This window comes from Oncorhynchus gorbuscha, linkage group LG01, assembly GCF_021184085.1.
Source record: "Oncorhynchus gorbuscha isolate QuinsamMale2020 ecotype Even-year linkage group LG01, OgorEven_v1.0, whole genome shotgun sequence".
NCBI classification, from domain to species: domain Eukaryota; kingdom Metazoa; phylum Chordata; class Actinopteri; order Salmoniformes; family Salmonidae; genus Oncorhynchus; species Oncorhynchus gorbuscha.
Window position 1 is genome coordinate 81,683,317 of NC_060173.1, and position 110,312 is coordinate 81,793,628.

General features: G+C 42.2%; 2 protein-coding genes across 8 annotated transcripts; both read right to left on the minus strand.

The window, feature by feature from the left end:
• Positions 1-8,458: 8,458 nt before the first annotated feature.
• On the minus strand, positions 8,459-21,222 carry cog3 (component of oligomeric golgi complex 3). Its single transcript, XM_046362244.1, has 23 exons — positions 21,025-21,222; positions 20,368-20,514; positions 19,999-20,060; positions 19,695-19,860; positions 19,445-19,519; positions 19,207-19,299; positions 18,975-19,100; positions 18,781-18,861; positions 18,615-18,658; positions 18,379-18,505; positions 18,166-18,257; positions 17,341-17,480; positions 16,950-17,110; positions 14,713-14,821; positions 14,404-14,522; positions 14,133-14,222; positions 13,771-13,891; positions 13,396-13,484; positions 11,630-11,764; positions 10,651-10,726; positions 10,419-10,546; positions 9,884-9,982; positions 8,459-9,628 (listed from the first exon to the last, which is right to left on the minus strand). Exons 1-23 carry the CDS (start codon positions 21,208-21,210, stop codon positions 9,599-9,601), a joined length of 2,496 nt encoding a protein of 831 aa, XP_046218200.1. The 5' UTR covers positions 21,211-21,222; the 3' UTR covers positions 8,459-9,598.
• Positions 21,223-34,578: 13,356 nt separating this feature from the next.
• Positions 34,579-93,291, minus strand: LOC124043555 (E3 ubiquitin-protein ligase Midline-1). Of its 7 annotated transcripts, none has more exons than XM_046362262.1 (11): positions 93,170-93,291; positions 50,524-51,245; positions 48,552-48,617; positions 42,925-43,020; positions 41,633-41,740; positions 39,315-39,463; positions 39,074-39,201; positions 37,789-37,932; positions 37,029-37,190; positions 36,699-36,906; positions 34,579-36,460 (listed from the first exon to the last, which is right to left on the minus strand). In XM_046362262.1, the coding sequence occupies exons 2-11, from the start codon at positions 51,187-51,189 to the stop codon at positions 36,112-36,114; spliced, it is 2,076 nt and encodes a 691-aa protein (XP_046218218.1). In that variant the 5' UTR covers positions 51,190-51,245; positions 93,170-93,291; the 3' UTR covers positions 34,579-36,111. The 7 variants fall into 7 exon arrangements, with proteins under 7 accessions (XP_046218218.1, XP_046218235.1, XP_046218243.1 ...); XM_046362279.1 differs by lacking the exon at positions 93,170-93,291 and adding an exon at positions 75,492-75,652; XM_046362287.1 differs by lacking the exon at positions 93,170-93,291 and adding an exon at positions 60,013-60,118.
• Between the last annotated feature and the right edge of the window lie 17,021 nt (positions 93,292-110,312).

Sequence of the window (110,312 nt, forward strand, 5' to 3'; positions counted from 1 at the left end):
ATTTTTCCATGGCTGTCCACTGGTTTCAAAAACATTGATTGACAGGCAGCTTAAACTTGAATTCAACCATTATTGCGTTCAAATACACAATTCAGATTTGTGAACAACCATCCACAACAACCACATTTCATAAGGCACAAATAGCTAAATGAGAGAGTACATTTACATTTACATTTAAGTCATTTAGCAGAGGCTCTTATCCAGAGCGACTTGAGTAGCAATGTGACTCACATCAATGTAGATATCAATTGTAAGTGATATCCGTATCGCCGTAGACTACAACACTGATGTCATCCTTACCTCCAAGCTTTATTCAAGTTGGAAAATCTTTGGATGCCGACAGCAGTCGCACCATTGGAAGACAAAGCTTTGACTGTAGCCTACAAAAGCCTATTCCTGCTCTTTTCTCACGATCCATCAAACACATTCGGTGTGTCATCGTAGGGGTCTCTGACTTGTGGTCAGACTCGCTCAGGTGGAAGAAACTTAATATTGGCCTTTTATAAATATTGATTTGAATGTTATTGAGAATTCAGAGGGGTGTCAAAGATTTTTTTTTCTGCAAACAACCTTTCTGAATTTAAAAGTAATCCTCGAAGTAATCATTTCGTTTTTCAAAAGTATCTTGTAAACTGATGACAATATTTCTGCTGGCAACCATTTTTTGTAATCCCTTACATATAACGAATTACATGTAATACGTTACTCCCCAACCATGTTCTCAAATGTAATGATTTATGTGTTCCCCACACTCTCGTCTCACAAGAATGTACTCAAGAGAACGTCCTCGGAGAATGCACTCGGAGCATGGGCATGTGGAACATGGTAGTATGCATACTGAGAAACACCGATAGTATCTGTGATCTTGCTGTTCTGCATGTTGGATGTGATTTTGAGTTCCCTCTCAGTCGGTCACTCGGTATATCATACTATGGAGAGTCAACGACCAATCATATTCACCTGAAGATGGATCGATGGATGCCGAGCCTACCCTCGGAAGCTCCAGCTCCTGGCTATAATATCGGGGCTCGCATTCATTTCCTCAATTCTTCTCTCTTCAGCTCGCCTGACAGAAGAACGTGTCATGCAATTTACAAACTTTTCAAGCACATGAAGACTACGAGATTTGGCTCTGATGTAGGTGTCTGTTCGTGGTGAGAGAGTACTTGTCCCCCTAGATGTTGTGAGTTTGGGTCTTGGTATCGGTTTCTGTGTTTGCTAAAAACCCACTACTTTCTGCTCTGCTTGTCTAGCCAGTACTTCCTTGCTTGAGTAAGATGGCCAGTGGTAAGAATATGTCAAAAAAGCCTAACAAGTCGAATTTGAATCTCCCACTGAGCCTTAGGGCATGTGGTTTCACAAAGAAAAGTATAGGTATTCACGAGTGCTGTCCTGTTTGCCTGTGGTGGAAACACGCTCAAGATGCCTTGGTTAGTGTGACCATTGTCTCAACTTCCATTGGGTATTGGGTTGACTTTGTGAAAAAGATTGGAGCTGCTGGCGAAGGGTCATCCGGTGAAACAACCTCGAGAATGGGACTGTCTGAGGCCAGGAGAGTTCAGCATTTTATTTAACCAGGCAAGTCAGCTATTGTGTGCCACTTTATAGGACTACCAAGCACGACTGGTTGTGATACAGCCTGGAATCGAACTAGGGTCTGTAGTGATGCCTTAGACTGCTGCGCCACTCAGGAGCCCCATAGCTGTGGTTGGAGTTGATAGGGGTGTCATCCCATTCTGCTTTCTCTCTGGCAGTGTTCAGAGTCCGGATTCCGGGATGATATATCCCTGGTTGGCCCTGGAAGGTTCAGTGTGAATCGGTTGACATCAGTCTGGGGCAGCCTAAAGTCCCAACTTTGCATTTGGCAGGGGTGTTGAACCATTGGTGGTTAATGCGCCTTTGATGGAGCTGTGTCGTAGGGTGGCAGATCACCTGGGGTGGATTGGCTGTCTTCTCTCCCGCAGCAGTGTTCCTACAGGTTTGGGGGAAGGTACTGTATTTAACTCCTGTCCCTGCAGCGGTGAAGCATCGCTTACCTTTGTTTAAAGATTTCACCAATGAGCTAAAGGCATCCTGGGATTTCCCTCATTCAGCCAGGATGGTGCTACCAGGTTTGCACACTGCTGATGGATGGAAATCAGGCAAGTTACTTAACTCCAGAGGCTAAAAATGGGGCTAATCCTAGCAAGATGCTTCCTAATAAACAGTGGAGGTTCTTATTGGATCAGCTGGACAAAGTGTTCCAGTCTGAGGCTATGGCGGCCCGGTCGTTGAATGTGGTCACAATGTTGCATATGTATTATATCAATTTGCTGCATGAGCTGAATAAGACCGTGAAGAAGGGGAAGCCAGTTTTAGAGCTTCTCCTCAAAATGTTGCTCGGCGTCTGTCCCGCTGTACTATCCTGGCTGTGGGGAAATGTATGGGGGCGACAGTGGTGGTTCAGCTCCACCTCTTGTCGACATTTTCCTGGATTTGTGAGAGGGACAGGCAGATGTATTTGGACAAGCCAGTTTCGCCAACAAGGGCATCAGTTCTCCCAAGTGGCTCCCAAGCCAATGGGGGCAAGTTACTGTTTGCCGAAGTCCCTAAACCAGGTGTGGGTCGGGTATCAGAACGGCAGCACCATGAAAGCACATTGTTTCTACTCAAGGTTCCTCTGTGTTCAGTGCTATTGAGAGTGTGGTATCGTCCAGGTGTGGGTATAATAAACACGGTTCCTTCCCCACATTCAGACACAAGGTTCTCAAGAGTGATGGATCTGAAAACAATTATCCCAGTCCACCTTCGGGACATAATGTATGGGGGACTGGCAGCGTGCTCCGCACGGTGGGAGGCATGGTGAGGGGGCATGGTCTGTAGATCGCTGTGTGTCATTATGTCAATGGTCCCCGAGGTCCTCGCACCTCTCTTGAGTGAAGAGATTTCCTCTCTCCCTCAAAAGCAGCAGTGAGAAGTGCAGAGCGGTTGGCACAGCCAGTACTTTTTAGTTCCAAAGAGCAATGGAGTGTTGCGTTTCATCCTGGACTTGTGCGTTTTGAACAGGCACCTCAAGATGTGCAAGTTCAAAATGCTCCCACTTCCGTGGCTATTGCAGTCGGTGCGTCCCAGCGAATGTTTCACGTCCATAGTTCTGAAGGATCCATATTTTCATGTGGATATACACTGACTGTGCCAGCATTAGGAACATCTTCCTAATCTTGAGTTGCACCCCCTTTCGCCCTCAGAACAGCCTAAATTCCTCAAGGCATGGACTGTACAAGGTGTCGAAAGTGTTCCACTGATCCACGTTTACTCCAATTGTTCACAGATTTGTTTCAAGTTGGCTGAATGTCCTTTGCGTGGTGGGCCATTCTTGATACAGACTGTTGGACTTATAAAATACTTATTCATGTTACCATACTATTGAACTTATTGATTACTTTACATGTATTTAAAAAAAATTTTTTTTACCCCTTTTTCATTGTATCCTATTGGTAGTTACAGTCTTGTCCCATCACTGCAACTCGGGAGAGGGTAGGGAAGGTTGAGAGCCGTGCGTCCTCCGAAACATAACCCTGCCGAGCCGCACTACTTCTTGACACAATGCCCGCTTAACACAGAAGCCAGCCACACCGATGTGTCAAAGGAAACACTGTACACCGTGTCAGCGCCACCAGAATGCAATGGTACAAGAACATCCCTGCCAGCCAAACGCTCCCCTTACCCAGACGACGCTTGGCCAATTGTGTGCCGCCCCATGGGTCTCCCGGTCATGGCTGGCTGTGACAGAGCCTGGACCCGAACCAGGATCTCTAGTGGCACAACTAGCATTGCGATGCATTGCCTTAGACCACTGCACCACTCGGGAGGACCTACTTTACATGTATAATGAATAAACAGTACCAATCAAAGGTTTGGACACCGATACATTCAAAGTTTTTTTTTAATCTTTATTTTCGACATTGTAGAATAATAGTGAAGACATCAAAACTATGAAATAACACATATGGAATCACGTCGTAACCAATTATTTTCAACAACAGTGTCTGTTGTTGATTCTGGTGGCTATCCGTTGGCCCAGACAACCCTGGTTCCTGGAGATCATCCGCCTGTTGGGCGGGGACCTGTGGAGGGTTCCGTGTTGTTGAGATCTATTGTCCCAGGTGCACGGGAGAGTTTGGCACCCACGACTACAGATATGCGATCTATGGGTTTGGCCAATGATAAGTTGAAATTGAGGGCTAGTGGTTTACCTTCCATCGGGATTATGACTATACAGTGGTCACGTGCGCCCTCTACGAGAGGGTTGTATACATATAAGTGGCGCACGTTAGAGGGTTGGTGTATGGTTAAAGGAGTTTCTCCTTTTCAGAGCTCTTTGGAAGAAATGTTTGTTCTTGCAAGATTCTTTGGAGCTGGGCCTTTCTTTTTCCACCTTGAACGTTTATATGGCAGCTATCTCAGTGTGTCATGTAGGGATTGACAACTCTAACCCGGGGTCTCCTCTGGTGATGCGGTTCCTTAAAAAGGCGTGCATCTGCTCCGACCAGTGTCTAAGCCTATGGCACCAACCTGTGACCTGGCTTTGGTCTTGTGTCGGCCAAATGCATTTGGGATCTCCATCTCCATCAGTGCACCCTTCCTGTTTGGAGTTCGTGCCAGGCTACTGCAAAGTGATGTTATGTCCTAACGCAGCTTTTGCTCCCAAGGTTATGCCTATGTCTTACAGGTCCTTAGCTTTCGAGCTGTTCCATTTCTGGCCGCCTCTGTTTCCTTCCAGTGAACAACAGAGGTTGCATGGACTGTGAACGGTGTGCGTTTTACACACGTATATGGATAGGACTGCGTTTGTGACCAGATTCACTAATCCAGCTCGCGGCAGGGTGCTTTCTAAGCAGCGTCTTTCTCATTGGATGTTGGAGGCTCCCTGAAATATTGCAGCAAAGGACAACGGTTGGCTAGCGGTGTGTCACTCCACCAAGGGTGTTGCGGCTTCTTGGGCACTGTTCAGGGGCATGTTGATTGGTGATGTCTGTGCTACAGCGAGTTTGGGTTCCCCACATACCTTTTTCCCAGTGTGGCTCATAGTGTTCTTATGGCTGGGTCAGGGACTGGGTGTCAAGCAGTGAGCAGGTTGTGCATATTATCAGCGTTACCGCAGTTTCCTGTGGATTTAAGCCTTGGCAGCACGTGAGTACACAGTTTCCAGGTTACTGCATGTCTCCTGTGGGTTTGAGCCTCGGGCTGCCATGCTTCATCAACTCTGGTCCCTGCTATGCAGCATGTGCGCTATACCAAGTCACGACAGTTTTTCTGATGTTTTGGACTTGTGGTCCCATGTACGAGTTCTGACATTTCAGGCTCACAAGGTATTGTTCCTGGAATCATGGGATCTATGGACTTGGGCTGCAGTGGCAGCGTGCCAGTGTGCATAGCCAAGTTGCAGCAGGTCCTGGTTACCTATATGGGTCTCTGACAGTTCAGGACTCATGAGGATTTGACAGTTCAGGCTTCTCAGGTAAGTGGATTTCGATTAAGGCAGCCCCCTGCACCTCTCTGATTGAGGGGTTGGGTTAAATGCAGAAGACACATTTCAGTTGAAGGCATTCAGTTGTACAAGTGACTAGGTATCCCCCTTTTCCTTTCCCTTCATTAGGGGAAAAAGGTGGCTTGTGTAACCCCTTTTTGGAGATGATGGAACTTGTGTGTACGTGGGCTGCCATGGGCCTCCTAGTTTGGTACCCTCTGTGCTGGCTTTGGATGTGATTGTATGTCCCCATTGTATGTTATACCAAGTGACCGACTGAAAGGGAACTTACAGTTATGAATATAACTACTGTTCCCTGAAGGAGGGAACACGGAAAAACATATTTTGGCCCCATGCTGTCAGAGGGTTGATGAAATTCATGCGAGCCTGGCATGTGAGCCAGGAAGGTGGGGTTTCCGAGGGTGAGCTCCATTGGCCCGTTGGGCGTTTTCGTCAGGTGAATATGGTTGGCCATTGACTCCCCATAGTATGTTATCCCTCGTTCAGTCCTTCAGGGAACAGTAGTTACAGTGGGGCAAAAAAAATATTTAGTCAGCCACCAATTGTGCAAGTTCTCCCACTTAAAAATATGAGAGAGGCCTGTAATTTTCATCAAAGGTACACTTCAACTATGACAGACAAAATGAGAAAAAAAATCCACAAAATCACATTGTAGGATTTTTAATGAATTTATTTGCAAATTATGGTGGAAAATAAGTATTTGATCACCTACAAACAAGCAACATTTCTCGCTCTCACAGACCTGTAATTTCTTCTTTAAGAGGCTCCTCTGTCCTCCACTCGTTACCTGTATTAATGGCACCTTTTTGAACTTGTTATCAGAATAAAAGACACCTGTCCACAACCTCAAACAGTCACACTCCAAACTCCACTATGGCCAAGACCAAAGCGCTGTCAAAGGACACCAGAAACAAAATTGTAGACCTGCACCAGGCTGGGAAGACTGAATCTGCAATAGCTAAGCAGCTTGGTTTGAAGAAGTCAACTGTGGGAGCAATTGTTAGGAAATGGAAGACATACAAGACCACTGATAATCTCCCTCGATCTGGGGCTCCACGCAAGATCTCACCCAGTGGGGTCAAAATGATCACAAGAACGGTGAGAAAAAATCGCAGAACCACACGGGGGGACCTAGTGAATGACCTGCAGAGAGCTGGGACCAAAGTAACAAAGCCTACCATCAGTAACACACTACGCCGCCAGGGACTCAAATCCTGCAGTGCCAGACGTGTCCCCCTGCTTAAGCCAGTACATGTCCAGTACATGTCCAGGCCCGTCTGAAGTTTGCTAGAGAGCATTTTAATGATCCAGAAGAAGATTGGGAGAATGTCATATGGTCAGATGAAAGCAAAATATAACTTTTTGGTAAAACCTCAACTCGTCGTGTTTGGAGGACAAATAATGCTGAGTTGCATCCAAAGAACACAATACCTACTGTGAAGCATAGGGGTGGAAACATCATGCTTTGGGGCTGTTTTTCTGCAAAAGGACCAGGACGACTGATCCGTGTAAAGGAAAGAATGAATGGGGCCATGTATCATGAGATTTTGAGTGAAAACCTCCTTCCATCAGCATGGGCATTGAAGATGAAACGTGGCTGGGTCTTTCAGCATGACAATGATCCCAAACACACCGCCCGGGCAACGAAGGAGTGGCTTCGTAAGAAGCATTTCAAGGTCCTGGAGTGGCCTAGCCAGTCTCCAGATCTCAACCCCATAGAAAATCTTTGGAGGGAGTTGAAAGTCTGTGTTGCCCAGCAACAGCCCCAAAACATCACTGCTGTAGAGGAGATCTGCATGGAGGAATGGGCCAAAATACCAGCAACAGTGTGTGAAAACCTTGTGAAGACTTACAGAAACCGTTTGACCTCTGTCATTGCCAACAAAAGGTATATAACAAAGATAAACCTTTGTTATTTACCAAATACTTATTTTCCACCATAATTTGCAAATAAATTCATTAAAAATCCTACAATGTGATTTTCTGGATTTTTTCTCTCTCATTTTGTCTGTCATAGTTGAACTGTACCTATGATGAAAATTACATCATATTTTTAAATGGGAGAACTTGCACAATTGGTGGCTGACTAAATACTTTTTTGCCCCACTATATATTCATAACTGTACATTTGTGTTTTATTTGCTTGTTTGGCAGGGTGAACCTGACCCAGCTGGGAGGCTCCTGCTGCAGTGACACCGGGGCTATGAGGAGGCGCTGGAGTTGGCTGGACCACGAGCCCCATGTCCATGCCCCTCCCTTCCAGCCCATCTGTCTGACCCTCAGCCCCAACATCAGCCTCCGCATCCAGACACAGGACTGCATCTACCTCACCTTCACCTCTCGCAAGAGCAGTGTGAGGTTCAACGTGGGGGCCAAACTCAAGGTGAGACACTGACATGGTCAATTACAGATTCAAGACACCAGGTGAGTGGCGTATATTACTCTAATCATGCGAGCACAGAATACCATGCTTTATAATGAGCACTGAAGTTGATCACAGGTGTCACATCCTTCCACAGCTTTCTACTAACACCCACTCATATCAGAGCTGATCACTTTGCATTTCCCCAGCTGGAGCACTTGAAGAGCCTGATGTTGCCTGGGCCAGACTTGGACCAGAGACACCTCCACATGAAGAGTGCAGAGATCTACAACCTTCTGCAGAGGATCCAGGGCTATATCACCTACCAGCAGGCTCCAAGTCCACAGAAGGTTACACCCCAATATAGCCTGGTCTCTCAAATGGAGAGACTGAAGACACCTCTGGACAAGTACCACTCAGTCAAGAAGAGAGTTCAGATAGCTACCAAAGCCATTTTTCATTAAATTGGATACAGCAACTCGTCTAGTCTCAAAAACAAAACAAATTGCACAATGAGACAATAGTGCTTATGTATAGTGTGAACAATGAGACAAGGACAGCAGATATACTAATTTGTCATCCTTTTTAATCAGATTGTTCATGGATAAATACAGTAGTTACACTATACACACACACACACACACACTTCTATACAGAGGATGCCAAAGAAAAAGCTGCAGTTAAGTTTACATTAACTTTGTAATTCATTGAATGTGGGAGTAGCATTAGGCAAATATATCCATAATATATTACATTTCTGAGTAAGACCACTGACTTCTCCATTCCTTTACAGTGCAAAACTGCTCTAGACAAAGGTCACCAAGCTAGAGAAGTCCAAGCATCCCAAATACAAAAGAAAAGGTAAAAAAAAAAATAAACAAGTTCTCAGGGTACTTTATAAAAAAACTTTTTTTTTTACATGTACGCAACAAGTTGAAAAAAAAACATCAATGGAGAGAGCAAGAGGAAGAACTGTCATTTGGAAACCACTGACACAGTAAAACAGAAGGGTTCCTTTATTAAAAACAGACCAAGGGAGCAGTGTTTAAACCTGAGAGCCCTGCAGCACAGGCTGTCATAGACCAGAGATCTCCATGTTCATAGAGAAAGGCGGAGAGATGTTACATATCGTGCAGCATGTTCTCTTTTCATTCAGCATAAACGTGGCGGCTGCTCGTCGCTCATTAGCTACCTGACCAATGAATGAAGTTCTACCTCCTCTATTAGCCTGGATAGTGTGTCCTTATTCCACCCGCTCAACATTCACCCTCGTTTCCCCATTTGCTACGCTCACTTATCTTGACTCAGAAATGTTGTATTATGATAAGAGAAATACAGCTGATATAGCTAATAACCATTGTCTGTGTGGATCTCTCCCACATAAAGAAGTAAGCCCAACACCTTTACATTTTAGTTGAACAAATTGATTCCAGATCAGTACCAAAAAGAAAGTCTTCATTTCACACTGCTCCTACCAACTGAGTGATTGAATGCCTAACTAGACCACGACATGGTCGGACACTGTTGGTTGTGTCAGTGTTAAGGGTATCTTTGGCCTTGTATAGGATCTCTGCAGGTCGAGGGCCAAAGACTAGCACAGTCCTTTTCCTAGACTTTTGCTCCACAAGCTCCAGGTCTGGCTAAGTCAGGGCTGAAGTAACCCTCCTGTCCAAACCAGACAGGGCTCTTCGGACCAGGCCTTCAGGTTACTTATTCACAGACAACAGCAGGTTCATCTGAAGAAGAGAGAGAGAGCATATAAAACACAGCGAGGACTCACTCCACGAAAAACATCCAGTGTGACTTTGAATGTCGCTCCAGACACCACTACACACACACACAGCGAAAACCCGAATAAACCCAAGGTTGAATAAATACACCTGGAAAAAAAATCTTGAGATCAAACAGCCATTTCCAGTAAGAGATTGTAAAACATTGTAATACCTTGCCCTTGGTTACGATTTTGTAAGTGAAGCCATTGCCAGCCTTACCTGTTCCATAGAAGGGCAAGCGATGATCTGAAGGTCCTCGCCACTGTATTCCTCCTGAAGCAAGGCGTGCAGTCTCTGAAACACCTGCTGGATGTTGTTCTGTGGGAGAAAACAGCAGGTTAGCCAGAGAGCTGCTGGAGAGAAATTATCCCCTCGCTGGTCCCCTTTGTATCCCAGTTGCCATGTCAACGGTGTTATTGTGCACTTAGATTCACTTACTGTAGATTAGCACCTAGCTGTGCACAAAGAGCCATGATAATTACGGAATAATTATTTATTTTTAACAAGCAGGAACAAAGCTTTAAAAAAAAGTAGCTGCAAATTGCTCAGCCTGAGCACCTGCTGAAAATATCCTATTTGTTATGTAGTTGTGTACTAAAAGCCCTATGAGCTCCTGTTACTCTACAGGGTTAGCCTGGCCAACGATCTGTTCATTTGTACTTTGGCAAGACAGCAGAAACATATCTGGGACCAGGCTAGCTCAGGGTTGGCGAAAGGAGGAGAGTTTAAACTCCACTGTCTAACAGACACCCACCCGGACAGGCTTGAAGAGGATAAACTCTGTGTCTCTGTTGGCCAGGTACAAGGACATGCTCTGTAACGTGCTTGGCAGCTTGCTCTTCATCACCCTGTAGGTAGCCATCACTATGTCGTTGATCTTGGCTAAAAAGGGGAGAGCGAGAGCGTGAGTCATTTCTCAGTTCCAAGCCTTCCTTCCACCACATGATTTAGAGGTTTCACTGAAATATGATGATATGGTTTCTTACCTGGCTGTGCCCAAGGTTGTTGGGAGAGGTTGTACGTGGGACCTCCTTGGATCGCCATGGTTTTCAGAGCGGACACCTGAAACAACACAAGTTCCCATCTTCCTCAGTGAAGGACAACGTGAGTTAGTCTGGCGATCTTGACTATAAGTCCTATTCTAGATTAAGGAAGGCATTTGTTGAAAGTGCTATATACAGGTACCTGCCAAAATAAAAGGAAAGACTTGAGCAAATGAGGTTCACAAAAGTATAGTCGGTGCTTTCACACAGGTGTGGCTCCTGAATTAATTAAGCAATTAACATCTCATCATGCTTAGGGTCATGTATAAAACAAATTAAAAGCCCAAGGAGACCATTATTTTGGCTACCCCATGGCTGGAAGAAGAGATCTCAGTGAATTTGGAAGAGGGATGTCAAAAGAGATCAAGGGGTTTAAAGGGTGTGTGTGTGTGTGTAAGTCACCAGATCTCAACCCAACTGAACAGGTATGGGAGATTCTGGACCAAATTCTGAAATTTATTGTGGAAGAATGGTGTCACATCCCTCCAATAGAGTTCCAGACACTTTGTAGAATCTATAACAAGGCGCACTGAAGCCGTTCCGGCCCAACACCCTATTAAGACACTTTATGTTGGCATTTCCTTTAATTTGGCAGTTACCTGTAAGTCCAATTCATTATAACCACTTTAATACTGTATGACTTTTAATACTGTATGAGAAAGACCATAGATGATAGGCACTGAGTAGATTCAGAACAGAAGGTCACAATGTTTTCAAATGAAACCCATCACATTTGAAAAGGCCTAGATTCCAGTAGAATAAGATTCACCTTTGAATAGCCCTTTATCTTTCAGTTTTACTGCACAAAATCATGACCCTCAATTACCAGAAAAAGAAAAGAGAAAGTCCAAGGTCAGGTTTTTGAAGTCTGAGCCCCCAGGCTATCGGTCTGCCTCTCCACTCTGTCAGACTGACACGTTACCTTGGTGAGAAACTCCTCCAGATTCCCAACAAAGAGGTGAGTCTGCTGCTGGATGAACTGCTCACAGCTAAACTTCAGATGGCGGTCCACATCCTTCTTTGAATCTATGTAGTGCTCCTTTATCTCAGGTGATCCCTTAGGTCCAACAGAGAGAGCGAGAGAGGGGGGAGTTAGTAACTAGTAAGTGATAGTATAGATGAAACATTACATATACTGCCAGGTTTTCCTGACATGGGGATAGGACCAGGAGTTTTTTTTCCTGTGTGAAAGTATTCAGACGCCTTAGATTGCTAAACCTTATACTGTTTTACAAAGTGGGATTCAAATCGATGTCCTTTTTTTGTCAACAATTTACACAAAATACTCTGAGGTCTAAGTGGAAGAATATTTATTTTGAATTCTTAAGATATGCAATGACTTTTAGTTAAGTGTTCAGCCCTTTTTTTTCAACAAGTCTAAATTATTTTACGAGTGACATTTGGCTCAACATATCACATGGACTCACTGTGTGAAATAATAGGGGTTTCATTTTTTTAATGATTAACCCTTCCTCTGTCCCCATACATATATCTTTAGGTCTCTCAGTCAAGTATTGCATTTCAAGCATAGATTCAACTACAACGACCAGGGAGCATTTCGAAAGCCTCATAAAGGTCAGTGGTTGGTAGATCAGTAGCAATAACAAATCATAAGCATGGTCAAGTTAATAATTATGCTGTGGATTATATATTAAACCACCCAGACACATCAAAGAAAATCATTCTTCTGAACTGAGCTGCAGGACAGGAATGAAACTGCTCAAGGATGTTACCATGAGGCTATTGATGATTTAAAAAACTGCTTCAAAGTTCAATGTCAGTGATGGTAGAAAACTAAACATGGATCAACAACATTGTAGTGACTCCACTATAATTGCCTAAATGAAAGAGTGACAAACTATTCCTCAATGACAAACTATTCCAAAACTAAAGTAAAACTGCAACAACAAAAAACAGGAAATGAACACACTTTTTGGCCTAAATGCAAAGCCTTATGTTTGGAGCAATTCCAACATCACTGAGTAACTGTCTCATTTTCAAGCATGGTGGTGGCTGCATCATGGTATGGGTATGCTTGACATTGGCAAATACTAGGGAGTTTTTCAGGATAAAAAGAAACTGGATGGAGCTAAGCACAGGCAAAATCCTAGAGCGAAACCTGCTTCAGTCTGCTTTACACCAGAGACAGGGAGAGTAAATTACTTTTCAGCAGGGCAATAACCTATTACACAAGGCCAAATCTACACTGGAGTTCCTTACCACGAAGACTGTGAATGTTCCTGAATGTCCATGTTAGAGTTTTGACTTAAATCAGCTTGAAAATCTATGGCAAGACTCCAAAATTGCCATCTAGCCATGATCCAACATTTTGCTTGAAGAATTTTGAAAGGAATAATGGGAAAATATTGCACAATCCAGGTGTGCAAAGCTCACAATAAGATTCCGTTGTAATTGATGCCAAAGGTGTTTCTGACATGTATTGCCTCAGGGTGCTGAATACTTATGCAACGACTATATTTTAGTTTTTTAAATTTCTAGTCATCTTTTATTTATTTTCTCTCCACTTTGACATTAGAATATTTTGTATAGATTGTTGAAAAAAAAAAGGGATTAATACATTTTTTATCTCACTTTGTAACACAAAATGTGAAGAAATCCAACGGGTCTGAACACCATTGCAAGGCACTCTATATGTATTCTATATTTAAACCAAATCAAAAACTTTACCTCCAATAGAAATTCTAGGATAGCGTTGTGGCTGTTGAGTCTGAAGAAACCAGGAACAGATTTTGGGTTCATCATTTTGAAGGCAGCATCTGATTTGAGATGGGGAAAAAAAGAAGACTCATCTTGCTGAAGAAGGATTAGAGTGCCCTCTAGTGTTACAAATGAAATACTAACTTGACTGAAATGAGTGCTAAAACAGGAACACTTCTATCAAACGCTACAAGTTATACAATATCTCAAGTTATTACCACTACTATAATAGTCATATGTGCATTTGATGGAAACAATGGGCATTCCCCACTGATAATGTCAATATAATGACAGGTTTTATGGAGCCAGAACATACATCAGCTGGCCTAATCTCTCCCTCCTCACCTCTGGTTCTCTTCAGGTCCAGAGAGATCTCCTTGATGGCAAAGTCTGTGTGGAAGGGAGCGATCTGTTCCCTCATGATCAGCAGGTGTTTGATCAGAAACAGCTGACCGTCTACCTGCGTCTGGACAAGATGAAGCCATAGCGCTAAATATAACATCTGAATAATCCAAATGTAACCTTGTTCCAAAAACAAAACTAGCATTGAGCCATTTATAAAGGAAAAAATGAATAACATGCTAATCGTAAAGCTACAGTTGTGTTTCTCAATTACACCGTATACAGGCAGAAACGTATAATACAACACATCACATGCAATGCGCCAACCACCCCAAAAAACAACAATAATAATAATAAGCACCAACCTTGTTCTTTAGGATGACATCGGACGCTTTGAGCAGGGAGTGGATGCAGGCAGACAAGGCCTCTTGCGATAAGCCCTGGAAGACTGCTCTCTGGGGGGCCAAGAAATTCAATGCATCAACACAGGGACAACATGGTGGATGGTAGATTAAAGAGATCAAGAGGAAAGGTCAAATAGCATCATGAAATGGACTAGGCTCATGATTCATTCATATGACTCTCTCATATATCGAAGAGTAAACTTGCAAAATGCCAGATAATCCAAGCACTCACATCTATGCACCTATAGAGCTTGGACAAGCAGACCAGCGTCCGTCTGACTGTGGGGTACCACATGCCATGCAGGTCAGCGGGAGAGATGGATGGCTGCAAGCGGGACGAGTCTATACTACCTGTAAGTAAGGGAAAGAGAGGAGGGCAGAAAGGTACAACAGTAAGACGTATGCTTCTACACCTGCATTGCTTGCTGTTTGGGGTTTTAGGCTGGGTTTCTGTACAGCACTTTGTGACATCAGCTGATGTAAGAAGGGCTTTATAAATACAATATAAGACATCCCTTTACACTAATTTGTAAACACTGACTTGCATTACTGGCTCTCCGGTCATTTGGATCTTCAAGCTGCACGTCTGAGAAGGACGACTCCTGGGCCATTAGCTTCATCTGCTCTTCCTTCAGGCTCTGGGCAATTTTCTGTGACCCCATGAACGAGAAAGAGAGAGATGGATTACAAACTGGCTTTATTTTGTATCGAACTTGCCCGTAGGAACAGATCTAGGATCAGCACACCTTCCCCAAATCTTAACCATTGGGGGGGTGGGGGGGGGTTGTAATAGGAACTACTAGGTGAAAAGGGAAGAGCAGCCGCAGATAGTCAATCATAAATCAATCTGGTTTATTTCAAGTTGCAACAGCACAGAAGCTGAGAAAAATGTAATGTCAAGCTGGCCTCTTAGAGACAAGCCCTTTATATTTTAAATCAGGCAGCACCAAGTGTTCTGTAAACACCAACCCCAGAGGCTTGTAGGAAGACAAAACTAAATGCAGTGACTATCAGCTGCTACAAAATCACATAATACAACAATCATCAAGTGGCCCCTGTCCTTGTACCTCCAGTCTGGCATCAATTACAATCAACAAAACATTGCACAAACAGACCACTGGAAATCATGTGTATTACAGAAAGGGAACACTTAACTGTTAAACTCTTAAATATTCCACAGAGGGGAAAGAGGGGAAACAGAAAATGTAGTGGCTTGCGAAAGTATTCACACCCTTGGCATTTTTCGTATTTTGTTGCCTTACCTGGAGGAATTTTGGAGGATTTTTTTTTATTTTTATGTTGAGGGGTTTGTAATCATTTGATTTACATAACATGCATACAACTTTGAAGATGCATAATATTTTTCATTGTGAAATAAACAAGAAATAAGCTAAAAAAAAACCTGAAAACTTGAGTGTGCATAACTATTCACCCCCGACCCCCAAGTCAATACTTTGTAGAGACACCTTTTGCAGAAATTACAGCTGTAAGTCTCTTGGGGTAAGTCTCTATAAGCTTGACACATCTAATCACTGAGATTTTTGCCTATTCTTCAAGGCAAAACTGCTCCAGCTCCGTCAAGTTGGATGGGTTCCACTGGTGTACCGCAATCTTTAAGTCATACCACAGATTCTCAATTGGATTGAGGTCTGGGATTTGACTAGGCCATTCCAAGATATTTAAATGGTTCCCCTTAAACCACTCGAATGACGCTTTAACAGTACGCTTAGGGTCATTGTCAGGTTTCCCCTCCAGAATTTCCCTGTATTTAGCATCATCCATCATTCCTTCAATTGTGACCGGTTTCCTAGTCCCTGCCGATAAAAAACCTGCCGGAAAAAAAAGCTGACACCACCATGCTTCACTGTGGGGATGGTGTTCTTGGGATGATGTAAGGTGTTGGGTTTGACCCAGACATAGCCTTTTCCTTGATGGTCAAAAAGCTCAATTTTAGTCTCATCTGACCAGAGTACCTTCTTCTATATGTTTGGGGATTCTCCCACATGCCTTTTTTTCTGGCCACTCTTCCGTAAAGCCCAGCTCTGTGGAGTGGTCCTATGGACAGATACTCCAATCTCAGCTGTGGCGCTTTGCAGCTCCTTCAGGGTCATCTTTGGTCTCTTTGTTGCCTCTCTGATTAATGCACTCCTTGCCTGGTCTATGAGTTTTTGTGGGCGGCCATCTCTTGGCAGGTTTGTTGTGGTGCCATATTCTTTCCATTTTTTTATAATGGATTTAATGGTGCTCCGTGGGATGTTCAAAGTCTCTGATATTTTTTTAGAACCCAACCCTGATCTGTACTTCTCCACAACTTTGTCCCTGACCTGTTTGGAGTGCTCCTTTGTTCTTCATGGTGCCACTTGCTTGGTGGTGCCCCTTAGTGGTGTTGCAGACCCTGGGGCCTTTCAGAACAGGTGTATATATACTGAGATCATGTGACACTTAGATTTGACCTGTGTGCACTTTATTTAACTAATTATGTGACTTCTGAAGGTAATTGGTTGCACCAGATCTTATTTAGGGGCTTCATAGCAAAGGGGGTGAATACATATGTACAAACCACTTTTACATTTTTTTATTTTCACTTCACCAATTAGGATTATTTTGTGTATGTCCATTACATGAAATCCAAATAAAAATCCATTTAAATGACTTTTTTGTTGTAAAGCAACAAAAAAGGAAAAACGCCAAGGGGGATTAATACTTTTGCAAGGCACTGTACTTTACATTTGTATCTAGGGGTGACTCACTGAAAACAGCCACATCAGACAGACCCACCTCCATCATCTCCAGTTTCTCAGGATAGGCCAGGTCCCCGGGGGCGGGGTTGTATCCGATGATGTCAGTCTGGATGTAGATGTGTGTCCTGTAGACCAGCCTCTCCTGGACATCCTCCAGCATCTGTTTCACCACCGCGTCAAAGGCCCCCAACTGACCAGCTACAAACATAGTCAGTGTATCATTTCAAATCCAAAGTGCTGGAGTAGAGAGTCAAAACAACTACATTTGTCACTGTTCCAATACTTTGGAGCTCACTGTATATTGCTATCTTGTATGGTAAGATGTTCTGGTAAATGTAACATACAAGTGCATATTTCCTACAAAGAGTTAACTGTACCGGATGGTTACAGTAACCAGAGTAGGTCCTTTGTATTGTGAATAACAGTACCGTTGTTGTGAACGTGGTCCTCCAGCATCTCATTCTTGAGGATGCCACAGAGCTCCGACAGGGTCTCCAGGTGGATAACGTGGATGATGAGTGGCCGCAGGACGTCGTAAAGCGACAGACACAGCTTCTCCAGCAGCTCACTAGAGGGGGTAAAACCCGACGGCAAGCTCCATTATTCCCATTCACATGTCAGACTAGCGAGCACAAGGCTCTAGTGAGTTAACTCGCTGCAACGTAAAGGTCATATGAGTCGTCCTCTTGAAATAATATGTTAAAAGTGTATTTGTTGCTCCAAGCGAGAAACACTAGCTAGTATATGAGAAAGCTAAATAATGATTTGCGTCTCACTGTGTTGAATTGTAAAGCTGCCGTTTTTGTTAATGAATGGCTAAGTCAACAATTACTACAGTAGAGCCATCACATGCTGTAGCAAATACTATTGAGAATAATTACCAGGAAATAGCCATTCATGTGAGCCTTGCCTTCAAGACAAATACCCTGCTCATATACTGAAGTAGAACAGGCAGGGCTCTTTGCTTCTCAGTTAGACACAGCTTCTTCTACAGCCCACTGGAAGGTTAGATACATTGACATGACACTGTGTTGAATTGTATGGCTGCCCTCAGCAAATTCAGTTAATGAAAACCTGAAGTCAGCAATACAACAATAGAGGTGTCATGAGCTTCAGCAGATACTATGGTGAATACTAACCAACCAGGAAATAGCCCCACCTCCTTGACAAACATATGCAGAATGTGTTGTAGGACAAACTGTACATGCTTCTTACTCACTCCTATACCAGCACTAGGGGATGGTGCTACTTACTCTAGTCTGGGCGTGGGTTTGGAGAAGAACTCATTGTAGAGCTGGTGCTCATCCTGACAGACATGAACCATGAAGGCACAGCCACTACGCACCTGGGAGGAGAACACAGGACAGACAGAATCAGCACTGGCAAACCATGTTGAAAGCTTCTCAGATAATCTCAATAATCAAAAGTGAATGGATTCTAGTAAAATAACAAACATGTGGTCTTACTAATGCACAGTGGTCCTTATTGTTTTGACTGGTCAGGTCTGTGATGGTCGATGTGATGCTGGGGCTGAGCAGCTGCTCTCTCTGGTCCAGGTAGCACTGGTGTATCTCCTCTAACAGCTGGTGGTACCTGGGGATGCCAGAACGTGGGAAATAATTATACGTAGATGACAGAAAACATTACATAGGTGAGGTGCTCCTGATAATGGCGTTTTAGCATACAAGAGCCCCATACTTACTCAGGAATTCTCTCTGACCTCTGCTCTATTTGTTCAATCAGTGTCTGAAAGAACAATCACACAATTATTCATCTCTAGAAAGACAACACATATTTGCACACCAAAAGAAGGGTGTCTCAGAATGTTAATGGTAATTCCAAAAGAGAAATGAAGTAGTTCTACTAACTCTGACTTTGGGTGCAGCTGCTCTGAACTTGACATAGTACAGTGTGAAGGCATTGTCTGCGTTCGCCAAACCCAATGGATCCTGAAAGAAAAGTATATTCTAATCAGACATACAACTCAAGAGCGAAGACAGTTGATTGTGTACTAGTACCAAGTCACTGTCGATAAGAAAAGTGGCCGAGGAGTTCTTCCTACCCTTTTTGTTAACTGGTTGGTGAGATTCTGCATAGTGTTCACAGTGTGAGTCTTCATGAAGTGCATAGCTTTAGACAGACATTGTTTGAACTTGGCCAGATACACTGGGTAGTCCTTAAAGTTTGGCTGTAGGTGAAAAATAACAGAAATAAGTAAGTCATAACACAATATAGTGACACTGGTCTACAGTAGAATACGGACAATTTCCATTGTGAGCTGAAAATATACTTACATGGGACGAAACATACTCTATACAGTCATCCAATTTCGAAAGCATTGGTATAAATCCTTCACTGTTTACAGACAGTGTGGGTGAGTTTAGTTTCTGCGAAGACAGAGCGAGAGAGATTATGACCTTTTGCAATGCTCGGGTTAGGAACAAGACTCACCTTCGGAGACATTTGCTGGAGGACTTCAAGTGTCACAGCAAAGAAGGATGGATAAAAGGTTTAATCAGAAAACCAGCATACCGTGTTGAGGTTCTCCAACTCATTGAAATAGGAAAGCTTCTGCTGTATGCTCTCAGCCAGATCCACCAGTTCGGACTGTTAAAGAGAAAAGTATATGTTGGCAGGGAACTATGATTTTGATAACAGGCTGCCGTTTCATGTCCGATGTTGTATTCCATTTCAAATGGAAACAGGTCCATACTACTATGATCTGTTGGTACCTTTTGTGCCGCTGACAGTCTCACAGTCTACATGCAAAATGGTTCTCTACCTGTTCTTTAAGGAGCTGTTCACAGGCCTCGTGGAGGGTGCCTGTCTTGTTGGACACAAACAAGTACTGCTTCTGCAGAGAGTCCAGGTGCTCGAGGGCAGCATTCACGTCACTCAGAATAGCGTCGCATTGTTCCTGATAACAATTGAGATGGTCTCTCGTTTTCCTGCAGGGGTAACACACAGGGAACATTCCAGTAAATTCCTCAGAGATAGAGATCTAATGCAGTTTAGGGTGCACTGTACATACATCTACTTTCAATGTGAGAGATCAGCAAGTGGAAAGACATGAACATCGAGTTCACCTGTGCTTAGCTCCTTCATCTTGATCCATTTGCGTCTGTAGCTTTGAAAACCAGGAGAAAAACTGCAACGCAAAAAACACTGAAATAGCTAACTACTACACAACAAACTAACACATGCAACAATCATATAATATGAAAAATAGTAGACAGTAGAGGCATGTAATGACAGTGTGTGTGTATGTGCCTCAGAGGCTGCGTTTAGACAGGCTGCCCAATTCGTATCTTTTCTCACTAATCGGATCAGCTCTGAAAAAGAGCTGAAGTGATCGGTCAAAAGACAATTTGTGGAGAAAATATCTGAATTATTAGGCTGTGTTTGTAATACACAGCCAGAGTATTAGCATTGAAGTGTAATGAAAAGCAACACACCTGTTGTGCTGTCTCTATCCTCTCATTCTCCAGATCAAGCATCTGAAAGCCCTTGAGCAGGACATCTTCTGTGGAAGCTGGTACAGTTGTCGTAAATGGGGACCGTAAAGAGCGGGATGTCAGGCTGCACAAGTCTTCAATGGGCAACTGGATACAGAACGCAAATGGGGTTTAGACCAACACATGACACAATCAATACTGTCATAGATCTCAAAATGTTAGAGCTGGCTTTACCAGGTTTGATTGACAGGTTACTATGATATGAGGTTATGATTCGATGACTAATACTTGGCCTGGTGTGTTAGTGAGAGTTAGCTAAGCCTACTCACAGAAGTCATCAAACAAGCATATCAACTCTGGCAAGTTGTTAGCAAAGTAGCTCGTTAGCCTAGCTGGCTGGTGGCTACTAACTAAGACTCAACAAACGACGTGGCAGACGGTAGCTAACTAGCTATATATTTGAGCTGGCAGCTAGCTAGGTTGAGCTGTGACACTAACTAATGTTATACTCCTTAGCAAGTCCCTCCTGACAATCCTGCAATGCAATCAACCAATTTTCCTTCTGGAATGCATCTTTGCACCTGTCAACTAGCTGCTAAATCGGTGGTAGCCTAGCTAGCTAGGTTATTAGCATTAGCAGCTAGCTTGTCAACTCACCTCTGCGGGAATAGGGAGGGTTTCAGCGGCAGCTCGGATATCCAGAATAGAGTCCGTTTGTTTTTCTGTCAGGGGAGCCATGGCATCTGCACGCCGGTCCCACTGTGACAGTTTTTCACGCGTTTCTTTATCTGTCAGGTCCAGAAAAGAATGGTCTGTAGACGCCATCATCATTCTCAGCAACATTAAACGTCAGCAACAGACTACTTCCTCTTCCGGAAAAAAAGGGGGAGGACTCTGACTACAGCATCCAATGGTATGACTATTATTTTTCAGAACAATTTCTTATTCATTGGTGGTTGAAACGATTAAAACGTTGCACACATCAATACAGGTGATAAAGGAATGGTGTTCTCAGGACACATTTAGTGAACAGTGTATTTCCAGTGCATTTGGCAAATCTGTAATCTGTAAAATTGAGTACGCTGACATTGTTTCACTAAACAGAGAAATTACACAACCCAAAGTGACAGCATGGAAGCACTCACTGCTGTTGCCCATCAATCCTACCAGTTTTATTATGGTCTTGGTAGATTATCTCAAATCAAATGTTATTTATCACATGCACAGGATACAGCAGGTGTTAACAATACTACCGCTGCACCATCAAGAGTGTCTTGACCGACTGCATCGCGGCCTGGGACGGGAATTTCTCCATCCACGACCGCAAGACCCTCCAGAGGGTGTTGAAGAAGGCCAAGTACAACACTGGGACCGTGCTCTGATCCATTCAGGACATCCACTTGAAACTGTGCCTGTGGAAGGACCGCAGCATCATCAAGGACCCCATACACCCCAACCACGAGCTGTTCACTCCCTTACCGCCGGACAGATGGTATCGGAGCATGAGGTCTGATACCAACAGGCTCAGAGACTGTTTCTACACAGCACATGTTCTAGTGTTAAATCAACACAGACTATAGTCTGTATTGGTCCACACTTTTGAGTGTTAAATTAACACTGTGCTTAGTGCTGACCCTGTTACCCTTTGTCAGTGTTAGAGAATTAACACTTTCATTGTTATGCAATAACACCTTGTGTAGTATTTTTAACACTATGAAGTGTATATAATTTACACCATTGGTGTTATGCAATAAAACCACAGATAGTATTTTAACCATTACACAAGCATTTCGCTACACCCGCAATAACATTCACTTGCTAAACAAGTGAATGTGACCCCAAAAATATATTTTGATTTGAAGAGGTTGAAAAAGGTGTTGGGTTAATGACATGACAATAATAGTCTTTATTGCCACATGCAAGTACTTATAAAGACTTTACAACTGGCAGGAGACGTACTCACACGTTAAATAAACATACCAATAGCCTACTAAAACTGGTACAACACTTCCACTCATGGGTCGCCACTAAGCCATTCCTCAATATAATTACCCAGTGTGCCTTGACTTTTGGACACAATCACACTGATTATTAACACCAACACTGTTTTTTTTTACACCACTAAGTATTAATTTCATTTTTTGTTGTTGTTAATTGAACTCCTGAATCAACACTAGAAGTGTTACACTGGAAAATCAACACTAGGTAACACTGGCATATTTGCTGTGTACAAATGACTAACAAAACTTGAGACTTCAAACAGTGAAATGCTTACTTGCAAGCTCTACCTCAACAATGCAGTAATACTAAGTCAGATAAAAATACACACGCGAATAAAGAAATATACAGTGTCTTCGGAAAGTATAACACCCCTTAACTGTATTCTTGTTACATTACAGCCTCATTCTAAAATGCATTAAATTCAATGTTTGTCCTCATCAATCTACACACAATACCCTATAATGAAAAAATGAAAACAGATTTTTATAAATGTTAGCAAACAGAATTACCTTATTTATGTAAGTATTCAGACCTTTTGCTATGAGACTTGAAATTGAGCTCAGGCGTATCCTGTTTCCATTGATCATCCTTGAGATGTTTCTACAACTTGATTGGAGTCCACCTGTGGTGAATTAAATTGATTGGACATGATTTGGAAAGGCACACACATGTCTATATAAGGTCCCACAGCTGACAGTCCATGTCAGAGCAAAAGCCATGAGGTTGAAAGAATTGTCTGTATAGCGCCGAGACAGGATTGTGTCAAGGCACAGATCAGGGTAAGAGTACCAAAACATTTCTGCAGCACTGAAGGTCCCCAAGAACACAGTGGCCTCCATTATTCTTAAATGGAATAAGTTTGGAATCACCAACACTCTTCCTAGAGCTGGCCGCAGGACCAAACTGAGCAATTGGGGGAGAAGTGCCTTGGTCAGGGAGGTGACCAAGAACCCAATGGTCACCCTGGAAGAGCACAAGAGTTCCTCTGTGGAGATGGGAGAACCATCTCTGCAGCACTCCAACAATCAGGCCTTTATGGTACAGTGGCCAGACAGAAGCCACTCCTCTGTAAAAAGCACATGATAACCCGCTTGGAGTTTGCCAAAAGGCACCTAAAGGACTCTCAGACCATGAGAAACAAGATTTGTTGGTTTGATGAAACCAAGATTGAACTCTTTGGCCTGACTGCCATGTCTGGATGAAACCTGGCAACATCCATAAGGTGAAGCATGGTGGTGACAGCATCCTGTGGGGATGTTTTTCAGTGGCAGGGACTGGGAGACTGGTCAGGATCAAGGCAAAGATGGAGCAAAGTACAGAGAGATCCTTGATGAAAACCTGCTACAGAGTGCTCAGGACATCAGACTGGGGCAAAGGTTCACCTTCCAACGGGGTGACGACCCTAAGCACACAGCCAAGACAATGCAGGAGTGGCTTCGTGACAAGTCTCTGAATGTCTTGAGTGGCCCAGCCAGAGCCTGGCCTTGAACCCGTTTTAACATCTCTGGAGAGACCTGAAAATAGCTCTGCAGCGACTCTCCCCGTCCAACCTGACAGAGTTTGAGAGCATCTGCAGAGAAGAATGTGAGAAACTCTCCAAATACAGATGTGCCAAGCTTGTAGCGTCATACCCAAGAAGACTCAATTCTGTAATCGCTGCCAAAAGTGCTTCAACAAAGTACTGAGTAAAGGGTCTGAATACTTACATAAACGTGATGTTTCCTGTTTTTTTTTGTGAAAAAAACATGAAAACCCGCTTTTGTTTTGTCATTATGTGTTATTGTGTATAGATTGATGAGGATTTTTATTTATTGAATCAATTTTAGAATAAAGCTGTAACGTAACAAAATGTGGAAAAAGTGTTTGAATACTTTCTGATTGCACTGTACATGCTACCGGGGTGGCAGACAACATTTCATGCTGAATACACCGGCCACGAGCATGCGCCATCGCACGCGTGTTGATTTTGTCCATCCACACCCACCTCGATCAGTACACGCAGGTTCAAAAAATTCAAACCAACTGTGAACCAACTATATTATAGTTGGAATTTGTTACTTTTTGAGCAACCCAACCAAAATCACATGTGAGTTACAGATATGTAATTTTCATTAAAAGCAAGTCTAAGAAGTGGTTGATCTGTTTTGTTTTGTCACGTAAACTAAAATAATTCTTAGAATTTTTAACTATTAGGATTTGGAGATAGCGGAGCGATTTTTGCATTTGCACCTTTAATTTGGGGGCATGTCGAAACACACATGAAACATTCGTGGACATGAAGGAAGCTTGCTACTGCTAGCCCATTTGTCTTGTGTGGGAAATTATTTAATAACACATGAAGTATTTAAGGTCCTTTTTTTGTTGTAGAATTTTGACCCTGAGAAATACAGAATCGAAACCTAGTAAGTTATAGTTAGATTTAAGTTATCTTTAATTAATCTCTGCTCTTTTTTCCTTCAAGGGTTTGTATCTTCCTGATTTCCAAAAAGGAGGGGACTCGTCCATCTCAAATGCAGACGCTCATTCATTTGCGCAAGCGGTGTGGGAAATGATTGAATAACATGTATGTGTACATTTATTTTGCAACGCTTGTGCACTCAAGGTGGCTGGTGAGGTTAGTAGTGCTCAGGTCAGCGGTTTCTTCACTTGCACCCACCCATAATTGCTAATAACCCACCACCCAACTACACTACATGACCAAAAGTATGTGGACACCTGCTCATCGAACATCTCATTCCAAAATAACAGGCCCCCTTTTGCTGCTATAACAGCCTCCATTCTTCTGGGAAGTTTTTCTAATAGATGTTAGAACATTGCGGCCACGAGCATTAGTGAGCTCGGACACTGATGTTGGGCAGTTAGGCCTGACTCGCAGTTGGAGTTCCAAATCATCGATTGAGGTCAGGGCTCTGTGCAGGCCAGTCAAGTTCTTCCAGACAGATGTGCGACAAACCATTTCTGTATGGACCTCCTTTTGTGCACAGGGGCATTGTCAGTATATCGATTCTCTCAAGATGCTGAAAGAACAAATCATATGTCTCTGCCCCTTCCATTTCTTTATTTTACTGCAAGAAATGCCTTATTCTGCACAAGTTCATTATATTAGACTATGTGAAATGTTATAGATCACATAGTCAGTGTCCAGATTTTTGTTGGGCTGCTATTCCATTTAAATAATCTGAACAGTATAGTTCCCTTGACGTGCAATTTCCCGCCTTTTAGCCTCATGGAGAACCAAGCTGTGTAAATCAATGACACAAAATGTCAAACCCATCAAATGCCTTGCTTGTTAGTGCTCACTAGATTAGTGTCGTAGCTGAAACAGTGCGTGAGGATTGCCAGGAAATCACATATTAAAACCCCATCAAAATATGTTGATGTATGTCGATTTTGTGTATAAAGCACACTTCTGGCAAAAAATATTTATGTTTTTCCTCCAGGTTTTCTTCCATTTTCTGCAGTTACAAACTAGGATGTGGAACAATGCCACATTCAAAACTACTGGGAACTGGGAACTTAGAAATCTCTGACTTCAGTGCGTACAAGACAACTAGGAACTCGGAAAAAAACAAGCTCCGACTGGTAAAAAATCGTATTGAACAGTCATTCAGCTCAAAATTTTGATTCAGGAACTTGGGCCTCTTTCTAGATCTCCGACTATCCGCACTGAAGATTACTGACATCATGATTTGACCTAGTTTTTTCCCGAGTTCCCAGTTGTCTTGATCCCACGACAACTCTCTGCAAAATGCGTCCTTCACGGTTTGAAAACAGTGACGAACATCACACGTAGCACCAACAGCTATGTGGGGGGAGGGTTCTCAAAATCTTGGAGCTGGGAGCTAGCGGACCGTTCAAACCGTTTTTGCAATACAAAATTCTCCATATCTCCAAGGGAGGCGTGATAGCGACATGATTTCAGAGGAATGGCGACGCGAGACAACCCGTCTTGTGACTGTTGAATACTGCACACTGCCCTAACTCATCTGGACAAGAGGAATACCTATGTGAGAATGCTGTTCATCGACTACAGCTCGGGATTTAACACCATAGTACCCTCCAAGCTCGTCATCAAGCTCGAGACCCTGGGTCTCGACCCCGCCCTGTGCAACTGGGTACTGGACTTACTGACGGGCCGCCCCCAGGTGGTGAGGGTAGGCAACAACATCTCCACCCCGCTGATCCTCAACACTGGGTGCGTTCTGAGCCCTCTCCTGTACTCCCTGTTCACCCACGACTGCGTGGCCACGCACGCCTCCAACTCAATCATCAAGTTTGCGGACAACACAACAGTGGTAGGCTTGATTACCAACAACGACGAGACGGCCTACAGGGAGGAGGTGAGGACCCTCGGAGTGTGGTGTCAGGAAAATAACCTCACACTTAACGTCAACAAAACTAAGGAGATGATTGTGGACTTCAGGAAACAGCAGAGGGAACACCCCGCTATCCACATCGATGGAACAGTAGTGGAGAGGGTAGTAAGTTTTAAGTTCCTCGGCATACACATCACAGACAAACTGAATTGGTACGGCAACTGCTCCGCCCACAACCGTAAGGCTCTCCAGAGGGTAGTGAGGTCTGCACAACGCATCACCGGGGGCAAACTACCTGCCCTCCAGGACACCTACACCACACGATGTTACAGGAAGGCCATAAAGATCATCAAGGACAACAACCACCCGAGCCACTGCCTGTTCACCCCGCTATCATCCAGAAGGCGAGGTCAGTACAGGTGCATCAAAGCTGGGACCGAGAGACTGAAAAACAGCTTCTATCTCAAGGCCATCAGAATGTTAAACAGCCACCATTAACATTGAGTGGCTGCTGCCAACACACTGACTCAACTCCAGCCACTTTAATAATGGGAATTGATGGGAAATGATGTAAATATATCCCTAGCCATGTAATGAATTTCCTCCTCTTCTTCCGAAGAGGAGAGGCGAAACGGATCAGAGGACCAATACGCGGCGTGATAAGTGTCCATGGTTCTTTTTAATACATTAAGGTACACATGAACAACTGACTACAAAAAAAACAAGAAATGTGAAAACTCAAAATAGTCCTATCTGGTGCAAAGACAGAGACAGAAACAATCACCCACAAACACACAGTGACACCCAGGCTACATAAGTATGATTGTCAATCAGAGACAACTAATGACACCTGCCTCTGATTGAGAACCATACTAGGCCGAAACATAGAAATACCCAAATCATAGAAAAACAAACATAGACTGCCCACCCAACTCACGCCCTGACCATACTAACTAAACACTTCCGGCGCCGACTGAGATGGCCGCCTCGCTTCGCGTTCCTAGGAAACTATGCAGTTTTTTGTTTTTTTACGTGTTATTTCTTACATTAGTACCCCAGGTCATCTTAGGTTTCATTACATACAGTCGAGAAGAACTACTGAATTGCTCCGCCCTCAAACGTAAGGCTCTCCAGAGGGTAGTGAGGACTGCACAACGCATCACCGGGGGCAAACTACCTGCCCTCCAGGACACCTACACCACCCGATGTTACAGGAAGGCCATAAAGATCATCAAGGACATCAACCACCCGAACCACTGCCTGTTCACCCCGCTATCATCCAGAAGGCGAGGTCAGTACAGGTGCATCAAAGCTGGGACCGAGAGACTGAAAAACAGCTTCTATCTCAAGGCCATCAGACTGTTAAACAGCCACCACTAACATTGAGTGGCTGCTGCCAACACACTGTCATTGACACTGACCCAACTCCAGCCATTTTAATAATGGGAATTGATGGGAAATGATGTAAATATATCACTAGCCACTTTAAACAATGCTACCTTATATAATGTTACTTACCCTACATTATTAATCTCATATGCATATGTATATACTGTACTCTACATCATGGACTGCATCCTTATGTAATACATGTATCACTAGCCACTTTAACTATGCCACTTTGTTTACTTTGTCTACACACTCATCTCATATGTATATACTGTACTCGATACCATCTACTGTATGCTGCTCTGTACCATCACTCATTCATATATCCTTATGTACATATTCCTTATCCCCTTACACTGTGTATAAGACAGTAGTTTTGGAATTGTTAGTTAGATTACTTGTTGGTTATCACTGCATTGTCGGAACTAGAAGCACAAGCATTTCGCTACACTCGCATTAACATCTGCTAACCATGTGTATGTGACAAATACAATTTGATTTGATTTGATTTGAACACGGGAAATAAAGGTCAGAACGTGACAAGCCACTTTAAACAATGCTACCTTATATAATGTTTACATACCCTACATTATTCATCTCATATGTATACGTATATACTGTACTCTATATCATCTACTGCATCTTTATGTAATACATGTATCACTAGCCACTTTAACTATGCCACTTTGTTTACATTACTCATCTCATATGTATATACTGTACTCGATACCATCTACTGTATCTTGTTTATGCCGCTCTGTACCATCACTCATTCATATATCTTTATGTACATATTCTTTATCCCCCTACACTTGTGTGTATAAGACAGTAGTTTTGGAATTGTTAGTTAGATTACTTGTTGGTTATTACTGCATTGTCGGAACTAGAAGCACAAGCATTTCGCTACACTCGCATTAACATCTGCTAACCATGTGCATGTGACAAATAAAATTGGATTTGATTTGATATGTACACCACCTCACAGTCATCTCACATACAGTATGTAACATAGCAGGCACTTCAATCATCCTCTTTTACCAAACATTAAAATACTGTTCTGGCCTTCCCTTCTATTTCTGTTCAACTCTCCATTTTGCGTATCTTAATGAAACTCTGACATTGTCCTTTTTGCCTCAGTGGATCAAGTTAACTTTTTCTTCCTAAGTTCCCAAAATAATTTGGGAATTGGTGTGTAGGCCTATTTGGCGTGCTAGTTAGGCTCTAAAGCTTAGGCTTAGGCTACGCACTAACATGCTGACCACACCGTGAGCGTTGCAAAAATAAATGTACATAAATGTTATCCAATCATTGCAAACACACTGCTCGTGAGCGTGTGCGTTGCCAGGCGCTAAAAGGGAAGTTGGTTATATTTGTGACGCTCAACGTGCTGCAAGTCCTGTCTCTAAAATCTTCTCATTGGATTTTAGGAGCATATACCCATGTGGCTGATTAAAAGATTACATGACGTCCACACTCCAGTCAGTTGTAGTAATTCACCATAATGTTGGTTGCCAACCGCCAAATAAAGTCCAAAGAAGAAGAAGAAGCCTGTAGGAAGGAGGAGAGAAGACGAGAAACAAATTTGGTTTACAGTTTTATCTGTGGATTAAATGTCAGAGTAGAGGACCTTGTGCATTTCAGACAAAATAACAACCTAACATTTATATCCCAGGACAAATTAGCTAGCAACAGCAAGCTAGCTAGCTAAATTGCCATAAAAGTTTAGTGCTTTTTGACCTGTCCACAAATTGTTTTGATATTTCAACCTGCGTGTCCTGATTGCTTCTGGTGTAGGTGAACAAACCCTGTTCCCAGTACTTAATTTGGAAACCAAATTAAATCTGTTCGATAGTAACATGTTTTCACAACGAAACATATTTCATTAAACTGTTGACAGCACCTCTATCTGGGCGCTGGAGAAAGAAATTAAGGAGAAAGGGGACGAGATGGAAACTCATGGTGGTGAGATAGTCTGTAGCTAAACGTAAAGTGTCAGTCTATTAATTACATTTAAAAAATGTCCTATTACTAGGCCATTCAAAATCTAAAACAAATTCACTGTAAATGTAGGCGAGATCTGAATGTGTTAAATGTAGACAAATTATGTACCAATGAAATATTAAATCACTATTTAAAAGAAAAAATATTATGCCATGTGTAATATGCGGTTGGCTGTGTTTTTTATAATGGCACAATCATTACTGTAATTCAGGTTTTTTGGGGAGCTTGGGCTCATATATCGGCCTATGCTTATGCATAAGCTCTAATATGCATGTGAGTGTTTTGAAATAATCATCACCTTAGAAAGCGCATTTTGTTGTTTGGCTTTGAAACAACATCACCAATGACCATATTTCCCACCCAGTTTCAACCTACTGTTGAACTTCTTTCTTCAAGTTGATCATTCACAGTGAGGTGAGTTTTAAAAGCACATACTGCTTTGATGATAAGTGTTTGTTGTGATTTTCGAATTGCATTTGCATTGATGTCAGAGTGGTTAAAGAGACAATTGAGCCATGAATACAGAGCCATTATTAGCCTGACGATCGTTGGCGAGTTGGGTAGGCTACTACTAATGCATGCATTCTTTGCTTGCTTAGAGGACAATACAGTGCCACTGACATGGCCCGCTACCAAAATCTGTGGGTTCTCCTTCACATGGCCAACGTAAGTCAAATCAAATAAAATAAAATAAAATGTATTTATATAGCCCTTCGTACATTAGCTGATATCTCAAAGTGCTGTACAGAAACCCAGCCTAAAACCCCAAACAGCAAGCAATGCAGGTGTAGAAGCACGGTGGCTAGGAAAAACTCCCTAGAAAGGCCAAAACCTAGGAAGAAACCTAGAGAGGAACCAGGCTATGTGGGGTGGCCAGTCCTCTTCTGGCTGTGCCGGGTGGAGATTATAACAGAACATGGCCAAGATGTTCAAATGTTCATAAATGACCAGCATGGTCGAATAATAATAAGGCAAAACAGTTGAAACTGGAGGACGGCCCGTCGGGAAGTCCAAGATCCAATTGCAGAGGAAGATGTTTAGTGCCAGGGTCCTTAGCTTAGTGATGAGCTTTGAGGGCACTATGGTGAGGGCACTATCCTCCACATCCTGTCTACATTGTCCCCAGTAGAAGGATTGGTGGGTTCACTTCAGTCTCTTGGTAACACCAACATGTCCTATACCAGGGCATCCATGGTGTAGCTCGAGCACTACTTCTCTCAGGACCTCGGGGAATACCAACTACAAACGAGCCTCACCTGTGGCTGGTTCCAACCTGCTTCTTTTTAGTGATCCATGTCTTATTTATAACCTAGGCCACTATGACCACAGTTCCCTCACTATGGGTGACTGCTCCACCACCTCATCGCAGGGGGGCAAGATCTTTCCTCCACCCAGCCAAACACCATTGTTGGTCTCCGTCTCTCTCCAGATGAAATCTCGCGTCTTGTGACGGCCGGCCGCCCAACAACCTGCCCGCTTGACCCTATCCCCTCCTCTCTTCTCCAGACCATTTCCGGAGACCTTCTCCCTTACCTCACCTCGCTCATCAACTCATCCCTGACCGCTGGCTACGTCCCTTCCGTCTTCAAGAGAGCGAGAGTTGCACCCCTTCTGAAAAAACCTACACTCGATCCCTCCGATGTCAACAACTACAGACCAGTATCCCTTCTTTCTTTTCTCTCCAAAACTCTTGAACGTGCCGTCCTTGGCCAGCTCTCCCGCTATCTCTCTCTGAATGACCTTCTTGATCCAAATCAGTCAGGTTTCAAGACTAGTCATTCAACTGAGACTGCTCTTCTCTGTATCACGGAGGCGCTCCGCACTGCTAAAGCTAACTCTCTCTCCTCTGCTCTCATCCTTCTAGACCTATCGGCTGCCTTCGATATATGTGAACCATCAGATCCTCCTCTCCACCCTCTCCGAGTTGGGCATCTCCGGCGCGGCCCACGCTTGGATTGCGTCCTACCTGACAGGTTGCTCCTACCAGGTGGCGTGGCGAGAATCTGTCTCCTCACCACGCGCTCTCACCACTGGTGTCCCCCAGGGCTCTGTTCTAGGCCCTCTCCTATTCTCGCTATACACCAAGTCACTTGGCTCTGTCATAACCTCACATGGTCTCTCCTATCATTGCTATGCAGACGACACACAATTAATCTTCTCCTTTCCCCCTTCTGATGACCAGGTGGCGAATCGCATCTCTGCATGTCTGGCAGACATATCAGTGTGGATGACGGATCACCACCTCAAGCTGAACCTCGGCAAGACGGAGCTGCTCTTCCTCCAGGGGAAGGACTGCCCGTTCCATGATCTCGCCATCACGGTTGACAACTCCATTGTGTCCTCCTCCCAGAGCGCTAAGAACCTTGGCGTGATCCTGGACAACACCCTGTCGTTCTCAACTAACATCAAGGCGGTGGCCCGTTCCTGTAGGTTCATGCTCTACAACATCCGCAGAGTACGACCCTGCCTCACACAGGAAGCGGCGCAGGTCCTAATCCAGGCACTTGTCATCTCCCGTCTGGATTACTGCAACTCGCTGTTGGCTGGGCTCCCTGCCTGTGCCATTAAACCCCTACAACTCATCCAGAACGCCGCAGCCCGTCTGGTGTTCAACCTTCCCAAGATCTCTCACGTCACCCCGCTCCTCCGCTCTCTCCACTGGCTTCCAGTTGAAGCTCGCATCCGCTACAAGACCATGGTGCTTGCCTACGGAGCTGTGAGGGGAACGGCACCTCAGTACCTCCAGGCTCTGATCAGGCCCTACACCCAAACAAGGGCACTGCGTTCATCCACCTCTGGCCTGCTCGCCTCCCTACCACTGAGGAAGTACAGTTCCCGCTCAGCCCAGTCAAAACTGTTCGCTGCTCTGGCCCCCCAATGGTGGAACAAACTCCCTCACGAAGCCAGGACAGCGGAGTCAATCACCACCTTCCGGAGATACCTGAAACCCCACCTCTTTAAGGAATACCTAGGATAGGATAAGTAATCCTTCTCACCCCCCTTTAAGATTTAGATGCACTATTGTAAAGTGACTGTTCTACTGGATGTCATAAGGTGAATGCACCAATTTGTAAGTCGCTCTGCATAAGAGCGTCTGCTAAATGACTTAAATGTAAATGTAAATGTTGGTCGGGATCAGCCTGCTATGGTTCTATCCACCTACCAGTGTCTGCTGGCAACAGTGCCAGCACTTCACAAGCATCTGTGCGCTCACAATGCTTGCACTCAGGACCAAGTAAAACATTTAAACGTGTTAACCATCGCAAGGCTGCCGGCCCAGACGGCATACCTAGCCGTGTCCTCAGAGCATGCGCAGACCAGCTGGCTGGTGTGTTTACGGACATATTCAATCAATTCCTATCCCAGTCTGCTGTTTCCACATGCTTCAAGAGGGCCACCATTGTTCCTTTTCCCAGGAAAGCTAACCGAGCTAAACAACTATCGCCCAGTAGCACTCACTTCCGTCATCATGCCATTAAGTGCTTTGAGAGACTAGTCAAGAATCATATCACCTCCACACTAGCTGACACCCTAGACCCACTCCAATTTGCTTACCGCCCCAATAGGTCCACAGACGACGCAATCACAATCACACTGCACACTGCCCTAATCCATCTGGAAAAGAGGAATAGCTACAGTATGTAAGAATGCTGTGTATTGCCGCTTTTCATGTTGTCTGCAGCTTGTGAGGTGTGGAAACACTCTGTTGCTTTTATGAATTTTGTCTTGCTGCTTTTTGTTCTATGTTGTTCTGTCTGTATGGTACGTCTTGCTTCTTCTATGTTGCTCTGTCTGTATGCTATGTCTTGCTTGTCCTGTGTTGCTCTGCGTGTGCTCACTGCTCAATGATGGTCTATATTGTAATTGTTTTTTATAACCTGCCCAGGGACCGCGGTTGAAAATTAGCCGGCTGGCTAAAACCGTCACGTTCACTGAAACGTTGATTAATGTGCACTGTCCCTGTAAAAATAAGATAAACTCAAGCTCAAACAAACTCAATAGTATTTCACCCGTGTTTTTTTGTACACAAATATTTACAGAGGCCTCCAATCAAACTACGAAGGTCTCTGTGACATCATTCTAGCCAGGCGATGTCGGTGCACTCGAGCTACGTCATGATCCATGTCTCAAGGGTGTCCGATAGTGAGGTCACGGTACATTTCAGATATGTTCTAGTCTACTTTAGTTGAAAGGATTGGGGTCCAGTGGTCTATTAAAGCCATGTTACTTGAGCATGAAAAGATATGTCAGAAGGAATCTCATCACAGCTTAATCATTGTTGTACAGTGCCGGGGAGTTCTTTAGAATAATAGTGACACGCTTTTAAAAAGTGGGTTAAAAAGGATAAAGGATCCAGTGCGACATTAATGAGACATTGCAGTCAGTGAATGTAATCAAAGGTAAAACACATGAGGTGTTTCTCTTTGTTTCACCTACAGGGGTATCTGAATTCAATTCAAATGACTGTTAAGATTAGGTATCAGACAATGAAAAAGCGTCATCATTACAATTGAGATGTTTTATTACAAATTCACGACTTGAAAAGTGTGTTGATGTCACTTTATGACATTTTTAACAAGGAATGTATACTAGTGTGAAAATAATGATGCAGGCATCAGAAAAAGTCAAATTGCTCAAATACCAAATGGATGTGAACATACAGAGCCAATATGTGAGAAGAAAACAGCAAGGTATTTACAGAGATTGCACATGGTGCATTTAATTACAAGTAACTCCTGTAGGTCTAAGCCCTTTAGATCGCCTTATCTACTCAGCTAACATATGGAATTGGTCATAAAATGTATAATTTAGCCATTTGATTTAGAATTTTAGGACGCGTGTGAACAGGCACAATGGTTTCAACTAGCTACCACATACACAAAGTCGAAATTACAGTAAATATCATCAAATAAATCATTAAAAAACTTTGTGGCTGTGGTAACTAGTGACGACCAGGTACAACTCCAATATAAAATGTTTTTTCTCGAAGTGGCCTGCATGTCCTACTTATATCAGTACACACCTAACAACCAAATCATTCTGAAAGTTATATTCAATCAAATAAGCCACAAGCAGCAAATAAGAGCATTTTTCAAAACCAAATTCGACACACTTTCTTTGACCAGACAAAAAACTCCTGTGCTTGATGAGCAAAAAATAAATAAAATGCCCAGTTGTCCCTCTCGCTTCACCTCTCTGGCCTTTAGCAGAAACACACAAGGAGCTATTCAATATTCAAAATTCCATCACCATGTGACGCGGTGGTGTTTCAATCGACTCTATAAGTTTTTTCTGTGTCGAAATTGAACTTAAAATAGCTTCTATTTCAAATGTACATTTTTAGCAATAGTAAGCTTTTTAACATCATAGTGGTTTTCAACAAAGAGAAGATGAAGAATTGTCTCGGTTAATTTGTCAATCATAGTCGAGTTGTCAGTGCACTAAATCACCCTAAAGAAGAACTCTTAAAATAACTCTTAACATGCTTATTATAACTCTAATTGTAGAGAGGATCTTGGTACACCTGCATGAAACAGAACAGGTGTAGATGACTAATCCTGTTACGACTGCTTTATGAAGTAATCCGTGGTACTGCTGCTGTGATGCCGTGTCAAAATCAACAGGTTGCACTCGGACCGTTCATCAACACGCTGCCAACGATGGACACACGGAAAGACGGAAACAACCTTCTACATTTGTAAGAAGGAAATCAACTATTCTCAGAGCTGCATGAAAATATGTTTGACTGAATTTCAAAACGTTATATCCATCTTCCTCTCTCAGCGCACCCACCAAACCCAACACAAATACATATAGTAGTGTACATTAATGTGCAAAGCAAGAAATAAAATCCAATATATGGTTTCCATAAATAATTCAAAAAATTAATTGACTTCTAGTAAGAGCATGATTAGCTGTGACCATGGCTTTATTCTGTTTTATACAGCATTGGTGATGTGACAAAAAGGCAGCCAGGTGAGGCTGTAATCAGTTTGTTCTGCTCCCTCTGTGTCTCTGTGTTCTATTAGCTGGACTGTTAATCCCGGCAGTCTGTTCCCTCTAGGTGGTCTGGGATGGGCAGCCCTGTGAGGACGGTCAGACACTTGTTCCACACATTGAACACGGGACAGACTGGCTGAGCGAAGGCGATGTCGAACGTGTACAGGTGCTGTGAGCCGGCGCCATCGTAGAAGGCCAGGGAGCCAGCATCGTAGTCCAGCAACACCCCCACACGACGCAGGTGGGGAGACGGTTCGATGGGCATCTCCTTGCTGTTGTGACGTACTACCCAGGAGTTGTTGCAGCGAGACAGTACCCACGAGGCAGAGTTCTTGCCGATCCACTCATGTTTCGGTGCTGACTTGTAAGCAACGCCCACAGCAAACCTGATAAAGATAGAAAAATAGAATATTGAATGTTGATGGCTCATTTCCTGGTAGTGGTCAAATTGCACCGATGGGAAATGATAGGCCTAACGTCCTAGAGATATTTGATTTTAAGATTGCGTTTACTATAGTGTAACAGAGACCATGATTGGATTTCCCAATCTGATTCTCACACACATTTGTCTCTCCAAATGTTCTAGTCTGATGTACTTTAAACACCACAGGTTCATATCCTTACCATGTGCTCCCTCCTATCAAGGCTTCCCAGTAGTGGCGCCCGCTGTCGATGTACACATTCCCTGTGATGCCATAGCTGCCCTGGCTGGTGAAGCGGTCCTGAGTGTGGCTCTTCTTGGACAACGTCTCGTCTCGCTCCACTGTCAGGTTGTCATGGGAGACCTTCAGCTTCTTGTGAGCAGACTTTGGGTCCAACTTGAATGGTTGACCTGTGAATTGACCAATAATAGATTAACAGTAAACAATGGTAAATATGCTATCTCCATATATCAAATCTCCAAAGATGCTTAATGATATCAGCATGGTGCAACTATTCGAAACGCAAACATACTGTTGGTCTTGAGTTTCCAAGGCTCACTGCTGCGACTCCCTGCCTGATTGATGGCCTTGACGATGAACATGTACTTGGTGCCACACTGGAGTCCATGCACCGTGTAGTGGTTCTGCTTGATGTTGGGCACAATCATCCAGCTATCAGCCGAGTTACACAAACCTAGAGCACAGACAAAGACAATCAGTTAATGGCAGATGAGAGCGAAAAAACAACCACCGGATTGTAACAAAAAAACAATGTAAAATACATTTGTTGAGATAAGAACACCTCCAATGAATCCTTCTCCAATTGTTGTCATTAAATCAAACAATAGCATGACCTATTCACTGTAGTATGAACAGGCACTGGGGCAGAAGAGGGCCAATTGCTTGATTCAGCATGCTGTAACCCTGTTAGGGTGATCTATTCCAACAGTCTGTCACTTACATGAGCCACAGGGAAAGATTCAGCCCATAATCTGCCTGTGTACTCTTGCCTAGAGTCTGGTGCCAGAGAGATACAGAGCAGAGATCTCTGATATCTTATTATCCACACAATGAAATGGTTGTTGCCCCCTTGCTGAAATGACACATTATTTATTTGATCAGGATGGTGCAATGAAGGCCCTGAAGCCAAATACAATAAGAGGCTTTCTATGTATGATTGCTCTCAAATAGCCTACCTTTCATGATTTAAATGTTGTACCACAACAGACGTACTGTACAGACACACCCAACATACTGTGCTGAGGGCATCTAGACAAGAATTGTATACTTACTGACAACATTGGCTTGTCCGGTGAAGATGGCATACTGAAGCTCATAGGAGACGACACAGAACTCGTCATCAGACGTCCAGTGAACAGTGATGGTGTCGTTCGATGCCGTACACAATTCCGCCCGGATTATTGGGGGATTTGGTGCTGCAAATAGAAAAGTATAGTTACTTTTATTCACGTCAGTTCCTGGTATGTGTCATTTAATGACAACAGTGATGGACAGTTGTCATAACACACAGAAGAGTACAGTACTGCAGATGAACACAATCAGTGTATTTTCTTATGTCCAACGTGTTATGTGCTTTGGGATTGGAGATCTTAGGTAAATACAACCAAGCCCACTCTTGCAAGTGACTTTTACTCCGCTTTATTTTTTGTTATTATTTATTTAACTAGGCAAGTCAGTGAAGAATTCATTCTTATTTACAATGACGGCCTAGGAACAGTGGATTAACTGCCTTGTTCAGAGCAGAATGACAGACTTTGCCAGCTCGGGGATTCAATCCACCAACTTTTCGGTTACTGGCCCAATGCTCTAACCACTAGGCTACCTGCCGATTCAGGTGGTAAAGTTGCTGCTCCTTGAGCTACAACCCACTGCCTCAATACAGAACAGAGGACATGACACTCTGCTGAGAATGTCCTAAAAGCCAGAGCAGTCAAAAGCCATTTCATTCAACTGTAAACAAACCTCAAACTGTATCTTCTAAACTTGTGAGCATTTCGTTGCCCTCAGGAAGCACTCAACAAAGCACCAGGAGGATTACAAAGTCAAAACCACTGTACACGCCACATAGCTTCTGACATGGAATGCTACACACACACACACGCACACGCACGCACGCACGCACGCACGCACGCACGCACGCACGCACGCACGCACGCACGCACGCACGCACACACACACACACACACACACACACACACACACACACACACACACACACACACACACACACACACACACACACACACACACACACGTGGTAGTAGAGTAGTGGCCTGAGGGCATAGACTTAATGTGTTGTGAAATCTGTTCTGAAATGTATTGTAATGTTTTAAAAATGGTATAACTGCCTTAATTTTGCTGGACCCCAGGAAGAGTAGCTAATGGGGATCGATAATAATTACAAATACAAATACAGTGTAGCTGTTTTCACTTTGACTGTTAAAGATATAGATAAACAGGGATTGCAATACACCATCATCTCCTATTTCAGATCTGAGTTATAGATACGTTCTTAATATCCTTAACATCAAGGATCATGTTCGGAATTGCGTTCACCTGTGAGGTAATCCAAGCTTTCCAGCATTTTCTTTTCCCTTGTGAAGTCCAACGCAAACGTATCAAAGGTGTCATTTAGGTTGATCTCTGGTATCAGGATCTGAGAGGATGCTGTTGCCATGGACACTCTGAAACCCAAAGATACAGGATTCACGTGACATTTTTCTTATTACAACCTGTGACTCTCAGTCAGTTGGGGTTTGGAACGTTATCACCACAATCGGTTGACTTGATAGCTCACCTTTCACAGATGCTTTTGGCTGTTTGCAGGAAGCGGGCATGGTCTGTCTCCTTGAGGGTGTGATCAGCATGAGTGATGAGGGACGACGATCTCTCAATGATCTGCTTGCAGCTGGCGATCTGCTGGGCTAGCTTCCGCAGCCGTATAGCCTGAAAAGAAAAATGGATGATTGAATTCACTGGTGCAGAGGCAGGTACAGTAGACCTGCAGTATCAAGTCTACAAACCTACTTCTCAGGCTACTGCGGCTTCAGATACTGAAGGACTAACCAACGCCCCAGGTTCAATTGAGTTGACATTTCCTTCTTTAATGGTCACAGTCACGGTCACGGTCAAGAGGTCATTCATTTGTACATAAACATATCACCATTTTCTCAAATTCAAAGCATGCTTTTATTTCATCACATCTGCTTAAATCATTATAAGAGACACACTTTGAGGATGGCATGAGGAGAATCTACATCCTCCATAACATCACCAAGGTAACAGAGCCATTACTTCCTCCCCTCTGGGAGTATGGCTGCTTGCCCCCTCCGTCCATCGGCAGGGAGCAGAAAGCAGCCTCTGACTCCTGACTGTGACATGAGGCACAGGGTGAGGAAGGAAGCAGTGCTCCTCAGAGGAATCACAGGAAACAGGTGTGATGTGGCTCTGAACATGGCACAGCATGCCAGAGCCATCCCTCCGAGCCCCTCAATGCCTCTCTAATGACACTTATTTAATTTTTTTATCTAAGCTTTATTTAACTAGGCAAGTCAGTTAAGAACAAATTCATATTTACAATGACGGCCTACCCCGGCCAAACCCTAACGACGTTGGGCCAATTGTGCGCCGCCCTATGGGACTCCCAATCACAGCCGGTTGTGATACAGCCTCGAATCGAACCAGGGTCTGTAGTGACGCCTCTGGCACTGAGATGCAGTTCCCCCAATATTGGGGGAAAGGGATGGAAACCACTAAAGGAGCAGAGTGGATTTGTTTAAGTTTCCTAAATGCTGTGCCGACAATACTCCCTTACTGTTAGTAAGCATACTACAGGATACATACTGTATTGCACGTACACAACCAAGCTATTACAGCTGGATCAGTCACCACAGCACTGAACTGACAACACTTTTTCATCAAATCTGAATTCCAGAGGAAATTAAATCATGCATTCTAACAAAGAAGCCGACTCTGGTTAATGTTTGTCTCTTGAGGTAGGCTATATAGTCAGTGAAAGTTGTGCATCACGAGCAGAGACTTATGGTATGGTAACAACGTACACTCTCAGAAATAAAGGGTTAGATTAGTTTTTTTTTAAAGGGGTAGGAACACTTGTCACTGTAGTGGTATCCTGTAAGTGTAAGGTATAGTATATCCTATGTACCTTTAGAATGGGGGCATAATTGGACCCTTGTTATTTGTACCTTAATCGGCTGCCCCCCCCCCCCCCCCCATAAGACACGTGTCAAACTCATTCCATGGAGGGTCGAGTGTCTGCGGCTTTTTACTCCCCCCCTTGTCATGAATTGGTAAGGATCTCCCTCACCTGGTTGTCTAGGTCTTACTTGAAAGGAAAAAAACAAAAACCAACAGACACTAGGCCCTCCATGGAATGAACTTGACACGACCTGCCATAGGAGAATCATATGAAACCCCCTTTGGGTTCCAGGTAGAACCCTTTTTACAGAGGGTTTGACCTGGAACCCAAAAGGGTTATCCTATGGGGACAATTGAAGAACCCTTTTGAGGCAGGCGTATGTTGAATGTGTAGTTTTACCCAAACACAGTGGTCTGAATCTCCTGGTTTGCAGTTCCAGTATGGTGGCTTGCAAAGTGATATGTAATTTCTATTGGAATCCAGCCAGAGTAAGGATATCCAAAAATGTGAACTTTTAATCATCTGCTACCTGCATTTAGAATGACTGCCAAGGTAGGAAACATTTTATAAATGTTACTACCTAAACTATCCCAACGGGAACAACTCAGTAACCGGTGCAATAAATCAAACTACTAACAGATTGTATTCTTTCGTTATGTATGTTATGTATCTTTGTGTAGCATGAGATCAATCAATCAATTTACATGCAAAGACACACATATTGAAACAAACAGTTCTAAAAACAACCTGCAATTAGCATGCTGGGAAATATGATAATGATGGCCGTTGTTTTTGAGATTGTGTGAGAGTGTACATCCTCAGCCTTAACAGAAAGTTCAACCTTGGGGGCACGAGGAGGATGAAGAGCAAGACTGAGAATCTCCCAAGGGATAGGCAGCCTGACCCATCTGCCCTCCTCAGTAACCATCAAAACATACTAACGCCTAAGAAATTACCTTGCCCTCCTTTATCTTGGTGGCTATCATCTGCCTTCTCTGCTGTATGATGTCGATCAGGAGGTCACATTCTTCAAGGAGCTTGTTCTCTTGTCTTGATGCGTTGCACTTTGGAAGAGATTAGAACAGGGATGGTCAAATATATTCATGTGGTAGTTGATGGTTTTTCATTGCGGTGGCTTTGGCCTGATACAGGATAAAATATAGTACAATCAAACATTTACAAATATTCATTGTTAAAATAAAATAATGCTCATATACAGTAACAAAGCCACTCTGGCTCGTATGAGATAACAGTCCACTTGAGGCAGAAGATCTACCTAGGGTTTCCCAGATTAGATCTACACAATACAGTCATCACACACAGGATAGCACAGTGCCGCAGGTGAGAATCAGCAGAGCATAGTCATTGCAGCAGTAGTTCTGTGTTCCTAAATACAGCCAGAGCTGCTACATGGCCCAGTCTCTCTTTCAGCTCTCTGTGGGCACGTTGTGTCATCAGTGTCATTTTAGTCCCTCAATTGGTTCATGCACAAACGTTTTTTTGCTGTGTTCTATCATTCTATTCCCCAAATAACCCTTTACCATGCACATACACACAGACATTCAGCACGCTACAGTAAGATTAGCCTATATCCTACTTTATACAGTTAGATTTACTGGCATATCCACTTTATTGTGTACCCAGTGAACATATTCATCCCAGTAACTGTGTCCGTGAGATAACATTATGTTACACCGAGAGCTTGGGACTATAAGGTTCTATCTGCATTTTTGTCAAACTTGAGTAATTGACATACCTTATTCTTTTCAATGTACTCTACCTATATAGTGCTCTAGATACCCCAATTCATGTTGTTAATTTGAAAAGAATACTAGATAAAAAAAAGTGCTGACACCATTTAAACCAGTGAGGGTTCGGAACTTTAGAGCTTTTTGCAGATACAACCTTAAAGTCCCAAGCTCTCGATATGTCACAGTTCTCTAACATGTTCGCCGAATTGCAAAGTTTTGCATTTCACATAATCTGGTGAGCTTGAATGCTAAATGACAATATTGAGGTTTGGGGCAAGTTCTTTTCTTAAACCAATCAGAGATATTCCTTTTCCTTTTCTATGCACTTTATGTCAGCAACCACTGTATCTATTCTGGCACTTAATGGGTTAAATTTGACAATACTCACAAGGAAGAAATCAACAAATCATATCATCAAATAATCAAACATTAGAAATGACACAGCAACTGGGAGATGTGCCACATAGCCTAATAGGGAAATAGATAAACATCCTTACCTCCACATGTTGGCAAGTCTGAATCAACTTGCCCATCAGAGTTTCCAACTCATTGTTCCTCTTGATTAGATTGCTGAGGTTAGAGTCCAAGGCTTGCTGTGGAAAAAAAGAACAGAACAAAACTATGGACAACAGAGTATGTAACTGAAAATAATGTTCCTCTAGCAAACTGTACACAGTTCACAACATTTAGAAAGAACGGGGGAAGTCATAATCACAACCATGCCTGTTCACTGGTGGAAGATGACAAACTAACAGAGAATCCCTTCGTAGGGTCTGGTTGTGTACCATTTGGTGTGTGATCAGTCAGTCAGTAACCTCTGTGCTAGCCCCAATGCCAGAGCTCCCATCTTTCTGCCTGCTCACTAAGCTCCCAAAGTCGAGAGGGACAAGAAGAGCATCTGCCAGAGATTTAGTCAACTAAACCATGCATGCATTAATCACCCACCGATGGCTCAGATCAAACTCTCTCACAGCTTGACTATCTACGGCAGAGCTGTACATCTACAGCTCTACTCTATGGCTCAGGTGAATATTTGGGAAGTTCTCTTTGGCCGTTATGCATCCAGAAGGTTCTTTACATTGTATTATTGTCTGGCACAATGATTTAGATTGCAATCTATTACTCTTCTCCATGAAGGATTACATTGTCTTGCCACAGGGTTTATGCAGTGAGGCGTAAGGAGGACACAAGAGCATTGGTTAGATGTCTGAGAGGGTTATTTGTTAACGGTATATGATCCTGGATGAGTTTAATACTGTGATTATGCTCCAGGAGAATTATTACGTGTGTATGGGTCTATAGATAACATCATGAGCCTACTTCATTGAATAAACACAGTAAGCGAATACAAAAATGGAGTAGTGTACCATTATGTTGCCCTCTAGATAACAGTCAATTGAAATGAACAACTTGTTGAAATACTATTTTTAAATCTAATACTATTTTTTAAATCATATTAAGTACAAGCCCAGATGTATGATCTTAATTTGATCAGCCTGTTGCAGGAGAACTTTCATGCAATGCAGGACATTTTTAACTTGTAGTATATTTGAGGTTTGTCATTTCCACTTTGAAATTTCAGATTTGATTTTCCCTTAGGAAATAATGTATCATCTCCTACAAAAATGTACATTAATTATAATCCACATAATAATTCACATTTCCTGTTGTAGTAAACTGGCTCAAATTAAGATCCTACATCTGTACTGTATGATGAAAAGTTTAAAGAATTGAGTGAACAGAGAGCATGGAACTTTGGAGATCTGAAGGTGTCTGTGAAGTCACTGTTTAGCTAATGGTGGGGAAAGCTCTCTCAGGTCGGCCTTTTCGCATTGCGATTTCATAAGGGTCTGTGCGTCAGCCGTCAGTGTGTACAGAAATAGCATATTCTTTTTTTTACTGCTCTCACCAAGATTATTTATTTATATTCAAGCAGAGGTGATGAAACCATAAGAATAGTTCTGTGCTGTTGTAGATGGAAGGTGAAGGGGACCGACCCGGAGAGCCCTGGCTAGATAACAGCTGAGCAAGCTGAAGTAGCCTCACCAGAACAACAACACACACACTACAACGCAATGAAAAATGCTCGAATGCAGTTCCTAAAGTATGAATGGATGTGTTATAATAATTGAATCTACCGAAAAAGGCAATTATATACAGCAGTGTGTTAATTTGTATGTTTGCCTGTATAGTTGTATAATGCACTTGAAATAATTGCCTTGGTGAAGAAAGTTTACATAATGCGAAAACAAAAGACGTCATAGAGGGTATAGTAATGAATGATATGCCTCTTGGTGGGTTAACACTCTGTTGCCAGGCCAAAACAACATTGCTTTATGTAAATAGGGTATTTCCCTCGCTCTCCTGTCTCTCTTCCATAAACGTTTGACAGTTAGGGTGACATGCCAGTTGGCATTTCAACTCCCAACAGGAGATAAAGCATCCACTTCCTCTCAGAGATGATTTATCCTGTGCCATTAATCTGAGAGGATTTGGATCCCTGCAGAAGCTCCCAGAACAACTCTGAGAGGAGAGACAGCAGGCCCATGCTGGAGACTAGATAACCCACTCTGCCAACTCCATCTCTCTCTGTTACTCATTTTAGGTGGACGTGGCCTCCTTTAGCCTTTTAAGGGTTGATGCACAGTTTTTGATCGTGGCCACTGGCAAGTCATCTACATGGTGAATTGTATTGTTTTGCATGTGAACGCACTCTTCCCAAGAAATGCACTATTTTATCATATATTAACAGTGTTTGAAATAATAAACCAGGCTGCTGCCTGCCTTTTTACAATCGACACAATCAAAGCATTCACCGTCCTTAGATCAGGCGGTAAAATTATGGGAAAGTTGGCAGGACAGTTTCCAAACATCGACAGTGGTCTGACCTGTCCGGTTTTTGTCAGAAAGGAAGAGAGACTGAGCAAGCCAAAGTAAGGTGTGGGACCAAAAGCATTCCTCGTCCGGAGGAAGCAGCTATTCTTCTCTCACCACGTCTGGATTACTTTAGGAAAACAGAACTCCATTGCAGGGAACTGTATAAACATGTTCTATGGTTGAGGCAAAAAGTTGTACAATGAATCATTATAGTAGCGGAAATGAAGTTGAGAATCTTTCAATGAAAATATGAAAAACATGTCAGATGAAAGTGAGGGCAAAATGTAAAACTACTGGAAAATCTACAACCAATAACGATCAGTCTCATTATATAAAAGGGAAAATGTATTTTAACCTCCTTACCCTCTCTTCCCACCTCTCTGCATTCATTTTTTAAACATTTTATTTTACCTTTATTTAACCACGCAAGTCAGTTACGAACAAATTCTTATTTTCAATGACGGCCTAGGAACAGTGGGTTAACTGCCTGTTCAGGGGCAGAACGACAGATTTGTACCTTGTCAGCTCGGGGATTTGAACTTGCAACCTCCCGGCTACTAGTCCAACGCTCTAACCACTAGGCTACCCTGCCGCCCCATTCATCCTAAGGTAACATAAGAGATTTCAGACATGTACAGGTATCTAAATACTACTGCTACGTCTTGATTCGTGTTCTTCCTACGTTAGTCAGAGAGTGCTACAGTGCATGTGCCCTCTGGGATGTAACCAAATAGGGCAATGATGGGGGTTGGCAGAGGACCATCAGCATACTGTAGTCTAGCTTGTCAAGACTTGTGAAAATAAGAAATAGGGCCTGCTAAGTGTAATTAATTTAGCAACACATGTAGGTTTCTTTTTGCATTGAGGCCTATGGCTGCATCTCCATGTTCAAATATATCTTATCCTTTTCAAAAAAAACTCTCTGTTTAACATTGATTTATTTAGATAGGATTATTTTGTACTTTGGCTGTTGTATATTTTATAGGTTTAACTTCAAAAGGTGAAGCGGGTTGACTTTTCAAAATCAAGACAATAGCCCCATGTGACAGACACGGAGCACATAGGACAGTGCTGCAACAACATCAAATGAAGCCAAGACCAGGTCATCCTAGCCCCACTGTGTATGCTGACATGGGGAGATAGTATGACAATACCTTGGTACTCAGGTCAGGGGGAATAGAAACAGACAAAAAGTAATCATGCACAAGGGTATTAAGGTCTATGACGATAAGTAAGGACCAGTGTGGTTGTGACATTACAATTGCCATGCTCAGGATAACTTCATCCATTTGTTTCTGCCTCAGAAATTCTAATCAGATATATTGTAGGATTTGTGGTGAAAAATGAGACCACGCACACTGCTAGCCGTTTTTGTAATTTGATCAGCAACTTACTGTATTAATCAACAGTATAATACTGTATAAATTAAACAAAGTAGATTATTGTAGAATGCACAGTAAAGTACTGTATTTGTTTTACAGCAAACTAAAACACCTTTCTGTAATTTCAACAGTAAAACACTGTAGAACGCACAGTAAAATACCTTATTTTTAAAAAACTATTAATTATGTTGCATTGTGGGAAAATGTGGGCGGGGAAAGAGTCTCTGGTTCATTACATATTTTAAAGCATGCCTTGAAAGAGGCTATATTAGTTGGACCTGTGAGTGAGAATGCTGTACCCCCACAGAATACAGTAATATACTGTATTTTTGGATTTCTACAAATCTTGTCCTGAAACTCTACAGTAGCTTACTGAACAATTGCTGCCAGTAATTACTGTAATTCAGAATATAGTACCACATTGCATTTTTGGAGCACCAAAAGCCTTTTAAACATAAGTGGATGCATGGTATTGTTGTTTCTCACTCATTAACATATTTTGAGGCTATGTTTGTTGCACCCGCTAGTGAAAGTGCTGTACCAATTTATTTCATATGTGGTAGTAGTTACCTAATACTTAATCTGATATAGGAGACAGATCAGAGTGGCAGAAAGTCTAAAATTGTTGAAGGTTGAGTGCAGGGCAAAACAGATCAAAAGGACATGAAACAACTAGTATTCATTAATATGCTATAATATGCAAATACATACAACCAACTGCTTGCTCTAATTCCTTGTAATTACAGTAAAATACTGTAGAAATAATTGTCTTCGTTTATAGTCACTTTTACTTTATTGTACTGTGTTTCATTGCTCTGGCATGAATTCACTGTGAATATTTCAGTATTGTATTGGCACCATTCAGAGATGACCTAGATAATAAGATGTCTTGTTGTAATTACAATTATTCTGAAGACCAATGTATCCTTAACTACACCATTTTTAGTAACAGTTAGATACACATTTACTTGCTATGACTGTGACGTGTTTTTTTTTAATCAACCTTGGTTTAATGCCCTAGATGTAAGTTGCTATGGACAAGAGCACCCACTAAATGACCAAAATATAAATGTTAAAAATTCAAACTTGCAAAGAACACTGGGTAATATGTCGCTGCATGGGCAATTTCAGTAATGTACTGTAAATTAGATTACAGTAACATTTTTGGTGAACATGTTTGGATTACCGTAAAATGGATTACAGTAGCGTACTGTAAAATAAATGACAGTAACTTACTCGCAAGTTGCAGCCAGTAAGTAACTGTACATTTTACAGTTTTACAATGAGGTAGATAGAGCATCTTACATCTGGCAAGTAATATTGGACATACATGGGTTATAGTTGACCACAAGTCTGCCACTGCCCACTCTTAGTAATACCAGTAAAATACAGTACAACAGTGAAGTAGGGGATAGTTATTTTCCTAGTAATGTAAATCTTGTAAAATGATTTTTTATAGTGTTCTCTCTTGTGTTTATTTAACAGTATGATGGCACAAAAAGTGAAACTATGTTCCATGGTGCATATCTATATACTGTATGTATAGATATGTCACTACTCATTACATAAACTATGCAGATCTCGCATCGAGGCCATGAAGCTATCCACAATCAAATGTGGACTATATTCTAAAGGTCAGGTTTACCCGAGCATTTGCACATGTGCAAAATATGCTCCTGATATTTTCAGAGGGGAATAAGAGAGCCCCGGAAATGATCTAGATTTGACCTTAATATAATTTCTACTGTATATTGCATCATATTTGATACTCTAGTCTGTAGGTTTTATTCCCCATTGAAAATAGCAGCTATAAAGTCTTAGTAGACCTGTCCCTGAATGTAGAGTCGAAGTAATACTTTAGATACCGTATATATCACCTGGTCTGTTTCCTCCTGTTCGCTCCTCTCACTGAGATAGCAGTCTGGAGTTCTCTGCACAATGACAGCATGATCAAACAAAGGAGAAACTGGTTAAGGCTGATGCTCTGACCTCAATCGCTATACTGCAATCTAAGATTACCGCATCTCAGTTTCACTGGGAGTCTGGGACCAAGCTTGACATTCGCCATTGGCATTCTTGTGTGTATCATGTAATGCAAAACCCCCTTTTTATGATTCATGCTCAAGTAGTGTTATATATTTATATGTGTGTGAAAAGCCCTGTGGTCTTTCAGAGCCGTGCAGTGGAAGCCATGTGATCCCTAGAAACCTTTTCGCTAGACTTGACACCTCAGTTGCTACATTGTTACACTGACTTCTTATTTACTAAAGGCATTAACTAAACACTGCCTTATGCAAATATTTATATTTTTAAATGTATACGCCATCAATAGCCTGTGATAAAATGACAATAGATAGGCTATGTCTACTGAACTGTACAAACAAAAAAATGGTAAAAAATGTTAACTACAAAAAAAGTTTTAGCGTCCACTTGATGAATTGCAAATACTAAAATAACAACTTTACCGAGAAGACATTTCAACAGTTTACATGTTGATCAATATAGAATGTAAAAGGTAGAGGTCTGATAACATCACAGCCCTGCTTGCTGCATCACTTGATAGAACTTGTCAAATGTGAGGGTCAATTCACATGTGAAAGGCTATCTATAAAACACAGCTGCATGGTTCTGCCTGGTAATAAAGCATTCATTGCTCCCATGAGGTTTCTGGAGCCATGATCGTGTCCCACGGCGTGTGTTGGCAAAATACTAACCCACAAAGCCCAAATCTCAGTGCTTTGACAGGGGCTCATTCAAGTCTAAAGTGGAAGGAATGCGTGGCCACCTTTTTTTTGTGTGTTCCAGCTAACAAAGTCTCTCTCATGACGCCTTATTAGCATGGCACCATGGAGGGAAAGTGGTTAGCTCCACTTAACCTGAAACCCTGGAAGCAATATTTTTGTATTGGTTGGAATTACGTGGCAAATGTTACATTTAAGCCCGTCGAAGAAAGAGTGTCATGGTGTGTGATCACTCCTTGTTCCCAAAGCTCTTTGAAATATGAACAGAAATCACATTAGTCGAACGCTGTTGTACTATTGGGGAATCTGACTGAATGGGGATTTCCATTAGCCGTTTCTGTAATACTTTCTTTTAAGGTTTCGTACATCAAGAGCCCAGATATCTGTAGATATATAATACATATCATATAATAGTGAGGTTGCCTGATTGTGTATTGTGCTCTTGTACTGCACTGTTACCACCAGCAATGACTCCTTATTCACCCATTAGACTTAGTCTGGGGAAACATATCTAGTATGATAAAAAAAAGAGAGGATATCATTGGGGGAACGACTATTTATTGAAATATTGGATAATATGTATAATGTTAATGACTCAAGTTTAATGTGAATCTCCAATGTAATTTTACAATTCCATCATCACGATGTCTCTATGACATGTTGAACAATGTGTTTTTTTTTCTCAAACTGTAGTCGGTCACAGATTTGTATGATACGGCCACAAATAAAATATTACGTTCTGGAAACAACACACTGTATAACAATCACATCGTTTTAGTGTTTTTGAAAAGCTGCTGATAGTAAGGTAGTAAGTAATGAAAAAAATGAACTCATCTCTGAAAAATGTGTGGTGAATCTCCACAAAACAAAAAGTGAATGGTCAAATATTGAATTTGATCAATATTTGTGTCACGCAATTCAGGCACAATCTTGTTGATCTAGTATACTTAGAAATTCAAACTTGATTTTCATCAAATATGATTGTAAATCTCACCATGTGTACACAATGAGCTCTTCACACTCAGTCATTAACTCCCCAGATGCTCCCCAGACATTCCTGAAGCTGTGCACAGTATTGTACAGTAGCATCTCTTACCTTCAGTTTCTCGTAGCGGTCGCTGAGGGCGGCTACTTGGTGGTCCCGATGCCGACCGACCAGTTTGCACAAGGCACAGATCAACTGTTCATCTGTGACACAGTACATGTTCACCTTCTCGTCCTCGTGCTCCAGACACATGAGTCCCCTGAGGTGGCAGTCCGGCATGGGCTCGATCAGACGGTGGCCAGTGAAGGGCTTCTTATTGGGGTGGGTGGCCTTCAGGCATTCGTCGCAGTAGGACACCTCACAGGTGACACAGGTCTTGACGGCGTCTTGGGGAGGGTCCTGCTCACAGAACTGACACTGCACCCTCTCGCTGGGGGAGGTCATGACCGTGCCGACTAGGGCGGCCCGCTCGCGGCGAGTCTCACTGGGGGAGTTAGGCCCGCTCACGGAAGCCTTCTGAAAGCGGTCAATGATGTTCTGCAGAGTGACGTTACGCTTCAGTCCTTCTAGGCCCCTCTGGCTGAGGGTGATGACATAGCGACAGGTTGGGCACTGGAAGGCGCTGATGGACTGCACAGGCTCGTTGGGGGTGCAGTGGGAGACTAGGATGCGGTGGGCACAGTTGAAACACAGGCTGTGAGCGCAGGGCAAGAGCAGTGGGTCCTCGAAGAGCTCCAGACAGATTGGGCAGGTCAGCTCCGACTCCAGTGTTTCCATCTTCACGCACAACAAAGCGGTGTCGTCAGCAAAATCCAAGGAAGCTGATCAGCTATCTGTAGGGATGACATGTAGTACATAATTAGAGAATGGGAGGGAGAGAGAGAGAGAAAGGAGAGAGGAAGAGGAGAAAGAGAGAGAGAGACAGAGAAGTGAAGGGTTCAAAAAGGGTTGAGCTATAGGGGGTTGTCAACCTTCCCAGACTATAAATTAATGAGTGGTCTTTCCACATTCCTAATTTAAGAAAACTGGAGATTACTTGATGTACTAGAGGAATAAATAGCAGGTACTGGATAACACATATGTGGTATCTTTATCAGGGGTATTGAATGAAATGAGGAAATGAGAAATGAAGACTCTTCTAACTGAGTTTTGGCGTGTTCTAAACCCTTCAGACAAATATAAATGATTAAAGCGCCATAGAAATGAAAGTGATGTTCGTAAAAAAGTTAAGCAATCCATGTTGATCTTAATTTCCCCTGAACTAATACATACATATTTTATAGGGAGGCACATCTGTCCTTATTCCCTGTGATGCAACAACCAAACAACTGAAGACTGTAGTTGGGAAAAACAAACAAACAAACAGTGAATATTTTATGTAAGCGTTTTGAGCTGTTTTGATGATATAACTTCAGAAACACGAAAATGACTCAAGTAGACATACAGTGCATACAAGAATAGCCATGTATACTGAAAGGCTTGGTCTGGCTAGCTAGCCCAGGGCAGTGCAGGACAGTGAGGCCAGACAGCTCAGTGAAGCAGAAGTCCCTGGCCCTGCCTGTTCACAGCTGGAGCTCCACACTGTGACTGGACTGATGGACACAGAGCCTTTGTTACAGGCCAGTCAGACACCCCAGCTGCGAGTAGACACTCTGACCACCACGTCTCCCTGTGTAAACTCTCTACCTCCACTAATTACGTGTGAAAGAAGGCAAAAGCTCATTATCAGGCCAGCCAGGCACAAGTTGTCTTTGAAGCTGTGAGGATGCAGCAATTACCCCAGGCCCCAGAGCTACAGGCCCAGGTTTGTTCCCCCTCCTATTCTAGTCAAATCTGCAGAGGCACTCAGCTAAGCTACTGTATGAGACAAGAGACAATTGTCTGTTGCACTTGTCTCCCATGTCTGTGATGCAGACAATATGCATGCATCTGTGGGGCTTTGTTGTGCTACTATTGTTGGTTTACGCAGACATGGAGTTTAATGCAGATTTCTGAGTGTGATTTCTTTGGAGTAACAAAGTTCTCTCTGTTAACCAAGTTGACGAGACAAGCTTGCTGGCTAAATGAGTAGGGGGGGGGGTGGAATTTGTGTGTCCAATGTTCAAAAGTGATGCTCAGAGAGTAGAAATATAACAATAGTTTGTTAGCGGTAAGGAAACATACAGTATAGGACACTGAACAGCATTCTTCAGAAACAGTTAGAAATATTATTATAGTTTATGGTTTCCTCCATTAAAAATGTAGTATAATCTTAGCATCTTGACCTTGAACACCCAAGACACTTCAAATAATCTATTTTAAATGTCATTTTAAATAATCTATTTTTCATGCACAGTGCACGTGACGCCAAGTTGAGATATTTTGCACACTGAAGTAAATTCATCTGGTGAAAAGTGAATGACAAAATCTCAACAATACTTGCTGATAGAAAGTATATTGGTGCTCATGTCTACTGTAGTGTAAGAATAGTTGTTGTTGAAGTAGAGTGGCTACTAAATCCACAGATGATCACCGTCTTGACATGTTTGTCTCTTGTAATGTGTTTGACAAGTATACCAGAAATCAAACACAACTCATATGACACATCGGTCAGAATATATATTTTTTTGTACAGTAACAGTACAAAAAAATCCTGAAATGTGTGAGCGAACATGCCCTGTAAATAATTTAGTCTCCATTCAATGAAGCCAAATAATAGTTCATAAATATGCAAAAAGATCTAAGAGCTTTGCATGAACAATACAAATACTGTACACAAATGGAAAGGTCTCAGCCTTGATGTCATCATACAAACAGCCACTAAAAGCCCTAGAGTTACACAAAAACCCTGTAAAAGTATACTGTGGCAGAGAGCCAGAACAAAGTGCTTCACAGCAACTGCACCTTACGCACTCCCCTGAAAGCTTTCCCATTCATAAGCAGTTTACTTTACCCACCGATGGATTTTGCCCCGCTTTGCACTGCAGAGACATTTCAGTTGAGGGGGAACTTCTGACCCAAATCATGAAAGTATATTAAACAACAACAAAGAACCCCCCCCCCCCCCTCGAAACGAGGCGGTGGCAGTGTGCAGTAACAGAAGAGAGGCCAGCATCCAGATGGAGCAAGTCTTCATAAGGCAGTAATCCTGCGGTAGCGGAGCAGGGCTGTCATTAACCAGGAACCAGGAGACGGAGAGCAAGAGGTAGCAAGTAGCAAGCACAACAGGAAGAGCTGCCCCACAATTCCAGGAAAGCCAGCTCCACCTACAGTAGGAGAGCCGGCCAGCACTCAATTACTCACTGGAAGTATTGGCAGAGAGAGAACAAGAGAGAGAGAGAGAGAGAGAGAGAGAGAGAGAGAGAGAGAGAGAGAGAGAGAGAGAGAGAGAGAGAGAGAGAGAGAGAGAGAGAGAAAAAAGAGAAAGAGCGAGAAGCTGGATATAAGCAGGGACAGAGCTCCATAGGACCCTGGTTGGTCTTGTCAGTATAGCTTTGGCCCTCACACAGGACAGACAGGTCAGTGTCCTCTGTGCTCTGAGCCCTGCACCCTGCTGCTCTGATCCAGAGAGGAGAGAGAGGACAGCGTCAGGATCCGTTTTCCTCTGTGACCGTCCCCTCTGCCTCTCCAGCGGCACAATGCTGCCCTGTGTGGCGGAACTTTTCTTGCTCTGTCACCAGGGATTAAAAAAAGAGAAAGCCTGACAACACACAAGCACACATATACAGATGTAGGATTTTAATATGAGCCAGTTTGCTACAGAAGAAAAAAAAATCTGCAGCAACAGGAAATGTGAATTATTATGTGAATTATAATGAATCAACATTTTTGTAGGCGTTGATATACTTTCGTTTGGGCAAATCAAGTCTAAGTGGAAATGACAAACTTTAGATGCCATTTTAAAACTCAAAATACATTACAAGTTAGCATTTCCTGCTGAGCAGGAACATTTTCAGCAATGAAAGACTGGTCAAATTAAGATCCTACATCTGTACACAGGCACGCAGGAATGTGCACACACACAGGGGATGGGTTGGGATGGGAGCCTTGCTGGCAGCAGGATTCATTCGAAACACAGGGAGGGCAGGCAGGGATCTCTGATTCCCTGTGCTCCCAAACAGCAAGTTGACCTAGACGGCACAGATTACATCTGTCTGCCTCTATACAGACCATCAGTGTCTCTCACTGAGTTGAGGCAGTAAGCCTACAAAGCTTCACAAAATCATTATTAGACCACAAAAGCTCCACATTCGGTTTTAAAATTAAACCATTCCATTTCTAGCCCTCTCCTCAAGAGCAGTGCAATCTGTAGACATGTGTCTCTTCATGATAAGACCTGTGTCCTCTTGTAGGTAACGGTTTGTGTCAACCTTCTACTATTTGCTCTTCACGTCCCTCCCTCCCTCCGGTTCATTTGAATTATCCTATCATTCAAAATGACATTGAGATAGAATCCCCTCTCTGACAGACAGATCCATACTGTAGACATCATAGACATGCCTTGGTGAAGACAAAGGGGTGGGTATGAAAGACACATGGTGTTGGAGATGACATGGGAATGTGAATGGCATTCCCCTGACTGACTTCATGTGAAGCCTCCAGCTGGGCAGGAATGCCTGCTGTACTGCTGCAGTCTTCTGTACTGTAACGTCAGTGACTCAGTGTGAGTGATTCTCAGTGGGGGAGAGTGGGGTTCATCGAAACACACTCAGGACCCAGAGGTTCCTAATGAAAAACCCATGCCCACAGTACATTTCCACACCCATAGTAGCCTTACACACGCCTGCTATTTTTATTTAAAACAATTCTACACAAAGTACTTGAAGAACATTGCCACACATATTCAACACATTCATGCAGAATACAACATGAATTAATGGCATTGTTAAAACACTGTCTATAGGAAATAAAACTTTACTATGCGTCAGTATTCTAGTCATACACAAAGATCATGTTGCATCAACCTTTTTCCCATTGACAAAACATCGATTGATAATGCGTGGGTGGAGATGAATGATCAATTGCCTTGAAGCCAGTCGCCTGTCTGTTCACTGCCAGCTTTGGAAAAAGGCCCATATGAAATGTGCCCTTTTATGATGGGGCTGGGACGGTCTCTACAGCCATCCGGGGTTGGCACCTACAGTCATTGGTTGGCACTGAACCCACCATCGATAGCCAGTAGGACTGTGCATCAGCGTGGCTTGAGAGAGGGAGAAACACCACACAAAAAGCCAACTAACACCGCCTAATGTGTAGCCACATCTAGACACCACCAGCCTAAAGAGCCCCACCAAGCTCTCGTCATAAAGGTTGTCAATCCCCAACATGTAGAGCCAGCAGGGTCAGATTAAGTGCAGGAAAACTTGATAAATTGCTTACTCACAGAGTTAACTGTAAATGGTTTATTCCCAGGGCCCAGACATGCAGGGTGGTATCTCTGCAGAACTGAAAGAGCAGTGGAACAATAAACAGGGATAGGCGTCACTGCACGTGGTGACTGACAGTTTCCCAGTGTGGGATAGGTGCTTGTATCTTGTATCAAGCATTAGTACTAAGCAATATGGCACTTCAGGGAAACTTTGAATTTGGATATTAGGCCTAATAACTCAATTGAAATGTTATTTAAACTAGGGTCATCCTTGGATAATTATGACCTTTTGGGCTCCCGCGTAGCGCCGCTGTCTAAGGCAATGCATCTCAGTGCTTGAGGCATCAATACAGACACCCTGGTTCGATTCCAGGCTGTATCACATCCGGCTGTGATTGGGAGTCCCATAGGCCGGCGCACAGTTGGCCCAGCGTCATCTGGGTTTTTCCGGGGTAGGCCGTCATTGTAAATAAGAATTTGTTCTTAACTGACTTGCCTAGTTAAATAAAGGTTACATTTAAAAAGAAACAAGATATGTGCTCTCATTTTTGTGCTGATTTTTTTTCTCTCCAATTCAAGCACATTTTTAATTGGCTATGCCAGACTCTTTTATCATCTCTAATGATGGCCGCAATCCATATATTTATTATTAGAGAGAGAGAGAGAGAGAGAGAGAGAGAGAGAGAGAGAGAGAGAGAGAGAGAGAGAACTTGCTCTTTTCCCTTTTTTTCCTGGGGGGCAGATACCTAACATCATTATCTGTAATCCTGTCTTCACAGCGTATCTGTGACCAATGTGTGGCCTGGTGTTGCACCCAAAAGCAGCCGGCTCAATGGAGCGGCCCAACGGTCCACTCTGTCTGCCTAAAGTGATTTACAGCTGTGGCGAGAGGCAGATGATTAGACAAAACCTCTAATCTCCCAAATCTGCACCCGTACACATCACTGTGATTATCAGCAGGGGCCTCATCCTGACCCACATTCACCAAAAACATGGGAATTTACTGCTTTCATATATTAGAAAACAAACCAGGAAGCACAGTGGTCTGCTGTGTTATCTAAGTGGACGATAGAAATCAACATTTGTTTTACTTCAAGGGCCCCTCCACCTGTCAAATATGATTATGTTGAAAAGGCAAACCAGCTTTATTCAGGGGTTTGCATTATACTGCGTTTCCACTATCGAGGCGAAGCTAATGCACAACCAATTGACTATGGATTTGTACCGCATGTATGGAATTATAATGAGAGCATGTGACCTGTTGTACATTTCAACAATCATTTCAGTATATTTCACATTTTGATTTATTAGGGATCCGACACATAACGGAAAATACATTATAGACAAAAGACTCGAATTGACATACATTTAAAAACATTAACATTACATATACATGTCCTTACATACACACAACAAGTAGGTCACATGGGGGAGAGGCGTTGTGCCGTGAGGTGTTGCTTTATTTGTTGTTTTAAACCAGGTTTGCTGTTCGCTTGCACTATATAAGATGGGAGTTCCATGCATAATATTATCCCTTTGATTATAATAAAGTGCAAGATGTGCTGCTCTGTTCTGGGCCAGCTGCAGCTTAACTAGGCCTTTCTTTGCAGTACTTGACCATATGACTGGACAATAATCAAGATTAGATACAACTAGAGCCTGCAGGACTTGCTATATTGATTTTGACAGTACAGTAGGTGTTTCATTTGTTAAGTTGATGTCCTGTTGAGGGATATTGATCACAGATGTGTGCCAATAAACAATAGCCTAGAGTAAGGGGTGTACATGTGAACAGACAATAATACAGTCATGAAATGCAACCATCTAAAAAGAAACACTGCAAAGTAGTTTGTTTGCAGCTGAGAGTCCAATGCTGATATGATCAAAGATAATAAACTGGAAACGGAGGCCACTAGTTGGATTGATACATTGCCAGTTAGCCTTTAGCCAGCGAAGCAGTCAAAGAGCTTTAGAACAGAGGGCCTGTTAACTAGGCCAGCTGTTGGCAGGGCCGGTCTTTCTGTAGGTCATCCTGGTCAGTAATCAGAACAGCCAAACTCTCCCATTTCCTCCCTGCTGCTTGGCAGGTGGCATCAGCAGGAAAATGTTGTTTTCTTTCCATAACCACATGAACTTTCACTGAATCCCCCTAAGACTGTTGCTTTCCCAGCAAAGCCCCAGACCAGCATAGATGTCATGACAACAGAATTGGTCGCAGTTGGATTACACTAATCTCAAATTCCAGTCGTTTTAATTAAAACATGATCAATCTAAACATCTTTCGTCCCTTGGTCCCCAAATACTGTACGAATAACTCAGTGGATTAAATTGAGGGTTTATGAATATCTCAAGAAGATTATGCATCATTGAAATTACTTGAAAATGTATGGGTTAACTTCAAGAGATATATTTTCATTCTTATGAAATATACTGTTTTACATTGCTGCATTGTGATTTCAGATCACCACATGGAAATTGATGGACAACTCAACCCACTGAAAAACAGGTTAAAGGGGGACATCTTGTGGCTGACATAAAAACTGACGATCCCTGACATAATTGAAGATTTGGTTATGCTGATGATAGGTTACGAACTTTGCATAGACAGACTTCTGAAATACTTTCTGTAGTAGCGTCAAACAAAACATTACTGTTGTAGACTCCCAAACAAACACAACTATCCCGACTGTACCGTTGCTTCTTTACCTATTTCAACACCTACATTTCAAAGACTGAATCTCAACAAATGATTCACTGACTGACACATTCCATGATACCTCTAGTGGCCAGCCCACAAGGTTTCCATGGTGATACTTGATTTACCACACAAGTGATCAAAGAGCGACTACAGAGAAAGTCAGCCATTCTTCAGCTCTAGTGGGAAACAATGACTTACTAATTAATAAGGAAAACCCCAGGCTGCAACAGCAAAGTTTAAATTTTCACCTAGAAAATAAGACGTTCGTTAGGTTGACTTGCCCAGAGATAAGCTCTGTTGTAAAACTACAGGCAAGCTCCTGACACAATATTACAGATAATGCTTGAGAGTTAAAGAGGTAACCCAGATCGCGGAACACTGCTAACTTTCACTTGTGTTTATCTTATCTTATCTGAGGTGTATTACATTTTCTGGGGCATCAGGAGATGTGTTTTGTATTCATAAGGACGTATTTTCAATCCCCTGGTAGCACTAGTATAACCCTCAGACGGTGTAACAAACGTAAGGTCTTTATTGGCAATACACTGTTGAAAATAGCAGCTTCACTTAACAAAAACAGCTTTAATTGACATTTTGAGAAACCAACATTCTGAACTCGTCACATTCTACAAGCTGAAGAACAATAAAGGCTGGCATTTCAACTGCATTCTGCAAACAGCCTGCTCCATTCAAATAAAGATGGATTACTTCTTGCACCTGTCTCATAAATGATGTTTTCATGACGATCAATGTGTACATTTACATTTACATTTAAGTCATTTAGCAGACGCTCTGTGTAAACCTTGGCATGATGTCAGCACTGAAATTGGCATACCGGCTTTTCTAATCACAAAAATGAGGTGACATCCAAAGAATGCTGATTACAGACGACCCATCGCACATAATCACACCATTGATGTCTTGTTGTATTGTTTCCTTTCACATGGCCTCTCCACCGCTGTGTTATTCTACACTCTGTAACGTCACTTTGATAACTCATCTGTGGTCAAACAAAATGGCATTTCTGAGTGCAATGCAGCAGTGACATCAGCTTTTGAGCTGTACCCTGCCTCGAGTCTCAGAAACTTGTTCTGTCGACACACTGATATCAAGCACTTACTGCACAGGCACAGGCACACGCACACGCACACACACACACACACACACACACACACACACACACACACACACACACACACACGCACACGCACACGCACACGCACACGCACACGCACACGCACACGCACACGCACACGCACACACACACACACACACACACACACACACACACACACACACACACACACACACACACACACACACACAGACAGAGAGAGAGAGAGAGAGAGAGAAACCACTTGCTTAAAGGAAAATAAGCAACCCCAAAGTAAGCAGTAACCTCTTTTTTACCTGCCACATGGCTAAAGTCCCATCATCCACAAACAGGGGGAAAAGAAAAGAGGTCTCACAGTTGACAAGTCTGGTAATACTGTACTAGGCCAATCCACTGTAGAAATCTGGACAAACTAGCTCACCCCTACGCTTAAGTGTTTACCTCCAGTACCAGTATATTGGCTCTGATTTAAGTTTCTGGTCCTCTAACCCTGTCCTCTCAGCCTATTGAGAAGAGGCAGGAGGGTTGAAGCTGTCCTCCTTTTCTCTCTGTTCGACTGAGTACTGTATCTGGCCCCTGTGGGCTACAAACTGTTGCCCTAACCAATCACACAGAGGGGGAGGGACCTCTGAGAGGGGGGGGGGTGTCTGTTCAGGGATTGTGAGCTGAGAAGCGTTGCCATCTAACACTCTGTTAAGACAACCACAACAGGTATAACAATCCAGTTATTAATCCAGTATATCACAATTATTTTTATAATGCGCCACAACACACCAATGTTGATCTAATTGATGAAAAACACATCTGTAACAATATGAGGTGGTGGTTCTCACACCAGTCCCCAGGAAACTCAACACAGACCAGAGTCATATAGCCAAGTAAAACAGTCAATGACGTCACCATGCATGCACTGTAAAGTGATGCATTTCATACTACTGTACACCTACTGTAATGTAAATATGGTATCAAAGCAAGTACTGAGTAATGACACACAGTACAATACGTTAATATTGTATTATACTGTAAAAAAATAAAAAAATTATACTGTAATCGGAATTAATGAATGAATGGATGAATGAACTACATTTATTGAGGGGTGGGGGGTTGTATTTCACAGTATTTTACTGGGGATTGGTGCAAGCAGGTTGGCTGCTAGGTAAAGTGTTTACACATTAAAGTATACTGTATTGATGAATATTTGTTGTTTGATATGACCTGCACTTCAATAAGCTTTAAAAAAGGCTTCCGAACTGGTAGCGACGATAGGGCAAAATGCTCAACAATTTAAGGTTTGAAGGTCATGAACAGTCAAAATCATGTTTTTTTATGACACTGGATCAAAGTAAGATGACCAAAGTATGAAAAATGACTGTTGCTTTTATATTGATATAGTTTGATCATAAAGTTACTGGCTCCCTCCCCCATGTCAAACACTTGGATTCAGGAGGCGGGGTTTATTAAACCAATAAATAGGGTGACTTCACCCTATCTCTCATTTTAGTACACCAATGGTAACATGGTATTCTCCTACCTAATTTCAATAAGTACCGCCTTGTCAGCAAATATATTTAAAAGTGTACATTATTCATATATGACAAAGATACTTATATGTTTCCCCTTTCATCTGTGTCTGGTGTTAGCTAGCTACTTGCTAGCTAGGTCATCATATGCTCCAAAGAGTTTTTTTACTGTTTATAATACCCCAAATTACATTCTAAATTATATTGTTACGTTACAGATTGTATTATACTTCCACAGAATTAGACCACTGACCTAACAGGTCAGCAACACTCACAGTGGAAAAAAACGAATGACTTCCATAGTCATATTGGCTATATTGTTACCCATTCGCTTCTTTATGAAAACTGCGTTCATTGTCACAACAGCGTCTTTTCAGCATTCTCATTGGAAACATGATCATAATGCTGACCTGACAAAAAAGCAGAACACCGGGATGTTTTATCTTGACTTCTATCAAACCTGACAAGCGCCGTGTAATTTTCTCGCACCGAGCACACGCTCCATCTTGCTCGGTAAACACTTTTACTGGACATTGAAACATGGAAATAGAGGAATGTGTTTGCGGTTGAAACAGTTGACTGAGACAGTGTTGATAGTCTCAGTTTGTTGGCACCAGTTGCCACCCCTCTGTGGTCATGTGGGGAGGGAAAAAAACGTCCTTTCCTAACGTCTTCAGCTACCAGGCAAGTTTGGCAGCCGCCTGTTGATGCCATCACATCGTACAACATCTGAGCAATGCAAAACCTTGGCGTCCATCACACCTCCATAGCTAAAGGTTATAGCTCAGCTCACATGTTCCACTACCTGGAATGACCTTTAATCAATGACCTCATGGGATCACTAGGACTATTGATATCTCATAATAAATCCTGTGCTAGTTTACCGTGCTAAGGGTCCAGCACAGCATACTGGCTAGAGAACTCAGGCAGTAATCGATATAGATTGGTAATTACCCAGAGCCGGACGCCTGCCATGAGAACGCTCATGTTTCCTTTTTCACTTCATACCACCCGAAAGAGACATCCAGTTCTTCTTTGGTTGAGCAAAGATTGAGCAATGAATAACAATAGCTCAGTAACCAATTACACTAGAGCAACTGGGCTTACCGCGATGAAATACTGTGGTTTAAAATGTGGTGCAAAACCACAGTAGTGTGCACAGTTTATTTTGACAACTAATCAAAACAGAATCCTCTGAGATGAGAAGTGTGTGTGAGTGGCCAGTGCACACTGCATAACGTCTGTCATGGAAATCTGCTCCAGTATGACGTTGATGGCCTACAGTAAATACAATTGCTGCCATTGTTCCTTCTTCATCCTAATCAACATTGGCATATCAGTCCCTCAGAGGGCTGCCACAAAACAATATTGTACAGTTGCCTTAATTTGAGCCAGTTTGCTACAGCAGGAAAGTATTACTGCAGCAACAGAAAATGTGAATTGTTATGTGGATTTCAAATTATTGTTCTTGTTTTTTGTAGGGGTTGAGACATTTTTTGTTAGGTCAAATCAAATCTGACATTTTTTTTGGGGGGGGGGAATGACAATGACTTTAGAAGCCTTTTTAAATCATGCATCTGTAGGACACAATTCCAGCCCTGTCTATTCACTGTATTGTATTGGACACTGGCCAATAGCTGTGTATAAATACTGCCACTATCAATCAATAGTGACCTCTACTTTCCAGGTGGATTTAAGGTCAGGCACCACACCCTAATCGGGTACCCCCTCCCCCCCTCCCACCTCCCTTAGCTGGCAAAAGTGTTTTGTGATGTGAGTAAGAGGTCACTAAATATAATCAATTTTTGTATTAAAATGTTTCTTAAATATTTGTTTCTAATATGCAAATGAGGAGCTGTCAATTAACTATACAAATGTAAATATGTATGTTTAATGCATTTTTGGCACATTATTCAGAAGAAAATGTTATCTAGAATAAAAATTGTACAACACATCAACAATTCATTTTGTAACAGTCTGGAGAACATACTGTATCTAAGAATAACCACACACACATTATTCCACACAGATGCTTCTGGAGCTGAGAAAAATGTGTTGGTGTGGCGGAAGAGTCTAACTTTTGGGACATGGCAGTTAAAGACAAGTACATTACATTTAGACTACTAAACGCCAAACGCCTATTTAGACCCAATCACCATCTCTTCAAAGAAAGTTACTACATATATTCCAGTTTGTAATGTTCCCTATGAAATTGGCTTTTAAATTGTGTTGGATTCAATGTTTAAATTGTGTGGGATTTAATGCAGTGAGCTTTGATATTATGGATATTTAAATATATATACAGTGCATTCAGAATGTATTCAGACCCCTTGACTTTTTCCACATTTTGTTACACTACAGCCTTATTCTAAAATGGATTAAATGTGACCCGTTTCAGGAAACTAGGCTTATGTCGGGACTCATTACTTCACAAGAGACCTGTTAGAACGTAAACTTATTTTATTTATCAAAATGTGTTCTTTGGCAGAAATTCCTTCTCGAACATGTGAATTTGCCATCTGTAAAGATGAATCAAATTGTTAAATTACGAGCCTAATTGGTTTAGCCAAAGAAAAGGTAGCAACCTTCTCTCTAGCCATGATTTGCTGAGATAATGAGTGGGCTGGACATGCTGAGAGATGAGTTTGGATTGGTCTGCCATGTGGCTGACTTCTGTTTATTTGAGCTGGTCAGTATGTCTAGGTAATCCTGTCTAATGCATCTTTAAAAAAAAAAAATTATGTATCGCTTATTAAAACTGCTTATGTGTTGCTCCCCACTTTCTGGAGGACTGAGTTTTGAAATCAGTGGATGATAGCTAAGGAGATAGAGAAAATACATTTCTTAGCTAGCTAACATTGAACCTGGTTGGTTAGCTACCTTTAGATTTATGCAGGGTAGTAATGTCATGAGTTGGGATTATGGTTAATTGTTTGCCTAGCTAGTTAACGTATGTTGGCTGGCTCACTAGCTAACCTTACATGTATGACCTTATTATTCGTATATCAGAGCCATTTGCTTAGCTAGCTATAGCCTAATGTTAGCTAGCTAACATCGAACCTGGTTGGTTTATTTACCTGTAGATTCATGCAGGGTAGTAACGTCATGAGTTGGGATTATGGTACATTGTTTACCTAGCCAGCGACATGTTTTACCAAAAGACTCCATTATCCAAGTAACCATTTTAGTGCATTCGTAAATTCAGTCTGGCCATGTACTCCGATATCATAGCACTCTCATCTGTTTGTGCCAGAGCGCAGAATAACTGCTGAATTTACGAACACTCAACACCCATTGAACATGGCCGGTGTCAGTAAACGTCGGCAAGAAAGAGTAAGTCAATTATTGCCAGCAGCACAGTTAGTCACCAACGCTCTGGATAACATGAACACAGCCTAACTAGCCCTGCTAGGGTGAGAAAGATGGTCAGAGTGGGATGTTCTCTCATTATGTGTATGGACGTAGCTAGCAAGTTAGCCAATGTCAGCCAGTTAGCTTGGGTGCCTGACTGCCGTTGTGAGGTTCAGAGCGTTGGGTGTGCGCTCTGAACTCTCAATCTGACAGCACAGTTGCAGTCACCAACGCTCTGGATTACATAACAGCCTTACCAGCTCTGCTAGGGCGAGTAATGTTCAGTGAAGTAGCTATCAAGTTAGTTTGGGTGTTTGATTTTTGTTGTTAGTACAGAACACTTGGATCAACCCTTAAAGAGATGGGTGGGGCTAAAGCTTAAGAGGGTGTGAAAGATGCTGAATGGGTGTAGACAAAGAGGGGCTCTCCATTAGTAGCACCAAAATATTTAAAGGCCATTTTCTCAAAAGTTTATCAACTTTCAAAGCAAAATTACTTTCCCATTGTTTCTCAACTATATTGTATGATATACCATTTGTAGCTCTGAGTCTGTACTTTTATCCAATGTAAAAAACACCATTTCAAATTTTGCTACATAAGAACGATTTGAGCCGGTCGGTCACAAATGGTTTTTTCCCCCTCATCAATCTGCTCACAATACCCTGTAAAAACAAAGGTTTTGCTAATTTCTTAAAAATAAAAACTGAAATATCACATTTACAAAAGTATTCAGACCCTTTACTGAGCATTTGTTGAGTATTTGAAGCACCTTTGGCAGCGATTACAGCCTTGAGTCTTCTTGGGTATGATGCTACAATCTTTGCATATCTGTATTTGGGGAGTTTCTCTCATTCTTCTCTTCAGATGCTCTCAAGCTCTGTCAGGTTGGATGGGGAGTGTCGTTGCACAGGTAGTTTCAGGTGTCTCCAGAGATGTTTGATTAGGTTCAAGTGCGGGCTCTGGCTGGGCCACTCAAGGACATTCAGAGACTTGTCCCGAAGCCACTCCTATGTTGTCTTGGCTGTGTGCTTATGGTCATTGTCCAGTTGGAAGGTGAACCGTTGCCCAAATCTGCGGTCCTGAGTGCTCTGGAGAAGGTTTTCATCAATGATCTCTCTGTACTTTTTTCCATTAATCTTTCCCTCGATCCTGACTGGTCTCCCATTCCCTGAAGCTGAAAAACATCCCCACAGGATGATGCTGCCACCACCATGCACCAGTTTCCTCCAGACGTGAAGCTTGGCAGTGAGGGCCTCAAAACAACGGAGGACAAAATGCTGCAGTTCAGGACTGGCCTACCCCCAGAGACATTCACTAAGTACCAGCATTCTTGGGCCTAGCCCAATACTATAGGGGATGTGTTGAAGTCTTTTCAATAGTGGCTGCTTCTCTGAACTGGCTCCTGGAGAAAGGGAATGACTTCCAGTGGAACCAAGAGCAGCAGGTTGCCTTTGAAGCCCTGAAAAAGGCCCTTTGTGAAGCCCCCATCTTCGTTGCCCCAGACTCACAGAGACACTTCACCCTGGCCACCGATACCAGCTGAAGGGTCTGGGAGCAGTCCTGTCACAGGTCACCCCGGAGGATGAGCGGGTAGTGGCATACTATAGACATACAGTACCTTCAACAAGGCAGAGAGGAACTACTTGGCATCACTTCCGCCACCACCTCTGTGGCCAGCCCTTCATTATACGAACAGACCATGCAGCTTTGAAGTAGCTTCTCTCCTTTGAAGTACCTGAGAGCCAAGTCGCCCGCTGGATAGAACAGCTGCAGGCTTTCCAGTACACCATTGTTCACTGTGCTGGGGAGAACCACTAAAATGCTGATGCACTGTCCAGGTGGCCATGTGGTCCTGAGTGCAAGCATTGTGAGCGCACAGATGCTTGTGAAGTGCTGGCACTGTTGCCAGCAGACACTGGTAGGTGGATAGAACCATAGCAGGCTGATCCCGACCAACAATGGTGTTTGGCTGGGTGGAGGAAAGATCTTGCCCCCCTGCGATGAGGTGGTGGAGCAGTCACCCATAGTGAGGGAACTGTGGTCATAGTGGCCTAGGTTATAAATAAGACATGGATCACTAAAAAGCAGCAGGTTGGAACCAGCCACAGCTGAGGCTCGTTTGTAGTTGGTATTCCCCGAGGTCCTGAGAGAAGTAGTGCTCGAGCTACACCATGGATGCCCTGGTATAGGACATGTTGGTGTTACCAAGAGACTGAAGCGAACCCACCAATCCTTCTACTGGGGACAATGTAGACAGGATGTGGAGGATAGTGCCCTCACCATATTGCCCTCAAAGCTCATCACTAAGCTAAGGACCCTGGCACTAAACATCTTCCTCTGCAATTGGATCTTGGGCTTCCCGACGGGCCGTCCTCCAGTTTCAACCGTTTTGCCTTATTATTATTCGACCATGCTGGTCATTTATGAACATTTGAACATCTTGGCCATGTTCTGTTATAATCTCCACCCGGCACAGCCAGGATAGGACTGGCCACCCCACATATGCTCTCTCTAATTCTCTCTTTCTTTCTCAATCTCGGAGGACCTGAGCCCTAGGACCATGCCCCAGGACTACCTGACATGATGACTCCTTGCTGTCCCCAGTCCACCTAACCGTGCTGCTGCTCCAGTTTCAACTGTTCTGCCTTATCATTATTCGACCAGCCCTAGGACCATGCCCCAGGAAACACCTGACATGATGACTCCTTGCTGTCCCCAGTCCACCTAACGTGCTGCGCAGGACCTGGCTGGTCATTTATGAACATTTGAACATCTTGGCCATGTTCTGTTATAATCTCCACCCGGCACAGCCAGAAGAGGACTGGCCACCCCACATAGCCTGATTCCTCTCTAGGTTTCTTCCTAGGTTTTGGCCTTTCTAGGGAGTTTTTCCTAGCCACCGTGCTTCTACACCTGCATTGCTTGCTGTTTGGGGTTTTAGGCTGGGTTTCTGTACAGCACTTTGAGATATCAGCTGATGTACGAAGGGCTATATAAATACATTTGATTTGATTTGATTTGATTTGGAAACTGTAGGAAACAACATTTCCGACACGTCGATCCTCAACACGGGGCCCATAAGAGGTGCGTGCTCAGTCCCCTCCTGTACTCCCTGTTCACTCATGACTGTATGGCCAGGCACAACTCCAACACCATCATAAGTTTTCCGATGACACAACCGGGTAGGCCTGATCACTGACAACGATGAGACAGCCTGGGAGGAAGTCAGAGACCTAGTCGTGTGGTGCCAGGACAACAACATCTCCTTCAACGTGATCAAGACAAAGGAGATGATTGTGGACTACGTGAAAAGGAGTACCAAGCCCGCCCCCATTCTCATCGACGTGGCTGTTGTGGAACAGGTTGAGTGCTTCAAGTTCCTTGGTGTCCACATCACCAACAAATCATAGTCCAAACACACTAGACAGTCGTAAAGAGAGCATGACTATTCCCCCTCAGGAGACTGAAAAGATTTGGTTTGGGTCCTCAGATCCTCAAAAGGTTCTACAGCTGCACCATCGAGAGCATGCTGACTGGTTGCATCACTGCCTGGTATGGCAACTGCTCAGCCTCTGACAGCAAGGCACTACAGAGTGTGGTGCGTACGGCCCAGTACATCACTGGGGCCAAGTTTCCTGCCATCCAGCGCCTCTATATCAGGAAGCCCCTAAAAGTGGTCAAAGACTCCAGCCACCCTAGTCATAGACTGTTCTCTCTGCTACCGCACGGCAAGCAGTGCCGGAGCGCCATGTCGAGGTCCAAAAGGTTTCTTTGCAGCTTCTATCCCAAGCCATAAGACTCCTGAACAGCTAATCAAAGGGCTACTCAGACCGTTCTTTTACACTGCTGCTACTCTCTGTTTATATTCTATGCATAGCCACTTTAACTCTACCTACATGTACATATTAGCTCAATTACCTCAACTAAACGGTGCCCCCGCACATAGACTCTGTACCGGAACACCCTGTATAAAGCCTCGCTATTGTTATTTTACTGCTGCTGTTCAATTATTTTTTATTTTATTTTAACATTTTCTCATTTCTATTTTTTACTTAACACATTTTTTTTGTTAAAGCATTGTTGGTTTAGGGATTGCAAGTAAGCATTTCACTGTAAGGTCTACAGCTGTTGTACTCGGTGCATGTGACAAATACAATTTGATTTGATTTTGATTACACAAGACCGCATGGATGTTGCCCACAGAGCAAAGCCAAGGCAGCTGGTGTGCTGCAAAAGAGAGGGTACGATGTGCATGTGATGGGGCAATATTTTATATCAGGAGACCTGATGTGGGTGTATGGCCCTAAGAGCGTGAAAGGCAGGAGACCCAAGCTGGACAGCAACTGGGTGGGGTCCCTGCTACATGGTTGGTCAGGTTGGAGAGGTCATATGCCATGAGGCAACCATGGCCATGCAGTTGTCACCCACCGAGACAGAATGACAGGTTATCAGGGCGAGAACCAGCCCTACTTCGCCTGGAGCTCATCACATCCCAGAGACCGCAACTCACCATCCCACAGAGACTGCGGCTCATGCTCCAGAGTCACCCATTCAACCCCCCGGTCACCAGAGGGCCGGACGGCCTCACCTGTGGTTACCCGGCAACATCAGAGCCACTTCCGAGGTGAAGTGGTGACCCCGATGGGGGCACTGGTGCCTCCATCAAGGCCAAACACAACATTCCCTGCTTCCATTCTCGCACCCAGAGCTGGACACCCTTCTCTGCCTACCCCCATTGCTCCAACCCGGAGGCTACAGTGTTCAGATACTTTATCCTTGGGAACGAGGACTTGAGGGAAGGAGCAATGTAGCGACCCTCAAGGGGTAGGGTGGGCAGACCCTGCCCCAACCTGTCAGCACCAGTCACATTCAATGTTTATGGGTTTGTCATGGTAATAGAAAAGGGCTGCTCATAGGTTTTGTGGGGAGATAACCAGTGTCTCTCTTGTGTTTATCTCTCTGGGGAGATAAATCACAGTCCAGCAGGAGGTATCTAGTTCAGGCTAGGTTGGTTGTTTTGTGCAACTCCCCGTTACCCTTTGCATTGAAACATTAAAATGCCTTTTGGCGTTAACTGTATTTCCCTATCAGTGCATTTGTTATTTAAGCTATCGAAATGATAAGATCGGGAAACTCGCAAACGCCACAGTATTTTAATATTTTCACTACATACAAAAACAAAATGCTAGTGTTGCCTTTTTCACTGGTGTTGCCTATATTTTAATGACAATTCAACCTTTCCAGAATGTAATTTTATTATTTAATTTGCATATATATTCAAAGACCAGAAAAGGTTAATGATGAAATTAAGAAACATTTTTGATTAGTAATAATTTACTTTAAACAAAACACATTTTTCTATAATAACACAAGTGACTGTAACACCAGTGACCAGAAACACCAGTAACGAATCTTCAGAATATTCTATTAAAACCATCAGGAACAGTAACACCCGTGATGGTAACACCAGTGACAAATCTGCAGAAAATATAGAATATCTAAGATAGTGGCCACAGTATCCAAAACACATTTCTTAAATTCTAAATAAATCACTTAATCATTTGATTTCATCAACTATTTTAATTAAATGTCCCTTTACCCTTACTTTAAAATGTGTAACACCAGTGACACATCTTAAGGCTTCACCTGAAATTCCTCCAACACATTGATGCGGCTGGCTTCCGGGTTGGATGCGCGCTGTGCTTTTGAAAACAGCCCTACATCCATTGAACCTTTGACCAGGTAAGAAGTTTTTAGAAGTTTTTTAAGTTTTTTAATTGTGGTTTTTATAATGGGGTAATAACACCAGTGACATTAAATTGAGGGACAGCTATTCTCTGTAAATTATTTATAAAATGTAGTTGATATTTAAGTATTTTAAGTAATACACAAAACAAATATAATACTTCCCTTGGTATTCTTAGATTTAAAGTGGGAGAAAAAAAATCATTTTACTAACTATGTTTTATGATATATACAGTACCAGTCAAAAGTTTGGCAAGCGTGTACAAAGCTGTCATAAAGGAAAAGGGCGACTACTTTGAATAATCTCAAATATAAAATGTATGTATTTAAAACACTTTTCAAAATTACTACATGATTCCATATGTGTTATTTCATAGTTTTGATGTCTTCACTATTATTCTACAATGTATAAAATATTAAAATAAAGAACAACCCTTGAATAAGTAGGTGTGTCCACATTTTGACTGGTACTGTACGTATATAAAAGTTTGCAATATAACTGTCTTACATATGTTTTATTAACAATGACCCATGTATGTTAATTTAAAGTGGTTCAAATGTATAACATTTTGATAATTCGTAATAGTATGATAAACTAAATACATTTTATTTTCAATTTTATTTAGCATAATAAAGGAACCAAACGCTCAAAAAAAACCTATTCTCTTCATATTAACACAGAGAGAGATGTCACCCTACAAAGGATAAACCGTCCTCATCACCACACCTACTGTGATGCTTAAATGTGATGTCTTTGTTAATAAAAACACAAAACCGGCTCTCCTGTATGTACACACTATCGATAAGATCAGCTGAGGCTTGCCGCCAGCTGACCACGAATCAGAGGGCAGGTCAGAAGCTCCCATCATGGAAACAAACAGATAATCTTGTGATTATCTCTTACCAGTCACTTCTCCACACACAGCCTGGGTGACAGATGAACATAGCACTGGCTTAGACGCCTTGAAGAGCGGGAAAGGGCTGAGAACACCACTTTCCTTCCTTCAGGAGCCTCTCTCTCTGACATGGTTGGTCTCTCATGGTCTCGCCTTTGCCACTATCTGTGAAATTCTCATCTCTCTCACACAAACACACACACACACACACACACACATCTCTTCTCTAATCCTCTTCATAAAGAGTGTGATCCAAATACCTCCAGCAGACTGCAGAGACTTCTCAGGCTTTTCCTCTTTGTGTTGTGTTGTTGGCCGGGATCATTAACTTGGTCCCTGGAGACTTTGGGATGTATACAATCCCCCTCCTCCATAGGGAGGATGTCAATCAAACCTGGTGGTGGAGACTGAGGGGGCTGGCTGCCAAGGAGACATCCCTGATTTAAGCAATAAGGCCCGACGAGGTGTGGTATATGGCCAATGTACCACGACCAAGGGCTGTTCTTATGCACAACGCAACATGGAATGCCTGGATACAGCCCTTAGTTGTGGTATATTGGCCATATACCACAAACCAGAAAGTGCCTTATTGCTACTATAAACTAGTTACCAACCTATTTAGAACAGTAAACAAGTCATTTTATGCCATACCCATGGTATATTTTCTGATATACCACGGCTTTCAGCCAATCAGTATCCAGAAGCCAAACTACCTGTTTTCTAATGGTAATTAGGAAATTGCAATGTATGGGATAAGAGGAATATTGGGGAGTGGGGATATGGGGACACGGGGATGGGGGTATGGAAATGGAGGTGTGGGGATTTGGGGATTTGGGGATGGGGGAGGTGGAGGTGGCACAGCTGGGCTGGCCGGTACATTGATATTGCATCTCAGTGCGCCACCCTGGTTTGAATCCAGGCTGTATCACATCCGGCCATGATTGGGAGTCCCATAGGGCGGCGCACAATTGGCCCAGTGCCAGTGTCTTCATTGTAAATCGTAATTTGTTGGCGAGCCTAGTTCAATAAAGGTGGTGAGCCTAGTTCAATAAAGTTAAATGAAATAAAAAATAAATATTGATTTGCAATAAGATTCTTGATACATATATATGATACATATAATATATGTGTACTTAGCTATTTCGATGCATTATTGTTCACCGTACAATTTCATTGTTCATATGCTACAGTTACATATCTACAGGCATTTAGCTTGCGAGTACAGTGTGAGCATTTTCTTCAAGACATAAGATCATTTTTAAATGCATGAGTAGGGATGGCATTGAGGAGAGTTGGCGGGGAGGTGTAAGGCTTTGGTTGCCATGGTGGTGTGCAACAGCTCGACAGTGCATCTTGGCTCTTGTGCCAAACAGCACTCTAATCCTTTCATGGCAAGTCCTCCAGCTCAGCTCTCTCTCTCTCCCAGATCAAAGCCTGCTTGTCTCCTACTGAGGCCCATGGCTGCCTGTCACTCTCCTCCTGCTCCCCTCTCCTCACCCGCAAGCTTTCCTCTTCTTACTGGGATGACTGGTCAAATGTTTTGAAAAGGCAAAGCAATTTGTTTACAAAGACTCTCTTCGCACAAGGCAACTGGACTTGTGAAGGGTCTTTCTGTTCTTAAGCTGACGACTTGACATGGAGAGGCTTGAGGAGTGTTACTGATGGAAGGTTTGCACAAAGGATTCATAACAGAGGTGTTCAAGTTGGCGTTTAGAAAAACCTGGGTTGCCTGCCCCTCTCTTCACATTTGAGCTTGACAGGAGCTTCCAATTAAAGTGTGTGATTTGTAGTGTGTTAAATATTAAATCAAAACAGCATTATAACACGTATACATTGCCCTCGTTTAAAAAGATCGGACAAAGGATATGCAAACAACTCATGACTGTAACACATACGCTGTACACACGCAAAGCCGTGTTTGATTATTCTCTCTTCGCTTGACAGAAGGATGTCCCACCCACTCATTACAATACCACATGTGCCAACTCTTAAAAGACACCAACCCTGTACCCATCTGACACACAATTGACAATATATTTCTACACTGTAGAAATACTGCATTGAAATAACTTTTATGCTATAGCTTCTGTATAGTTGCTTCTGTATAGCTTCCAGGTAAAGCACCAGGGTATACAGGATTGGTCCATAACAGCATTTTCCACTCAACTTTTTGAGAAATTCCATTCTGATTGATGCAGCAGTGTTGTTTCCTCAGCAGTTAGGTTATTTGGGGACAAAACGTTTCTACTGGTAACAACTGGTTTAGCAGCAGAAGATCAAGTCCAATATCACACCCATTTGGAGCTGAAATAAGGATTGAGTGAAAACGGTTTTATGTGGTTACATTTTGAACCACTCCAGAAGGGACATGTCTGGACTGTGGTTAAGCAACTGTCTCCACCTCACCCACATGAAATCCAAACTGATCCTAAATCCAGGCTGACACACAAAGCTACATTTATGATTTGTCTGAGAGAAAAACAAAAGAAACAAAAGCATGATCGTTTTTTAACTATTAAAACGTTTTAATAAACTTCCCTCAACAACATAATAATACCATAAACAATCAACTTCTGTTACGTCAATTTGTAGTCTACATAGCATCCAAACTGAGACCGGGATGAATTAGGTTAAACATTAGGGTACACTCTTAGAAATAAAGCTGCAAGTTTATTTATTAATTGTACCCCTTTTTCTCCCCAATTTCGTGGTATCCAATTGTTTTAGTAGCTACTATCTTGTCTCATCGCTACAACTCCCGTACGAGCTCAGGAGAGACGAAGGTTGAAAGTCATGCGTCATCCGATACACAACCCAACCAAGCTGCACTGCTTCTTAACACAGCCCGCATCCAACCCGGAAGCCAGCCACACCAATGTGTTGTAGGAAACACCGTGCACCTGGCAACCTTGGTTAGCACGCACTGTGCCCGGCCCACCACAGGAGTCGCTGGTGCACGATGAGACAAGGACATCCCTACCGGCCAAGCCCTCCCTAACCCGGACGACGCTAGGCCAATTGTGCGTCGCCCCACGGACCTCCCGGTCGCGGCCGGTTACGACAGAGCCTGGGCGCGAACCCAGAGTCTCTGATGGCACAGCTGGCGCTGCAGTACAGCACCCTTAACCACTGTGCCACCCGGGAGGCCCAAATAAGGTTCTTGAGATCAATACCACAGGGAAATTTTGGAGTCTCGGAAGAATCATAAATGGGATGGTTCTTAAAAGATCCATACAAAGATTCCAAAACCAGAAATGTTTCAGCCCTCCAGGACAGGAGGGTGCCAGGTCGCAATTGTAAATGAGAACTTGTTCTCAACTTGCCTACCTGGTTAAATAAAGGTGAAATAAATAAAACATTTAAAAAGGGTTTTAAGCCTTATTTACATATTTCCCAGGGTGCCTTTAGAGTGAATTGTAGAGTTACCAGTGCCACCCATGGCTGTGTTTGCTAGTGACAGAGAGATGATTGATGCATTTATTAATTAACATACCTATGGCCTTCATGTATAACTTTGTCATAACATTTTTATTATTTAAGACAAGGCTTTCAGTTGAGGGCCTTCTTTTACTCTGTACAGTAGCCTGTAACTCATATATTACTGCCCACATCAGGCCTGCAAATCACATTATGCTGGTTTGCAAAGTGAAGTGTAATTCCTTTTGGAATCCAGCCTGATTGTGGATATTAAATATTTTCAGAAGAAAAATCACTGCCAGGTCACTGCCATAATATAGAACAATTCTTCCAAACAGATTAATATTCATCCATGCTAAATAAGTCCATTAGTAGCCCACAGCTATTTCCTTGGTGGTGCTTGGCACGTCAAACATAAGAAATTGTGGCTTAGAAAAACCTTCTTGAAGTAGAAGATAAGGGATGGAACAGAGAAAGCACTGAGGCCTGATGGATCCAAGAGTCTGAAGCACATGGGTGTGTCAGAAATGTGTCATATGGACTGGATTAACACAGATTCATCCAACAGTTCATAATTGACTTGCTGGGATCTGGTTGTTGAACAATTTAACTAGTCCACATGATTCCAACTAAACAGATAGATTCATATTGAAGATTTCAGGTACAGGCCATATTCTCAAAACGAGCCATATTATTTCCTATTTTCAAAATATGGCTTAACATGGTCCGCAAAAATACTTCATTAATCAATATGCTGTTGTGTCCTTCAAATCTTATCTCCTTCAAAAACCTCAAACTAGAAATACAAATCTTAAGGATTCATACAACACAATTACAAATTAACTTCTACTGCACATGTCCAGATCATGGATCACCATGTCAAGAAGCTCAAGAAGCTATGACACGTTCAAGCTCAGGATAAATAGCTAGAATCATTCATTTACAACAACTTTCCACAACATTCAGCCCTTGCAGTACAAGCACTACTCACATGCTATGGTCCAGGGTGGTCCTGTCCAACGGAGAGGAGAGATGCAACACCCACTGAACGGTTAAACACTATACTGCATGTCACTGGCACATGGATGAAACTCTGGCTCCAAACAAAACACAGCCACCTAGTTAGTGTGGTGCCTCTCCCTCCCTTTGCCCCTGACCCAGCCGCAGCCGTATGCTCACGGAAGCGTGTAACGGGCTGGAGTAGCGTCACTTGCACTGGGTTATTTCATGGACGCGGCATCCATTAAGGGCTGGGACTGTGCTCTTGGCCCTGACACTCCCCTGTCGCTCCCCTCTCCCCCTCCGTAAGACAAAAGAGCAAGCAAACAAAGACGGGGGAGTAGGGGGGAACCTTGGGGATCAGGCTACACACAGATGGGGTCAGTCTCCAAGGCTCTGCTGCATCGCTGCATCACAACCATACATCATCACAAAAGATACATGAAGAATACACGGCTCCATAAAAGCTCCTCATGAAATCATGGTGAAATAAATGTGCAATTGCAAGGCCATACAATGGGGAGAAGATCTAGGGGAAAGGAGGACTTCTTCATTGACGTGTCCATGTGTTGATGTGTCCATGTGTTAGCAAATCAGATGTGAGAAAATGCAGATGTAATCGAAGTGAAAGCATGCTTTAGGCAACATTTTTCAGACTTATTATAAGGTCGTATAGAATATTTATCTACACACTAAAACATCTAATAATAATAGAATCAGATAGGGGTTGTGTGGCTTGTAAGTATCACCTTCATGAAAAACATAATTTTGTAGATTTAGCGGGACACTTATTTGAAGGTTCTATAATGAACCATGCTCATAAAGTTCTAAATGGAATTTGCACTGTTCTGAAAAGAACCCTTTCCCAAGGTTCTATAAAGACCCATTAAAAAAGTTTTTATATAGCACCAAAAAACTTTCCGCCATGGTTTCAAGCCTTTTTGTGGCTTTTACGAGCCTTTTTTATGGTTCTTTATAGAACCTTTCTCAACCTTTCTCAAAGGTTCTTTGTAGATCCTTTTGAAGAACCATACAGACCTTTTTTTATTCTGGTCAGTAATTATATTCCAGAGGTGTTATTACTGTGTTCATTGACAAGTGAAATCAGGTGAGCTACCTTTGAAACAGCTGGGTGTCCTTATGGAGAGAATTGAGAACCACTGACTAAATTGGTCATCTTTCACAAGACACCATCACTGGCCAACATCATCTATAATATGTAATGGCATAACACAACACATTAGATAAACTGGAATGACACTCTCACTCATGGTTGCACAAAACGCCGCCGCTACTTACAATTGAATTATCACCAAAAGAGCAAATAATAATTTTGTGAACTGTAAATAAGAGCTTAAATGGTCCTTTGTGTCAATATGGTTGCACATAGAACCATCACCCTTTCCAAAGTCCTAGATTTTTTTGTGTGTATATTAATTTAAGTAATTTAGAAGATACTCATATACAGAGCAATTTACAGTAAGTAGTGAGTGCATGCATTTTTTATACTGGTCCCCCATGGGAATCAATCCCACAACGCTGATAGTGTAAGCACCATGCTCTACCAACTGAGCCACATGGGACTGTGTACTCAACCACCCAAGATACACAATGTTGACTTGAGGGATGAATCCAGCATGAACTGCACTGCACTGAACACAATCTGCACCATTCTGAGAGAACCTTATCACTCCTGTTTAATTCTACCTTACTCTACTGTCCCCAGGGACAGTTCTATGTGCACACGGTAACCATGGCAAAGGTTCAAGATTTTAATTACTCTGCTGGCCTATCAGTAAGATGATCTCCCCCAAGGGCTCACTACTGAAACACACATGGTTGATGGATCAAATAAATAAACATAGAAATGCATTTACCTCTGCAGCAGTGTCCTACTACAATAAATGATGAACCCTCCTCTAATCTATCAACAATACAAACAAAAGAATGGCAACAAAGATAACATCTAGCATCCTCTTTACCTTTGCTTCGGGTTTTTCATTTGAGTAGCTGTGGTTGAGTTTCAAGCGAGTGGAACTGGAAAGCTATGTGTGTGCCACAGCACAAGATGCCCTTAATGTAAACAACCTTTGGACTGCATTCTGATTAGCTTGGATAACATATAGTTGGCTGTGAGGGGCTATAAGAGGCATTGACCTGGAAGTTATGCTTTTCCTTTGAGTACAGGGCGGCTATACTACAGCTTGATTTGTCTCCATGGCTACGGCCCTGCCTGCCAGCACTGTGGCATCAGATTCCATGCAGCTTTTCCTCTGCTCTCTCTCACACACAAGCTCTAGCCATTCAACGGCAGCCATGATCTGAATTGACACAGTGAGGTATGTTTTTAAGAACATACATGGGGAAAATACTTGGACGTGTGCTGTTTATTAACAGTGAAAAGCAAATTCTCCAGTGTAAAAAAAACAACAAGCATGTGTCTGAGTGTGAGTCATAAAGTTGGGGTGTCAGCAAGTATGTTTAAAAGTTTACATTATTCATCTAATGCAAAGATACGTATATGTTTCCCCTTTCATCTGTGTCTGGTGTCAGCTAGTTACTTGCTAGCTAGGTCTTCATCTGTGTCTGGTGTTAGCTAGTTACTTGCTAGCTAGGTCTTCATCTGTGTCTGGTGTTAGCTAGTTACTTGCTAGCTAGGTCTTCATCTGTGTCTGGTGTTAGCTAGTTACTTGCTAGCTAGGTCTTCATCTGTGTCTAGTGTTAGCTAGTTACTTGCTAGCTAGGTCTTCATCTGTGTCTAGTGTTAGCTCGTTAGTTGCTAGCTAGGTCTTCATCTGTGTCTGGTGTTAGCTAGTTACTTGCTAGCTAGGTCTTCAGCCAGCACAGAACTAAAGGGGCGAAGGGTCATTCAAAACACTATCAGTGCTGCTGTGAACCGCATCACATAAGACACGACAAATTGGAGATGTATATATCAAATGAAAATACAACATTCATGCAATTTAAATGTTTGAGTAGCTTTGTGTATTACCAAATTAGCTTGAGGTGACTTTACTGCAATACTGCTGTCTGCAACCACGCTGCTTGACCTTTATTTAACAAGGCAAGTCAGTTGAGAACAAGTTCTTATTTACAATGACGACCTACCAAAAGGCAAAATGCCTCCTGCGGGGATGGGGGCTGGGATTAATGATACAAAATGTTATAAAAATATAGAACAAAAACACACATCATGACAAGAGAGACACCACAGCACTACATAAAGAGAGACCTAAGACAACAAAATAGCTTGGCAGCAACACATGAAAACCCAGAATGGTAGCAACACAACATGACAACAACATGATAGCAACACAACATGACAGCCGCACAAAATGGTAGCAGCAAAAAACATGGTACAAACATGATTGGGCACAGACAACAGCACAAAGGGAAAGAAGGTAGAGACAACAATACATCATGCGAATCAGCCACAACTGTCAGGAAGTGTCCATGATTGAGATGAAACAGTCCAGTTTGAGTGTTTTTTTGCAGCTCGTTCCAGTTGCAAGCTGCAGCGAACTGAAAAGAGGAGCGACCCAGGGATGGGTGTGCTTTGGGGACCCTTAAAATAATGTGACTGGCAGCGCAGGTGTTGTATGTGGAGGATGAGGGCTGCAGTAGATATCTCAGATAGGGGGGAGAGAGGCCTAGGAGGGTTTTACAAATAAGCATCAACCAATGGGTCTTGCGATGGGTATAGAGAGATTACCAGTTTACAGAGTATAGAATGCCGTGATGTGTCTTATAAGGAGCATTGGTGGCAAATCTGATGGCCGAATGGTAAATAACATCTAGCCGCTCGATAGCACCCTCACCTGCCGATCTATAAATTACGTCTCCGTAGTCTAGCATGGGTAGGATGGTCATCTGAATCAGGGTTAGTTTGGCAGCTGCGGTGTAAGAGGAATGATTATGATAAAGGGAACCAAGTGTAGATTTAACCTTAGCCTGCAGCTTTGATATGTGCTGAAATAAGGACAGTGTACTATCTTGCCATACTCCAAAATACTTGTATGAGGTGACTACCTCAAGCTCTAAGCTCTCAGAGGTAGTAATCACACCTGTGGGGAGAGGGGCATTCCTCTTACCAAACCACATGACCTTTGTTTTGGAGGTGTTCAGAACAAGGTTAAGGTCAGAGAAGGCTTGTGTGTAGAACGTTTAACACAACATCCGGGGAGGGGCCAGCTGAGTATAAGATGGTATCATCAGCATATAAATGGATTAGAGAGCTTCCTACTGCTTGAGCTATGTTGTTGATTTAAATTGAGAAGAGCATGGGACCTGGGATCAAGCCTTGGGATATTCCCTTGTTGATTAGCAGTGTCTGAGACAGGTTGCCTTCCAAGCAATGGGAACTTCCCCAGAGAGGAGAGACAGGTTAAAAAGGTCAGAGATAGGCTTGGCGATCATAGAGGCAGCAACCTTAAAGAAGAAAGGGTCTAAACCATCTGACCCAGATGTTTTTGGGGGGTCAAGTTTAAGGAGCTACTTTAGCACCTCGGACTCAGTGACAGCCTGCAGGGAGAAACTTTGTAGCAGGCAGGGGAAAAAGAGGGAGGAGCATTGAGGATAGTCGCACAAGAAGGGGTGGTAGATGAGGAAATGTTGGACGGGCATGGAGGCATGGCAGAGTCAAATAGTAATCCTGACTTAATGGACTGGTGATTAAAGATCTCAGCCATGTTCTCCTTGTCAGTAACAACCACATCGTCAACATTAAGGGACATGGGCAGCTGTGAGGAGGAGGGTTTATGCTCCAGGTTTTTAACCGTTCTTCAGAACGTCTTGGGGTTAGACCCACAGAGAGAAAACTGCTCCTACTTCTTATGGCTGGGGGGCAGTATTGAGTAGCTTGGATGAATAAGGTGCCCAGAGTAAACTGCCTGCTACTCAGGCCCAGAAGCTATGATATGCATAGTATTAGTATATTTGGATATAAAACACTCTGAAGTTTCTAAAACTGTCTGAATGATGTCTGTGAGTATAAGAGAACTCATATGGCAGGCAAAAACCTGAGATAAAAATCTAACCAGGAATTGGGAAATCTGAGGTTTGTAGGTTTTCAAGTCTTTGCCTATCCAATATACCGTGTAAAATTTGGTCCAATTGCACTTCCTAAGGCTTCCACTAGATGTCAACAGTCTTTAGAACCTGGTTTTAGGCTTCTACTGTGAAGGGGGAGCGAATAAGAGCTGTTTCAACCAGGTGTCTGGCAGAATGCCATGAGCTGTCTCGCTGCGGCCGTGAGCACGAGTTCTGTTCCTTTTAATTTCTAAAGACAAAGAAATTGTCCTTTTGGAATATTATTGAAGATTTATGATAAAAACATCCTAAAGATTGATTCTAAACATCGTTTGACATGTTTCAACGAACTGTAATGGAACTGTCGTCTGAACTAAGTGCCTGCGCCTTGCGAATTTGGATATGTGAACTAATAAATGATGGACTTTATCGAACAAAACAAACATTTATTGTCGAACTGGGATTCCTGGAAGTGCATTCCGATGAAGATCATCAAAGGTAAGTGAATATTTATAATGCTATTTCTGACTTCTGCTGACTCCCCAACATGGTATCTGTATGGCTTGTCTCTGAGAAATGTACTCAGATTATTCCATGTTGTGCTTTCACTGAAAAGCGTTTTTTGAAATCTGACACAGCGGTTGCATTAAGGAGAAGCATATCTTTAATTCCATGCATAACACTTCTTATGGCTGGGGGGCAGTATTGAGTAGCTTGGATGAATAAGGTGCCCAGAGTAAACTGCCTGCTACTCATTTATGATGAGTATTTCTGTAAATTGATGTGGCTCTCTGAAAAAATCACTGGATCTTTTGGAAGCAAAACATGACTGAACATAACGCGCCAATGTGAACTGAGATTTTTAAATTTGTAAAAACATTTTATCGAACAAAACATACATGTATCGTCTAACATGAAGTCCTATGAGTGCCATCTGATGAATATCATCAAATGTTAGTGATTCATTTTATCTCTATTTCTGCTTTTTGTGACTCCTCTCTTTGGCTGGAAAAATGGCTGTGTTTTTTATGTGACTAAGCACTGACCTAACATAATCACATGGTATGCTTATATCGTAAAGCCTTTTTGAAATCGGACACTGTGGTGGGATTAACAACACGTGTATCTTTAAAAATGGTGTATAATACTTGTATGTTTGAGATATTTTAAGTATGAGATTTCTGTTGTTTGATGTTGGCGCCCTGCACTTTCACTGGCTGTTGTCAAATCGATCCCGTTAACGGGATTTCAGCCATAAGAAGTTTTAAAGTAACTAACTTTGGCCTTCCGGATAGCCTGAGTGCACTTATTTCTAATTTGTCTGAACAAGAGCCAGTCAGCCTGAATATGCATGTGCCGAGCAATTTTCCAAATGTAATTCTTGAGGTGGAGTAATTCTGCCAGATCACGGTCGAACCAGGAGCTGAACCTGTTTTTAATTCTAATTTTCTTCATGGGCGCATATTTGTTAACGATACCAATGAAAATATAAAAAAAGAAGCGTCTTTGAGGGGGTCAAGCTGATTATACACCAATTTACAAAGGCCAGGTCAAATCAGGGCATGACAAATCAGGACAGGTTGTTTCACTGAGCAGCCATTACAAACACAGGCTGTAAAACAGTGATCACTAAGTTCATTACAGAAAACACCAGAATGACACCTAGCAGGATTATTTGTAAAGATAACATCAAGGAGAGTAGCCTTTTCTGAGAAAGATTTAGGGAGTACCGTTGCTTTAGGACTTGGTCAGGTGGTTTAAGCATGTCGCTGTTTAGGTCGCCTAGCAGGACAAATTCAGACTTAGTGTAAAGGGCCAGGATAGAGCTTAGGGTGTTTAGTGTACAGGCCAGTGCTGATGGTGGCCAATAACACCCGGCAACAGTCAACAAAGAGTTACTTGAAAGTTGAATGCATAAAACCAGAAAATCAAATTGTTTGGTGACAGACTTGGTGGAGACAACCGAGCACTGAATGTAATCCTTGGTAAAGATTGCCACTCTACCACCTTTGGAAGATCTGTCTTGACGAAAAAGGTTGTAACCAGAAAGGTTAACATGAGTATTCAAAACACTCTTTCTTAACCATGTCTCAGTAATGACCAACACATCTGGATTGGAGCTGTGAACCTACACTTTAAATTTATCAAATTTAGGTAATAAACTTCTAGTGTTAATATGCAGAAAACCAAGGCTTTGAAGAGAGCATAAATCAGTGAAGCAGATATCAGAGCACAAATAAGATTTGGGGCTTGTAGATGGGCCAGGGTGTACATGCACAATCCCAGATATAAGCAGCAGTAATACAATCAGGGCACGGCAGAGGACAGGGAGAGTTCTGCAGTGTTGATTTAGAACATTTGAATGTGCATTAGATGGCAACAAGATCATAACGTACAGCAATTTCATCAGGTAACATGAATAAAAAGCTGGTGAAATGTGGTTAGAATAGGATGGGAGGCCAAGAGTCTGTATAACCAATAGAGAGTCAGAGTCCCAAGTGTGAGAACAAACATAGTCAGTACCACGGTTGAGATAACAAGCAAGTTCATAGTCAACAAAGCACGCAAGAGTCATGAGGCAAATAGCATAAAGCACAAGAGAAAAATATAACGACTTGGGGCTAGTCATTGTAAGTTCAGAGTCACTTACCCCAACAGTGTGTGTGTGCTGGAGGAGAGCGAAAGCTCATGAGAGAGGAGGGAGTGTGGTGGGGTTACCTGTACCAGACAGGGGGAGACAGGCCAGGGCAGACGGTGAACAGATCACCAGGTGGAATCCAAGCAGCAGTGCAGCAGGCAACGGGAGTAGGTGTTACACCCACTTGGGAGCAACTTTTTTCGGGAGGCAGATTACTTGTAGAAAATCTCAGCTAGCTAGCTAACGTAGCTAACAAATCTCTGTCCACCGTCTTTTCCATGTGGAAAAGGAGGTTGTTAGCTAGCTATATCTTTTCAGTTTCGGCAAATGGTCCTTTACGACGTCCAAACAAAGCTGTATATCTCTGCACAGATGGAGGGGGCTGTGAAAATATCTTGCCATTGTCATGCTCAAGAGTTTTCACGCCTCTCACTTCACACTTCAGTGCTAATTTCAGTGTGTTCCAATGTGTTTCTTCTGCAGGTTTTGGTTTGTTCTAAGTTTTATTTCTTGATGATCCTTGCTGGTAATAGTCCAGTCAGATAATGTTGCCCAAAATCAATGTTTAGTGGTATGGAATTGTGATTCAGAATGAAGGTTTTGATGTTGATGGTAGTATCCTGTATAAGTCCTTGCGAAAGATTCAAGTTAACTACATTTATCCAACTCTAAATTCTATCAAAGTAAGGCGAGCTCATTAAGAAATCTCCCCACCCACACAGTCTGTCTTTTCAAACTTCCTGGTAGTTAGCCATGAGAGACAAAGTACTCAAATGTTTAGCAATTCTATCCGAAACAAATATTATGTGTGATATTTTAGTCACTCAAATGCTATTTTACATGGGAATCAGAATGACTGTTCGGGAAATACGTATTTCATAAGGCCTGAGTTTGAGGTCCTACACTCTAAACATAAGAACTCTGTAAGTGCTGAATTAACACTCATTGGTGTAAAATAACCCCAATGTTGATCAAATAACCAGATTTGAACCAAAACCACTCCCATCATTATCATATTTCCCAGCATGCTCTATTGCATGATGAATTTTAGAATTGTTTCAATATCTATATTCTTGCATGTACATTGATTGATTAACTAATCTTATGTTTCTCAAATAATCCAATATGTTACTGGTTACTGAAATGGTTGTTCCAATTTAGACGCTTTAGGTAGTCTAATATTGCACAATGCAGTTCGTGGGTGTTTAAAAATTCTCAAGGTTGGATATTGGCACTCTGGCTGAATTTTAATAGGAATTACACATCACTTTGCAAGCCAGCATAATGTGGCAGGTTGTGTGAAAAACCGAACAAGCATAGGTTAATTAAACCATCAATTTAGTTTTCAATCTGGGCTGCCCCAGCAGATGGAATAATGCAATCTATAGGTTATATTCAAGGGCATGGCTTATTAGGGGTGGGGCTTTAACATAGTTAATGTCATTCCTGGTGATCATGTTAACTTTGTTCACAACAAAGTCATATTTTAATTGAACACAATTGCACATTACATTTTTATACACAAATATAAATGCCTTTATTTTCATATTAGTGCTACATAGTGGTTACTCTCACATTGGGCTTTGCATATGCTTTCAAATGTCATTCAGTGTCAAAATCATTTTTTTTGTGAATTTGGATGATATTTGAAGGAAAGCAGATTAAAGTATGATGACCAAAATATGAAAAGTTATTGTTGCTTCTACATAGATACAGTCTGATCATATAGTTACTGGTTCCCTCCCCCACATCAAAAACGTGGATTAATTATTAAGGGGACAACGTGACGTCATTGTTACTCTAATTTTAATATGCCAAAGGTAACATGATATTCTCTAACCTAATTTCTATAAGTACCACCTTGTAGCCAACATCAGAGAAGGTATGTTTGCCGAGGGGTGTGGTTTATATAGCTAGATAGCTACTCTACTGGTGCCAAAATGTAACTGTAGGCCGGCAGCAAATACAGTGCATTCGGAAAATATTCAGACCCCTCGACTTTTTCCACATTTAGTTTTTTCCCTCACATCGATCTACACACAAAAGCCCATAATGACGAAGCAAAAACAGGTTTTTAGAAATGTTTGCACATTTGTAAAAAAACAACTGAGTTTACATAAGTATTCAGACCGTTTAATCAGTCCTTTGTTGAAGCATCTTTGGCAGCGATTACAGTATGACGCTACAAGCTTGGCACACCTGTATTTGGAGAGTTTCTCCATTCTTCTCTGCAGATCCTCTCAATCTCTTTCAGGTTGGACAGGGAGCGTTGCTGCATAGCTATTTTCAAGTTTCTCAAGAGATGTTCAATCAGGTTCAAGTCCGGGCTCTGGCTGGGCCACTTAAGGACATTCAGGGACTTGTCCTGAAGCAAATCCTAAATTATCTTGGCTGTGTGCTTAGGGTCGTTGTCCTGTTGGAAGGTGAACCATTGCCCCAGTCTGAGGTCCTAAGTGCTCTGGAGCAGGTTTTTTACAGGATCTCTGTTTGATGGTGGGAAAAGGGGGTACCAAGACAAGTCGCCCATGGGCATACACTAACCGTAGGTAAATATTTTCTAAAGAACGCTAAGTTAGAACTGGGCGGACCACCCACTGTATTTTATTGGTTAGGGAGCTAGCTGTTGTTGAAGCCGGTAGACTAGCTTTGGGGTGTTTTTGGATACTTATTATTCCTTTCCTTGGGTCCAGCTCAACCCCCCTCTCCCCCCCTTCCCCCTCCATTACCGTGTGTTTAACCAATAAACCCTGAGTGTTTGACGGTAGATTTACGTTGTCTGTGGTTTTTGTTCTCACTGTTCCTTTTCACTGTTATAATTTGCATGAGATATGTCACGGGTCTCGTTTCCATCCCCCCCTAGACTGCAGGGCCAAAGGGATTTGTAAAACTTAGTCATTATGGGGTATTGTGTGGAAAAATTCAAAGGGTCTGGCTACAATCCGAATGCACTCTATAATTAAAGGTTTACCCTCTTCATCCATATGGCAAAGGTACTTACATGTTTCCCCTTTCGTCTGTCACTGGATCTGGTCTTCAGCCAGCATGGAACAAAAGTGGGGCAAGGGTCATTAACAACTCTGACACAGTTGTCAAGTCAACACATCCTTGAGAGCTGTGATTTTCTTGGTAAGTTTTGATTAGGATCCAAGATGGCGTAGCAGTAGGACGTGTGTGTTTGTCTTTGTCTTATCCCTTGTAAATAGCCTGTCTTTTTCGTATACAGTACATCTTAATCTTATCTATCTACTAATTAAGTATACTTTCCTGCAACTCGCCTCACCCAATGCGGTACGGATCTGCTATTTGTATTCCTTATAACTGGAACTTCCATCAGGAGCTAGCCAGCTAACTAGCTACTATTCTTTGTTAGCCACGGCTAGAGGTCTTCACCTTTTTTTTGTTCACCAGCCAGCCTTAGCTCGGACAACACCTGCCAGTCTGCACGGCGCGATATCAACCCAGAGCATATTGGACTGCTTCTCTTTACCACATCACTGGATCCCTGCCGCTCTGGCATCGCAGCTAGCTGCAAACGAGTGGCTACTGTTAGCTAACGCCTCTGTCCTGAAGCAAGCACCAGCTAGCCTCGAGCTAGGCCCATATACCTGCTAATTCTATTGCTACAATACCTCCTTTGCCAAATGGCCTGGACCCTTTATTATCGACACGGAGCCCCGCCCGATCCATCACGACTGGACTGCCGACGTGATCGCCCGATGTGGTCTCAACAGGCTATTCTGTTATGATGTCGCCGAAGAACCATCTACAAGTCCCGGCCCGCTAGCTTTTCTGAATGCTGTGTCCCCTAATCGCCTAATGTAGTCGTGACTACCAAACGGCACCCTGACTCACCTATTGCTGCTCTTTTCACCCTAATATCACTCGGCTACACAGCTGATTTCTCCTGATCTGTTTTAATAACACAGTACCTCATTTTGTTTACCTGTCGGCCCCAGCCTCAAACTCAGGTCCTGTATGTACCTAACTGACCCACTCTGCCCATTCATTGCCATTTACCCGCTGTTGTCTTAGCGCTCCTGATCAACACCTGTGATTGCTTTACGCCTCTTTCTAATGTCAATATGCCTTGTCTACTGCTGTCTTGGCTAGTTCTTATTGTTTATTTCACTGTAGAGCCCTCAGTCCCGCTCAAAATGCCTTAGATAGCTTTTTTTTGTCCCACCACACACACATGCGGAGACCTCATCTGGCTTAACTGGTGCCTCTAGAGACGAAACCTCTCATCATTACTCAACGCCTAGGTTTACCTCCACTGTACTCACATCCTATCATACCATTGTCAGTACATTATGCCCTGAATCTATTCCCCATGCCAAGAAACCTGCTCTTTTTATTATCTGTCCCCAATGCACTAGACTACCAGTTCTTATAGCCTTTAGTCGTACACTTATCCTAGTCCTCCTCTGATGTAAAGGTTAACCCAGGCCCTGTAGCCTTCAGTTGCACTCCTATTTCCCAGGTGCTATCATTTGTTGACCTCTGTAACCGTAAAAGCCTTGGTTTCCATGCATGTTGACATCAGAAGCCTCCTCCCGAAGTGTGTTTTATTCACCCATTTGTACTTTTAAGTGACCTAAACTGGCATATGCTTACACCCCGTCCGTCCTACACTCTAAACTAGATGCCCTCAATCTCACACAAAATATCAAGGAACCTACTAGGCAAAACCCTAATCTGTAAACACGGGCACCCTCATAGATATCATCCTGACCAACCTGCCCTCAAAATAACCTCTGCTGTCTTCAGCCGACCACCCTTCATCACTGGTCAAACGACCACCCCTCATCACTGTCAAACGCTCCCTAAAACACTTAAGCGAGCAGACCTTTCTAATCGACTTGGCCTGGGTATCCTGGTAGGATATTGATCTCATTCAGTCAGTAGAGGATGCCTGGTTATTCTTTAAAAGTGCTTTCCTCACCATCTTAAATAAGCATGCCCCATTCAAAAAATGTAAAACCAAGAACAGATATAACCCTTGGTTCACTGCAGACTTGCCTACCCCTTAGAAAGCGCAAAAACATCCCGTGGCGTACTGCATTAGCATCGAATAGCCCCCGCATGATGCAACCTTTCAGGGAAGTCAGGAACCAATATACACAGGCAGTTAGGAAAGCAAAGGCTAGCTTTTTCAAACATAAATTTGCATCCTGTAGCACAAAGTCCAAAAAGTTCTAAAACACTTTAACCTGTTGAGTGTAGGGGGAAGTATTTTGATGTTTGGATGGAAAACGTACCCAAATTAAACTGCCTATTTCTCAGACCCAGAATCTAGAATATGCATATAATTGTCCGATTAGGATAGAAAACACTCTAAAGTTTCCAAAACTGTCAAAATATTTCTCTGTATACATCAATGTCGCTCTTGTTGCAGGTGATTCTCTGATTCACCTCAAAGCAGACAACACCATTCTGTATACTTCTGGCCCTTCTTTTGACACTGTTAACAAACCTACAGACAAGCTTCAATGCCATACAACACTCCATCTGTGACCTCCAACTGCTCTTAAATGTCAGTGAAACTAAATGCATGCTCTTCCACCGATCACTGCCTGCACCCACCTGCCCGTCTAGCATCACTACTGGACGGTTCTGACTTAGAATATGTGGATCACTACAAATACCTAGGTATCTGGTTAGACTGTAAACTCTCCTTCCAGACTCACATTAAGCATCTCCAATCCAAAATTAAATCTAGAATCGGCTTCCTATTTTGCAACAAAGCTTCCTTCACTCATGCTGCCACACATACCCTTGTAAAACTGACTATTCTGCCGATCCTTGACTTTGGCGCTGTCATTTACTAAATATCTTCAACACTCTACTCAGACTACATCCAATTTGCTATCACAGTGCCATCCGTTTGTCACCAAAGCCCCATATACGTACTACCCACCACTGCGACATGTATGCTCTCGTTGGTTGGCCCTCACTTCATATTAGTCGCCAAATCCACTGGCTCCAGGTCATCTATAAGTCTATGCTAGGTAAAGCCCCACCTTATCTCAGCTCACTGGGTCACCATAACAGCACCCACCCATAGCACGCTCTCCAGAAGGGAAATTTCACTGGTCACCCCCAAAGCCAACTCCTCTTTTGGCCGCCTTTCCTTCCAGTTCTCTGCTGCCAATGACTGGAACGAATTGCAAAAATCACTGAAGCTGGAGTCTTATATCTCTCCCACTAACTTTAAGCATCAGCTGTCAGAGCATCTTACTGATCATTGAACCTGTACACAGCCCATCTGTAAATAGCCCACCCAACTACCTCATCCCCATATTGTTATATATTTTTTGCTCCTTTGCACCCCAGTATCTCTACTTGCACATTCATCTTCTGCACATCTCTCACTCCAGTGTTTGATTGCTAAATTGTAATTATTTCGCCACTATGGCCTATTTATTGCCTTACCTCCCTAATCTTACTACTTTTGCACACACTGTATATAGATTTTTCTATTGTGTTATTGACTGTACGTTTGTTTATCCCATGTGTAACTCGTTTGTCTCACTGCTTTGCTTTATCTTGGCCAGGTTGCAGTTGTAAATGAGAACTTATTCTCAACTGGCCTACCTGGTTAAATAAAGGTGAAATTATATATTTATTTACTTTAATTGCAAAAGTTGAGTGGTGTTAGTGTACATTTCACACTTTCTGAGTTAAATGTACAAAATAGATTTTACTTTGCACGCTATGACTAGCTACCATGGCTCACTCTAAAACTTGGACATCCTAAGCACAAAGAAGTCTGCAGATAAAGTGACTCAAATGTTCAGCACAAAAATCATTTGCAGAGAAACTCCGGGAAGAGTTGCAATATTTTCTTTTTTTGCAGGAGAAACACTACAATACTGAATGTCTGTTGGTTTCCCAGTTAAATAGGGAGAGGCAGTAACTTACGGGAAAATAAGGTTATGTTTAGTTCCACAGCACAGTCTAATAGCCAAAGCCTGTTGGCTTTTCTTGTTTCCTGAAAAATGTATCATTCTTTTGTAAGTCTGTGGTGAAAGCCTGACACATTCTTTTCTGCTTGGAGAGCCCTGTAATTGCTTCCAGCAGCTTCTGATGGATTTTATTACACTGTTAGACTATTAGATGCATGTCTTTATTAAGCAAAATATTAAATTAGAGCTGTTTTATCGCAACTCAGATGAAAAGGTGGGAAATGTCTAGGTAATTCTCAGATGTCTCAGACAGTTACACAGCTAAAAACTGGCTGACTAAACTTAGTCATTAGCACATTCATGATGCCTGCTTAAATCATCAGTTACCTTTAATACAGACTCTATTGTACTGTGCCTTGTATCTCTCCCAGAAACATAGAGTTTTATTAAGACACCGAACAAAGTGGAGACTGGCTAGGGGGGGGGGGGGGGGTGAACATCTGCTTTTCTATGCTCCAGTGTCCTATCCTGGGAGAGCCTTGGATAGGATGAGTGCTGTAGGAGCCCTCAGAAGGAGAACCAGCTCTTAGAATCTGGGTCTGAGTTTTGGGTCTTTGTCTGGCTGGGTGCATTCCATCCTCACTACACTACCGGCTCTATCAAAACCCCATCAGCTCTGGTTTGGTCTGGTCCCTCAGTGGGAATAATTACATGATGCATTGTTAGAGGAGGAAACGGGTTATCATTGACAAGCAATAAAGTGGATAGATGTTATCTACCACTTTTTGGGATATCATTTTTTACACTATAGGTTATAGTTTCTGTAGAGGGCCCTGGCTAGACGGGGCTGAGTAGACCTCAACAAGAGTTAACTGAGAACTTGAAAGCTTCATATCTTTGGCTGGCTAGAAGAATGCAGAATATCCTCCTTTCATTCCTTCTCCATATATATCTCACTTGCTCTAAAGTCTTTGCAGGACACATTCCCCAAACTTGGCTCCAACAATAGATTTTTCTCCCATTTCAAAATGGTTTAAACAGTCGCCTTTTCCACTGAGCTCAGATTGTCTTCTCTGGGAACTGGAGCTTGTGCTCCAGACTCCAACAAGCAGAGGAGTATCCAACCACACATTGTGGTGACTGACTCACAGACTCAGCATCACTCTTTCCACAGTCAATGCTACAGTATAGTACAACCCTTGGGCTCACATCAACACAGATGTGTGCTCTGTCACAACCATTGGCTGGGAATAATCTAGGAATGGACAAAGCCGTTGATCACATGGCACCATTGATTCCTATGTGAAGACTCGATAGTGCATTTGAAGCCAGGGGAGTCGGTTTAAGATGCACATGCACTTTGAGTTACTACTCCAGGTAGGGATGTTGCAGGCTAGCTCAGTGTTGCCCCCCCCCTCTCAAGTTGAAGGCCTCCCGGGTACTACAGGCTGCCATTAGCTACTAAATTATCCTCATAACTTCTTCTGTTTGCAATTTTAAAATAATCGGTTAAATAAGGACACACATCCGGTGTAATAGAATACATTATTGGTACCATGATTCTCTGACAAAAAAAATGCTTTATTTACACAAAGATTGACCGTGAAGTTTGACATTTTCTCATTCCCTAATGGGGATCCTGTTTTTTTTGCAAATGCCTGCAGTAACGCGGTCTGCCTTGAACTTCGTGGCTCCAATTAGAGTGGGCAGTCATTCTCCCCTGGTCACAACACCCAGGCCTAGCGCATTCACACTCACTAATGGCCCTGGCTCTCTTGACCTGGGATGGATACATTGGGTTCATTGATCATTAAGAAGGATAGTAGTGAGGCAAAAGTGGGGTTTAAGAGGTGATAAACCAGCAAACTACAATTCACATTGCTAAACGTAAATAAAAAAATCACAAGAAATCCATTGCACTCGGGATTATTCTTAATTTTTTTTTTTTTTAAAGAGCTGGTTACGGAATTCAGTCTTCAAGGCAAAGAAAGCACAAAATATTAATGTTGAGAGAAAGTACAACTGTTTCAATCTATATAAGACAAAGTTTACAAAGAAAGTGTTTGAAGTGTTAGATCACTACCAGATGCATCTAGGCTGCACATGAGGGAAACTAGAGAAAACCAAAATGAATATACCAGATTCCCACTTTTACCATTTTTGGCTCAATTAAATGTACTGTATCCTTTCCTAAAATAACATGGCACTGCTGTTGTTTCCACCAAAAAGCTTTAGGTTAAGCTATATGACATAACGTTTATTTGAAATTATTATAAGATTTATGGTGTAAAATTACAAGGAACGGAACCCTCTGACCTCCTAATGTACAGTAGCCACATGACAGTTGACTGGATCCCTGAAATGAGGTATACGTACATTTTTCTGTTTAATAAGCCAAAGTCAGAACAGTTTCCTCTTTGTGGTACCTGGTAACTCACTGGACCTGTCAGCAGGTATGATTCATGTCCACACCAGTCTCAACCTGTTCTTTTACAGCAATTCCTGCTCCTCCTTACTTGGAACACACACTCTCTCTCTCTCACACACACAAACACCCTGGGACTTCAACACTTGACCAGTAGCTCAGTAACAGGAATTCACTTACAGCACATTCCTATGCTGTTCTCTCAGACTGGCAGAAAGTGTCAAGCAATATTAGGCCCCCCGAGTCTCATCAATATCCATTTAAGAGAGATTGATCAAATCTTTATATAGGCCTTTTTTTTATAGTCCTTCTGATGCAATACTGAGGATGTATTATCCTAATGACTTTGTAATCCCTAATCACATTCTCTGCCTTTGCGCAAGAAATTGTACACCGTGTGCAGGGGAGACAACCTTCTGTAGCTCAGTTGGTAGAGCACAACGCCAGGGTGTGGGGATCCCCGGGACCACAACGTAGAAATGATGACTGAGTCAGCAATGCATATATTACAATATTTAAGTCAGCAATGTTAACAATTTGGTTGTTGAGGGACGCAAGTGAAAGTCATGGAGAAAGTTACACTGTACAAAAACTCAATCCTGAATACAATTCATAGTCTCATCACTATTCCAGTGTTCCCATTTGTCCTTAGATCTCTACAGTATGTATCTTACCTGGCTCCCCATGGCTGCCCTGTGTGAGTCTCTCCCAGGTGAATAATGGCAGAACAGCAGAACGTGGCCAGGCAGAATGTCTCCGTCAGGCTGCAGTCAGCCAGGATTCCTCTGGTAAAAACATACAGGAGGTTGGAAGGTGTTCTGTCTCGCTGCTGTACACTCCCCTTCATCAGGGTGTGTACACACACATACCATGTTGACACACACTCTGCTTCTCATCTGCCTCACAGGTTTACACAGGAGCAGAAAGCTGGGCTGGGGTGAGTCCTTCCACCCCAGGGGAGCTGACATTACAGTAATGCCTTTACAGTTCTATCCACACACAATGTACAAATATTTCCATTTGAATTCACCCTAATTATACTCACTGTAAGTCATCATCCGACCTACCCATATGGTGGGGGGACTTATCTGTTCTGCACCAAATATGCACAAACGTAGTAACTTATTGATTATCTTTTGGTAGTTAGCTGCAAAATACAACAACAAATTAATTAGACTTAGGAGGAAAGTCAGGGAGACTTGTGTTTACTAGGGCTAGGTCTGTTAGCCGTGGGTGGAAAATCAGTTCCTAATAATGGGGATTAATGCTCTTTCATCTTAACAGTGTATCCCACACGGCCCTGGGCATTCTCCACTGAGATACCACAGCAGAGAGGACACACCGAGATAAAGAAGTCTGGAACAGAATAACCTCCCTAGGCATCATCCTACGCTAACAGGCAACACACCCGTTGTAATTAGAAAAAGGCCGAATTGAATTTGTCAGTTAAAGACCCTAAAACCTGCGGGATTGATTGCAAATGTTTGAAATAAATGACCGATTTCATCATCACAGTGGTGTGATCTTATGGGTCTGATGTAAACATACCTCCCCTCATATTTGATGCTAACTGGACTTTTTTGATAACATGGCAGAAGGCTCAAAGAGGACCTTAGAAAACCTTGAGGAAATTCCCTCAGTTTCAGTGACTCCAATAAAATGAAATGACTACTTATTATCAAGGCATATCTTCTGCTTAATTGCTGCTTGCTTTCACTTGACATTTCTTTGATACATAAAACGCATAATTATATGGTTGGAAACTAGATTTATCGCTCAGGGTCTCCTGCTTTGTGTGAGCACCAATGTTTTACCCCAATCAATTTAGCAAGCATTAATATTGAAATTAAGACATGCCTTGGAATGTTAACTAACAGCCTTCAGCGTTTTCTCCAGTGAGTTGTACTCTCTTCAGACAAAAGGGTTTCAAAAGGGTTCTTCGGCTGTCCCCATAAGATAACATTTTTTTCCGTTCCAGGCACACTCTACTGAATGTTGGGTTAAAAACAACCAACCAACTCGTTACCAAGCATGGATTGGTATCAGCTGTGTAGTGCTAGGGCAAAAAACAAAATGTGAAACCAGGTGGGGCCCAAGAACCGAGTTTAGGAAACCCTGATTTTCTGTAGCTATGATGCACCGGGTCAGATCAGAAGACTGTAGTTGGGGCTTAGTAGAGCTTGGCTTTCAGATAGTAATTTTTGCTCACTCGTGAGAGTAAATAGAATTCCAATGAATCTGTTCTGTTGTAAAGTCAACACATATTACGTTTAAGCACGGACACTTTTGGGGTTTTATTGAGGTCTATACAAGAGTATGAGTCCTTTAAGTGCCTCTGCATATCTGAATGTTGGGTTATTTACTGCTTAGTTATGATATCTAAAAATAAGGCCATTTAATTTTATATTACAATGTGTAAGGTGCAAAATAATTGGAATGTGCAGTGTACAAATTAAACATGATGAACAGGAATGATATTTCCTCTCACAGGAGGCGAAAATAACGATATGGAAAGCCATGCCCGTAAAAGGCCATGCATTATTAATTTATCCATCAGTTGTTGTTTTTTCACTTTCATGCTGGGTTGACCCAACATGTATGTATTTATATATATATTTTATTTTCCAGTCCATAGGTTATTTTTAGGAGGCATTGCCTATGTGTGGGGTGGCATTTAGATTGTTATTGTTGGCCACCCACGAGTGTAAATGTCATTCCTCTTCATCATGTTGCTTACATTTCCTGAAATATTATTGCCTGTTACATATTTTAATACACAATAAATAACATTTAAATATCATAAAGTGTTAACTAAGAAATATACTTTTGTTGGTAATCAAAAGGTGTGGACTAACAACATATTTCTGGGTATTTTTTGTAATACTATTCGCAAATGCGTTACAAAAAATACCCTGAAATATCACATTTACATAAGTATTCAGATCCCACTTTTTACTTTGGCAGTGATTACAGCCTCAAGTCTTTTGGGTATGGCTCTACAAGCTTGGCAAACACCTGTATTTGGGGAGTTTCTCCCAAACTTCTCTGCCGATCCTCACAAGCTCTGTCAGGTTGGAAGGGGAGCGTAGCTGCAAAGCTATTTTCAGCTCTCTCCAGAGATGTTTGATCGGGTTCAAGTCCGGGCTCTGGCTGGGCCAATCATGGACATTCAGAGACTTGTCCCGAAGCCACTGCAGTGTTGTCTTGGCTTTGTGCTTAGAGACATTGTCCTGTTGGAAGGTAAACCTTTGCCCCAGTCTGAGGACCTGAGAGCTCAGGAGCAGGTTTTCATCACGGGTCTCTCCTACTTTGCTCCGTTCATCTTTCCCTTGATCCCGACTAGTCTCACAGTCCCTGCAGTTGAAAAACATCCCCACAGCATGATGCTGCCACCACCTTGCTTCACCGTAGGGATGGTGCCATGTTTCCTCCAGATGTGACTCTTGGCATTCAGGCAACAGAGTGCAATTGGTTTCATCAGACCAGAGAATCTTGTTGCACATGGTCTGAGAGTCCTTTTGGTGCCTTTTGGCAAACTCCAACCGAGCTGTCATGTGCCTTTTACTGAGAAGTGGCTGCCATCTGGCCACTCTACCATAAAGGCGTGATCGGTTTCCGAATGCACTGTGTCTGTAGCTCTGAGAATTACTGCTCCTTGTTGAAGTTGCACAATTCTCTGGTAGGAGTTGGATACTCTGTGTCTTTATTGGAAGTGGCTTTTGGTTACTATGATGAAGTAGAGTGCTAACACATTTTTAAAAAAAAGAATCAGTTGGCCAGAATAAGGACATATTGAGGTTAACCCAAACTGATCTCCTGTCCCACCATGTCCAAAGCATCTGTATCCCAATTGTGCTAAAGTACACTATGTCGACCCAAGGACAGATAATCTAAATAGTAGAATCGAAAAATGAACTCTCTCCTAGAGGTTACCAATATTTAAAATGTTTTTCAAAGTTCACACACATACGCTACATGCAGTGGTGTAAAGTACTTAAGTAAAAACATACTTGAAAGTACTACTTAAGTCATTTTTGGGGTATCTGTACTTTACTTCGCTATTCATATTTTTGACAACTTTTACTTCTACTTCACTACATTCCTAAAGAAAATATTATACTTTTTACTCCATTCATTTTCCCTGACAACCCAAAGTACTGGATGCTTAGCAGGACAGGAAAAGGGTCCAAATCACATACTTATCAAGAGAACATCCCTGGTCATCTCTACTGCTTCTGATCTGGTGGACTCACTAAACACATGCATCTTTTGTAAATAATGTCTGAGTGTTGGAGTGTGCCCCTGGTTATCCATACATTTTAAAAACAAGAAAATGGTGCTGTCTGCTTTGCTAAATATAAGGAATTTGAAATTATTTATTATTTTACATCTACTTTTGATGCTTAACCCTATTTTATCAATCACAGTTACTTTTGATACTTAAGTATATTTAAAACCAAATACTTTTAGACTTTTACTCAAGTTCTATTTTGTGACTTTCACTTTTACTTGAGTAACTTTCTATTAAGGTATCTATATTTTTACTCAAGTATGACAATCAGTACTTTTTCACCACAAAAGTACGTGGACATTTCATATGAGTGGATTCGGCTATTTCAGCCACACCCTTTGCTGACAGGTGTGTCTGCTAAATGACTTAAATGTAAATGTAAATGTAAATTAATGAGGTGTTCTCTACAGCTGATGAAGGTGGTTAATGAGGTGTTCTCTACTGGCTCTACAGCTGATGAAGGTGGTTAATGAGGTGTTCTCTACAGCTGATGAAGGTGATTAATGAGGTGTGCTCTACTGGCTCTACAGCTGATGAAGGTGGTTAATGAGGTGTTCTCTACAGCTGATGAAGGTGATTAATGAGGTGTTCTCTACAGCTGATGAAGGTGATTAATGAGGTGTGCTCTACTGGCTCTACAGCTGATGAAGGTGATTAATGAGGTGTTCTCTACAGCTGATGAAGGTGGTTAATGAGGTGTTCTCTACAGCTGATGAAGGTGATTAATGAGGTGTTCTCTACAGCTGATGAAGGTGATTAATGAGGTGTGCTCTACTGGCTCTACAGCTGATGAAGGTGGTTAATGAGGTGTTCTCTACAGCTGATGAAGGTGATTAATGAGGTGTTCTCTACTGGCTCTACAGCTGATGAAGGTGGTTAATGAGGTGTTCTCTACAGCTGATGAAGGTGGTTAATGAGGTGTTCTCTACAGCTGATGAAGGTGGTTAATGAGGTGTTCTCTACAGCTGATGAAGGTGATTAATGAGGTGTTCTCTACTGGCTCTACAGCTGATGAAGGTGGTTAATGAGGTGTTCTCTACTGGCTCTACAGCTGATGAAGGTGGTTAATGAGGTGTTCTCTACTGGCTCTACAGCTGATGAAGGTGGTTAATGAGGTGTTCTCTACAGCTGATGAAGGTGATTAATGAGGTGTTCTCTACTGGCTCTACAGCTGATGAAGGTGATTAATGAGGTGTTCTCTACTGGCTCTACAGCCGATGAAGGTGATTAATGAGGTGTTCTCTACTGGCTCTACAGCCGATGAAGGTGATTAATGAGGTGTTCTCTACTGGCTCTACAGCTGATGAAGGTGATTAATGAGGTGTTCTCTACAGCTGATGAAGGTGATTAATGAGATGTGCTCTACTGGCTCTACAGCCGATGAAGGTGATTAATGAGGTGTTCTCTACTGGCTCTACAGCTGATGAAGGTGGTCAATGAGGTATTCTCTACAGCTGATGAAGGTGATTAATGAGGTATTCTCTACAGCCGATGAAGGTGATTAATGAGGTGTTCTCTACAGCTGATGAAGGTGATTAATGAGGTGTTCTCTACAGCTGATGAAGGTGATTAATGAGGTGTTCTCTACTGGCTCTACAGCTGATGAAGGTGATTAATGAGGTGTTCTCTACTGGCTCTACAGCTGATGAAGGTAATTAATGAGGTGTTCTCTACTGGCTCTACAGCCGATGAAGGTGATTAATGAGGTGTTCTCTACTGGCTCTACAGCCGATGAAGGGGGTTAGGTTAATGAGGTGTTCTCTACTGGCTCTACAGCCGATGAAGGGGGTTAGGTTAATGAGGTGTTCTCTACTGGCTCTACAGCCGATGAAGGGGGTTAGGTTAATGAGGTGTTCTCTACTGGCTCTACAGCTGATGAAGGTGATTAATGAGGTGTGCTCTACTGGCTCTACAGCTGATGAAGGTGATCCAATTTGTAAGTCGCTCTGGATAAGAGCGTCTGCTAAATGACTTAAATGTAAATGTAAATGTACAATCGAGCACACAGCCGTGCAATCTCCATTGACAAACATTGGCAGTAGAATGGCCTGTACTTAAGAGCTCAGTGACATTCAACGTTTCACAGTCATAGGATGCCACCTTTCCAAGGTGGATGCCACCTTTTCACAGTTCATCAATTTGCTGCCCTGCTAGAGCTGCCCCCGTCAACTGTAAGTGCTGTTATTGTGGAATCATTAAGGAGCAACAATGGCTCTGCCGTGAAGTGGCAGGCCACACAAGCTCACAGAAGGGGAGCGCTGAAACGTGTAACGTGTAAAAAATAATCTGTCCTCGGTTGCAACACTCACTACCGAGTTCCAAACTGCCTCTGGAAGCAACATCAGCACAATTACTGTTCGTCGTGAGCTTCATGAAATGGATTTACAAGCAGCCGCACACAAGCCTAAGATCACCATGTGCAATGCCAAGCATTGGCTGGAGTGGTGTAACGCTCACAACCAATGGACTCTGAAGCAGTGGAAGCTGGCAGTCCGATTGCAAATCTTGTTTTGGCGGATGGCATGAGGACGCTACCTGCCCCATTGCATAGTGTCAATTGTAAAGTTTGGTGGAGGAGGAATAATGGTCTGGGGCTGTTTTTCATGGTTCGGTCTAGCCCGTTAGTTCCAGTGAAGGGAAGTCTTATCGCTAAAGCATACAATTACATTCTAGATGATTCTGTGCTTCCAACTTTATGGCAATAGTTTGGGGAAGGCCCTTTGCTGTTTCAGCATGGCAATTCCCACTTGCACAAATCAAGGTCTATACATAAATGGTTTGTCAAGATCCACGTGGAAGAACTTGACTGGCTTGCACAGAGCCCTGAGCTCAACCTCACCAAACACCATTGGGATGAATTAGAACACCGACTGCGAGCTAGGCATAATCACCCAACACCATTGCCCGACCTCACCAATGGTCTTGTGGCTGAATGAAAGCAAGTCCCCGCAGCAATGTTCCAACATCTAGTGGAAAGTCTTCCCAGAAGAGTGGAGGCTGATATAGCAGCAAAGGGGGGACCTACTCATGATTTTGGAATGAGATGTTCGACGAGCACGTGTTCACATACTGTTGGCCATGCAGTGTATCTACAGTGCCTTCAGAAGGTATTCATACCTTATTATTCCACATTTTGTTGTGGTACAGCCAGCATTTGAAATGGAAAAAAATTATCTCACCCATCTCCATACAATACCCCATAATGACAAAGTGAAATCATATTTTTAGACATTTTTGTGAAATGTATTGGAAAAGAAACTCAGAAATATCTCAATTACATAAGTATTCCCACCCCTGAATCAATTACTTCGTAAGATGCACCTTTGGCGGCGATTACAATTGTGAGTATTTTTGGGTAAGTCTCTAAGAGCTTTCCACATCTGGATTGTACAATATTATTCTTATTATTTTTTAAATTATTCGAACAACAAGCTGATTGTTGATGGTTGCTAGACAGCAATTTTCAAGTTTTGGCATAAACTCTCGAGATGATTTAAGTAAAAACTGTAACTAGGCCACTCAGGCGCATTCAATGTCATCTTGGTAAGCAACTCCATTGTAGATTTGGCCTTGTGTTTTAGGCTATTGTCTTGCTGAAAAGTGCATTTGTCTCCCAGTGAAACAGACTGAACCAGGTTTCCCTCTAGGATTTTGTGTGTGCTTATGGATCTATTGTGATAATTTTTTCCTTAAAAAATAGTCCTTGCCTATGACAAGCATAGCTTATTATTATATATTATTATTATTATATTATAACATAAATACACAACACATGGTACTCAGTGATGTGTTGTGTTGGACTTGCCCCAAATATAATGCTTTGTATTCAGAACATGCATTTCTTTGCTACATTTTTGGCAGTATTACTTAAGTGCCTTGTTATAAACAGGATGCATGTTTTGGAATATTTTTTTAAGGCTTCTTTCTTGACACTGTCATTTATGTTAGTAATGTGGAGTAACTCCAATGTTGTTGATCCATCCTCAGATTTCACATATCACAACCATTAAACTCTTAACTGTTTTAAAATCACCATTGCTCTCATGGTAAAATCCCTAAACAGTTTCCTTCCTCTTCGGCAACTGAGTTATCTTTGTACTGACTGGGTGTATTGATACACCATCCAAAGTGCAATTAATAACTTCACCATGCTCAAAGGGATAATCAGCGTCTGACTATTTGTTTATTTTCAATTCTTCATATCTACCAATCGGTGCCCTTCTTTGCAAGGCATTGACAAACCTCCTTGGTCTTTGAATCTGTGCTCACTACTCGATTGAGGGACCTTACAATTATCTGTATGTGTGGGCTACAGAGATTGGGTAGTCCAATTAAATCAAATCAAATTTTATTGGACACACACATGGTTAGCAGATGTTATTGCGAGTGTAGCGAAATCATGTTAACCACTCTTATTGAACACGGAATGAGTCCACGCAAATTATTATATGACTTGTTCAGCACATTTTTATTCCTGAACCTATTAAGGTTTGCCATAACAAAGGAGTTTAATACTTACTGATTTAATATATTTCAGCATAACATTTTTTATTACTTTCTCAGATGTTCTAAAAAACGAAATTCCACTTTGACATTATGAGTCATTGGGTGTAAATCACTCAATTTAATCAATTTTAAATGTAGGTGATTACACTACAAAACATTGAAAAGGTAAAGGTATGTGAATACTTTTTTAAAGCACTGTCTTTTCATTTCTTATTACACTGAAATAATATAATGGGAATGAAATGAAGCGTGTTAGCTCAAATACAAAAACACGCTCAATATACTTCCTTTTGGATCATCTCCTCACAGGTGTGATTATTACCTCTGAGGGTTTAGAGCTTGAGGTAGTCACCTCATTCAAGTACTTGGGAGTATGGCTAGACGGTACACTGTCTTTCTCTCAGCACATATCAAAGCTGCAGGCTAAAACTAAGTCTAGACTTGGTTTCCTCTATCGTAATTGCTCCTCTTTCACCTCAGCTGCCAAACTAACCCTGATTCAGATGACCATCCTACCCCTGCTAGATTACGGAGACATAATTTATAGATGGGCAGGTAAGGGTGCTCTCAAGCGGCTAGATGTTCTTTACCATTCGGCCATCAGATTTTCCACCAATGCTCCTTATAGGACACATCACTGCACTCTATACTCCTCTGTAAACTGTTCATCTCTGCATACCCATCGCAAGACCCACTGGTTGATGCTTATTTATAAAACCCTCCTTGGCCTCACTCCCCCTTTCTGAGATATCTACTGCAGCCCTCATCCTCCACATACAACACCTGTTCTGCCAGTCACATTCTGTTGAAGGTCCCCAAAGCACAGACATCCCTGGGTCGCTCCTCTTTACAGTTCGCTGCAGCTAGCAACTGGAATGAGCTGCAAAAAACACTCAAAGTGGACAGTTTTATCTCAATCTCTTCATTCAAAGACTCAATCATGGACACTCTTATTAACAGTTGTGGCTGCTTCGCGTGATGTATTGTTGTCTCTACCTTCTTGCCCTTTGTGCTGTTGTCTGTGCCCAATAATTTTGTACCCATGTTTTGTGCTGCTACCATGTTGTGTTGCTACCATGTTGTTGTCATGTTGTGTTGCTACCATGCTGCGTTGTCATGTGTTGCTGCCTTGCTATGTTGATGTCTTAGGTCTCTCTATATGCAGTGTTGTGTTGTCTCTCTTGATGTGTTTTATCCTATATTATTATTATTATTTTTATTTTTTATCCCCTGTCCCTGCAGGAGGCATTTTGCCTTTTGGTAGGCCATCACTGCAAATAAGAATTTGTTCTTAAATGATTTGCTTAGTTAAATAAAGGTTAAATAAAATAAACAATGTTCTGTTGAATAGCAGACATTCCTTCTGTTTTATATGGAGAGGTAGCTGAACAGAGGTCTAGAAGACTGAATATGAGGTTAAAACAAGCACCTCAAATGAAATGAAACATTTATCTTTGTCACATGAGCCGAATACAACAGGTGTAGGTAGACCTTACCGTGAAAGCTTACTTACAAGCCCTTAACCAAGAAATAAGAAATATAACTAAAGTAAAAAAGTAAACAAAAAGTAACACAGCTGCCAATTGAGAATGAAACCAAGCAGGTCTGTCCAGTGGTCTGTCAGTCTTAGTGAGAGCAAGAATGTTTCACATTAAATGACTAACAGAAGGAAGGCTGAGAAGGAAGGCTGTAATTATATGTCCTGGCTGAATACAGGATCAAGGAATACACCGAGCTAAATGTGGCAACGTATAAGTAGAAACTTTACTAGACCAATGTCACTGTAGCATTTTCATTTTATTTGTATGGGGACAAACACCTTGGCCAGGAAGAGCATGAGGAGGAGCAGATGGGTTGGTGCACCCACAGTGCTGGTGTCTCCGTTCTCACCAGGACCCTGGCAAAAGACAAGGAGAAAACGTCTGTCAGGTTTGGCCAAGGTACTTTATGCAGATGACTTGATATGTGTCCTACTAATCTGAAGGATGACTTCAAATTAGTAATGTATGTTTTTTTTTTTTGGGGGGGGGGGTGCATTTGATTTAGGGCATTGCCTGTATATGCAATTTAAATAAGTTCACTTATCTCAGTGCTAATACCTGAATAAAATATCAAGGAAACCAGTTTCCTAGAATATATATGTTGTCCTGCGCCTTTCAAATATAAAGGTATTGCTCAGAATCAAAAGACTGACAACAAAGTGCACCCAATTCCTTAAGCATGTCTTATCTTTAAAAGTCATGGTGATAATCTGAAGTCAAGTGAAAAAAATGTGCGTCCTCTAAGAAGATTTTGAATTGGTGTAGGCTAAGAGGCTTAATGCAATCAGTGTTAATCCTATAATCGGAAAGAACGTTTTCTCGAACATAAAGTGGTGTTTACTTCCTCAAATGGGTGTTTCTAATGACTCTTTAATTGGTAATGAGTGTTTTAGTAGAATACTAGTAGAAATAGCGAGTAATCGGCTCGATGCGTCAGAAGTTCTTCTAGTAGGGATAGCAGCTAATAATAGCAGTACTAAAGTAAAGCAGCAGAAGACATTATGTTCGGGCTGTTCAATGTTTCCATTGATCACATTGTTAACAAAGCATGTGACAGATCTACTGAGACTGGTTGTGGAGTGGAGACATATTCTCCTGCTCTTGAATAAGTTGTAATGGATGTTCTGTTGTTCCTGCATCTCCACCCACAGTCTCAGCTACAACCTTCCTTTGTCCTCTCTGCAGCTGCTGCTGCCAGTAAAAAGGTAGGATGGACCCCCTGTGAATGGCTCCGACTCATCTCCTCCCAGCCAGCGGATCAGCATGCATTTGTCAGTACAACCCTGATAAGAGGTGAAATCAAATATTTCAGATTTGTCAATTGGCTCTACAGTACAATCTCTTCAGAGCAATGTTGTTTTCCTATGACGCTTTGCTATCCCAGACCTGGTCTATTTCTTCTTCGAGAGGATGGATTTGCATGTGTGGTGGTGGTGGAGGAAGGCCTGTTTCACTCTGTAGCTCAGATGGAAAGTGGAAGTGGAAGTAAACAGCAGTGTGGTTGGTTGGATTGGTTGGATTCCCTTTAAAAATGCATCCTGCTCTGTCTCTCTGGCCTGGTCAGAGAGTGTGACGAGCCCTTTGGTGGCCAGAGTGGAATAGCAAAGCCTTTACACAGCTGTGGAGGCAGATAGGGCCCACGTAGTTTAACCTCGATGCATTTCTCAGTGCTGAGTAAATCCCCTGGCTTTGCCTAACAAGGAGTAGACTGCTTTTATTATGACAACAGAAGCCAGATGTCCTATTTTGGCAATTGTTCCAACGAAGAGCAGGGTGACGACTGGACATTATATTCAGCAGCACATCTTTAACACACTCACTTGGAGATCTTGTTGAATAATGCACAAAGGCCTAGTGATCTTTTACTTAAACCAAGCTTCAGAAATGTATTACTCGCAACACTGTCTGCATTGAGAGACTGAGCAGAGACTAGGGTTGCAAAGGTAGGTTATATTACTGAAACTAAGTTTACCAGTAAACTACCAGAATTTTGTTATCTTTCAAGGATTTTATGTAATCTGGCTCCTTTGGGTACTTTAGATTATCACAGGTGTCTGTAATAGTCTCTGGACCTCTGTGACACTTTATAAGATTATTTAAAAATAACAGAATGACAAAGCTGTAAACTAAATATACACCATCAACTTAGTGAATACCATTGGTGTTTAAACCACCTAAGGTCGATGTCCGCGTCCCAGTGGGAATCTAATTAGTATAATAAAAAAATCCCCCCAAAATCTGTCAGTTAAATCTAGAGATATCTGGTTTTTTTTTATATTGGATGCCGCATCCGCCTATGTCGCACTTCCAAATCTGCTGTGAAAGGTGACAGAGCTAAAGCGGTGTTTGTCAGACAATGAGACAAACGCTGAAAATCGGTCTTCTCACAAAATCATCTGTAGCGTTCCGAACGGCTTCCAAAATATTATGTTCCATGTAGTGAATCTGTTATTCTATGCGTTTGTATGGGCTAATAGCAGTAAAATCAGTTTTATATTTCATTTTTGTACATCAAATTAAAAATCAAATAGCTAAATTATCCTTGTTATGACCTTCTTAAAACAATTCCAAATAGCTTAGCAGAACACTCACTTCCCCAGCTTAGACAGGGCTTAGACTGTTTAGTGCCAAAAATAAGTGGATAAATACATGTAAAAGAAAAAATAACTAAATGTTTCCTGACCTTTCTTATATCACTCAGATATATGAGAGATATTTCAGAACAAACTTACTTTTGATAATGTTTGGGGACTATATGCTGTTCCATGTAGTGAATATGGTAATCAATGCATTTGTAAGGCCTAATAGCAGTAAGATCAAAATGTCATGCCCTGACCTTAGAGCTTTTTATGTCTCTATTTTGGTTTGGTCAGGGTGTGATTTTGGTGGGCAATTCTATGTTCTTTTTTTCTATGTTTTTGTATTTCTTTGTTTTGGCCGGGTATGGTTCTCAATCAGGGACTGCTGTCTATCGTTGTCTCTGTTTGGGAACCATACATAGGTAGCTATTCCCCATATGGTTTTTGTGGGTAGTTAATTTCTGTTTAGTGTTTTGCACCTTACAGGACTGTTTCGGTTATTCTCTGTTATTTTTGTTATAGTGTTCAATGTCAATAAAAAGCATGAACACTTCCCACGCTGCGCTTTGGTCCGATGATTCCTCTTCCTCTTCTTCAGACGACGAATACTGTTAAACAAAAAAAACATTTTGATCAAATAATTTTTGTATATACAGTACCTGTCAAAAGTTTGGATACACCTACTTATTCCAGGGTTTTACTTTATTTTTTACAATTTTCGACATTGTAGAATAATAGTTAAGACATCAACACAATAAAATAACACATATGGAATCATGTAGTAACCAAAAACATGCTAACCAAATCAAAATAGATTTTATATTGGAGATTCTTCAAAGTAGCCATCCTTTGCCTTGATGACAGCTTTGCACACTCTTGGCATTCTCTCAACCAGCTTCATGAGTTAGTCACCTGGAATGCATTTCAGTTAACAGGCGTGCTTTGTTAAAAGTTAATATGTGGAATTTATTTCCTTCTTAATGCATTTGAGCCAATCAGTTGTGTTGTGACAAGGTAGGGATGGTATACCGAAGATAGCCCTATTTGGTAAAAGACCAAGCCCATATTATGGCAAGAACAGCTCAAATAAGCAAACAAAATGACAGTCCATCATTACTTTTTAGACTTGAAAGACTTGAAAATTTCAAGAACTTTGAAAGTTTCTTCAAGTGCAGTCGCAAAGACCATCAAGCGCATGATGAAACTGTCTCTCATGAGGACTGCCTGTAAGGGGGTGCGTGCTGGTTGCAGGGAAGTCAGAACTTGGTATAAATGGAGCAGTTTAAATTTGTGCTCAAAAACCTGTCGCACACCAGAACATAGCTTACAAACAAACAATCACCGACAAGACACGAGGGGGAACAGAGGGTTAAATACACAGCATGTAATTGATGGGATTGGAACCAGGTGTGATACAAGACAAGACAAAACCAAAGGAAAATGAAAAGAGGATCAGCGATGGCTAGAAAATCGGTGACTTCGACCGGCGACCGAACAAGGAGAGGGACCAACTTCGGCGGAAGTCGTGACACTGCCACAGGAAAGGAAGACCCAGAGTTACCTCTGCTGCAGAGGATACGTTCATTAGAGCTACCAGCCTCAGAATTTGCAGCCCAAATAAATGCTTCACAGAGTTCAAGTAACAGACACATTACATTTACATTTACATTTAAGTCATTTAGCAGACGCTCTTATCCAGAGCGACTTACAAATTGGAGTTGGTCATCTTCTCTAGTTGTGCCATGATTTGCTCAGTGTTCTGTCACTCATAGGGACACTACATCATCACAAAAGCTACAGGTAGAGCTATAAAGTTCAAGCCCCTTGGGTGGTGCCATACATTTACATTAAAAAAAGTGTCCATCCAAGAAGGTGCTCAAGGTCCTTGGTCACAGATTTAATGACGTCAAATCACGTTATATCTACCGCAGCTTTGATTGGACTGATCATACTTTAAAAATCAACATCATACTTTAAAAAATCTTAGCTAGCAAGCTAAACAAGCAGTCTACTGGCAAATCCTTTTCAATTCTTGTTATATGAAGAGATATTATAGAAAAAACGTATCGGTGCTCATCGGCCATTGGACATAAATATTACACAGGAAGTTGGAAATCGCAAATTCAACAATGAGTGGTTTGGAAGGAATCAGTGGCTAACTGCAAGTGTTGCAAAGCAATCACTAGCCTTCTATTCATTGGAGAGGGTGTGTAGTCCAAGTCTGGGTTTAAGAGTCTCTTTTCCAAACTTAAACGGATAAACATTCACATGCAACACAATAGGCCAGAAAAGGCTGAATACATTGTCCATGCTGTCAATCCAGAATGACTTCTGCCGTGTTCAAAACAACTGGAAACTCGGAACTGGGAAATCTCAGACTTTAGTGAGTTCAAGGCATCAACTGTTCAGAGGAGACTGCATGAATCAGGCCTTCATGGTTGAATTGCTGCAAAGAAGCCACTACCAAAGGACACCAATAAGACTTGTTTTGGTCAAGAAACATGAGCATGGTGGAAATCTGTCCATTGGTCTGATGAGTCCAAATTTGCTATTTTTGGTTCCAACCGCCGTGTCTTTGTGAGATGCAGAGACGGTGAACAGATGATCTCTGCATGTGTGGTTCTCACCGTGAAGCATGGAAGGGGAGGTGTGATGGTGTTGGGGTGATTTTCTTGTGAAACTGTCTGTGATTTATTTAGAATTCAAGGCACACTTAACCAGCATGGCTACCACAACATTCTGCAGCAATATGCCATCCCATCTGGTTTGCCCTTAGTGGGACTATAATTTGTTTTTCAACAGAACAATGAACAAACACAACACCAGGCTGTGTAAGGGCTATTTGACCAAGAATGAGTGTGGTGGAGTGCTGCATCAGATGACCTGGCCCCCACAATCACCCGACCTCCACCAGATTGAGACGGTTTGGGATGAGTTTGACCGCAGAGTGAAGGAAAAGCAGCCAACAATTACCAGCATGTGGGAACTCCTTAAAAACTGTTGGAAAAGCATTCCAGGTGAAGATAGTTGAGAGAATGCCAAGTGTGTACAAAGCTGTCAGCAAGGTAAAGGGTGACTACTTTGAAGATACTAAAATTACTACATGATTCCATGTGTTATTTCATAGTTTTGAAGTCCTCACTATTATTCTAGTTTTGAAAATAGTACAAATAAAGAAAAACCCTTGAATTAATTGGTGAGTCTAAACTTTTGACTAGCACTGTATATTTTGTTGATACCTCAAGTGGTCTTAAAATTCTAAATCAAATGGCTAAAGGATCCTTGGTATGAACTTCTTAAAACAATTCCATTTAGCCTAGTAGAACCCCCTCCCCCGGCTTAGACTCTGCCCAGGCTCTGATGGGTTAATATGAGTGTCATCATAAAATATGTTTTACAAACTTTTATTTATTTACTATGTCAATATGTATTTGTTGTCAATGTTTTGGTGGCAGTTGTGGAGAAAATGTCAATAGTTGGAAGATTTGCAGCGTGAATTGAAAATAATGTTAAATAATGAAAATGGATGCCTTTTTCATTAATTAGGCTATTTTCTCTTGCTCCATATGGTTTAACTACTAGAAAGTCAATGACATTATAGACACAGATATAATAAATGAATCCTATATATTAATATGTGTACATTGTACAGTCATTTTACAGTATAAATTACCAAAGTTACAATTGATTGCCATATTTGCTGTTCATGACCAAAATTTCTGGAAGCTTTGGTAAATTATAGATCATTTTGCAATCCAACAGTAGCTGAGACACACGCTGTAAATAACCAAAACCTACAAAAAAGGAAGATACACAACCATTTCTGGATATTCAGCAAAATAACATAGGTATTGCAACCATGGTGAAGATAGAATGTTATAATTTAGAAAAAAGTTGAAATACAGAAAATATTCCTAAATGTCCCTATTGTAATAACAAATTCAAAGATATGCAATGCAGGAAAATACAATCATCGAGAACAGGACATTCCGTTTGGTCATGGTTCCCTCTTGTGGCCGTTCAAGTAAATTATTTGAATCTAGGTCACAATAACATCAACAAACACTGTATTTTTAATTTACAACATCTATATGCTCAAATATTTAGTATAATCTCACAAAAATCATACTCCACCCTTAAGCAAACAGAGTTAAGTGGCGAAAGGACCATATAGGATTGGGCATGATAACTCACCCCACCCATAAAAAGATAAGCCAGTAATCAGGAAGCGAGTTTGCCTGTGTTCCAGTCTGGGGAGAGGAGAGGTGAACTCCCTGTGGTTATGTCTGGTCCACTTCCTGGTTTGTGAGAGGGGTCTCTCAGAGACCAGACAGCTCCGGCTCCGGCACTTCATTACAGTGTTGAAATGTGCCAGAATTAAATCTTTATGGAGTCTGCGGAGAAGCTGCACAAAGAGACACCTTCCGCTCCAGTTCATTAGAGTGTGAACCACTCACATTGTTCCTGACTTCCCTTTACACAGAATGGGCACATAAGAAGTAAGAGCGAGAATAAATCATTGTAGTACTTGTAGTAGTTGGAGCATACTGACAGAACTCTGTGAAGTAGAAATTAAAAGGCATTTTAAAGACAGTAAGAGGTTATTGCCACATAACAGTCTGCGCCATTTTTAGTTCATATGTATAGTTTTACAGATGATGATAACAAGATGATAAAATTACTAATATCACATCATGGAAGTCATAGGAAAATGAACATACAGTGAAACAATCGGGCGGAAGAAGGGTTCGAGTTGGCAATAATACAGTCTTAAAGCAGCTTGATTAGATTAAAAACATGTCAATACTGATGTTGCACAAGGTACCAAAGCACGACTATTAGCATTAGCAACGTAATGTTAAGTCAAGGTGAACATGAACAAGTCTTACTAGCATGACTA

Bases quoted from the DNA above. Each gene is read 5' to 3' on its own strand.
- cog3 (XM_046362244.1), bottom strand. From the start codon at position 21,210: ATGTTGCTGAGAATGATGATGGCGTCTACAGACCATTCTTTTCTGGAC. The intron at 18,506-18,614 runs GTAAGTATGGGG...TGGCATCCCCAG, and splicing joins AGGTCAGAGAGAATTCCTGA to GTACCACCAGCTGTTAGAGG. The intron at 18,258-18,378 runs GTAAGACCACAT...TTCTCCTCCCAG, and splicing joins ATAAGGACCACTGTGCATTA to GTGCGTAGTGGCTGTGCCTT.
- LOC124043555 (XM_046362262.1), bottom strand. From the start codon at position 51,189: ATGGAAACACTGGAGTCGGAGCTGACCTGCCCAATCTGTCTGGAGCTC. The intron at 39,464-41,632 runs GTAATTTCTTAG...TTTTCTTTTCAG, and splicing joins CCAAGATAAAGGAGGGCAAG to GCTATACGGCTGCGGAAGCT. The intron at 39,202-39,314 runs GTGAGCTATCAA...TTTGGGTTTCAG, and splicing joins GCCAAAAGCATCTGTGAAAG to AGTGTCCATGGCAACAGCAT.